This window comes from Dromiciops gliroides, chromosome 1 (assembly GCF_019393635.1).
Source record: "Dromiciops gliroides isolate mDroGli1 chromosome 1, mDroGli1.pri, whole genome shotgun sequence".
Classification (NCBI taxonomy): Eukaryota; Metazoa; Chordata; class Mammalia; order Microbiotheria; family Microbiotheriidae; genus Dromiciops; species Dromiciops gliroides.
Window position 1 is genome coordinate 31,073,595 of NC_057861.1, and position 104,545 is coordinate 31,178,139.

Below are 104,545 nucleotides of genomic sequence, written 5' to 3' on the forward strand. Positions count from 1 at the left end.
GTGTGAGGTCAATGGCATTGACGTACATTTGTGGCTAGGGACTTTAGGCTGTGTGGGAGGTTTATGTGGAAGGTGTGTTTTCACTTTTGCGCAGGAAAAAAGGCCTTTGGGGGAGGTCTGTGTTGTTTGTGTACATCTAGGGGTGCCTATGCAGGAGGTGAATGTACCTGGGTTGGGGTCTTTGGCAGAGGGGCGTGGGGGAGGGTCTGGAGGCTGCATATTTGGGCACTTGTTTCTGGGTTTTGTTTCTGGGTTTCTCTCTGCTTGCCTCTAGTTCCGTAGGCACCACACTCGTTCAGACCCTCATTGTTTCTAGCCCAGATTACTTTTTTGTTATGTTTTGGTTTTTTGGCAGGGCAATGGGGGTTAAGTGACTTGCCCAGGGTCACACAGCTAGTTAGTGTCAAGTGTCTGAAGCCAGATTTGAACTCAGGTCCTCCTGAATCCAGGGCTGGTGCTTTATCCACTGTGCCACCTAGCCACCCCCCAGATTACTTTTTACAATTCCGTCCTATCTGGTCTCCCTGTCTCTAGTTTCCCCTCTCTCCAGTTCATCCCCCACAAAGCTGACAATTGTTTAAAAATAATTCAAAAAATTTTTAACATTTTTTAAAAAATTAGTTCCAAATTCTCTCCTTCCCTCCAGTGCCTCCTATACACTCTGAAATGACAAGCAATATATCAGTTATACATGTGAAATCATGCAACACATATTTCCATAATTAGCCACATTACCAAAAAAATGAAGAAGAAAATAAAGTGCACTCAGAGTTTTTTCTTTGGAGGTGGATAGCATTTTTTTAAATCATAACTCCTTTGGAATTGTTTTGGATCTTGGTATTCCTGAGAATGGCTAAGTCATTCACAGTTGATCATCATTACAATGTTGCTGCTACTGTGTACAATGCCCCCCTGCTTTTTCTGCTCATTTCACTTTGCATCAGTTCATATAGGTCCTTCCAGGTTTTTCTGAAAGCATCCTGCTCATCATTTCTTACAGCACAAACGTATTCCGTTAAAAATCATATTCTGGTTCAGCTATTCCCCAATGGATGGACATCCCCTCAGTTTCCAGTTCTTTGCCTTGATAAAAAGAACTGCTATAAATATTTTTGCAGGAAAAGGTCCTTTTTCTTTTTCTTTGATCTCTTTGGCATACTGATCTAGCAGTGGTATTGCTGGGTCAAAGGATACGTACAGTTTTATAGCTCTTTAGGTATGGTTCCAAATTGTTCTTCCTAACGGTTGAACTAGATCACAACTCCACCAACAATGCATCAGTGTCCCAATTTCCCCTTATCCCTTCCAGCATTTGTCACTTCCCTTTTCTGTCATATCTGATAGGTGTGAGGTGACACCTCAGAGTTGTTTTAAGGTGCATTTTTCAAATCAATAGTGATTTAGAGCATTTTTTCATATGACTATAGATAGCTTTGATTTCTTCTTTTGAAACAAAGCTGACAAATTGACATTCCTAAAACACAGCTCTGCCCATGGTACTAGCTTCAGAAGCTCCCTATTGCCGAAAAGATAAAATACAAATTCCACTGTTTGGTATCTAAAATTTCACAATCTCGCTCCAACCTATCTTTCCAAATTTATTTCGTATTATTCTCCTCACACTTCTTGCCAAACTGGCCAACTTCCTGTTTCCTGTATATAATGTTCGGTCTCCTACCTCCTTGTCTTTGCACAGGTTACATAGGGGCAGCTGGGGCTTGGAAACAGTCTCTGCTCCCAAGGAGTTTACATGCAAACGTTGGGGGTGGGGGGATAAGGACAAGTATAAGTAGATACAGAAGAACTAGAAAGAGGCACAGTTAGAAGTAGTTCAATGTAAGCTTGAGAGGGCAGCCAAGGCATCCTGTGAGGGGAGATTGGGGCAGGCTGGAGGCTCAGCAGGTGGGTCGGAATGAGAGCTGAGAGAGGGCTGGCAAGGAAGGGACTGAATCACAGGCCAGGCGAGAGAAGGAGCTGAGAGTTTGCCACTTATCCCTAGCCAGCTAGCTTGAGAGGAAGGTCTGCAAAGGGCTTTATCTCATTTGATTGTAGTTCCAGGGGAAGCCCAAGTTGATTCAGGCTCCCACCTGTGAGACCCTTGTTTGTTCTCTCTTAGACACCAGAGAAGGGCTTGGGCCGACAGGGAGATCAGCCAGGTAATAGATGCTTGGTAATTGCTTCTCCAGGGGCCTGAGTGAACTCATGCTCTTTGAGAGTTCCCCTGTGTCATACCGAGATGCTTCGAGGGTGGAGCTCACTCAGCCAAGGTAGCCTGGGCCCCATCAGACACAGTGCTCAAGGTCCCCGCCCTGGAAGGGTTCCTGCCAGTGACAGGCCTGCTGTCTAAGGCTCTGGTTCTAGGCGGGGACCTGGTGCCTGGCACCCCCTGGTGCTCTGAGCTTACGGAGGGTCCAGGAACATTCCCAAATGAGTCCACAAAGCCAGGCAGCATAGCAGGCAGGAGGAGGCTTTGGGAGTCTGTTCCTGAAAGGGTAAGAAAGAACTCTCTGCTCCTGGACCAATGATGGAAGACCAGAAGGGAGTGGAGGGGGCTGGGCAGGAGCTTGGATGTTTCATGGGGGCCCCTACCAATGTGGACGTTCAGTGTAAACGGAGGAGCCCTCCGTGGGAGGGTTGGGGGGCTGAACTTCATTTTGGGAAGGGTAAACATGGGTAATCCGAGTAAGCCACCACAGGAGCATGGCCAGGAAGGGGAAGGGCTTCAAGTTCATGTAGTGTGAGCACTGGCTAAAGGAGCTAGGGTCGGTTAGCCTGGAGATGAAAAGGCTTAGTAAGGGCCGTCACTGTTTCTGGGGAGAGGGCTCTCACATGAAAGAACAAAGAGACTTGTTCTACAGGGTCCCATGGAATAGACCTTAGAGCAGTGGGTAGAAATTGCAAAGAAGGAAGATTAGGATGCAGATAAAAACTTCCTAGGGCAGCTAGGTGGCATAGTGGGTACAGCTCCGGGCCTGGAATCAGAAAGACTTGTCTTCTTGAATTCAAATGTGGCCTCAGGCCCTTACTAGCTGTGTGACCCTGGGCAAGTCACTTCACCCTGTTTGCCTCAGTTTCCTCCCCTGTGAAATAAGCTAGAGAAGGAAATGGCCAACCACTTCAGTATATTTACCAAGAAAACCCCAAATGGGGTCACAGAATCCTGCATGACTGAAAAACGACTGAACAACAAAAAACACTTCCTGACAATTATGAGCTGTGAAAAAGCCAAATGGGCTGCCTCAGGAGGTAGTAGGTTCTCTCTCTCACATTGCGCTCTTCAGGCAAAAGGTGGCCGGCTACTTGTCACATGTGGCCTAGAGGGATCCTTATTCACCTTTGGGTAGGACCAAATGGTGTCCACCAACTCTGTGCTGCTACGGCTTTTGAGGAGAGTGGTATTTACATGGGAAGTGTAGGTGTTGTTTGTACATCTGGGGGGGCGGCTTATGTGTGTGGGAAATATGGATGCTTTCAAGACTAGAGTGGAGTCTTGTGAGTGTTTGGGTGGGGCATAGCTTCATGCTTTGTAGATCTATGAAGTTGTTGGGGTGTATGTATGTGTCTTTTGTATTGTGGTCTGTGTGGATTGTGTGTCTGTGGGGAGGTCCAGTTGGGAGTGGGCTGTAGGGGATGTCTGTGTCTTTGCAGGCATCACAGACTTCAGTCTGGAAGGGGCCTCAGAGACCATCTAGTGCCTCTGATTACAGATTAGGGAACTAAGGCTCAGAGGGAGGCAGTGACTTGCCTAAAGTGACATAGACAGTAAAATAGTGATACTGAGATTTGAGTGCCGGGTCATCTGGTGGCAAATCCAGGCCCCTTCTTACCATTCTTCTTGCTCACTCCTAGGGGTGTGCATCTGCGTAAATATATGTGATGTGTTTATCTGTGTACATGTCTCTATATGTGTGTGTGTGATATATGCCTCTGTGTGTGTATGAATGTAGTATGTGTTTCTGTGTGTGTCTCTATGTCTGGCTGTGTGTGTATGTGTGTGAATATATGTGAATGTATGTGAGTGTGTGTCTGTGTATGAGTGTGTATATCTATGTCTGGTGTGTCTATGTGTGTGTAATGTGTGTGAATGTGTGCCGTGTATTGTGATGTGTACCTCTGTGTGTGTGAATGTGTATGGTATATGTAGTATGTATCTGGGTGTGTCTATGTGTCTGGGTGCATGAGTGTGTGTGGTGTGTCTGTGTGTGAATGTGTGTGATGAGTGCCTTTGTGAGTGTGTGTCTGTGTCTCTGTGTGGTGTCTGTATATCTCTGTGTCTGGGTGTAGTGTGTATGAACATGTGTGGTATATTGAGATGTGTACCTCTGTGTATGTGAATATGTCTGGTATGTGTGAGTGTGTATCTGGATATGTGGGTATGTGTGATGTGTCTGTGAGTGTATGTGTGATGTGTGCTTCAGTGTGTATTAATGTGTGTGGTGTTTTGGCTGTGTGAGTGTGTGTCTGTGTGAGAGTGTGTGACTTTGTGTGGTATGTATGCTGTGTGTGATATGTGCCTCAGGTGTGTAAGTGTATGTGTGGCTTTGTGTGTCTGTATGTTGGTGTGTGAGAATGTGTGTAAGTGTATGTGTGGCTTTGTGTGTCTGTATGTTGGTGTGTGAGAATGTGTGTAAGTGTATGTGTGGCTTTGTGTGTCTGTATGTTGGTGTGTGAGAATGTGTGTAATGTGTGTGTCTATATCTGTGTGTGAGTGTGTGTTGTATGTGATGTGTTTTGTAAGTTTTGGATCAAACGATTTGGTGGGGGGTTTTTTGTTGTTGTTGTTTTTTTGGTGAGGTAATTGGGGTTAAGTGACTTGCCTAGGGTCACACAGCTAGTAAGTATCAAGTGTCTGAGCCCAGATTTGAAATCAGGTCCTCCTGACTCCAGGGCTGGTGCTCTATCCACTGTGCCACCTAGCTGCCCCTTGGATCAAATAACGTTAGCGGTGACAGGACATGAGACTCTCTCCCAGCCCAAACGGCTCATTTGGCATTGGACTCTCAGCCCCTTCCACAAGAGCCTGCCTTTACTTACTTCCCAGCAGAGGACCCAGAACACTCCATCTTTCTCACCCTCCTTGCTCATTCATCTCTTACAGTGGCTCGGAGGCTCAGTGCAGAACCTCATCCCTTTCTTCTCCCTCCTCCTCAGCCTCCCATCAGTGTGAGTCTTGCTGATTCACATGGACACCCCTTGGTGGTGGAAGCATCCAGAGGCCCCTGCTAGCAGTGGGTCCAGGGCAAGTTACTTCACCTCTGTCTATCTCCCTTTCCTCAGCTCTAACATGGAGATAATAATGGTGAGCTGGCAGGGTTGTCGTTTGCTTTCTCTCCCCATGGTGTTATGGGGGCCAAATTTAATATATGAAGAGTTAATTGGGTGGCTCACCTAAATATCGGGTCCCAGAGATAATGAGGGACCTCTAGGTTTAAAGCTCCCTCCCCTCAGAAACTGCCTTTTTAGATATTTCTCCCAGGCCAATAAGAAAGGAGCCTCACAGCCTCTGTTCCACAGATGTTTGATTTGGGAGAATAAAGTAAACAGCAAAGGTGAAATTAATAAAATCAAAGACAAGGAAATAGGGAAAAAGCAATTCGGTTAATCCTGCTAGCCCTAACCTAAGTCTATTCAGAAGAGCACGGTGCCTTACCACCTGGAGCTTGTACTTCCACGGAAAGCACAACTCACAGCCAGGCTCGCGCGCCACCGGAAGGGAGGAGGAGAGAACAGGAGCACGTGCTCTGCAAGAGCCTCAGCCTCCCCTCAGCAAGCATCCAATTTCCCTTCCCCCAAAGGGGAGGTCCTTCAAGAACTGCCTAGGGAGGGAGGCTTCCCCTTCTGACCTCAGTAGCCAGGCATGGCCCCTCCCCAATGAGCCAGCCGAATCCTAATAATTTTACCACTGTGTCTCTGCCTCAGTCACTGCAGTGGTCTCCAAAATGGTTTCCCTACCTCAGCTCTCTCCTCTGCACCATCTGTCCCCCCCCCCCCCCTCAGCTGCCAAATCGAGATTCCTCCAGCACAGGTCTGACCGTGTCACCCCCTGCAAGAAGCTCCTGGGGCTGGGGGCAGCTAGGTGGCGCAATGGGGCGGGGGAGGGGTAACTAGGTGGCGCAGTGAATAAAGCACTAGCCCTGCATTCAGGAGGACCTGAGTTCAAATCCAGCCTCAGACATTTGACGCTTACTAGCTGTGTGACCCTGGGCAAGTCACTTGACCCTCCTTGCCCCACAAACAAAACAAAACAAACAACAACAACAAAAATAAGCTCCGGGGGACTCCTCTTGCCCTTCCTTTACCCATTTGGCTCCAGACTTAATGCATGTGACTTTCCCTCCCAAACACCTTGCGTTCCAGGCAACCTGGCCCCCTGGCTGTTCTCACCTTTGAGCTTTTCCCCAAGCCATTCCCCATGCCCAGAATGCCCTCCCTTCTCAACCTCTGCCTCTCAGAACCTCTCTCCTTTGAAGTCTTAGCCCAAGTGCCACCTCCCTCTCCTAGGATTCCCCCCTGGGAGCTGGCTCCCCCCCCCTCCCCAAACTATGACTTTGATTCAGTTTGCATTTCCTTCCTGAGGTGTTTGCTTTTTCTCCCCAGTGGATTGTAAGCTCCTTGAGGTCAGGCATTGCTTGGTTTCTTTGCTTGTTTGTTTTTTAATCCTCCAGCACAGTGCCTTGCACACAGATGGGTGTGTGTCGGATTGCATTCTGTTCTATTCCCATGATTCCTGCTAAACTTCTGTTGTGCCCTGAACAGGAAGGAAGGGAAGAGAGGAAGGAGACCCGGCCTTGTACCCAGGACTCCAATACCCTCCTCCCCTCCCACACCTCTGAGGAGGATCCCATTCATTAAGCAATTAAGCACCGGGGTTTATAAAAGCACAGAGCAAACAGTGCCTGCCTCTAGGGAAGTTGTCTCCTGCTAGGAGACACTTACTTCCATTTGGAAGTAGATGATGAGCTTATAGAAATATCTGCGGTTAATACTGTTTGACGAAGAACTGTGACCGCCTCAACTATTTTCAGCAGTTCAGTGATCCAAGACAATCCCAAAGGACTGATGATGGAGCGTACTCTCCACCTCCAGAGAAAGAGCGGATAGGGACTGAACACAGACTGAAGCAGGCTATCCGTCACCTTCTTTCCTTTTCTTCTTTTCTTCAAGTTTTCTTGTACAAAATGACTAATGTGGTAATTTTGTACATAATTGCACATGTATAACCCATATGTGATTGCTTACCAGCTCAGGGAGGGGTGGCGCAGGATGGGAAGGAGGGATAAAATTTGGAATTCAAAACCATAAATAAAAATGTTTGTTGTTTAAAAAAAAATCTGCTGTCTAGTGGTTTCTAATTTTTCTTAGCCCTGGGCTCTAGCCCAGCCTCTCCTCCCAACTTTCCTTTCTGGTGGCAAAGGTCTGCTTTGCAGTCTTCTCATTCACTAGGATCTGTCTCCTAGCATAAGGGTATGTTATGTGCTTCAGCAAAGGGCCTCTGAGCTCCTTCCTGATTTAGACCCTGAAATCCATGCTGAGGTCACTCTTCGGGGGTCAGCGCTGCCCTTTTCTCTTTTCACTGTTCCTAGGAAGGCTCACTCTTGTGTTCCGTTTCTTAGACTGGTGGTTGAGAACTCATCCTGGAAAGAGTTAGCAAGTGGTGGTTGTGATGACACTGTGATTCGTTTTCAGGGAAACTCAAATTGGGAAGGATGCCGGGTGAGGACGAGAAGCCGTTGAAAGAAAAGCATACAGAGGGCATCCCTGGAGATGACCAAGAGTCCCAAAGGAGAGGAAGCGGAAGCATGGAGAGAATAGCCGAGGCACCGGCTGAAACTCAACAGGCAGCAGACACTTCAGAAGAAGCCCCCGAAGAAGAGTCGATGAGGAGCATAGCAGATCGGGCCAGCCAAGCCCTGAAGTCCCAGATGCCTTTAGAAGAGAATGAGCTCATCTACCTGGAGGCCCTGACAGCGGGCTCCCCGCAGAGTTCCCTTGTAAGTAGGAGCAGAGTGGGGCGCCTTTGTGGCCAGCTGTCTGCCCCAGCAATGATAGCCCAGGAGAACGCCTGCTCTCTCCCAAGGACCTGACCGCCCTCACCCTTAATCACGGGGCTCAGAGGGGACTTGTCTCACTTCCACTCTCTCTCTCCTCCTAACTCTTCTTATAAATCTCTAGGGGGGGGGGGGCGGCTAGATAGCACAGTGGATAAAGCACCGGCCCTGGATTCAGGAGGACCTGAGTTCAAATTCGGCCTCAGCCACTTGACACTTACTAGCTGTGTGACCCTGGGCAAGTCACTTAACCCCCATTGCCCCACAAAAAAAAAAAAAAACCAACAACAACAACAAAAATCTCTATCGGGGGAATCTTCCCAAAGCCCGGCTCTGGTCACCTCCCAGAACCCTCAGTAGCTTCCTGTTGTCTAAGGAATCAAACACCAGACCAGACGGGGAGTCCAGCTTCTCCACGGTCTGCCGCCATCTTCCCTTTCCAGTGTAGTATCTCTGTTCTTCAGCCAAATCATCCTCCTTCCCATTCCCCCCAACCCCTCCGGCCCCCGAGCCTTTCCTAATGTCCTTCCTGGACTGAGCTTCCTGCCCCCATGACCCCCACCCATCTCTGCCTTCTCCGACCTAACCTGCCTCCCTGGGCTCCGCCCACAATCCCTTCTTCGTCACTCCTCCTCCATGAAGCCTTCCTGGATTCCCTACCTGCAGGCAAACCCTTCCAGCTCCCAGCTCCTATGGCTCTGGTTCTCATGGCTCACATTCTGTGTCACTTTGGGATCATAACCCGCCTGGTGCTGGGGGCTCCCTCCTGCCCGGAGACCTGCTCACTCTGGGGCCCTGTCACCCCTCTGATTGGTCTGAGGTGTCTGTTGGGCATTCCTGGGGGTGACTGTGGCTCATTCTCTTCCATGACTAATGTTCCCCTCACAAGCAACCAAACCCAGGAGACTTTACAAGGGGGCCAGACCTGGCTCCACAGAGACTCCCGGCTAGTCAGCTTCTTCCTCCTCATCTGTCACTCGGCACCTCGCTGTGGGTGGAGGGGCAGAAGGAAGACCGGATAGGCCCCCGGGATGGGCCCCCGGGATGGGCCCCCGTGCCTCTGGGGCTCTGCCTCCTCTCATTTACCCACTGCCCCTCCTCCAGCTGCTCCCTGCTCTGTGGCTCCGTAGGAGATGGCAGTGGGGGCCAGCCAGGGGAGGGGATGATGAGGGGGGTCACTGCTCTTCAGCCTGAGGCCCAGAAGGGCTCGGGGCTGCTCGTTTTTCTTATTCTTTGATTCTGGGTTCCATCGACCCATGCTACAAAGAGCCTCTTGGGGCGTTTCAGCAACCCTCTCTGAATTTTCTTTTTCCTTTTTCTTGAACACTGGGTCTCTTCCTGCCTTGCCTTGGCTGGAAGGATAGTGGCCCCTCATGAGCTGCGCCCTGCCCCCTGCTGCTCAGTTTCTGATCTGGGCTGGCTCGCCCCTCCTGAGGCAGACTGGTGGCCCCCCTCTCTCAGGGGGTCTGTTGTTGCAGCCCGGGACTCCCAGGCTCAGCTCACCTCAGACTCCTCAGGAGCAGGGAGGGATGACAGGTGTAGCCCACCACACCCAGAGCCACCCTACTCCATCTTCAGCTCCTAGGTGAGTTAGGGTAAATACTCCCATTGTTCCAGCTTGGAGGCTGCTCGATTGTCCAGCATCTCGTACTGAGTTATTTTTTTTAATTATCACTATCTTCTGTTTTGACATCACCTTCCATTTCCTTTCTGCCACTCAGAGAACCATCTCTTGTTAAAAAAAAAAAAAAAAGAATAAAATAAGGAAGAGGAAAAATTTATCAACACACAACCTCTGTCAGACTGTGTGTTCAGTGTTCCATTGCAGAGAAGGGAGCCGCAGCTCATTCTCCCTGTGCTGGGTTTTTCCCTGGCGTCTCTGAGCTTGGCCTGGCAAAGGAAGGGCTGAGGAGGGGGACAGTACCTCTTTGCTACCTAGTTATAGGCACCTGAAAAGCCTGTCAGCATCTATTCAAAACCCCAGCTTGGGAGCCCCTAGCTTATGAATGGATGAACAAAAGGCACTCACTGATGCTAACTTATTGGCTGTGTGCCAAGCGTGATGCCAAATGAGACATTCCCTGCCCTCGACAAACTCACTCTCTCATGGCAGGAAGCAACACAGACAGGAGGGCAGGGCCTGGCAGTCTTCAGGGTGTAGCGGCAGGGCAGACGGTTAATACGTGTGGTCCTGTGCTTGCCTCTTACCACACCAAACCAGAGAACACAGTAACTCATAACAAAGAGATTTAATTAAGCAGAATATCAGAGTAAATAAAAAGAAACAATCTCTCCGTGTATACAAGACTCAGTCTCCCACAGATTCTTATGCTACCCGTGGCGAAGGAAACATTTATAACCAGACAAGAAGCATTCTGAAGGTTGTGCCCCCACTGGGCCACCCTCTTGCCTTTGAAGCTGCCACTGTCATCGGCTGGGCTGCTCTCTCTGCTGAGTTGCCACCGCCCTCTTCTCTCTTTCTGTGTAAATGCTGTTAGGCCTCTGCTGAACAAACATGTCCATCTAATAAGCTTCTGCAGTGGATTACTGCTGGGTTGCCTCTTCTAGGAAGGGGATCTTTTACAGCTCTTCTTTGATATAGTCTCAGATACTTACTAACTATGTGACCTTGGGTAAGTCATTTAACCCTGTTTGCCTCAGTTCCTCCTCTGGAAAATGATCCGGAGAAGGAAATGGCAAACCTCTCTGGTAACTCTGCCAAAAAAAACCCCAAATGAGGTCAGGAACAGTTGGATATGACTGAAACAACTGAACATGGGAGCCAATACATAGCCTGAGAGCGATTTAAAATCTTTTGTGAGTCAGATTCACAGCAGCATCTGGCCAGCACAGTTAAGGATCGCTCTGTCTTTTTCATTATGATTTTGTTTTTGAAATAAAGGCCTTGTAGACTATAAATGAATTTGTTTCCTTATGAGTTATGCAGAGAGATGGAGGAAATGAGAGTCTTAATGGGATTTGTGTGTGTGTGTGTGTGTGTGTGTTTGTGTGAGGCAATTGGGGTTAAGTGACTTGCCCAGAGTCACACAGCTAGTAAGTGTTAAGTGTCTGAGGCCAGATTTGAACTCAGGTCCTCCTGAATCCAGAGCCGGTGCTCTATCCACTGCGCCACCTAGCTGCCCCCTTGCATTTTAAACTTTAAACTGAGCCCAGAGAAAGCTGGACCAAAGTAAGGGAGGAAATCAGGTACTTGGTGCAGTTCGGACAACTTCCTCAACTCTGCAGCAAGTGACTCAAGGCCTCTTTGGTTGGGAAGGTGGTAACCACTAGCCAATCTCGTACTTATGTGGGCAAGAGACTAAACCTTGGGGTACCCCCTCTTACAAGACAGGAGAGTATACTCCAACTGTCCTTTATGCTGGGGATGGGAATACTCATTGCATTTTTTTTTTTTTTTGGCGGGGCAATGAGGGTTAAGTGACTTGCCCAGGGTTACACAGCTAGTAAGTGTCAAGTGTCTGAGGTCAGATTTGAACTCAGGTCCTCCTGAATCCAGAGCTGGTGCTTTATCCACTGTGCCACCTAGCTGCCCCTTGCATTTTTAACAGTTAATAGTTAACCCACTTGGTACAATGTTAAAAAAATGATCTGATTGTTGTTGGCTATGGTTGTGAAGGGAATAGATATATAGTATGGGATACAGTAGGGTATTTACCCCCTTCAAAGTGGGGATTATCTTTTGAATTACAATTTCTTTTTTAATTATAAAAAGGAAATTTCAAGTGGAAAGTCTGAAGAAACAGAGAAAAGCGGAGGAGTAGGTAAAGTTTTTGGAGAGTCAAGTGGACAGGGGCCTCAAGAGGCTCCTGAATCGGACCATCAGATTTCTGATGACACCCCGGACCCATCCGCTGTAAGGAGGCCCTCGATCCGTGTTTATGAGAATGGGAGTGTGCCTCATGAAGAGAAAAATGAGCAACTTGAAGAGGAGAAACCTTCTTCCTCCAAAGAATTACCAGTACAAGAGTCACTATTGTACTTCACCAGGGAAGATACTCTATTTAGAGAAAAGACTGAGGAGGAAAATATTTACCCCCTGGTAAGGAACAGAGATTTTTCAGCACTTTTATGAGTCATATGCGTGTTTTTAAGGCCAAAGTTTTCATAACAGAACAATAATTTTAATCTTATGCTTTATTATATTGTTTTCTTTCCATTTTTAAAGCCCCTTTAAAGTGTTGGGCGTGGGGATGGTTTGACAGACTGAAATGTATCAATATTGCAACAATTACAACAAACAGGAAATTCCCTGCAGAGTTTGTACCCTCCATGGGTATGCTATTTTATATGGGCTCTTCATTCTGATTTCTGTTCCCTGTGAATTGTGGCACTTCTCCCACATTTGACAGCCTCTTTCCTTTCCACTTCCTCTCCCGTCTTTTCTTCTGTCATCTCTGTTACCCTTATTGTGGTTTGAAAGGAGCTGGTCTAATGGAAAGCAAAAAATCGAACAATACTGAAAACTGTTGAAATGCGTCAAGCTTTTTCGAAAAGCAACTGCTGGTGCCAAGCCTGAAAATATTCCAGGGAGGAGCCATCTGTTAGGAATAAAAATATTCTCATTCACCCAGAGAAGGAAACAGAGTTTGGGTTTTTCCTTCCATCATCTGCTAACAGTTCTGAAAATCCTGAAAAATGAAATTGTTTATTTCTAGGATCAGGGTCCATTTTACCTGTAGAGTGCTGGAGACTCCTACACTTTGGAAGATTTTAGCATTCAGTTTGATGCCCACAAAAGACCCTTCATTGAAAACTTAAAAGAATGGCATCCACTGTCTTCCTGTAGAATTGACAGGATAACATTGGGAGTGGAGTTTCAAGTTTCTGTTGATTTGCTCACCCCCCCCCCTCCCTCCAGCAGTGAGGGTTAAGTGACTTGCCCAGGGTCACACAGTAAGTGTCAAGTGTCTGAGGCTGGATCTGAACTCAGGTCCTCCTAAATCCAGGACCAGTGCTTTATCCACTGTGCCACCTAGCTGCCCCTAATTTGCTTATTATTAATCTGATGAAAAGGGAGGGAGAGGGGCGGCTAGGTGGCACAGTGGATAAAGCACCGGCCCTGGAGTCAGGAGTACCTGAGTTCAAATCCGACCACAGACACTTAACACTAGCTGTGTGACCCTGGGCAAGTCACTTAACCCCAATTGCCTCACCAAAAAAAAAAAAAAAGAAAAGGGAGGGAGGGTCATAGTGTTTTTAGGCCCCCCCCAGGAATCTTTTGTCTGGGCTCGACCTGGACCAGTAAAATGTAGTTTCATGTCACAGACGATGTTGCGTATATTCTCTCTAATGGGCATACCAGTAATTTCACCAGTCATCCACCAGATGGCCAGGACTCTCGGTTTCCTAGGATAGCTAAAAATTTCCAGTGTCCCATTTGCCAAGTTCCCTTAAGCTCTCTCTAGTCTCAACATTTTTATTTTTATCGTTTGGACTGCCATGCCACATTCCCAAAGAATGTAACTGTCACTTCTTATGTAAGAAGTAAACTCATGATTCCCATAGTTATTCGATGCGACAATGGTTTCCATTTCAATTATAGAAACAAAAAAGGAAATTCCGAACTGGTGAGAAGGAGTCTCAGGAGGGTCAAATATAATCAAATCTGTTTTTATTATAGATTTGGCTGAAAAAATGTTTTCAACCAGAAATATATTTTACAGATCCCACGTCTTGAGTTGAGAAATATTGATGGAAGAAATACATGTGTATCCTATCCTGTATTTGCAGCCCATGTTAGCCCCGAGTAGTAGAGGACTATTAGTATGTAAATTCAGCCATTGGATGTCTGTGAAAGGCAGACAGCTTGAACGGGCAACTTTTGTCATAGCTACATGACACCTTGACTTTGCATTTGCAATAGCGAGTGCGACTGACCAAAGGCAGCCAACTGTTTAGGGAGTGTTGGTGTTGACACAGTCGTCAGCTTGCCAGAAGCTGGAATGATTGTGAAGTTTGACTCTAAAAATTCTTTAAAAGATGAGCAGGTTTCGAAAAGAACAGTCAGATTTTAAGCTATGTAGAAAGGGTTTTAAAAAGGGAAATCAGATGTTAAATGATTCTGTTCCTGGAAGTTGCCACTTGAGACAATTATGATCCGATGAGTCTATCGCTCACACCTACGCAAGAGAAGGTCTAAATAGAAAGGATAGGAAATCAGCAGATGGAACCCAGAGAGGAGAGAAAAATCAGTCTCCATACGTGTAATGGCTTCTGGGAGGGGCGGGGGGGGGGGGGGCGGGCAAGGGGGGGATGTGTCACAGAGCAGATCTAAAATTTTTAAATGTTTTTACAAAATGAGATGTTCTATGAGTTAGCCTTATTTAATCTCTGAATAGTAACATTCACACCTAGGAAAGGCAATTTGTCAAACATTAATAAAAGTTCAGCGAGTTGATTCCATACTGAATACAGTCAATGGCTCCTTCAACAAGTATTTCGTTCAGCACTGATTTATGTATCTAACTCAGTGCTGGCCATTGTGAGACCTATCAACATTAGAATTCATGATCCCCCTCTCTCCTTCCATAGAGTTTATATTTTAGGGGGGGGGGGAGGAAGTCTAACTTACATGAAACAGCTGGAAAAAACCGTACAAGACAGTCTGTATTTAAGTGCTAAATTATCTGATACCAATTTTCAGTGTAGTAGAATGTCAGAGGAAAGGGACCTTGATTTAACTAGGAGATAAAATCAGTGTGGTGGTGGTGTTCAATCCTCTCTGACCTTTTGTAATCCAGTTGGGTTCTCCAGGCCAAAATACTGGTGTGGCTTGCCATTTCCTTCTTCAAGACATTTTCAGATGAAGAAACTGAGGCAAACAGGATTAAATGACTTGCCCAGGGTCACACAGCTAGTAAGTATCTGAGGCGAGATTTGAACTCAGGAAAAGGAGTCTTCCTGATTCCAGGCCTGAAACTCTGTCCACTGTGCCACCTAGCTGCCCAGTAAACCAGTAATAAAGAGTACAGACCTATCTTGGTCAGCAACTGGTTTGGGGTTTTTTCTCCTTCAGCATGTTTCTACTTTACTTTCTTTAAATTTTTTAAAATTAAATTTCTTTTATTTAATTTCTTTTAACACCTTATTTCCAATTGAATCCTGCACATTGTGTGGTCTTTGGGGGAAAGAAACGACAGTTAAGTAGAACAATATGACAGAATGATTCTTAAAAATCTAGAAAAACAAAAAATGTTTCTAGGTTTTCTGTATTTCTTTAACATTATCATTTTGATCTGAGTTTTGTTACTGTTTAAAAAGGTGTGTTCATTTACATAGTTCAGTGCTTTTACATATTGTCCTTTTTCTTCTTCTTTCTGTTATGGGGAAATAGGGTGGGGATTTGGGATAGGGGTTGGGGTTTGTGGTCCTTAGGAATTCCTCTTTAAAGAATTATACTTGGGGCAGCTAGGTGGCGCAGTGGATAGAGTACTGACTCTGGAGTCAGGAGTACCTGAGTTCAAATCCGGCCTCAGACACTTAACACTTATTAGCTGTGTGACCCTGGGCAAGTCACTTAACCCCAATTGCCTCACTTAAAAAACAAAAAAAGAGTAACCTAAAGAATTACACCTTCTTGCACACAAATCCAATAGAATAAGATAATAGTTTATTTAGGAAGGGAAACCAAGAGAGAAATCCTTGGACTTCTCATGGGGAGAAGGCATGGCACAGAGGTGTGGCTCTGAGATACCAATCTCCTCGAGCAGGAAACAGGCAGATACTTTTATAGAGGACTGATGGGGGTGATCATCTTACTGTGGAAAGTTCCCTTATTGAGGGAGGACCATCCCTCACTGGTGGGTGGTGGCTGGGGGAATTGGGTGAGAGATAGCAGTGGATCTCTCAAGCCATCTCTCTCCTCCTGCCAAAAAGGCAGCAGCCACACCTAATCTTATCTCCCCAGGGGTGGGGGAGACTGGAATGAAGGGTGGTGGTCCCGGAGCTAGCTCAGTCCTGATCTGGTTCCACTTATCTCTTATAGGTGTGTCTGTCCTCTTTCCATTTAAATTACTGTGGTCTTTGGGTATATTATTCTCATAGTTCTGCTTTCTTGGCTCTGTATCAGTTCATGCAAGTCTTCCATGTTTCTCAGAATTTCTATCTTTTTCATGTAAGAATTATTTTGGGTCTTTTTTTTTTTTTAAGTGAGGCAGTTGGGGTTAAGTGACTTGCCCAGGGTCACACAGCTAGTAAGTGTTAGGTGTCTGAGGCCAGATTTGAACTCAGTTATTCCTGACTCCAGGGCCGTGGCTCTATCCACTGTGCCACCGAGCTGCCCCATTTTGGGTCTTTCTAAAGCAATAGATTTGAGCTCCAATTTTTAATGACATCTAGGCCCAATGTGCTTTTTGTTAAGATATTACTTAGTTACTGTATCATGAGAGATTACTTTGCATTTCCAGTAGCTGTAGGTACTTTCATGAAGCAAGTCAGTGCTAGCTAAAGAGTTTTACTAACGTTATTTTTTTTTGTTCTTCAATTTGGATTTCTGACTTGAAATTCTTCTCCCACTAGGATATCTCTTAATAGAAGATTTAATAGCCCAACTCTAGGCTTGTTCTAGCAAAGTGTTTATCCTGTGTGAGCACTTTTAGGAAGTACAAGGTTGGAATTGGAGTCCCAAAGATCTGGATTTAAATCCTGTCTCCTCTACTTACTAGCTCTGTGATCATAGGCTGGCCTGTGAGCCTCAGTTTCCTCACCTTACAGGTGAGGTTCATGTGGGATAATGTTCCTGGTGAGTTTCAAAGCCCTGTCTCCATCACTCATGCAGGCTGTCCTTTTCTTCACCTGGCAGGAAGCTTAGAAATCAGATAGAGAAGTGGGAGGCCAGAGGGTGGGCTTGAGTGACTTAGCTGAGGCCCCCGCAGCTCCAAGGTTTCCATATCTAACAGGCATCTCTCCTCTGACCCCAAGAAAGGGGTCAAGAATTTGGTGTCTGGAAAAAAAGAGAAAGAGAGGGGCAGCTAGGTGGCGCAGTGGATAGAGCACCGGCCCTGGATTCAGGAGTACCTGGGTTCAAGTCCAGCCTCAGACACTTAACACTAGCTGTGTGACCCTGGGCAAGTCACTTAACCCCAATTGCCTCACTAAAAAAAGAAAAAAAAAAGAGAAAGAGAGAGAGAAAGGGAGCAGCTAGGTGGTACAGTGGATAGAGCACCGGCCCTAGATTCAGGAGGACCTGAGTTCAAATCTGGCCTCAGACACTTGACACTTACTAGCTGTGTGACCCTGGGCAAGTCACTTAACCCCCATTGCCCTGCAAAAAAAAAAGGAAAGAAAGAAAGAAAAGAAATTGGTGTCTGGGTCAGGGTCAGGAGGTTGCACATCTACCTTGTGGCGTGTTGAGGTATCTGGGTCTTGTTTTCCCTTACAGAACCTGGCCTGGTGCTACGGCTGGAACAGCTCCCTCCCCATTTACAACATGCGGGATGAAAACCACAGGGTTGTGCTGTACGTCAGCTCCCACACCGCTGTGCTCTACGATGCCTTGAAGAACTGTCAGCGCCATCTCCAGGTAAGGACATTTCCTTTAATGAAGGGACAGAGACAGTCCCAGGACTGTGGCCCCATGAAAACCCTTTCAGGCAGCCCTTGGCCTCCTGCTCTGAGAGTAAACCTGAGGCAAATAGGGTTAAGTGACTCACCCAAGGTCATACAGCTAGTAAGGATTTGAATTCTAGATGAGTCTTCAGGCCTGGTGCCCTGTGCACTATGGCGCCACCTAGCAGCCCTGAGGGAATGGCCAGTAGGTATAGTGAGGGGTTGATTGGGGGACCCCTGATCAAGTGAGCACCTCTAATGGGGTGGAAGGGACAGCTAACAAAGACAGAAGTAGGAGGGACCATCCGTTCCACTGAGTTTGGGAAAGATGCTGGAGCTGCCTAGAGTTCACTGACTTGGGAGAATAGGGAGAGACTGGTTTGAAAGGGAGAAGCCATCCCTAGCCTGTGAGCCCCTGCTAGCATCCGAGCTGCCAAGCAGTTGGGAAGGAGGCCGCCTACGGAAGGAGGGCTCAGCTGTCGAGAGTGTGCTCCACACTGTTCCCCTCCCTACACCTCTTAGTGTAGCGCCTTCTCCTCCCTTGTCTCTTCTCCTCCCTCGTCCCTTCTCCTCCCTCATTCCTTCTCCTCCCTCGTCCCTTCTCCTCCCTCTTTCCCTCCTTCTCCTGGAAGTGGCTTCTTGTAGCAGAAGCATGGAGCAGAATCTGGCTGAGTCTGTTTGCTGCCTGGGGCCAGGGCCCTGATGCTCAGGAGACAGTGTGCCCCCGGGAGCAGTGGACAGATGCTCCTGCTGATTCCTTCTGGAAAACAGTCATAGCAGCCCCCAGGCCAGGGTTTGAGCTGAGCTGGAAGCTGGAGGCCATGGTGATTGCAGTCAGGTGTTATCTAGTGGAAAGTGTCAGAAGCAGGTCAGAGGGGCAGTGTGATGAGTGACTGGCAGCCCCGAGCAGAAGTGTGAGATGCCACTCCTCGAATGTGCCTTGGCCCCACAGTTTCCTTATGTGGGCACCACTCTCCACTTGTAAACCCCAATGGACGTCCCTTCTTCCCACCCACATGGTGTGAAACTGCCCTGGGTACTTGAGGACAACGTTCTGTTACTATATGATTTCAGTAAATGTCTTTGTTCCAAGCTAGTCATGCTCTCTAGCTGCCTAGAGTCAAGGCAGACACACTGGTGGGGGCTTGTGAGCCCCGCTGTCAGTTCATTCCTCCCAGTGACTTTAATTTTGCAGTCTCCACTGGATGCTGCTTCATGGATTCACTGTAGACATTACCACCTGTTAAAACCTTTCCCCTGGGATCAGCAGGAGCCTCCTCATTCTGCTTTACGTCTCATTGTCTCTGTCACTAGCCCCTCACAGTCTATCATTTTACTCAATGGATTAGGGGGGAAGTGTCACACAATTGATGAGGGCCCCTGATCAACCTTACCATGCCCCTAAATTAAGTGTAAAAACTTTCTACTGCTGACTCCAAACCACCTAAGGAAGCACTTGAGGAAAAGTACAGCGTGAGCTGAATTGTGGGGAAGGGTCCCAGAAGGCGTGGGGAAGGGTTGTTATTTCTCTAATGGGACGAAAGAGTGCAGGTGGGAAGGAGCTGAGCACGAGTCAAGTATGGGGAGAGATGGATGTAGCAGGGAGAGAAAATGAGCTCAGTGGGCTGGGGTGGACTTTTGAAGTAGGCTTAACATAGGAAACCTGGGAGGAGACATTTTAGGTTCAAAATAAAAGCGCTTCTGTAGGCTATAGGACAATGCTGCGCTGCTGCCGAGAATCCATTGACATTTGTATGACTTTAATGTTGGCAAAGTACTGTACAGACATTATATGAGATTTGACTTAGTACTTAGAAGATAAGTCTAGCAGTGGTATGCAAGATGAAGCCATTGGCTTGGAGTCAAAGCACCTTGATTTTCATTTCTCTTCAGATACTCTTTTTTTTGGGGGGGTGGGGGGGCGAGGCAGTGAGGGTTAAGTGACTTGCCCAGGGTCACAAAGCTAGTAGGTATCAAGTGTCTGAGGCCATATTTGAACTCAGGTCCTCTGGAATCCAGGGCCAGTGCTTTATCCACTGAGCCACCTCCCCCAACTCTCTACAAGTCACTTAACCTCTTAGTGCCTCAGTTTTCCTATCTGTAAAATGGGGTGATACACTACCTTCCTAAGGTGGTTGTGCTTTGCAAATCTTAAAGAGCTATATAAACAAAAGTTACTACTAATTATTATTTTTTCAATATTTTTCTTAAATATTTCCCAATTACATGTAAAACAAAATGTTAACATTCATTTTTTAAAATTTTGAGTTCCCAATTTCCCCCCTCCTTGAGAAGGCAGGCAATTTGATATCAGTTATACATGTGAAGTCATGCAACACGTGTTTGTTTCTATATTAGCCATGCTTCAAATGAAAACAGACAAAAAAGGAGAGGGGAAAAAGGATGCTTCAATATGCATTAGGAGTTCAGTTTTCTCTCTGAAAGTGGACAGCATTTTTCATGATGGGTCCTTTGGAATTGTCATGGATCATTGTCTTGATCAGAGTAGCTAAGTCTTTCACAGTTGATCGTCATTACAATGTTGCTGTTACTATATACGATGTTCTGTTCACTTCACTTTGCATAAGTTCATATAAGTCTTCCTATGTTTTTTTGAAACCATGCTGTTCATCATTTCTTATAGCACAATGGTCTTCCATCACAATCATGTACCACAGCTTGTTCAGCCATTCCTCAATGGTCGAGGATCCCCTCAATTTCCAATTCTTTGCCACCACAAAATGAGCTGCTATAAATATTTTGGAACAAATAGGACTTTTCCCCTTTTCCTTGATTTCTTTGGGATACAGACCTAGTAGTGGTATTACTGTGCCATAAGGTATTCACAGTTTTATAGCCTTTTGGTCCTAGTTCCAAATTGTTCTCCAGAATGGTTGGACTAGTTCACAATTCCACCAACAATACATTAGTGTACCAATTTTTCCACATCCCTTCCAGCATTTGTCATTTCCCTTTTCTGCCTTGTTAGCCAATCCGATGGTTGTGAGGTGGTACCTCAGATTCATTTTAATTTGCATTTCTCTAATTTAATTATTTTATTACTATTTTTACTATTATTACTATTTATTATTGTTAATGTTATTACTATTAAATTGAATATCAGTATCAAAATGGTGAGACTTTGTCTCAGAGAGAAGCTTAGAGTCATTTAAAGAATTTTTCAACTCCCCTAAGGCAAACTAGCCTGCTCTCCTCCTGTTCAATTCTAGGTCTAAATCATTGGTAGTATTTGTTTTGTTTTTGGTTTTGGTTTTTTGGTGAGGCAATTGGGGTTAAGTGACTTGCCCAGGGTCACACAGCTAGTAAGTGTTAAGTGTCTGAGGCCAGATTTGAACTCAGGTCCTCCTGAATCCAGGGCCGGTACTCTATCCACTGCGCCACCTAGCTGCCCCCAGTATTTGTTAATCAATCAGTTAATCAGTAAGCATTTATTAAGGTCTTCCCATCCATCAGGTACCGTGCTAGTTTTGGGGGATTCAGAGACAACAATGAAACAGGCCTTACCCTTAAGGAAGCTTACATTTTATTGGGAGAGAGAACAGTTACCCACAGAAATGTAAAATAAGCATAAGGTATTAAGGAAGATGCTTTGAACCCAGTGGGGCCCTGTTCTCCCCCTCCACTTTCACCCCACAAGCAGTTCCTTTGAGAGATGGGGCTGGTTCTGACCTCTGTGTTTCAAGGGATATTTTTCTCTGTCTCCATAGGGCCACAGTAATGTGATCACTTGCATTTGCGTGAGTGAAAACAGAAGGTGGATTGCAACAGCTGACAAAGGCCCCCAGTGCCTGGTGATTGTCTGGGATTGCTTTTCGGGGTAGGCTTGGAATTGAATATTTTGCTTTTCTTTCTTGTGGTCATCATTGGTACTAACCAAGCCATGTTTCTACAGGTCCTATTTTCCAAGGGAACGCTAGTTGCTTGCTCTAGGAGGGCTAGAGGAGTAACCCTCTGTTCAGTTTTTCCATTTAAAAGAAGCTTTTAATCCTTAAATCAGCAAATCCTTTGGCTCAATCATTAGGACATGGTCAGACTTTTAAATTTTTTCCTGTTTAACAATAATCCTGTTCCCTGAATGTTATCAAAGGAAACCAGCAGAAGAATGAAATTATACAGATACTTTTGGAGAAAAACAAAGAAGAAATACTTGACAATTACCGGGTTTGAATTTTTAAATCCTAAAACTAAATTTTTCTTTAAAAATTCCTTTTCCCATGCATCTTATTTTGCCTCCTGCTTTTAAAATTGTTTGTAGAAGAGTTTTGATTTGAAGACATTTTTACTATAAGATATTCTTGTTTCTTTTCTTCTTTTTAAGCTTTATTTTCCCCACTTGTACTAAACTCTCAGAACTGTTACCCAATGTAAAAACTATTTTTATTCATGTGTCTGTATAGTTACTTGAGTTATCTCACAAAAGGGCTTTAATAATAAGCATCAAGTATCTTGAATTCCTTTTTCCACAGACCGTGTATTTCTCAACTCATCTGCCATGAAAAAAAAAAACAAAAAGAAACTAAATCAGAAAAATTCCCAAGATTCTACATGCTTTCCCCCTGGATAAATGAAAGGAACACCACTGACGCCTTCCCATGATGCCTCATCTTGGTGGGGAGGTAGCCCTGCATCCACTAAAGCCATGCCTGTCACATACTCACTTGAGCAGGTCTGAGCAGGCTGGAAAGGCCACAAGGATGAGTCTGTCATCCGAGGACCAGGCTCTTCACTCAGCTGACTACAGTAGGACTTAAGGAAAAGGATCCAGGTTCAGCCTATGGAGCCTAGTCCCAAAGAGAGGACAGAGAGAGGGCTCAAGGGTTTTTCTCACCATCTGACTCAATATGTCCCAACTCTGGAGTCTTGAGGATAATTTTTTTTTTTTGAGGCAATTGGGGTTGAGTGACTTTCCCAGGTTACACAGCTAGTGTCAAGTGTCTAAGGTCGGATTTGAACTCATGTCCTACTGAATCCAGGGCCAGTGCTCTATCTATTGTGCCACCTAGCTGCCTCAGAGGATAATCTTTTTTTTTTAAATTTAAATAATGGTTTTTTTTGTTTTTGTTTTTCAGGGCAATGAGGGTTAAGTGACTTGCCCAGGGTCACACAGCTAATAAGTGTTAAGTGTCTGAGGTCGGATTTGAACTCAGGTCCTCCTGATTCCAGGGCCAGTGCTTTATCCACTGAGCTACCTAGCTGCCCCCAGAGGATAATCTTCTAAAATGTAGTTTTTGGGGGTTTTTTGTTTTTCACGTCCAGGGTCCCTTCAAGAAAAGTTACTCAATATAGAAGATAGCAGATACCAATTATAGGGCAGTTATTTGTTTCTCCCACCACAAAAGAAATGCATTGAATGCAAAAAACTCCTAAGTAGGCACTGACAAAAAATTAAAACATAAATGATAACTTTTAAAAATTCAATTTATTTCATTTTCAGTTCCAAAATTAGTTTTCCCTCTCCCCCCTTGAAAAGTAAAAATATGCAATACTCATTATACATACAAAGTCATGCAAAACATATTTCTGCATTATACATGTTCCAAAAAATAAAAATTAAAAAGCCAGTACAAGAAAGAGGAAGAAATATGCTTCAGTCTGCATTTTGAATCCATTAGCTCTCTCTCTGAAAGTGGAATGGCATTTTTCATCATGAGTCCTTTGGACTCATCAGTGTTACTAAGTCTTTCACTCTGGATTATTGCTACAACATTGTTGTTATTTTGTACATAGTTCTTCTGGTTCTGCTCACTTCACTTTGCATCAGTTATTATGAGTCTTTCCAATCTTTTCCAAAACCATCCCCTTCATCATTTCTTGTTTGTTGGTTTGTTTTTGTGGGGCATTGGGGGTTAAGTGACTTGCCCAGGGTCACACAGCTAGTAATTGTCAAGTGTCTGAGGTCACATTTGAACTCAGGTCCTCCTGAATCCAGGGCCAGTGCTTTATCCACTGCGCCACCTAGCTGCCCCCTCCTTCATCATTTCTTATGGCACAATAGTGACTTACACGAACAACAACTTTTAACTCTGATTTTACTATTTGGGGAGGCAAAGACTCACAAGAGACTTCTGGGACTCCTAACTAGACTTCATCTTCACCTTTGATCTCTACTGTCCAAGCAGCAACTTGAGGTCCATCTCTTCTGGCTAGCCAGGGCTTATCTGATCTTCTTGGGGGTGGTCATCATTCTCTTTTGAGAAGGGTGAAGCCTCATCTGCTGCCACTCAGCACCCTAGAACTCCTGAGCTGAGTGAGATAGCCACCCCGGCTAGAAACATCTCAGGATCTCAGGATCCCTCCTCTGCCACACCTTTTCAGGAAAAGAAACAAAGCTGAAGCGGCAGCCGAGCCCCGCCTCAGGCACACACATAGACAAACACATGTACTCCCTGCCACGTGGGTGCGTGTGTGCACGTGTGTGGCACATATCACTACAGCTGGGGAGGAAAAGGAGAGAGAATCCCTTCCCTCCTCCTCCTTTGCACCTTCATAAAAATCCCGCTGAGCAGGTCCTTTCCCTTTGAACCACACTGTGTCTCTTCCATTGCACATGCGAGAGTAGCACCCAACACTCCCTGCTCAGTCACTCTACACATTAGACCCCCGCCCCACTCCTGTTCCCACCCAGGGAGAGCATGGAAGTCGCTTCTCTTTTTAAAGCCCACCCAGGGGCCATTCTTCCTGCTTAGTCGTCAGTCGTCTTTGACACAGACCTCGGTGACAGGGACACACAGGAATGAGCCAGAAGCCTCTGTTGTGTGTGTCCTTTAACATGAGGCCCTGAGTGTAGACAGTGCTTTAGGTCATGGTGTTTGAGGGTGGGGCAGGCGAGGAAGGGTCTGCGGATGGATCAGAACTGAGTTGGGCCTCAGAAAAGGAGCAGCGTTAGGGAAGGGGTTCCAGGTGTGGTGGAGTAGCAGAGAGACAAGCAGGGCAGGTGGGGCAGGGGAGGATGGGGAGATGAAGGAGCATGCTAGAAAGCAGAGGGAAGAGGGAGGGAGACGCCGGAGATGGCAGCGGGCAGGGCGCCACTGATGATGGTGGCTGAAGGAAGATGTCCCATGTGCTTGGCCTCAGAAGGGAAGAGGGACGTGAGAGAAGACTTCCTGTGGGCCCAGAGAGATTTCAAAGTGGCACAGCATGTCCTTAGAGGAAGAGGTGGGAGGGGGTGGTGCTTGCACCAAAAAGGCTAATCTGTAGCCAAAATGAGGCCGCTGGCTGAGATTTAGGGGAACACGGGAAGCCTGACGAGTAGGAAGCTGATTTGGGATAACTAGTAAGTGTTCAGCAGCCAGCCAAAGTCCAGAGAAGGTCTTCAGTGGGGGTGACCCAGGCTTGGCACTTGGCACAATGAGATGGGGGGATAATGGTAGTGGCGGCAGCGAAACAATCTCAGGTGACATGGAGGGTGGCATTGAAATGGTGAACTATGGGGTGCAGGTGGGTCAGAGATGTAAGTAAGACTATAAGGGGATTGGTGGACTGGGAGAATGGGGGACAAAGTCACAGGGAGGCGAAGAGGCAAGTTCAGCCCCTGCCCTTGTGAAAAAATGACCCTGTGAATTTTCCTGAATCAGAATGGTGTGTGTGTGCGTGTGGGGGAATCACGTAGCCAGCTCTATCCTGAACGGCAATGTCATGTGTCACTGAGCACCTGTGTCTCTGTTGCTTTGAAGCATTCCTGTGCACACGATATTTGACAGCTGTCCAGATGGCAATGGCATTAAGGCCATGGCAATGACGAACGATGCGAAGTTCTTAGTGACAATCAATGATGCGACATTTCAGGTAAAGGACACGCTGGGTCTGCCATTAAAGCACTCTCTCAGCAGCAGCTCCTCCAGATGGGCGTCCCCAAGTATGAGGCCCCACTTTCCTCCACTGGCTGGGTGTGCCCAGTGACCGTGAGGCACCATGTTAGCCATTGGAGCTGTACGGACACTGAGCTCACACGCTACTGCAGAAAGCGTCTCTTATGCGTCCCTTTGTTACCTTCCTTTAAAGAAAGTCTGCATCTGGAGATGGACAGTGGACACTGAGACACCCGCATGTTCAGTCATCCTGGACCCAGAGACGGGCATTCAGGTCAGTCCCGCCATTTGGAGCTGAAGAAAGGAAGGATTAACTTGAAGATCAACCTGGAACCCTGGGCACATCCTGTCACAGAAAATTCACTTTGTGTCACCATGGAAATAGGCTATGGGATGACATCCACGATGCCATTTGATTCACAGAGCAGTCCAGGGAAGCGAGTGGCCCAAGTGGTATTCCAGTTGTGCGGGTCTAGCAGTCGGTTGATGAGCATTTACTAAGTGCCTACTGGAGGTGATAGGGAACCTCTGGAATGTATTGGGCAGTTGAGGAGTGACATAGTCAGATTTGTACTGTAGGAAAATCACTTCATGGACTGAAGTGGGGAGAGACTGGAGGCAGGCAGAGCCCCTAGCAGCTCTTGCAGTAGTTCAGACATGAGGTGATCAGGGCCTGCAAGAGGGGGGGGGAGCTGAGAATGGACAACAGCCTGCTTGTGGGTCTGCCTGCCCCAAGTCTCCCCACTTGAGTCCATTCTCCATTTGGCCACCAGAGTAACTGCCAGGGACTTTGTGAGTTTTGCCTTTGTATCCCCAAAATGTAGTAGATGCTCAGTAAATGCCTATTGAATTGAATGGCATGGAAATGATTTGTCTAGTCTGTTTCATTCTCCCATGTAGTTCTTGTCCTCATGGAGTTTACAGTTGTGTATAGGGGATAAGACAATACTTTACTGAGGGTACATGGGAGAGCCAAGCTCAATTTCCTTCAGAGGAGAAGGAGGCATGGCGCCCTGCTGTTGAAGTCAGGCCTGAAGCACCTTCTCTGAGTCTGATTTTCAACACCGAAGACTAAATATAAACATAATACTAATACAGTATTTTCCACTGATTGTTTCTCCTTTTTACATTTCAGGAATACATTATTTTCAATCCTGCTAATTATAGAGAATTGGTGAGCAACAGCAAAACCCACCTAGTGTATTATGAATGGGTAAGTGAGAATGTAGGGAAAACTTGGGCCAGGGCAGAAACATGGTCATTCTTTGGTGTATGATACTTTGGTCATGCCCTTATCAATTTAGATTATTTTTAGATTAAAAAATCTATCCTATTTCAGCAACTGAAGGTTGTGTTTTTTTTAATTGTTTGGTGTTTTTTTTTTGGGGGGGGGTCAGTGGGTTTTTTTGTTTGGTTTTTGTTTTTGTTTTTGCAGGGCAATGAGGGTTAAGTGACTTGCCCAGGGTAACACAGCTAGTAAGTGTCAAGTGTCCGAGTCTGGATTTGAACTCAGGTCCTCCTGAATCCAAGGCTGGTGCTTTATCCACTGCGCCATCTAGCTGCCCCTATCTATTATATTTCAGAACATTTTCTTAAAGTTGCGCTATTCTAGTCCTATTACAAAGCATACCTTGCTTTTTCAGTCCTTGATCTGAAATCCCAGATTCTGAGAATTTTTCCATAAGATCATAAAAAACTATATAATTGAGAAAAGTCTCCTTCATAGCTTTTCCCCCCAGTAGACATTTCTTTCAAATAAAATGCCCCTGGAGTGGGGCAACTTGAGGGGTTTGTTCTCAAATATATCTCATTGTTTTCCTACGTAGTCAGAAATATTCAAAAAAGAAATTCCTGAATACCAAGTTGACTCAAACCCATATGTATATTATCCTGGAAGCTCAGAGGGAAGGCTGGCCAGTCACGGAATCATAGACCCAGAGGAGGCTGCTCATCCAGGTCCTCCTACATCATCCCTAGCAAGTGATTGGCTAGACTTCCCTTCAAGGCCTGTTCTGTGAAGTTCGCTGCTTCCAAAGCAGCCCGTTCTATTCTTGGGACACTCTGATTGTGAATAAGTTATTCATATCGAGTCACTTTCCAGAACTTCTACCCCCTGAAAAGAAACAAGATTGGTCAGTGGCACTGTCTCCATCCAGGAGTCATTCTGACCACAAATTCATGGCACCACCACCATAGAACTGTAACGATTGGAATGGCGCCACCTGCTGGAGACTTACTATAGAAGAGTTCCGCCCATGAAGCCAAGGTCTTTGAGGGCAAGACCAGGAGTCTTTTCTTTGGCGTCAGGAAGTGATGCGGGCTAGTGGGAGGAGGAAGGAAGAGACTGGCGCTCAGTCTCAGGCTCTTTCCTTTGGACTCTGGGGGAGAGCGGGGCTAGAAATGTGCTTTCCCTTTAATAGATAGGAATCTAGGCCTTTCTCTCTCTTTACCAAATTCTTATTCTCCTTAATAAATGCTTAAAAGCCTAACTCTTGCTAAAGCTTATAATTTATTGGCGACCACTCATTAGATATTTTAGACAGAATAGCTAGAATTTTAGCCCTTAACAGAGCCTTTGACCTGACTCCTGGCTGTCTGATATGGGAATCTTGTGGGCACTGGATAAATCCAAGGTGCCCGCCTGGCCCAACCTTTCCCTACCTATTTGTGCTGATTGTATTGTGATGGTGTAGAAAAACCCTGAGGCAACAACACAAAGTGATGTGTCTGGCCCTTTGGAAAATCGTGCTAGACTGTAACCTTGGACAGCTCCCCAACCCCTCCCCCCATGGCAGGTACCCCCTTAGCCATTCCTGTCCCATCCTACCTGGTAAGTAGTGCCTAGAGATCCTGAAAATATTAGATGGGAAAGGAGGCAGGGAGGAATGAGCAGCAGAAGGATACTTCTGCAGGGGTCACAAGTTTGTTTTTAGTGAGGCAATTGGGGTTAAGTGACTTGCCCAGGGTCACACAGCTAGTAAGTGTTAAGTGTCTGAGGCCCAATTTGAACTCAGGTCCTCCTGAATCCAGGGCTGGTGCTCTATCTACTGTGCCACCTAGCTGCCCCACAAGTTTGTTTCTAACTCAGTAATTTATAGTATGTGAAATGTCTTTTCATTTCTCTGTTTTTGTCTGGGCTTTGGTTCTGGGATGAGTGTGAAAGAGGCAAATGGCTATTTTAGTTCCATAAGATAAAACCTCCTTAACCCTGTTAGTCCATTTACATGCTTTTGTTGTGACTGTTCTGATGTTATAAAATTCCCCTCTTTGAAAGAGAAATATTAATACTTATCTGTATTTACCAGGATGAAGCAAATAACATTCTTGAGTTTAATGTGCCAGTTTTAAACGAAAAAGTGAGTATGTTTATTGCATTTTCATACATCTGATTTTCAGAGAGAATATTTAATTGTTAACTGTGAAGGATGTTAGATGTTTCCTGGATTAGCTCCCCCATTTTCCATATGAAGAAATTGAGGCCAAAGAGGTAAGATGACTTGCCTGAGATTACACAAGTAATAAGGAAAAGATGTGGCCCCAGGCCTTTGACTCAGAATCACTGATTCTCAAAGTTGGAAGGGCCCTCACCAGCCATTGAAGCCAATCCATAACTTCCCAAGGATCTTCTCTATGATGCCCCTGACAAGAACAGAAATAAGGATGTTAGGAAGAAAGCTAGATTTGGGGAGCAGAGATTATATAAGCTCCATTTTGGACATGCTTAGTTGGTGATGCCTATCAGTCAGCTGGGTAAAGGGGTCTAGCAGGCAGTTGGTAATGTGGGACTGGACCCCAAGGATGACCACTAATACTGCCCCTTAGAGGGTGAAAATTGGAAAGAAACCAACTACGGAAAGTACTTCCTAACAATGAGTACCATCCCAAAGTAGAATGGACTCTCAGACGATAGTGAGTCCTCCGTCACTGGGGGAATGCAGGGAACTGTCTGACCTTTATGTCTATAACGCATAACAGATTCTCCTCTATGCAAGAGCAAGCATATCTCCTACAGGGGCAATAGAGACCCAGAGAAAGGTGGTTCATGGTCAGGCAGTGTCTCTTTGCCAGAATAGCTGCTCAGAGTGCAGTATCCAAATGAGCCACCAGGTGTCGCTCTGGGCTCAAGCTGCTCCAGCTCCTACGTGGTCTTCAGTCCCTTGGGCAGGGGCAGGTGGGGCTTTTCCCAACGTTGTCCTTGTTAGTTGAGAGTATAAAATACCAAGATGATCATAAAACACCTTGGACTTGTGTCCTGATTTCCATTAAGAGTCCCATATTTCCCACTTCATTTTCTCTATCAAATCAAATGTGGGTTCTGTTTGTTTGTGGGTTTGTTTTTTTTTTGCAGGGCAATGAGGGTTAAGTGACTTGCCCAGGATCACACAGCTAGTGTCAAGTGTCTGAGGTCCTTCTGAATCCAGGGCCTGTGCTTTATCCATTGCGCTGCCTTTCCCACTTCATTTTAATTCATTCAGGCAGCATCCCTGAAATATTTACCTTGCTCTGAATGCTGGGCTGGGCTTTGTGGCTGCAAAGACCAAAAAAAAGGCAAATAGTCCCTGCCCTCGAAGTAGAAAAAGTCAAAAAGTAATTGCCTCTTGTGGTTGTGAGAACTCCTTTATGAAAAGACCATATCGGGGGAAGCTAGGTGGCGCAGTGGATAGAGCACTGGCTCTAGATTCAGGAGGACCTGAGTTCAAATCCAGCCTCAGACACTTGACACTTACTAGCTAGCTGTATGACCCTGGGCAAGTCACTTAACTCTCATTGCCCTAAAAAAAAAAAGACCATATCAAATGCCGGGGCTCCAGGAACCTTATTTGAATGTGAGCCTCAGTAACAAAGGCAAGCTTTCTGTGAGTTTCCTTTGGTACTGGGGAAGAGAAAACACTCCGGCTTCCAATAACTCCTGCCTTTCAAAGAGCTCAGAGAACTTGCTGGATTATTGATAATTATTTGATTGTCACAATGTGTCTGAGGCAGAGAGAGAGCAAATATGACGATGCCCCTCGTATACTTGGGGAAAATGAAATTTGAAAGGCCACGTAGCAAATCACTAAATTTTGCTTTGTTTGCAGTCTCTTCTTTCAGGACTTAAAAAATTGATCTTCTGGGGGCAGCTAGGTGGCGCAGTGGATAGAGCACTGGCCCTGGAGTCAGGAGTACCTGAGTTCAAATCCGGCCTCAGACACTTAACACTTACTAGCAGTGTGACCCTGGGCAAGTCACTTAACCCCAATTGCCTCACTAAAAAAAAAAAAAAAGATCTTCTGGTACCTAGACTAATATCATCTAGGAGGATTTTATATATATACACATATATACATATGTATGCACATGTGTATACACACACATATATAATACACATATGTGTATATATAGATATACATATCTATTTATCTATCCACACACATGAGTGTGTGTGGATATGTATAAAGAGGCTTTGAGTCCCATCTCTGATGCTTACTACCTCTGTGCCCTTGGAACAAGCATGAAACCTCTGTGGGCCTCCGTTACCTCATCTATAAAATGAGAGAAATGGACTAAGCAGTTTCTGAGGTCCCTTGCAGCTGTAGGCCTCTGGTGATATGACTAGGTGGACCCTGGAAGCCCATCAGTCTCTCTTTGTAGGCCCCATATTTGAGTACCAGTTCTGATGCTTCCTCTGGGCAACAGGGACTTTGAGCAAGCCACTGCCTCTCAGTGGCCTCAGTTTCTTCATCTGTACAACGAGGAAATTAGAATTGATGTCTTCTGCAGTCTCTTTCTATAGGCCTAAATCCTTTGACTCTACTGCAGATATGGCTTCATTACTCTCTACATGAGCAAAAGGCCATATTCCAGGGGCATTACTGCTTACTCTGTATCGGTCTCTCCTGGAGAAATAACTTTATGACAAAAAGCGGGTTAGGAGATCTTAAATATGTTGATATCATTTTATAACTGGAGCAAGGTTTTCTTTTTAACAGGTTGTACCCATCTGAAATTCCCGCGTCAATATCTAAAGATGAGAGAAATTTGAGCGATTGATCTCCCCTCTGATCTGCTTTCAGTAGATCATTTAATTAAACTCAGTTCCCATCCGAGGCCCTCAGCAAGTTCTTAACAGTTTAGAATTTTTGTAGACCTTAGAAGTGTCTACAGGGCAATTGTGTTTTTCTTTTTGGGGGTTAAACTGTATATTTACTTTGTACCTTTCTGTAAATGTTACAGACTTTGAATGGGCTGATTCTTCGACTATATGTACAAGTTGTAACCCATTGCCTTTCTTTTGAAATGCAGACGTTCAACAAGATTGTGGGAAAATTTAGCCAGTCCATCTTTCATTTTGTCACCAGACAGATTTTGACCACCACAACGGAAGGGAAGCTGGTGGTCTGGGACCTCCACCCCCCACCTCGATCTTATACTTCCTTAGAGGTGCTTCATATCAAAGCCTGTAAACTGGTACATTTGCAGAAGGATGCCCTCACTGTGTTAACTACTGTGGATAAGTAAGTCATTTACTTGTGATTGATCACAAAGGCAGTGATTCAAGTGTGAGTTAAAGATAATATCTTTAAAAAAATAAGGGGTGAGAGGAATGTACTGGGAGAAAGGGAAAGAGGGAGGCAGAATAGGGTAAAGTATCTCACATAAAACAAAGGCATTGATTTCCAGATCTTGATCAAGGTTTGTCAGCTTCAGCAATTCCACTATGGCTATTTGGGGTCTTCATTAATAAGAATATTTTAATTTATGGGTGATAACTGTACAGGAGATCATAAAAGAAATAAAGGAAATGGTTGTGATCTTGATTTAACACACAGTTCACTGCTTGTTAAATACTTGCTTTATGTCAGATAATCAATGACCTAGTCCTTACCTTGAAAGAGGGAGTCAGGGAGGGTAGATGGAGAGAGCCCAACATACAGTATAAAAAAAAAAGTGTAATCTAATAATGACTCATGTCTTTAAGAGTTTTGAAATGAAACATCCAAATCAAAAGGTAAAATACTGCTTTTCCCCAGAGTGATATTATCCTTGATATAAAAAAATAACAACCGTGACCTTGCAATTTCAACTTTGATAGATTCTGAATTAATTTAGGATTGGAGTTGGAAGGCCCTTTAGAGACCAGCCAGGCCTCCTCAAACCTGAGCAGGAACCCCCTCTACAACATTCTGAAGAGGGGTCTTCTGGCCTTTCCTTAAAGACCCTCTCCCCCTTCTCCCACTGCCACCTGAGCAATGGAAACTGATTAACATAAGCCTTCCTGAGCCCCCCATTCCCCTTGGGAGACAACTCTCATTACTGGGAAGTTTTTCCTGACATTGTGCTTTAATCTGCCTTTCAACTGGTCCGCATTGTTTCTTTCTTTCTTTTTTTTTTTAAAGTGAGGCAATTGGGGTTAAGTGACTTGCCCAGGGTCACACAGCTAGTTAAGTGTTAAGTGTCTGAGGCCAGATTTGAACTCAGGTACTCCTGACTCCAGGGCTGGTGCTCTATCCACTGTGCCACCTAGCTGTCCTGGTCCGCATTGTTTCTTGTTGCTGTTCCTTTCTCTTAATATCAATGCTGACTTCAGAATTATTAGCTCCTTCCACTTATGTTTTTGATGGACACACACACACCCCTCATGCTTAAGAGATGTGTGATTTTTCAGATTCCAAGAGAGGGCAGTGTTGGACACACAGGGCACCAAGCTGATGTTTCTCACCAAATCCAGTCTTTTATTTGATGTTTCTGCTCATATATTCTGAACACAAGAGAATTCATTTTCCCTCGTGATTAAAATTACTTTAAAGACTTAAAATATGTGAACTTCAGATGAATCCAGGGAGTAAAACAGAGGATGAGGAAACCCTTCCCCTCCATGAGACACTCTTTGGCCCCCAGACTTGACTGTGTCCTTTTGGGATCCCTCTCCCTTCTGTACCTGAAAACTGCTCTTGGGGGGTGGGGTGGGGTGGGTGCTCCCCACTGCCCATGGGGATATGGCGTTATCAAAATGAGGTGGCAGGATAAGCTGTCCTCACAAGTCCTGGGGCATGCCTTGGCCCTGAAGGGATTGCTTGCCTTGGGTATGTGTAGAACCCCAGTTTCATACCAATAGGCTCTGGAAATGGGGTCAGACATATATGAGAAATGTGAGCCACAGGAGGAATGAAGCCGTGGGATTAAAAAGCTGACCTTGTTTTTTCCAGATACTTTGTCACTGGTGATGTCAGAGGTCACATTCGGTTCTACGATAGCAAGCTGTCATTGGTTAACTGGTACAGCCAGTTCAAACTGAGCCCCATAAGAATGCTGTCCTTTTCCAAGGACCCCCTCATTCCAGAGGGGGACAAATCAAACTTCCCATCAGACTGCACCCTTCCTGGAGACCCTTTCATTGTAAGGTGAGTCAGGCAGGCTCTGTAGAGTTGGCTCGGTAACCACGAACCATTCATTCACTGATAAGCTCCAAAAGTACTGGTGCCTTGTGCATGTATGTGTTTGCCCACGTGGCATCCTCGTGGCTTCTCCCTAGAATGTAAGCTTCTTGAGGGCAGGGCCTGTTTTGGTTCCCTGCTGCCTAGCCCTTGCCCAGCTTAATGACAGACCCACTCCTTGGTTAGGAACTCCTGGTTTCTCTCCCTGGCTTGCAGATGACTCCCACTCAGCTGATAACTTTATTGCGAATGAATACAGTTTCAAATACTGGATAAACCTTAAAAAAAAGCCACTTTGTATGAAATCCAGGAAGCTCTTCTTGCACTGGGCACTCCCATCCTGGTGGAGTTTGGGTTCTCCTGGGCAGGTCTTCTTCTTCCAGCTCTGTTCATCCTAGCTGCTGCATCTAAAGCTGGTAGATAATTAATAGCCATAAATTTTCAAGACCAACTTGTCAAATGAGGCTGTTTAATTACCCCTACAACATTTACCGGCACATCTGCATATGTGCACAGAACTCCACATTTGCATACACAAATGAATATTTGAATGTGCAGATTAGTTAATTGTACAACCGACTGTCCATCTGCATACTTAATGACTCCATTTGCATGTTGTAATGTAGGCTTTTTCACTTGCAAATGGAAGCTGTTCCTCTATTGACGGTGTATTTTTGGAGACGGAAGGTTAATAATGTCACAAAATTACAGACACAGAGAGGCTTCATATGCAATTAGGGCCTGAATAGCTGTTGTGCCCCGACTCCCCACAAATGCTGACATGGCTTGGTCTCTCCTTGGCAAACAGAAATTTCATCATTGGCACATCTGATGCCAGAGTATACCATTTGACGACAGATGGGACCAAACTAGAGGAAGTCCTGATTGAGCCCAGGGAAGCCATCCATGCCGTCGCCTGCCATCCATACAAACCCCTTATTGCCATTGGGAGTATCTGCGGGCTGCTCAAAATGTGGAATTACCGAAAGAAGCTGTATGTGGTGAGCAGGATCTTCGAGGATGGGCTTGGTGTCCAGAGCCTGACCTTCAATCCCGAAGGTATTTCTTTCTTTCCTTTTCTTTCTTTCTTTCTTTGTCCTTCCTTCCTTCCGGGCAATGGGGGTTTATGACTTGCCCGGGGTCACAAAGCTAGTAAGTGTCAAGTGTATGAGGTCGAATTTGAACTCAGGTCTTCCTGAATCCAGGGCCGGTGCTTTATCTCCTGTGCCACCTAGCTGCCCCCCCCCCCCCCCCCCCCCCCCCCCCCCCCCCGTGTATTTATTTCTACCTTACTAGGCCTTCCCAGGCTCCAGATCTGGGATGTGGTGGGATGTGACCAAGTCTCTCTGAGTTCTTGTTCTCTGTCCTGTGTTGTCAGGATATCTTTTGGGGGCTGGCTTCACCGATGGGACGGTTTACATCATGGATGCTGTGTCGCTAGAAAACGAGACTCCGGAGCCTTTCAAATATTCCAGAGGCAATGTGACCCTTATCAGCTTCTCCCATGACTCCCAATTCCTGGCTACTGCTGTAAGTATTTCCACTGAGAAGAAGAATCCAAGGACATCTTGGCAACTATTTCCAAGTCAAAGTAGTTTAAAGAAAAAAGAGTTAGAAGGATATTTAAGTCCTTCCATGTTTTGCTTCTGTCAGGGACTCAGGCAATAAGTTACCTACACACTTTAGCTCTGGTTTTCTAAAGCACTGCATTGGCCGTGTCACTCCCTCGTTCAGAAAGTCTTGGGGGCTACCCATTGCCTCTGCCCTGAACTACTTCCCTTTTACCTTCTCAGGCAGCCAAGGTGGTGCAAGGTTGGGCTTGGAATCAGGAAGACCTGAGTTCAAGCCCCACCTGAGCCGTTGCTGGCTTCATGAAGTCACTTCAGTCTCTCTTGGCAGCAGTTTTCTCATCTGTAAAATAGACAGAATGCTACTATCTCCCTTCCAAGGTTCTTGTGAAGATCAAAAGTACCAAGAGTTCGATTGAAACACATGCCTCTTTCACCTCTAGCTTTGTCCAAGGCTCAACTCAAGAGCCCCATTCCCCCTTCCAGCTACCAGTGATTATTATTACTTTTTAACTTTGGATTGGATACATTTTGGCTCGTCTCTGTATAGAGCGTCTTCCCCTCCATCCCATTCCTCAGGAGAATGTAACCTCCTTGAGGGCAGGGACTGTTTTGTTTTGTCTTTCCATCCTCACCAAGCACTCAGCACAAGGCCCAACATGAGGGATGGGCTTAGCAAATGCTTGTGTGGTGGTCCATGAGAAAGGAGGCTTTTTTTTTTTTGTGAGGCAATGAGGGTTAAGTGACTTGCCCAGGGTCACACAGCTAGTGTCAAGTGTCTGGGATCAAATTTGAACGCAGGTCCTTCTGAATCCAGGGCTGGTGCTTTATCCACTGCGCCACCTAGCTGCCCCAGGGAGGCTTTTCTTAACTGTCCCAAGACTGATGAAGGCGAATGGGCTTTCACTGATAAAACCCTGTAAAAAGGTGATATCAGGGGTGGAGAAATGATGGGAAGGTTTGAACCCAAGGTTTTAAATGTGATTGTGAGGATGACTTGGATTCTCTTATTTTCATTCAGGATATGAATTTCACTGTGGTAGTTTACAAGCTCATGATAAAAAATGGAGAAAAGGTCTGGGAATACTTAGCAAGACTTCGCTCTCACCACAAAAAAATCCAAAGTTTGCTGTTTGGAATTCAGCTGGACAACAATGAGCCCAGACTCCTCAGCCTCGGCAAGGACAGACTGCTGGTGCGTTATTATCTACCGGCTCCTTTGGGTGTGGAGCTTCTCTTGAAATGGGGCTAATAGGGGCGGCTAGGTGGCTCAGTGGATAGAGCACCGGCCCTGGATTCAGGAGTTCCTGAGTTCAAATACGGCCTCAGACACTTGACACTTACTGGCTGTGTGACCCTGGGCAAGTCACTTAACCCCCATTGCCCCACAAAAAAAAAAAAGAAAGAATGAAATGGGGCTAACATACCGACCAGGGGCCATCCGGTCTGAGGCCCAGAGAGCTTCAGAGATCTGTTCCATGTCCCGTGGTAGTGAACAGATCTGAGAATCACACCCAGCACTTCTGGCCCCCCCTGAGACATGTACGAAGAGACCTCGGCCTCGTGAATTCTGGGGAGAAGGAACCAGGAAGGCGCATGAAGCTTCCAGCAGTGTAGGGGCTTCTGACAGCAAGCCTTCTTCAATCCAGTGCCTTCCCCCTCCTCATCTCCTCCTAATCTGGAGTGTCTGTAGTTTATTTGTCCTTGTTTGTTTGTATGTTGACTTCCCTTAGCTCCTGGAGGTCAGGGACTGTCTTTTGCATCTTTTTGAATCTCCAAGCACTTAGCACAGGGCCTGGCATGCAGTAGGTGCTTAATAAATGTTTATTGACTGACCAGTGTAGAAGTGGGGTTGTCTTCTCAGAGGTCCTGGTGCTACCTCTTCTACAATAGTATGGGGATGGATTATTCACAATAGTGGTTTAGGAAGGTCATTGATACCTTGATGTTTGGAAAGACAAGGGACTGAGAGTCAGGAGAGGTCTGGGTTCAAAACTCACCCTTTGTTAGCTGTGTGACCATGGGCAAGTCTCTGAATCTTCCTGAGCCTCAGTTTCTTTGCCTGCAGAATGGGTATATTACCCATGGTAGCTACCTCACAGGATTATTGTGAGGATCAAAGGAGACAGTGCATGTAAAACACTTTGTGAATCTTTAAGTACTATATAAATGTCAGCGATTCTAATTACTACTCTTGCTAAACCACCACCCGGGTGACAAAGTAGTTAGAGTACTGGGCCTGGAGTCAGGATGACCTGGGTTCAGATCTCACCTCTGTCTGCCTCAGTTTCCTCATTTGTATAATGGGGGTAATAGTAGCACTTACCTCCCAGAATTGTTGTGAGGTTCAAATTATATAAATATACACCCACACATACATACACATATATACGTAAGTATGTGTGTTTGTTTGAAAGTCCTTAGTGCAGTTCTTGGCCCATAGTTGGTGATTAATGAATGCTTATTCGCTTCCCTTTCCTCCAGTACCAGGGACATAGACAAGGCAGGCATCTCCCTAGAGTGTGGGGGAAGCAGCCAAAGATTGGAATCTATAAATTCACCCTCCTTGAATGACAAAAAAAAGGAGCCGGAGCAAAGTAACCAGGAAGCCCTTGGCCCCCAGAGGGTTGCTTGCACGTGACTTGCAGGGAAGGCTCCAGAGCTCCCCCTGCTGGTTCGCCCGGCTTCGCCACCTTGTGAAGATGCCGGCTTCCTTTGCAGATAGAGTACGACCTAATCAACAGCACCAAGGACCACCTGGAGGTCCTGGACATCCACCGCACCGACCAGGAGGCCATCCCCAAGTGCATGGTGTGGTACCCGCCCCTCACCAGGGAGTCCTTCTTCCTCATCTGCAACAGTGTGTACAAAGTGAAGCTGTTTAATTCCACCACAAAGATGTGCAGGTAAGCTGTGGGGTCCCTGCTGCTGGGGGCGGGGCGCCTCGTGGGGGGGCGGAGCTCCTCGTGGGGGATGGGGGCGCCTCATGGGGGGCGGAGCTCCTCGTGGGGGCGGGGCGCCTCGTGGGGGATGGGGGCGCCTCATGGGGGCGGAGCTCCTCGTGGGGGATGGGGACACCTCATGGGAGCGGGGCGCCTCGTGGGGGGGCGGAGCTCCTCGTGGGGGATGGGGGCGCCTCATGGGGGGGCGGAGCTCCTCATGAGGGGGCGGGGCACCTCATGGGGGGGCAGAGCTCCTCATGGTGGGCGGGGCGCCTCGTGGCGGGCCGGAGCTCAGCGCGCCTCATCCTTGCGCTGCTGCTGATTGGGGAGCGGTCTTCTCCCGGTCTGACCACGTCCTTAACCAGCCACCGTCCGTTATAATCCGCTGTCCGGTCAAGAGCTGAAGGCCGGCTGAGGATGGCGCGGCTGGAGAAGGGTTCTCCTGAACATGGATGCTGGTGGTCAGTGCCCAGGCTTCGGGGGGCCTTCACAGCTGATGGGCAGGCCTCCTCCACAGCCCCAAAGGGGGTGCCTTGCTTCCCACTCCTGCAGAGAGCCCTGGGCTCTGGCTTTGCCCCCCCGCTGGAGCAAGAAAGAGATGAGGCCTTGGGGAAGAGGCAGAAAACAGGAAGGATGCAGTGGTGGCCCCAGAAGAGCGGCAGCCATGTTGGGCCGTACTGGATATCACCAGACACCTTCATGGGCCAGACAGCTGAGCCCCGATGTGGCGTGGCCAGCTGGGGTGCCCGCGGGCAGATGGAAGCAGGTATACAGTATCAGACAAGTCCTGTGAGGATGAAAACCCCCTGGGATCCCCGGGCCATGGGGAGCCCCAGCCCCTCCCCTCATCACCTCCTGTCAGCCCTCTGGGGGCCACGATGCCTGCCTGCTGCCCTTGAAGATGGACATGCCTGAGCTAGCTCAGAACCCCAGCACAGCCTGTGCAAACACATCAAAACAGACTTTAATGGCAACCGTTACAGGCCACGGAGGGAAAGAGAAGCCATTTTAGGGGGCGAGGACGAGAGGGAAGCACAGCACAAATGTCGACCGCCCTTCTGTGTGCCAGGGCCTGTGCTGGGCACTAGCCGCAGAGCCAGAGAGGAAACAGCGGAAGCCTGGAGAAAGAAATAGGGGAAGGGAAGGTATTCAAGGGGAGCCTTGTGAGATCTCAGGGTCCTGGTGGCTGAGCATTTCGGTGCTTTTGTTGCTGTTTTAACCACAGAACAAGAGGCACTTAGTTGGTTGTTCACCTCCTGCTCCCACTGAAGACAAACCTGAAATTGGGACTGCAAGGGATGATGAACCCGTTTCAGAATAATCAGAGGGAAGTCTGAGGCAGCAATGTAGAAACAGTGTGGATTTTTGAAAACCCGCTCTGCCTTACTTTCAGCCATTCAAACCAGGAAAACAAAACATGATTGGCGTCTCTAGCAATTAACTCCTTAAATAAAGAGATATGGGTAATTTATAGTTAGCATGGGCTTTTTGAGTAGAATGGGCGATTTCTATAGAACTTCTGTTCCTTTTTAGTTTTACATCTCAGGGAATCTTAGGGAAGCTCAGTATCTACAAGGAAAATGTCTGCTGAGGTCACTTTATGTCACCTTTTGTCACCTTTAGGCCACCTTAGGGCTGTAATTGTCACATTCCTAGGTACCCTCGTGGGATCCAAATGAAAGTGCTTTGGTAGCTCAGGGAACATGGAATTTGATCTGTAAGAATTTAATTTACATGCCATTTTTCAGGAACCCCTCAATTCCATAGGCCAAGGGACACCTGTAAGATCTGAAGTGCAGCACAATGGAAGACATCATAGCCTGCCCTAACAGCCCCCCACTCGGGAGCTGGGTTTTCTTTGATGCCGCTGGCAGAGAACAGTTCCTTGCTGCTCTTTTGTCCCAAGGCATTATATCCCTCTCCCTTAGTTACCATAGGGGAAAGTCAGAATCACTGACTACTTAAAAACCTTGTTTCTTGTACAAAGGTTTCTCCAAAGTGTTTGCTCTTTGGAACTGCGCCACCACACCTGGCTTGCTTTCTTTGAAGTAGTTGTTAGCAATGGCAGATAGCAGTGGTCCAGCTGTACATACATGCCCCAGTGCCCTGGTGGGACATTCAGACTGAAATGACACAACTTTATACCTTTGAAAGGCATTGTGTCTAAATTCACCAAAGATTTAGAATAACCAGGATGCGTTTACATTTTGATCTTTGGAACAGAAATAGACAGGCTTGTTTTTGTTTGTTTCTGTCTCTCCAGAAAGACACTAATTGGGCCAACTTATGGATCTCCCATTGAGCATGTCCTGGTTCTCCCAGAGAAAGCCTCAAATGACTTACAGAAACGATACTTGGCATTTATCAACAAAGACAAGGTATGAGTTGTTCTAGACTTCCTTGGTGGGATGTGGTCAATGGTGTCAAGGGACCCAGAAGGGCAAGGCTTGCTAGGGAATGATGGACAGAGGGCAGGATGTGTGGGCACAGCACCAGACTTCCCATCCTGACTGTGCCACTCACTTCCCTGGGGAATTGTGGAGGAGTGGGGGAATCACTTCTCTTGCCCCAGTTCCATCATCAGGAAAATGAGGGGGTTGAGCTCAGAGACTTCTAAGTTTCTTTCTAGTTATAAATCTAGGTTGCTGTCCCTGGAGGCTGAATCATATGAACCTCCTCCTCGTGTAGTGGCTGACCTTTTTTTGAAATAGTGCTTAGCAATGGCAGCTGGCATCATCATGTCAGATGACCTGGTGGAAACTTCCAGGGCAACGGCGTCTCTGCAGACTGTGAGAGGGTACCACCAGGGCAGAGGGCGTTGGGGTGGGAGGGCATGGGGTTGACTTTGGGGCATCTCTGTAGCAGGCAGGGAGGGGACTGGCCTGACACCCAGTGGGACTCTGGATTACCACTTTGGGTCCTTGTATTAAAGGAGTTAACAACCATGGTTATGATGCATGAATAGAGAGAAGAGTAGCCCTGTCCGTGTCTTTTACCAGGTGGGACTTCAGATCTTACCAGTTGATGGCAATCCCCACAAGACAGCTGCTATCATATGCCACCCAAATGGAGTGTCCAACATGACTCTTTCTTACGATGGCGCCTACGTCTTCACTGCAGGAGGTGATGACCACACGGTATTACAGTGGGAGATTAATTTAGGGTAAGTGATGACAACACAAGGCCTGCCCTGCAGGTGAATAGACCCATACCCCATCCTCATACTATTATAAAACCTTCTAAGATTCTGCTCAGGGTCAAGAATCCAAGGGGAACATGGGATGATTCTGTGACCTCCCCTGGCCTCTCCCTCCACACCCCCAACTTCATCGTCATCTGGAGACACTGTTTGTCATGCAAGCTGTCATTTGTGTTGTGCTTTAAGGTGGGCACATGTCCCGTTTGACTTCATAACATAGCCTTGGCTAGGTGCTTAGCCTAGATGGAGCAGTCGCCATCTGGTCCCACGGGGTCACTAGCTTCTTTTTTAGTGGCACCTGTGACATTTGTGCAGAGTCATAGAATGTAAGAGTTGGAAGGGACTCGAGTGTCCATCTGGTCTAACACCCCCCCCCCCAAGAAATCACAAAAAAGAAGAGAAAATGTTGTGCCTCAATGATGAAGGACCAGGCTAGGAGGGAATGGCCTCTTATCTCTCACAGGCTGGGTGTTGGTGTGGATGAAGTCCAGATATGTATCCCTTTAAGGTAAGTGTTCCTTCTTTTAAAAGAGGTTTTCATTGATATATTTCCATCTTTCCTGTGGTTCTCCCTGAATTGCCTCCCCCCATATTCCTGGAGACTAATTAGTGTTTATATAATGCTTTAAATTTTGCAAAGCACTTTAAATATGTTAACTCATTTGATTTTCACAACAACCTGGTGAGGAAGGTACTACTGTTAGCCCCAGTCTGAATCACAGAGAGCCTAAGTGACTTGCCCAGGATCCCACACCTAGAAAGTATCTGAGGCAGGACTTGAATTCACATCTCCCTGACTCCAAGTTCTAGACTATCCACCGTGCTACCTAGCTACCCTGAGAACAAAGAATTTTTTTAAAAAGAAAGAAAAACAAGAGTAAGAAGATTAAAAAAAAATCAGTAAAACCAATCAATGCCTAAAAAAATCTGACATCATCTGTATTTCCCACAGCCATGGGCCCCTACCTATGCAAAGGAGCAGAGGGAGATGGCTTCTCATAGCTCTCTTTGGGGCCAAGCTTATCCTCCATAATTTTCGATTGTTTGGTGGCCGTTCTTTACACTCACATTGTTGTCCTCATGTATATTGTTTTCCTGGCTCTGCTGACTTCCCTTTGCATCAGTTCATACAAGTCTTTTCATGTTTTTCTCTATTCCTCATGCTTGTCATTTCTTACATTTATGTTCCATAATCTCTAACCATTCTCCATCAAAAGACATCTAACTTTGTTTCTGATTTGTTGCTACTGTAAGGGGCTAAAATTCTAGCTAGTCTGTCTAAAATATCTAATGAGTGGTCACCAATAAATTATAAGCTTTAGCAAGAGTTAGACTTTTAAGCATTTATTAAGGAGAATAAGAATTTGGTAAAGAGAGAAAGAAAGATGCATGGTCCTGCCTCAGAGGCCCTCTCTCATGTTGGAGCTTTCCTACAGTAAGTCTCCAGCAGGTGGCATCATTCCAATCATTACATTACCCCAAAAAGGCCTGCTATAAGTATTCAGTATGTATAGAACCCTTATTTTGTCCATGGACTTCCATGGGGTTTATGCCTAGCAATGGAATCTCAAGGTCAAAGAGTTGGACATTTTAGTCACTCTGTTTTGCATAATTCTAAATTGCTCTCAGAACTGTTGGACCTATTCATAGCTCACCAACAATGCACTAGTTGGTGCCCGAACACTCTTTCCAACATTGACTATTCTCACAGTTGCCATCTTGCCAGTTTGCCACATGTGAGTAAATCTTTACAGTTGTTCTCATTTGTGTTTCTCTTCTCATTAGCTCTTTGGAGCACCCTTTATTCTAGTTATTAATAGCTTGCAATTGTTTTGGGGAATGTTTGTTCACATCCTTTGACCACAGAGTGTTAAATCTTTTATTCTGAGAATAAGATTTAAAGAATTTAAATTGACACACCCCCCAAAACATGAAGAGAGGTGTGGTGGGCATGAGAGCAAGCTACAATACATTGTGAAGGACCAGTGAGTGGTATGTAGGTCATCATCAAAGTGCCTTGTGACAGGACAAGGAGGCGTGCCCATCATGGTACAAGACTGAGGGATAACCAACAGACACCCTGCATGCTCCATTGGTGTCCATTTGTATTTGTGCAAAGCCAGGAGTGCTGGAGGAAGGCCCCTCCGTGTGTGGAGCATTTTATGGGAGGAGAGGGGACAGAACTGGTCATGAATGGGTTGGGCTGCAGTGTGTGTCACTGGGGAGAGAGTTAAGGAAAGGAGCCACTTCTCCCCTCAGCCTCTAAGTCGACTGGTTTTGTCCAGTAAACAGCCACAGTGAGGAAGAACAGACTCAGCAGCAAGTGTCTTTGCCCCCGAATTCGAGCCAGGCTTGTACTCTGCTCCCATTTGTCAGATGGGCGCCTCTCCCTGTCTGCTCTGTATTGGGACAGCAGAGGAAGCAAAGAACTCCTTGTGTCCAGAGAAACCATTCATGGCTCCTGATCTTCTTCCTGGGAGTGTTAGGGCCCCGGGCACTCCTTCTAGTGGGAAGCCAAGGAAGAACAATGAGCAGAGTTGGTTTAGAGACATAATATGTGGTGTCAACCTTGCAACTAAGTCCATTTAAAAATAGAACCTGAATGTAGCTTCTGCCTGAGAGAGGCTGCTCCATCGCTAGCCCGTACAGGACCTCGCCTGGTGCATCCAGGGAACAAGCATTTGCTAAGTGCCTGCTGTATGCCAGGCATTGTGCTAAGCACCTTATAGGTAATCTACACATTTTTAATATAAATAAAATAATTTTATTTATAAAAATATGAATCTATAAACATCTTACATATATAAATATACTATGTCTAAGTATGTAGATATAATACATTATAAGGCATTGTATTACATAATATATTATAACGTTATAATAATTATAATACTATGTATATATAATATTTAGCATATATTATGTATATAAAATAACTAGAATAGCTGGGCTTTGCTAGTATAGCAAATAATGATGGTGTCTGAATTGTACTGTAGATTTAGTGCTAAGCCAATCAAATTACCAAAGGAATAGAATTAGTCAAAATAAAACAAGACTCATTGGAAGACTGAAAAGGTCAAGAACATTCAGGGTAATAATGAAGGAGGAGTAGGAATATGAAGAATTTAGAGAAATGTATGAAGATCTATGAAGTCTATTGCTAGGCCTGAATCATTGCATAGTATTACCAGGACTCCAATGTGCATCCATCTGTTCCTTATCATCGAGGAATCACAGAGGTCGCAGAGTGCAAGGGCTTTCAGACCATCTGCTCCGACCCACATTTGAAAGGAATTTCTGCTCAAACATACCAGACAAGTAGGCATCCCGCCTCTTTTTGAAGCCCTTCATGGAGGGGGACCATTTGTGTCCTAAGGCAGCCCATTCCAATTTTGGACAGCTGTGATGTTAGAAAGGCCTTCTTGGGATCCAGCCTGAACTGGCCTCTTTATAGCTTCTCCCTGTGCTCCGGGTTCTGTCCTCTGGGACCAAACGGAGCATGTCTTCTCTCTCCTCCACATGACAGTCCTTCACATACTTGAAGAGAGCTACTATGCTCCCTTATAGTGTTCACTTATCCAAACTCAATTACTTCTAGATCCTCATTTGACACAGCCTCATGTGGTCTACAAATCTTTGGCTTCTCTCGTTCCATACTCAAAAAACTTTCCAAACATTTTTGTCATCTTCACCTATGCCCACCTTTGCACTGACATCATCAAATATCAGAGTCTGTTGGTTGTTGAGTTCTTCCTAGAATTTGTCTGTTTCTTCATCCTTTACAACAGTTGTTGACATATAAGCTGTAATTCTTTTCTTTTTTTTTCTTTTTTTGGTGAGGCAACTGGGGTTAAGTGACTTGCCCAGGGTCACACAGCTAGTAAGTGTCAAGTGTCTGAGCCCGGATTTGAACTCAGGTCCTCCTGACTCCAGGGCTGGTACTCTATCCACTGCGCCACCTAGCTGCCCCTACAATCTTTTTTAAAAAATAATAAACATTTTTATTTACAGTTTTGAGTTCCAAATTTTATCATTCCTTCCTTTCCTCCCCGCCCCCTTCCCTGAAGCAGTAAGCAATCAGATATAGGTTATACATGTGCAATTACGTAAAACATTACCATATCAGTCATTTTGTATAAGAAAACTTGAATAAATGAAAAAAAAATGAAAGAAAGTGAAAAAAAGCCTGCTTGTGTTCCATCAATATCAGTTCTTTCTTTGGAGGTGGGTAGTATGCTTCATCATTAGTCCTTTGGGATTATCTTGTATCATTGTATTGCTGAGAATAGTTAAGTCATTCACAGGTCTCATCAAACAGTATTGCGTCACTGTACACCATGTTCTCTTCATTCTGCTCACTTCACTACACATCAGTTCATACAAGTCTTTCCAGGCTTTTCTGAAATCATCCCTGCTTATTCATTTCGTAGAGCACAATAATATTCATCACCATCATATAACCACAGCTTGTTTGTCCATTCCCTAATTGATGGGCATTCCAATCAAGGGAATTTTTTGTTGTTGTTGTTTGTGTTTTTTGGTTTTGGGGGGCTTTTTTTGGAGGAGGGGCAGGGCAAGAGGGTTAAGTGGCTTGCCAGGGTCACAAAAGCTAGCAAGTGTCAAGTGTCTGAGGTCAGATTTGAACTCAGGTCCTCCTGAATCCAAGGCTAGTGCTTTATCCACTGTGCCACCTAGCTGCCTCCCAAAGGAATTTTTCAAAAGAATTTCCAATTCTTAGCCACCAAAAAAAGAGCTGCTATAAATATTTTTGTACAAATAGGTCTTTTCCCCCTTTTTGGGACCTCTTTGGGATACAGACATCGCAGTGGTATTGCTGGATCAAAGGGTATGCACAGTTCTAGAACCCTTTGGGCATAGTTCCAAATTTCTCTTCAGAACAGTTGGATCTTTTCGCAACTCTACTAACAGTGGATTAGCATCCCAGTTTTCCCATATCCCCTCCAACATCCAATATTTTCCTTTTTTGTTATATTTGCCACTCTGATGGGTGTGAGGTAATACTTCAAAGTTGTTTTAATTTGTATTTCTCAGATCAATAGTGATCTAAAGGACCTCACGATCTAATGGGAGAAATAACATGAAAACAAATACATACAAACAGCCTATGTACAGGATAGAGAGGAAATAATTACTAGAGAGAAGGCACTAGAATTAAGAGAGATTGGAAAAGGCCTCCTGTAAAGGGAGTGATTTTCCTTGGGATTTAGAACAGTCCGTTGAGTTGAGAGGTGAGAGCATTCTAGGCCTGACAAGCCAGCCAGAGAAAATGCCCATTCTGGTATGTTTGAATGTGCAGGAGACTGAGCTCCAGGGACAGCTTTTGAGAAGCCAAGAACATTTCCATGCCGCGGTAAGCCCCTGGAGTGGGACTTTGTGGAAAAGAGATATAAGATGATCAAGCCGTTCAAGAACTCACAAGTGTTCAGGTGCAGAACAGTTAATGTCACAGTATTTTCTAAGGTCTTTCACTAAAGTGCTGCTCCAGGGAATCATTATGGTGACCCCTGTTTCCAGTGTGGGCCTAACAATTGTGGGGTTTTGTTTTTGTTTTTGTTTTTTTGTGCAGGGCAATGGGGGTTAAGTGACTTGCCCAGGGTCACACAGCTAGTAAGTGTCAAGTGTCTGAGGCCAGATTTGAACTCAGGTCCTCCTGAATCCAGGGCCGGTGCTTTATCCACTGCGCCACCTAGCCACCCCCTCAATTGTGTTTTTAATATAGATCCAGCTATGGCTAATGTGTCTGTAGTGAAGAGCATAGGAAGCCTGATCTCACTAAGTTTGGAGAGATTCAGCACAAATTTGGTTTTACATAGAGCGTTTGGCCACAATAACTCTTGAAAATGATCTACCTAACTTCTGGGTCATGTGAGCAATAAGATGGCGGGCTGGACATTTTTTCGGATTCCCAGAAATACGGAAGCTTCTCCAAAACAGAAATTATGCACCAAAGATAATTCAACCTCATGACCTTGGAGACCCGGCACCTTAAAGGAGTTTAAAAAAACAAACACACACCCCGACTTCAGAATCAGGACTGCAGATCACTGAGCCTGGGCTCACTTGGCATTCTGCTACTTCCCATACTACCATAGCAAGAGCTGCACTGCCAGCACCCTGAGGACGCAGCAGAAGCTTACATCAGAACCCACCCCTATAGCCCCTTCCCTGTCTTTCATGCTGTAGAGGACCTGGTTCCAGGCAATGGACGTTTGCTTGGGCCATTATGGGGACAGCTCTTCAGGAGCAAAAGCCTGACAATGGGGCTGCAGCCTGGAAGCACCAGCCATGTAAAACCGTGAACTGCTGTGCTGGCCAAAGCAGGCTCTGATCTGCTGGTATCAGGCCTGACAGCTAAGAAGCAGAGGGAGTGGGACAGATCGCGAGGATAGGACCCAGTGTGAGTAGGTGGCTATGCAGTATTCCACCGAGACTGAGGGAAAGATCAGAGTATCCAGTTAGGGTTAGTTCTCACCACCCAAAAGTCAGTTGGGGCAGAGACCGAGGCTGGTGAACCATGAATTTCCCAATGTGGGAGAAGGCTGAGATACTTTGAGATCCAACCCCTAAGGAAACCACGGTCAGAGGGGAGGGAGTCAGTAATTGAGTGATAAAAGAATATAAGGGGAGGGGGAAAAGACCAAAAGATTTCAGGAGGAAGAAATCACAAAGATCTTGAACACAAATCGATAAACCAACAGAAAAAACAGTCATATTGGAAGGAAATAGGGCCTCTAGATCCAGCAAATGAGTTCACACATCTGTGAATAAATCCTGCAAAATGAAGGAAAATGATCCAATACTTGATGAGATAGAGGACCCTGTGGAATCTGAGGAGAACTTGGAACTATAACATGCTATTCCTGAGTTCTTTGAAAGAGAAATGAGAATTATTAGGGCAGAATTTCTGTCCTGCACAACAAAAAATAACGTGCAAAATAGCCTCACCAGAGAAACAAGAGAGAACAATAGATTGGAAATCAGCGACATGAAAGATTATCCGGAAGAATAAAAGCAAAAAATAAACATTAAAATAAAATTTACTTACAATGCAAGCAAAGCATATGGATCTTTAAGATGGGATACATAGAGACAAGATAAGAATCATAGGCCTCCCAGAAGAATACAGCAGGACAAAAAAAAGCCCCCCTTAAAGCCATAATGAAGAACATGCTAGAACTGCCCAGAACTTCTGAACATAGAAAATGAAATTCCAATGGAAAGAATTCACAGATTGCCTCCAGAAAAAAATCCAAGGCTGTAAACTCCAAAATATCTAGTAGTTAAATTTAACAATTTAATTCAGAAACAACAAGTTCTGAAAGCCATGAGGACAAAAACCTTCCAATACAATGAAAAGACATTAGAATAATGCAAGGCTATTCTGTGCCCAAGAGGAGAAGGGGGAGGGAATAGAATAATGTGTTCCAAAGAGCATTGTAGCTCAGGATACAGCCCCGGGGTGACCTAGCCTGTAAATCTGAGCTTAACCATACCAGACAAAAGATATGGATGTTCAATAAAGAAGAGTTCAGCTAACTTTTTCGAAAGAAAAGTAGGGCTGAAGAGATTATTTGCTTCTCAGACACCCCAAGCTACAGAAATGTAGGAGGAGTGAATAAAAACAGACCGTATTACCAATAGAGTGACAAGAAAAAAACCAGTAAAAGATTTCTTCCTTAGTGTACACAAGGAGACAGGGATGAGGGTGGAAATCTGGTAGAGGTAATAGGGAAGAAGCAGACAGGAACCTGAAGCAGAAAGAACCTGAGAACACTCAGTCTATAGGAAAATGCTTCTTTAGTGGGACTACAATACAGCATGGGAGGGTACCTGAAAGGGAGGGCAGGGGAGTAGGGAATGATGCAGCAGTCAAATCAGGGGCTCTCAATAAAGTCTCAGAAAGAGAAGAGCCTATAGGGGAGAGAGGAAGAAGAGAGAAAAGATGCGGGGGAGGGGGGAGGAAGGAGCCCTTACTTTGGAGGTGGGAGGGGGCTTCCCTGATGAATGTTCTTATGGGTAAAGTGAGATGCGAACCTTATACTGGATGAGGTCTGGGGGATTTAGTGTCTGAAAAGTCTACTCTCAAAGGGAAGAAGTTGGAACCCCTGGAGATAACTCCCACCTGGAGAAGAGCATGGACACAAGGAGATTTCCAAGCAGAAAAAAAGGTCCTACAAAGCAGTGACAAAAAGCAACCCAGAGGCCAGGGCCCAGAGTGTAAACTTTGAGGCAGCGCCACCTCAAAAAAGCATCAAAGTAAAGTAACTGAAGAAACATAGTGCTGTGTTGACAGGGTTGGGGGGTGGGGGAATAACAAAAAAAAAACCTGATTTTGGGACAGATGTAGGGAAATATAAACCTAACTCTTATAAAACTTTAGACGTGAATGGACTAAACAGTCCAACAAAATGAAAAAGATTGACTTTGGATAAGAAAACAAAACTCTGCAATCTGTTGCTTACAAGAAATATTTAACAAAACAAAGACATACATAAAACTGAGTGGGTGGGGAAATTTTTACTATGCATCAAATGAATTTTAAAAAGCAGGAGTTTGTGCTATAAGACAAAGCAAAAACAGTCATTCAAAAGATTTTAAAAAGGATAAACAAAGAAACTATATTATGCTGAAAGGAATGTGGCAGATGAAAGATGAAATGACTGAGGAAACAAAGGTTCAAGCTTTCTCAGTTATTTCATCTTTCATCCACCACGGGAATTATAGATAACAAACCAATATCAATAATAAATTTATATGCTCCAAATGCCTTAGCATCCAACTTCTTTTTTTGCAGGGCAGCAAGGGTTAAGTGATTTGCCCAGGGTCACACAGCTAGTGTCAGGTGTCTGACAGTTTCTTAAGCAAACATCTGAGCTTCAAGAAGGCAATTTCACGGGGCATCTAGGTGGCGCAGTGGATAAAGCACCAGCCCTGGATTCAGGAGGACCTGAGTTCAAATCCAGCCTCAGACATCTGACACTAGCTGTGTGACCCTGGGCAAGTCACTTAACCCCCATTGCCCCACAAAAAAAAAAAAAAGAAGAAGAAGAAGAAGGCAATGATAGTAATACAACAGTGATGAAAGATCTTCAATAAGGGCACTAATAAGGAATTTAAAGAAAATAGGGGAAAAACTGGAAAGATAGAATTAAAGATTATGGCATGTCTTAAGTGGAACAGCAAAAGAATAGATATAATTTTTCTTTACCACTGGAACTTATACAAAAATTGGACCAGTACTAGGGCTCAGAGATCATTTCAAACAAATGTAAAAAGGCAAAAAAAAAAAAGGAACTCATGACATGATCACTCCAAAAAGGCAAAAAAAAAAGTCAATACATCCTTTAAAGACCAGAATGCAATAAGAATAGAAATTCAGGGGGGCAGCTAGGTGGTGCAGTGGATAAAGCACCGGCCCTGGATTCAGAAGTACCTGAGTTCAAATCCGACCTCAGACACTTACTAGCTGTGTGACCCTGGGCAAGTCACTTAACCCCCATAGCCCAGCCAAAAAAAAAAAAAGAATAGAAATTCAGGATCAAACAAAAGATACAGAACCAAATGGAGACTTAACGATTAAATCTTGGTTTTGTTTTTAATTTTTTTTTTTAGTGAGGCAATTGGGGTTAAGTGACTTGCCTAGGGTCACACAGCTAGTAAGTGTTAAGTGTCTGAGGCCAGATTTGAACTCAGGTCCTCCTGACTCCAGGGCTGATGCTCTATCCACTATGCCACCTAGCTACCCCTAACAATAAATCTTAATGAGTAGGAAAACTAATAATAGAAACAATAACTATATAAAAGAAAATAATAATGAAACAATATACTCATGCTTCTGAGATGCAAATAAAGCATTCCACAGGAGCAGGGGAGGGGGGAGAATCATATCCTTACAATCATACATTAAAATAGAAAAAAAAGCTTTAAAAATTTTGAGTTCCAAATTCTCTTCCTCTGTCCCCTTTCACACCCCTTGAGAAGGCAAGCAATATATCAGTTGTACTTGTGAAGTCATTCAAAACATATTTCCATATTATCCATGTTGCAAAAAATATATATACATACACACAAAAAGAAAAATAAAGTTAAAAAGTTATTTGCACTCAGAGTTCATCAGTTTTCTCTCTGGAGATGAATAACATTTTTCATCTTGAGTCCTTTGGAATTGTTTCAAATAATTGGTTTTTTTTGTTTGTTTGTTTTGTTTTTTGTGGGGCAATAGGGTTAAGTGGACTTGCCCAGGTCAGGAACAGCTAGTAAGTGTCAAGTGTCTGAGGCCGGATTTGAACTCAGGTACTCTGAATCCAGGGCCAGTGCTTTATCCACTGTGCTATCTAGTCACCCCCCTCAAAATAATTGTTTTGATCAGAGTAAACTAAGTATTTCATAGACTGATCATCCTCACAATTTTTGCTGTTTTATGTATAATATACTCTTGGTTCTGTTCACTTCACTTTACATAAGTTCCTAGGAGTCTTCCCAGGTTTTTCTGAAACCGTTCTGCTTGTCATTTCTTTTTTTTTTTTTTTTTTGGTGGGGCAATGAGGGTTAAGTGACTTGCCCAGGGTCACACAGCTAGTAAGTGATAAGTGTCTGAGGCCAAATTTGAACTCAGGTCCTCCTGACTCCAGGGGCCCGGTGCCTCTATCCACTGTGCCACCTAGCCGCCCCTGCTTGTCATTTTTTAAAAAACAGTACATTCCATCACATATGCCATCTATTGTTCAGCCATTTCCCAATTGGTAGACATCCCCTCAGTTTCCTTTACACCAGAAAAAGATCTGCTATAAACATTTTTGTACGTAGGAATCATTTTTCTTTTCTTGGTCTCTTTGGGATACAGACCTAGAAAGGTATTGCTGGTTCAAAGGGCATGCAGTTTTCTAGCCCTTTGGGCATAGTTCCAATTATCTCTAGAATGGTGTGACCATTTCACAATTCTACCAACAGTACATTCATGTACCTATTTCCCCACGTCCCCTCCAGCATTTGTCATTTATCTTTTCTGTCATGTTAGTCAACCTCAGAGTTATTTTAATGTACATTTCTCCTATTATTAGTAACTTAGAGCATTTTTTTCATGGGACCATTGGTAGTTTTGATTTCTTCTTCTGAAAACTGACGGTTTATCAGTTGAGGAATGGCTCTTATTTTTATAAATTTGCTTCAGTTCTCTATATATTTGAGAAATGAGACTTTTTATGAGAGAAACTTCACATAAAGTTGTTTTTCTCCAATTTCTTTTCTTCTATTTTTGGCTGTATTCATTTTGTTTTCTGCAAAAAATTTTAAATTTATGTAACAAATTATCCATTTTACATTCCATTATCCCCTCTATATCGATGTGACAGATCATTTTTTTCCATGCTCCTCTAACTTGTTTATGATATCATCCTTTATGTCTAAATTATGTACCCATTTTGCGCTTATCTTGGTGTATAGTATGAGATGTTGTTTTATATCTAATTTCTGCCAAACTGCTTTCCATTTTTCCTAACAGTTTTTTTTGAATAGTGAATTCTTGCCCCAGTAGCTACAATCTTTGTGTTTATCAAACATGAGGTTACTGTGGCCATTTAGTTATATTTTGTACCTAATCAATTCCATTATTAACCCCTCTGTTTCTTATCCAGTATGAGATTGTTTTGATGATTACTGCTTTGTAGTATTTTTGTGTGTGTGAGGCAATTGGGGTTAAGTGATTTGCCCAGCTAGTGTCAAGTATCTGAGGTCAGATTTGAACTCAGGTCCTCCTGATTACAGGGCAGTGCCTTATCCACTGTACCACCTAGCTGCCCATGATATTCTTTTTTTTTTTAAATAATAAACATTTTCGTTTAAAGTTTTGAATTCCAAATTTTATCTTTCCTTTCTACCCACCCCTCTTCTCCCTGAGGCAGTAAGCAATTAGATATAGGTTATACATGTGCAATTATGTAAAACATTACCAAAGTAGTCATTTTGTATAAGAAAACTTGAATAAAAGAAAAAAAATGAAAGAGAAAAATAGCATTCTTCAGGCTGTGTTCAATCAATATCAGTTCTTTGGAGGTAGATAGTATGCTTCATCATTAGTCCTTTGGGTTGTCTTGATTCCCTTGACATTCTTGACCTTTCATTTCTCCAGATAAATTTTATTATTTTTCTATCTCTATAAAATAATTCTTTGGTAGTTTGATTGGCATGGCACTGAATAAATTAATTTAGGTAGAATTGTTATTTGTATTATATTGGCCCACACCATGAGCTATTAATGTATTTGTTTCAGTCTGTATTTGGGTGAAAAGTGTTTTATAATTTTATGTTCTTTTTCAAAAAATTTTATTTGTTTTAATTATTTTTTCAATTACATGTAAAGATATTTTTTTTTAGTTCCAGATTTTTTCCCTCACCTTCCCTTTCCTCCCTGCTCCCAAGGACAGCAATATAGGTTATACATTACAATCATGTTAAACATATTTCCACATTAGTCATGTTGTAAGAGAAGAATCAGAACATTAGGGGAAAAATGCAGGAAGGAATAAACAAGAACAATAAAAAAAGCATAATTTTCTTTATGTAATTTCAGCATGTGTCTTGGCAGGTAGATTTATATGCTGCAATTTTGCTAAAATTGTTATTATTTCACATAGATTTTCAGTTGACTCTCTAGGATTCTCTAAGTAACCCATTATAGCTGTGGAAAGTGATAGTTTTGTTTTTTCCTTGCCTCTGCTTATTCAATTTCTTTTTCTTGTTTTATTGCTATAGCTAGCATTTCTAATACAATATTGAATAATAATAATGACAGTGGACATCTTGCTTCTTCCCTGATCTTATTGGAAAGGTTTCTAGATACCCGTTTTTCAATAGAATTGGTTTCCTTTGTAATCTTGTGTATTTTATTTTATGCACTTAAAAACATAATTCAGAGAAAGGATCCATCAACTTCATTGGACAGCCCAAAGGGTCTAGGACACAGAAAAACGGTTAAAAAACCCTCAATTTCCTCTTCAGCTTGGACTTGAATAGATCTCCATGTCAGTGACAGACACCTTTGGCAAGCACATATCTCCTTATTTTATACCTCCCTTGATGTTATTGATTGGAAGATTGCTGAACAAGTTTATCTCAGTTTTGTTAATGCCTTGCGGTAATCTTGTATAATTTTGACACATGCATGGCAAAACCTGGTTGGAGGTGAGCCTTTAAGTATCATTTTATTCTACTGAATCTAGTGCTTTTTTGTAGGCAATAAACAATAAGCCAAGAGAGATCTTGTATTCCCAACATCTTTCAGCTAGTAGTGGGATAGTAAAGATGTGTTTTGCTTAATGGACATTTGCTGCGAAGTGTCATTTGTGAAATCCTACCTGTTTCCTGCAAATGCTCTTATCAAAGATGTGTGTGTGTGTGTGTGTGTGTGTGTGTGTGTATTATGTCATCATCTTTCCTGGGGGCTGCTGGTAGATACTGGTATTCCCTAGGGCCCCTTGTATTGGTAATAAGACCTAAGCTTTTCTTACGCCTTTAGTATCTCCTCTTCCTTCAGTGCCCTTGAGATCAGTCACAACGCACTGAGAAGTGGCACTGCCTACCCACAAGTTTACCTTCTGCATAACATTTGGTCTGGTCCAGTTTCTTTTCCCATCCTTGTTTTCTTTTGTGCCACTTCCATTTCCTCTATAAATAAATCTGAGCCCATTGATATCGGTGCCTAAATGTCGTCATCCAGTTTATAGGGTTCTTCCATTAATCACATCTCACTTGGAGAGACAGTGAAAATGGGAATGGACAGTGAATTTGGCCTAGAGTTGAACTGAAGAAGGAGATCAGACTAAATTGTTTGTGGGGTAATTGCAAAGTTCTTTGAATAACCCCAAGCTTTTCCTGAAACAAAGATCTCTCTTTGAACATCAGTTATGAACTTACAGACACCAAAGAACCAGAGTCGAGAATCACCCAAAGGGCAATGGAGACATACCATAGAAATGGTAGATGGGAGCAGTCCATGACACAGGATTGGGAATAATAATAATAATAATAATAATAATAATGGATTAGGAAGGTGATATCATCAAAAAATGTATGATGGAAAAAAAGATGGATTGGCCAGGTGGCAAGAGAGAAAGATAACCAATTAAAAGCCCCCATGCTCCATTGGTTTCCTTGTAATGTCAAAGAAAGTCAAGAATAGTCACCAACACACTGGTTGGACCTCACTGTGGTGAACTGATGGGAAACCTTGGCCAAGATGAGCCCCATGGAAAGGTTGGGGTCTGCATTGTTGGAGGGTAATACCTACATCAGTGAGATCAGAGATCTAACTTAGCCTCTCCTACAGGGTTATTATGAGCATTGAATGAAAGGGTACCTATAAAGCACTTAGGAACCAATGATAAGGCACCATAGAATTGTCAGCTATTATTAAACGCCCCACAATTTATTTGTGCACTGTGGCCTTCATACCATTCAAATAGCCTGGCTTAGAAACTCTGACCCCTGTGTTCCAAAGTTCAAGGATATTCTTTGACTGGGATTGTTATTGATGGTGGCCTCAAGTCTTTTTTTTTGCAACAAACATTTATTTTTTCCAGTTACATGTGAGGATAGTTTTCAACATTCATTTTCCTAAGATTTAGAGTTCCAAATTTTTCTCCCTCCCTCCCTTTGTTCCCCACTCCACAAGACAGCAACCAATCTGGTATAGGTTATATATGTACAATCCACAAGTGCTCTTTTTTATCAGTTCTATCTATGGGGTTGGATAGTATGCTTCATCATTAGTCTCTTGGATTATCTTGGATCATTGTATGGCTGAGAGTAGTTAAGTCATTCACAATTGCTAATTGAGGGGCAGCTAGGTGGTGCAGTGGATAGAGCACAGGCCCTGGAGTCAGGAGGTACCTGAGTTCAAATCTGGCCTCAGACACTTAACACTTGCTGGCTGTGTGACCCTGGGCAAGTCACTTAACCCCAATTGCCTCATCAAAAAAATAAAATTGCTAATTGAACAATACTGCTGTTACTATGCACAATGCCCTCCCAGTTCTGCTCACTTCACTATATATCAGTTCATATGAGTCTTTCCAGGTTTTTCTGGGATCACCCTATTTGTCACAAGACCATTCCACTACAATCATATACCACAGCTTCTTCCATCATTCTTCACTTGATGGACATTCCCTTGATTCCCAGTTCTTAGTCATCACAAAGAGCTGCTATAAATATTTTTTTGTACAATTTTCCCTCCTTTTCTTTTTTTCATGATTACTATTGTTAACTTTCCCTCTATCCTATTCCCCAAGATATTTAATCTAGTATCCATCTTCTTCACACTATCCCACTATTTTTCTTCTTCTTTTTTTTTTTAATGAGGCAATTGGGGTTAAGTGACTTGCCCAGGGTCACACAGCTAGTAAGTGTTAAGTGTCTGAGGCCGGATTTGAACTCAGGTCCTCCTGACTCCAGGGCCGGTGCTCTACTCTACTGCGCCACCTAGCTGCCCCCCACTATCCCTCTTCAAAAGGGATTTTCTTCTGTCTGCCCCCTCCCCCAATCTGCCCTCCCTTCTTTTGCCCCTCTCTTTTTATCCCCTTCCCCTCCTATTTTCCTGCAGGGTTAGATAGATTACTCCACCCAATTGAGTGTATATGTTATTCCTCCTTGAGCCAAATTCTGATAAAATTGAGGTCTTTGAGCCAATTCTGAAGAGTGTCAGGCTCATTTACGGCCCAGATTAAATAGATTACTCCACCCAGTTGGGTGTGTCTGTTAGTCCCTCTTTGAGGCAGCTCTGATGAGATTGGCCTCAAGTCTTTATGGGAAATCTGGTTGTGTTGGAGGAAACCTCCTACAAACCTGGATTTTAGCTATAGTGAAGAGCCCTGCTGGCCTTCTGCAAAGTCTGGGGAACCTTGCTATCCTTCTATGGGGAGCAGGGAGCTCTGCTGTCTTTCTGTGGGGACTGGGGAGCCCTGTTGGCCTGTAGGGAGCCCTGCTGGTCTTCTGCGGGAACGAGGAGTCCTGGATTTGTAGCCATCAGATCCCTGGCTCTGCCACTTCCTAGCTGTGTGCCCTTAGGCAGGCAACTTCTCCCTGGGCTTCCATTTCTACCTCTGTAACAATGAGTGGCTTGGATCCTGTGGGCTTTGGTTTTTTGGGGGGGTTTCTTCCTAATAAAAAGAGCCAAGGTCTGTGACAGGCTTAGAATGATATGGGCTTGGAATCAATTACAGGGGACTTCTGTGAGAAGCAGACTCAGAGATGACCAGATAGCAGAACAGACGTGCAGAGGAAGTAAGGGGAGATAAAGGTTTATGGTAGGAAGGTTGGCTTGATTGTGTCTACAAACCCAGCTGGGGCCAGGAGACAAAGATAACCCCAAAGGTCAGGACCATCATTTCAAAAAAATCCACCTCAACTGTCAGGGATGTGAGGGCATCCGAGCTCTCCTCACCTCATCCCGAAAAGGGACTTTCTAGTTTTCAAGCGGTTTCCCCCCCCCCCCCCCCATCTATCCTCTATAAAAAAGGCCTTACCTTCTTCCCCACTGCCTTGGAAGAAGTGCTTGTGCTTTTGAACTCTTCTTCTTCCTCCTTGAGAAGCTAGGTCTCCAACCTTCCTCTCAGTCACTTTCTGTAGCTCCAAATAAAAGACCACGTTTTTTGTAGTTGGACTGTGTGCAAGCACACAGCTAGGTGGCAGAGTGGATAAAGGCCCTGGATTCAGGAGGACCTGAGTTCAAATGCAGCCTCAAACACTTGACACTTACTAGCTGTGTGACCCTGGGCAAGTCACTTAACCCTCATTACCCCCCCCCACAAAAAAAATGGACATTCACCCCGCTCTCTATGGTTCATCAAGTGCTCGACAGTTATTACCACATATGAACCTCACAGTAGCCCGATGAGTCGGGCAGCAGAGGTATTTTTCTCCAGAAGTGTCAAATGAGGAAACTGAGGCTCAGGGGGATCTGTCCAAGATCATCACATAACGGGTGTCTGACTCCATATTCGGTGATCTTGTGCTGCTGGCAGTGGCGATCGGTGGAGTCGGAATTTTCAGTTTTTAGTTGCTCTCCAAGGGACTTTTCCCAACAAGCCAGCCAAGACTTGAGTTGCACCTCCTTGTCTGCCGTTGCTCAGCAGCTGCTGGCGCTGGGGCAGATTGCCATATGAAGTCTGTTCTTGCATGAGTGCTCTCTAATAGTGATGTTTTTGTTATTATTCCAGGGCTCTGGAGGCAGCTGTTTACCTGGGGGGTGAAGATCTGACCCCATTCTATGGTCTGTTGGATGGGGGCAGAGAAGGAGCATTCTACAAGGTAATTGTATTCACAGTCAACACTTCCTGGTAATCTCAGTTCAGATTGTTACAAAAAGCTTTTCATCCTCATCCCTACAGAATAGGCTTCCTAGAAAATACTGGAGAGGTGTTGCCTTGTGGATATTGCATCCTGGAGCCTAAATGTGTCGTGTTTCTTTTGTATTCCCTCTTAGGAACTGGAGGACTATTTTTATTATTCTCAGCTCCGTAGTCAGGGTATTGATACAATGGAGACCAGAAAGGTGTCAACACATATTCCCCTGAGTGAGCTTCCTTTTATAATGAGAGCAATTGGCTTCTATCCATCTGAAGAGCAGGTAGGTAGAAAGAAAAAGAGAGGAACCGGGAATATTGTATTTACACCAGAAAAGTCAAACAACCCAGCCCTGCATTCTGTGAGAAACAATAGTCGTGGGTCAAAGGGTGGATCCGATGTTCATTCTTGTAAAAATAGATTTGGAAATTCAATTGTGGACGCTTCAGATGCATTCTTGGAAAAGGACTTAACAATGACAAAGCATTTGATATTATGGAGGGGGGAGAGAGAGGAGATGGGGAGAGAGAAAAGAGAGAAAAGGAGAGGGGAGAGAAGAGAAAGAAGGAGAAAAAGAGAAGGGAGAAAGAGAGGGGAAAGAGGGAGAGAAGGGATATAGAAAAGGAGAGGAGAAAGAAGAGAAAGAGGGAGAGGGAGGACATGGGGAGAGAGAGAAGAAAGAAAAGGAGAGGAAAGAGAAGAGAAAGAAGGAGAAAGGAGAAGGAAGAAAGAAAGAGAGGGGAAAGAGGGAGAGAGATAAGAGGAAAGGGGAGAGAGAGAAAGGAAGAGAGAAGGTGAGAGTAGAGAAGAGAGGGAGGGGGGAGGGAGGAGAGAGAGAGAGAGAGAAAGATGCTCTGCTCTCAGGAATTGGTTTAAGCAGTTGAAAACAAGGTGGATTTCTCCTGGGAGGTGTGTGGTGTGTTCCTATTTGGCCAAAAGAGGCATTCCTCCCCTTTTTAGTCTCCTGGAAACATAGTGGAGAGCTAGTCTGTGTAACTGTTTAATAATAATAATAGCCATCATTTATATAACACTTGAAAGTCTGCAATGTACTTTACACATGTTATTTTATTTGTCTCCAAAGCAGCCAGAGGGAGGTGCTAGTATTGTCTCCATCTTACAGATCTAGAAACAGGTCAGAAGAGGCCAAATGATTTGCCCAGGGTCTCATGGCTAGAACATGTCTGAGGTGGGATTTGAACTCAGGTCTTCCTGATTTCAAGTCCAGCACTCTATCCAGTGTGCCACCTGGTTGCCTCAGTTTATTTATTAGATATTTGTATCGATGCCTTCTATTTTAATACCACAGTCATTCTCGGGTCAGGTATATTCCACTTCAACATTGAGCTTTCCTTTGAAACAAAGAAAAATCGCTGTGAATGAAGTCAATAAGTATTGTGTCAGACTAAGCTCTGGGGATACAGAGGTGGGGAAAAAGCCAAACGAACCAGTCTTTGTTCTCAAGGAACTCCCAGTCTAGTAGGGAGGCAGCACAAAACAGCTGTGTCCATGTAGGAGATACACAGGATAAGGGGGAGAGACTTTCAGAGGGAAGGAGGACCCGGAAGATCTTTCAGAAGCTGGGACTTGAGCTGAAATGTGAAAGAGGCTACGTGGGGCTGAGGCTTTCCAAGCCCTGGAGGAGAATGGTAGAGGAGAGAAGCACTGGGGGCAAGAGATGGTAGGGAGGGAGAATGGGGCCACAGACTGGCTAGAGGGGGCCGAGAGGGTGAGGCATTGGGGCTGACACCAAGGTAGGCCTGGGAACCTGGTGGGGGGGCGGGGATGGCGGGGCCCTCCACAATCATAAGGAATCGAGGAACAGGAGAGGGTTTAGGGGGAAGGATGAATTCTCTTTTGAACACGTTGAGTTTAAAATGTCCACATTCTGTTTGAGATGTCTCGTCAGCAGTTGGAGATGTAGGTCTGGGAGCTTGGGCTGGGTAAGCAGATCCAGGTACCATCAGCACAGAGATGATAATGGAATATCCCCAAGTGAAACAGTAGAGAAGGTACGGTGGGGTCACACAGAGAGATTGCCTCTGACAGTGTGTGAAACATTAGGAGCCAGAGGGAGGGATGGTGGCCAAGACCTTCTAACACTCCCCCAGGAGAGGAGCAGAGCTTCTGATGAAAAACCACTCAGTCACATAAGCGAGCCAAGCCCAGACTTATTTAAGGTGCAGGAATCCTAAGAAGCTCAACTTCTGTTTTGTGGTCCTGGGGAGGTCACTTACTTCCCTGTGGTGCAGCTTTGATGCCTCCTTGTTTGTGTCCAGTTGCTCCTACATCACGATCACCTGGTTGTGATCACTGAGTGATGAGAAGGTGACATGTCTTCTCCCCAAAGAGCATCTGAGGCATGTGGGCTCTTGGAGGGAAGCATTTGTGAGTGCCAGGGGTCCTTTAAGTTCCTGCACAAACCCTACCTAGACACTCATCTTTGAGAAGCACAGGGGAAAAAAAATCCCAGCCCCTGCTGAGAAAAGGGGTGGGGAGATGGGCACAGGCAAGAGCGTCACTTCATCGGTTTCTTGCTGAGAAATCTGTCTCTTCTGAGAATTAGGCACAAATCTCATTTTCCTTCATAATTTGGGTGTATAAAGATGTGCTTTTACCTCTCTTGATCAGGAAATGGCCCCCATTTTTAGTGATTGTGCCATGGGGCAGCTAGGTGACACAGTGGACAGAGCACTGGGCCTGGGGTCAGGAGGACCTGAGTTCAAATCCAGTCTCAGACACTTCACGCCTACTAGCTGTGTGACCCTGGGTAGGTCACTTAACCCCAATTGCCTTAAAAAACATCCAGGGCCATCTCCAGTCATCCTGATGTCTGTCTTGCCACTGGACCCAGATGGCTCTGGAGGAGAGAGTGAGGTTGGTGCCCTTGCACAGCCCTCCCTCCCTTAAACTCAATTCACTGCAAGTCATGACATCACCTCTTTGAGAATGAAGGACAAACAACAACAACAACAATTTTGCCATGGTCATGTAATGTAATTTAGGTTGGTAATCAAGGTAGGGAGGCCACACCAACGAACGAACGGACATTCAGTTCATTTGACTGAAATATTTGTTCAGCTCCTGCTGTGGACAAGGTTCTGTACTAGGTGCTAGGGACACAAAGGCAAAAAATAATTAGATGGATGGGTGGATGGATGGATGGATGGATGAATGAATGAATGAATGAAGCAGCCTTGGCCCTCCCAATCTATGTAGAAACAAGAGAATCCAAGGTAATTTGAGGATGGAGGGAATTCTGGTTCCCAAGGGAATCAGGGAAGGCTTCCCCGTGAAGGTGGTACCAGAGCTGAAGACTGAAGAACGTCAAGCCACTGGGTGATGGAGGGAAGGGTGTTGCTGATATAAACACACCAAGGCTAGAGATGAAGATTAGCACCATTGGACTTAACAAACAAGCCTGTCTCTCCCCCGTTGTTCTTTTTCTTCTCTTTGATCTATCTTTCTCTCTCTCCACTCTCTCCTTTCCCCCTCCTCCTCTTCTCTCTCTCTCAGCCAAATTTCTTATAACAATCAAGGATCGTTAGTTTAATCTGCCTAGTGATAAAACAAATACTTTACAAAGTAAATGTGTGACCAAAAGTCAGGTTGCAAATTAGTGGCAGTATTCTGATTCAAGACTTTTCAGGGATGGTTTCACTTTGGGCTTTGTATCCCTGGTGCCAAGCTAGGACCTGACACACAGTATGGCTTAATACAGTCTTGTTGGATGAATGTTTACACTCTGTTTCCAGGCTCATGCTGCTGAACAATTTCCCTTCCAAGATCCCCAAGGGTTAGGGCATTTGGGATGTGCCGTCATCATTTATTGACCCAGCCAATAGTGATTAAGCACCTACTATCTGCAGTACACAGCATTAGGCCCTGGGAAAGGTAGTAGTAGGTGTATGTGCATGTACACAGGTAAAAAGAAACGCTGTTACAATGTGGGAAGTGTGAGCAAATGAAGGAGGATGTTTCTAGCTAGAGCAAGGCCTTATAACCTGGGGGTCATAGTCCCTTTGGTCTGTGGATAGAATTCAGGGGGTCAGCATTTGGATGGTTATTAACCTCCAACCCTCTAACTGACATTAAGTATTTCCTTCAGTTACAATTTTTATTTTTAAAAAGACATTCTTTTATGAAGGGTCCGAGTCTTCCCAGAGGTGCCAAAGAGATCTATGACACAAAAAGAGTGAAGGACCCCTGAGCTAGAGAGACGAGGGAAGAAGCCATATGGGAGGAGGCGCATTTAGGCTGGACCCTGAAGGATGAATGGGATATCAGTTGGCAGTCCTCCTTCCCTCCATCAGCCAGCAATTATAAGGAAGAGAAAGGTACAGGGTGGTGCCCAGTGGCTGCCCTTTCTGGGAGCTGGGAAGCCTGACCACTCACTTTTGTGTGTGTGTGTGTGTGTGTGTGTGTGTGTGTGTGTGTGAGAGAGAGAGAGAGAGGCAGTTGAGGTTAAGTAATTTGCCCAGGGTCACACAGCTAGTAATTTGTCAAGTGTCTGAGGTCGGTCTATCCACTGCACCACCTAGCTGCCCCCACTCACTTTTACCTTTAGGGCTGCTAATGAGTGATCGAGGTAAGTAATGAGTTGAATAAAAGGAGTCTCTTAAGGAATGGTTAGTGGGCCAGGCACGTTACCTTGGCATTGTAATCTTTGAGGGAGCATCTAGGTGGCACCGTGGGTAAAATGCAGGGCCCGGAGTTGGAAAGACCAGGTTCAAATGTGGACTCACTAGTTGTGTGGCCCCGGGCAAGCCACTTCACCCTGTTTGCCTCTGTTTACTCATCTGTAAAATGAGCTGGAGAAGGAAATGGTAAACTACTCTAGTGTCTCTGCCAAGCAAACTCCAAATGGGGCCATGAAGAGACAGACACGACTGAACAACAATAACCAAGTGATCTGTGGCATGTGATGGTTATTTATAAATGGATCCAGTAGGTAGTCCAAAGCAGGTGTTGGAAGTGTCAGCTGCTCTGGTCTGGATGAGAACAGGCATCTGCCTCCAATCAGCATTACTGCAAACCTATCTGGCGCCTGGGTTTGCAGTCACTTTTAAAGGACACAGTCATGCCTTTTGTTGCCCCGTATAAAGATAACGATGGTTTGTGTGGGCCCCTTTTGCCCAGATGGATCCCATGGCTCTCCGCAAACTTTGCTGACTGATGAGACATTTTATCTTAAGCTCTCGGGGAAAACTTTTGGCCCTTTTGTTTTCCTGTCAGATTTATTGAGACTTTAATAGAAATTTTCTCAGGGCTTTTTGGCTTGAAAGTAACCCTCTGCTGTGGTTAATGGTACATTCCCTGTTTGAGACATCGCTGTCCTTTTTCCCGTTGTTTTAAACTCAGCTCCGAGGCATAGAGGGCTCAGACGCTGAGATCACTCCCAGCGGTCAAAAGCCACTTACTACAGCAAGACTGATGCAGTGCTATGTATTTTCTTCCCCTCCTCATGGTCACTATCTTCGGGATGTCAAACTGGCTAATGTGATAAGTGCAAGTCTGACTCTCCAGCTTATCCAGAGAGCTGCTATTTACTTAGCGTGAGTACCAAGTTTGGGGCAGCTTGCAGAACATTGTAGGTAGACAACACCTCCGTGGAGAGGTTTTGATGGGCCATTGTGGCAACAGTCGGGTCCTGCACGTGGAGTGAAGCCCAGATATATGTTGTCATGTGGCTGTGATGGACACCCATGGAAAGAGATCAGGGCATTCAGGAACTTTTGAACGGGGCTGTTTCCTCAGAGTTCTTCCCAAGCTCAGGACACTCATCTTTGCAACTGACTCACTTCCAGTGGGGGCGGAAGGACAGCAGCCAACTGGCACAGCCCCATGCATAGCAAGGAAGGGGAATCTTAGCTTAGGGCCAACAGGCAGCATTTCAGCTTGTGTGAGAACCCCATGGGAATCTGGAGCGCTCTACCCCAAAGGGAGGGCCTTGGCATCATCCTCCTCATCCAAAATATAATACCCGAAGCATGTGGATGAGTACAGAAGGGAAGAAAGCTGACGGGTCTCTTCTGACTGGTGCTGCAAGGACCAAATTGATCCGCACAGTCCACTGAGCTACACCCTGAGGCAAGGCCGTTTGTGCCAACAAGCAGCGGGTTGCTCCACCATGAAGTAGAGGAGACTGCTTGTTTCCAATACTCTAAAGAAACAATGTCAAGGTTCTTAGATCTGAAACTAGATTTTGTTGTTTACCATTTCTCTGTCTTCAGCTAACGACTCTACTGACTTTAACCATGGGCCACCCAGTTCTACCGTAAATAACATCTCTAAGCCAGGATTAGGACTTTGGTAGAGGAGTAAGCAGTGGGAAGATTTATTCACCAAATATTTATTGAGTTCCTGCTGAGATCCTGGGTTTAGAGCCAGAAGGGACCTTAGAGATGGTCTGGGCCACCTTCCCCTCATTTTACAGAGCTCAGGTGACTGGCTCCAGGTAATCAGTGGCAAAACTAGGATCAGCCCCATGTCCTCTGACAACAAATCTAGAATTCTCTCCTCTGCTCTAATATTGCCCCGCACTCTTCCCTGTGGGGAGGAAGAAAGACACAAGCTAGCCCTGCCCTTAGTGAGCCTTATGGCATTGCACAGGAGATAGGGAAGAGCACAGATTACTGTGATAAAGTGTGAAAATGCATCGGCAGGGGCACAGGTTCTGCGCCGGATCAGCAAAGAGAAATTGTTTTTAGCCGGAGAGATCAGAGAAGGCTTCATGGAGGAGGTGACATTTAAGCTGGGCTTTGAAAGAAGGGCAGGAATTAAGCCGGTAGCCATGGTACATTCCAAATGCCTCGGTGATGGGAGGTTTGGTTCTGAGTGTCCCTTTTTGGGGGGCGTTGCGAAGCTGGAGAACACCCAGAAAAGACCAATGAGGATTAGTTGGAGGTATTGGGGATGTTTAGATTGGAGGAGGGTAGACAGGAGAGTATGTTTGGCTTTCCCTGGAAGTGATAAGGCCTGTTCTTGGTCCCTGAAGGCAGAGCTGGCATCAGTGAGCAGAAGGAGCAGAAAGACTTTACATAGGGAAGCCTTCCCACGGCCCACCATGGTCAGGAAGTGAGTTAGCTGGCCCTTGCTGAAAACCCTCTGGCAGGGACCAAAGGACCACCTAGTGGTTAGGTTGTAGAGGAAATTGTGGCTTAGGTGCAGATTGGACCAGACAGCCTCTGAAGACCCTTGCAATTCAGCAGTTGTGGAATTAGTGGCAATTCAAAAATGATCAGAGCATCCAGGAACTCAAACATGGCTTTTTCTCAGTCCTTTCCAAGCTGATGAGAGGCTTCCACATGAGGTGGAACAGAGCTTAGGTTGCAGGCAGGCAAGGGATAGGGAGCATGGATTTTTTTTTTTTTAGTGAGGCAGTTGGGGTTAAGTGACTTGCCCAGGGTCACACAGCTAGTAAGTGTTAAGTGTCTGAGGCCGAATTTGAACTCAGGTCCTCCTGACTCCAGGGCCGGTGCTCTATCCACTGCACCCCTAGCTGCCCCAGAATTAATAAATATTTATTGACCTCAATCACATTATATAGTCAGTTTGGAAATGTACACCCCTATTTCTGTCTTGTGATTCTAGCTCAGAGCTCACCAGTGAAACAGAGCTGAGAGTAGAGAGGTAGTGTGGAGTACTAGGAAGCAGGTAGCTTTGTAGTCAGTCTAGGATATGCCTAAAGTGCATGACCTGGAGTGAGTCACTTGTTAAAAAATGTCTCCACTGGGGGCAGCTAGGTGGCACAGTGGATAGAGCATCCGGCCCTGGATTCAGGAGGACCTGAGTTCAAATCCAGTCTCAGGCACTTGTCACTTACTAGCTGTGTGACCCTGGACAAGTCACTTAATCCCCATTGCCCTGCAAAAAACCCAAAAAAACTATATAATAAATTTAACATGGTAGTTCTAAAACTCACCTGCTTATCTGTGTTCTCTTTTGAACTACTTTTGACTTCTCTGTATTTTAAAAAATATTTCACTGGTGCCTTTTTCTTTTTCTGTAATATCACTGTCATAGCTTCCTATCTTGCCCCTATCACTATTTTCAAGAAATATGCAACTAGAAACTTTCAGGCTAAACAACCAATGATTGGACATATGGTAGAAGGGATTCTTGGTCAGTTCAAGTCGACAAATATTGATTGAGCATATTTATCTATATCTATATTAATGTGCCAAGGCCTATGCTAAGTACTGGACAGAAAAACATAGTCATTCCAGCCCTCAATGAATGACTTGTTTGGTTACAGATCAGATTAGAGGGGGATTTTCAGGTCACATGAACAACAAGATGGTAGACAGGACATTTTCTTTAATACCTGCAACCTTTCAACCCTTTCTAAAATAGAAGTTATTTGCCAAAAGTAAAGCAACTTCAGCTATTTCCCTGGTCTAGGACACCCAGAATCCAAAAGAAAGTTAAAAAAATTTCCCCCCCAAACCAGGAACTGATGCTCACTGACCCTGAACTCATTCAGCACCCCTCCTCTGCTTCCCCCACTATTAGCAGCAAGACCACACTAGCAGACCCAAGGACACAACACAGGCTTACATCAAAACCCATGCCTGTATCCCATTCTCCACTCTCTTTTTCCAGTGTTGTAGAGACCCTGGCACCACACTGTGAAAGTTTGATCAGGTGTTAAAAGCCAACATGCCCCTGGTATGCAACCCAAAAGTACTAGTGCTGCAAAGTTCTGAACTGCTGGTATCAGAGACAGCCCTACTGGAACCAGGTAAAAGCAGGCTCTGAACTGCTGGTGCCTGGCCTTAGAACTAAGGAACAGAGGGAGTAGGAAGGACAGGATACTGTGCATGTGGGGAGTTGTGTAGTATCCCACAAAGTCTGAGGGAAAAGCACAGAAATTAGCCGAGGCTGGTTTTGACCACCCAAAAGTTACTTAGGGCAGAGACCTAGGCTGGTGAACCATGAATTAATTCCCCAGTGTGGGAGGAGGCAGAGACACTTTGAGATCCAGCCCCCAAGGAAACCACAGTCAGAGGGGAGGGAGTCAGAAAGTGAGTGATAAGGAAAATAAGGAGGAAAAAGACTGAAAGTACTAAAAATTTCAGGAAGAAGAAATCTAAAGACATTGAACATAAAAAGATAAATCAGCAGGAAAAAAGTAGCAATCGAAGACAATATGGCCTCCAGATCTAGTAAATGAGTCCAGGCATCTATGAATAAATGTTGCCCACACACAAACACAAAAGGAAAATGATCCAACACTTGAGGAAACAAAGAATCTGGTGGAAATTGAGGAGAGCATGAAAACATAAACACACTTTTCCTAAGTGATATAACAGTTAAATGAGAATTATGAGAGCAGAATTTATGTCCTGCACAGCAAAAATTATGAGTAGAATAGAAAAACTTGAATCTTTAATGGCAAATCTTGCCAAAGAAACAAAAGAGAGAACAATAGATTGGGAATGCAAATGCACAGAAGCAAAGGACAACCTAGAAGAGAAGTAAGAAACAAGAACCTTAAAAGAAAATATGCGGGGCAGTGAGGTGGCTCAGTGAATAAAGAACCAGCCCTGGATTCAGGAGGACCTGAGTTCAAATCTGGCCTTAGACACTTGACACTTACTAGCTGTGTGACCCTGGGCAAGTCACTTAACCCTCATTGCCCTGCAAAAAAAAAAGAAAGAAAGAAGAAAAAGAAAAAAAAAGAAAATATACTACCTATGTAAGCAAAGCATACTGAACTTAAAGACAGGATATATAGAAACAACATAATGATCCTAGGAACCCAGAAGAACATGACAGAACAAAAAAAAATCTTAACACTATAATGCAGGAAATAATAGAAAAGAACTACTCAGAACTTTTAAACATAGTAAATAAAATTTCAATTGAACGAATTCACAGATCACCTCCAGGAAAAAAAACAAACACCCAAACTAAATTCTAAGACTCTAATAAAAACTAAAAAAACCTATGTGAGGGCCAAAATTTGATATGTGGAGCATTATTTGGGTGACTCCTTAATATTGGGGTCCCAGAAATAATGAGGGGCCTTTTAGGTTCACCCTCCCCTCTGAACTGCCCTTTTTAGATATTTCTCCCAGGCCAATAAGAAAGGAGACTTTAAGCTTTAATTCACAAAAGGATCAGATTTTATTACTTGGGAATTAATTAAACAACAAAGGTAAAACTAATAAAAATCAAAGATAAGGAAATAGGAAAAAAAGAAATACAGATAAATACTCTTAACTCTAAACTTAACCTATGCAATCCCCAGATCATTTCCAATTAAGCTAGTTCAAAGGAATTTAGGGTTTTCTGTAATTAACTCACCAAAACCTGGAAGCCAGAGAGAGAGAGAGAGAGAGTGAGAGCGAGCTAGAGCGAGCTCATGCTACCAGAAGGGGAGAAATCCAAGAGAGAGCGTGTTCCAGAATAAGCTTGCATTCCAGAAGAAGCTCTGCCTCCCCTCATGGAGCATTCAATCTTTTCTCCCCCATAAGGGGAGGTCCTTCAAAAACTGCCTATGGAGAGTTCTCCTTCTGACCTCAATAGCATATGTAACTTCAGGGTGGGCCAGGTGTGGCCCCTCCCAAATGAGTCAGCTAAAAACTGTAATAATAATTTTATCACAAATAATTTTTACCACACCTCTAAGACTCTAATAGTGATTAAATTTAACAATTCAGTATAGAAACAAGTTGTACAAGCATCAGAAGAACAGACTAGGTGCCTTCTGAATTCTCTTCAAACTCTAAGAGTCTTTCTTGGTTGGAGCATAAGGTCTATGCAGTAGAGTAGTGAGAATAGGGGGCATGTAGGTAGTGCAGTGTTTAGAGCACCAGGTTCAGTTTTCTTTTTGTTTTTGTTTTTTTAAGTGAGGCAGTTGGGGTTAAGTGACTTGCCCAGGGTCACACAGCTAGGAAGCGTTAAGTGTCTGAGGTCAGATTTGAACCCAGGTTCTCCTGACTCCAGGGCCAGTGCTCTATCCACTGCGCCACCTAGCTGCCCCTACCAGGTTCAGTTCTAATACAGTCTCAGATATTTACTAACCAACTGACCTTAGCCAAGTAACTTAGCCCTGTTTGCCTCAGTTTCCTCATTTGGAAAATGATTTGGAGAAAGAAATGGCAAACCACTCTAGTATCTTCGCCAAAAAAACCCCAAAAGGGATCATGAAGAATTGGACACAACTAAAAATGATTAAACAAGACAACACAGTGTGGAGTTGACAGAGTGCAGGACCTGGAGTTAGGAAGAGCTTCATTTCAATTTTGCTTTCATTCACTAAGTGGGTAACCCTAAGCAAGTCATTTCATTTCTCCTAGACTGTTTCTTTATCTGTGAAATAGGGGTGATAATAGCACCTACCTACCAGCATTATTGTGAGGATAGAAAAGGTCAATCTATGAAAAACACTTTTTAAGCTTTAAAGCACTATATAAATGTTTATTACTATTGTGCATAAGTATTTCTGAATTTAATGATTATGCTGAGATGAACAAGACAGCCCAACATTGTGCCTGCTACTTTCTGCTTTGTAAAAGTATGTGAACAACACACCAAATCAAAGGTAAATGTAACAAAATGATAAAGATCTATCAGGACTCAAATGATGAGAGATGAGAACAAGTTCCCAACCCACTGCTTTGTGGAGTTGGGAGGTCCACAGGTGTTACACATTGCATATGTTTTTGGACTTTTTTTTAAATAAAGCATTTTCAAGGTCATCTAATGCAAGTCTCTTGGGGTTTTTTGTTTGTTTGTTTTGCAGGGCAATGAGGGTTAAGTGACTTGCCCAGGGTCATACAGCTAGTAAATGTCAAGCGTCTGAGGCCTGATTTGAACTCAGGTCCTCCTGAATCCAGGGCCAGTGCTTTATCCACTGCACCACCTAGTTTCCCCTGGACTTTTTCAGTCGATCAATCATTTGTACTGACTTTTCCTTTCTTCTCCTAAAAAATATTATTTTTCATATGAGATGAATCTCTGGGAGCAGAAGGAAGAGGGATGCTTGGGATAATTATGATGATATAAAAATATATTAGTTAAAATTTACTTTTTAAAAATATGTGAAAAGTTCAGCTTCATGTTTACCAAGAATACATTTTGTAAAATTTCTACATCTTTTTTAGATTGATGATATGCTAAATGAAGTTAAATTCGGTGAATACGTGGATACAGGGAAGCTTGTTGATTCAATCAACTTGCCCGATTTTGTGAAGGTCTATATCAACCACAGGCCACCTTTTGGTCAAACCATGAATGACATACGAAATTCTTTCAAAGTTCTTGGCTATCTCAATAAGGATGGAGACATGGCTATTAGGAGAGAAGATTTCCTAGAACTGCTTCTAACCAAAGGTCAGTATATGTGCCCAAGATTTCTTTGGTGGACTGTAACATGCTAACCTACCAATCACCTTTTTCTTGAGTGAGAAGTAACACAAAAGGTGTCATCCAAGATACAGATAATCAGAACATGAGGTGGGCTGGTCAGGTATGGAGAATGAATGATAGCAGATGGACAGCTTCAGTGTTGGCACTGGCATTCTCAATGTGGCAAATGACACCAAGTGGGGCTCATAGGTCACTGGATCGATGTGCTGTGGAAGACTTACCTAAGGACGTGGGTTTGCCAAAATGAGATCATAGGTTGTGATCAGTCAGCCCATTAGCGTTTATTAAGTAGCAGTGGTAGAAGGTGTACCCCCATCATGAGATGATGATTATAACTGGTATTGCACTAGCACTAATGAGTTTGCAAAGTGCTTTACATGTTATCACAGCAGGGAGGTTCAGAGAAGTCAAGCAACTTATGATCACACAACTAGTCAATGGCAGAGGTAGAATTTGGACATATGTCCTTCCGACTCTGTGTTTAACACTCGGTTTGCTCTGCCAGGCCGTTCCTCTGAGGCATCAGAGTATCTAAGTGCTTTGGAGATGGATGGCAGGCAACAATCAGCCTTTACACAATGCTCATTTTGTGGCTTACAAGGTAAAGGTGGGTATTCCCTTTGGAAAATGCAGAGAGGGGAAGAAGACGAAATCCCTGGCCCTGTCCTTCAGCTATATGGGAAGTCCCTTGTGCTCAGACTTCTCTCGGTACTTTATGTGATCGTGCTGAATAAGCTGTCTGTCTTTCTGAGTAATCTCTCCCTTTTGGAAAAGCTGTGTGTGTTTGGCACAAGATGTGATAAACAAGTCATTCTTATCACTAATACAGGCTGCTTCTTAGAAAGTGCCAACTTTCTTGGGCACTAGGGGTAACCCTGTGAGTCTGTGCCCCTAACACCACGACTGACAAGTCCCCAGGGGTGTGCTTCCCACAAACAATAAACCAGTAGATATGATGAGCCGTTAGCAAATAGCCTGGTGAGTAGTTGTGAAGGATTCCTCTCCTAAACTTGGGGCATGTTCTCCCGCAAACACACAGAACATCCGTGGGGAAAATGGGCACAGACCTGAGAGTATCATGTCCATCTGTACACGTACTTGTACATTGTGGCTAAGGCAGTTCCCAACTCCTGGTACTGCAGACCCTGGGAGACCTTTCTCTCTTTGTAGAGAATGCGTTTGGCTCTTCAGGCTGGGCTGCTCAGCTGCACTCCCAGGGTCAGATCCCCATAGGCCAGTTGCCTTCTCTGTTGCCAGGGTTCATGGTCCTTGAAAATGCTTCCTCCCTGAACTGACTGCTTCTTGGTGTCAGTGTCTGTCTAGAGTATATCTCTCTCTTCTCCCATGGATGCAGTGTCTTCTGCAGGTCCCATAGCTCCCCATCCAAGCTACATGGCCTTGAAACTCTCCCCTCCCTGTGCCCCCACCCATTCACCCACCCCAGTGGGCTTCACTGTCAGCAGAAGGCTTGGGATCTTTCCCTCTTGAGCTGCTGAAATTTGTCCAGGGCTTAGCTCTTCAAAGCTCCCAGAGGCTCTGGCTAATTTGTTTGCTCAGCCAATTGCTTTGTTCCCTTCTTAACTCAATCAGAGAAGTGTTTGTGCCTCATAAAGGGATCACAGGATATTCCAGCTTGTTAACCCATTAAAACCTCTCCCCCTCCCTTCCACAGAAGTCACAACTTAACTTCAGGATTGAAGAGGTGTCATTAAAAGCACAGAAGGAAGTCTGTGGGGTGGCGCTTGTGAATGAACCGAATTGTATGCCATTTAGATGGCTTGTTTCTCCAGTTGAGGAAATAATGGAATAACTGATGAGAGTACTTCACAGTAATGTGGGTGCTCCCCCCACGAGTGAGGGCTCAGAAGTCCTCTACCCCTTCTCTCCTATGCAATTTTTCTCCATGTTCTTGTGCAAATACTCCATAGGGGATTGCCCCAGCGCACCAGAGATCTTTCTCTAGGTCTTTGAATGTTTTTTGGGTACCAGTATAGCCCTCAGACTACTCATCTATTTGCCCCTCACCTTAAACAGAAGAACCGGCTCCCCTTGTTTTCTAGCCATTGTGACCTTGGCATGGAGGTATGATGCCAAAGTACTGGGACCCTAGGGTCCACAAGCTTTGGTAGGCCCCCACCAAAGGACAAAGGTTGGCATATGAACCTAGTTTGTTGTCCAAAAATCAGCTCAACACATCACCAAAGGGGTTGGCCCCAGCGGGAATGATCTTGTCTTTTGGGCCACAGCCAGTCCCAAAACCATCTCTACAGAGGCGTAGACAGGTCAGGAGCTGTGGTAGCCGGTTAAGCAATGAAGCAAAGACTGCACAAAGTATTGGGGCTCACTTGTGGAGCTTCTGTTGCTTAGCAAAGTGCTTCCATGTCCACAAGCCCAGGTGCTAACCAGTTGTCTTTTTACTGGCCCTGGCCCAGGGGAGCATATGACTGAGGAAGAGCTGTCCGACTGCTTCAGCACCCTGTTTGGCCTGAACCCCGAAGGCTGGAAATCAGAACCTGCGACCCTGGATTATAGAGGTACGGTGTGATGATTAACTCTGCCCAGGCCTGGAGCAGAAGGGGCACCACTGCATGGCACAATCAATGCCTGCATTCATTTTCTGGTCTAGTTGAGTTTTTTGTTTTTATTTATTTATTTATTCATTCATATATTCATTCATTCATTCATTCATTCATTTATTTTGCGGGGCAATGGGGGTTAAGTGACTTGCCCAGGGTCACACAGCTAGTAAGTGTCAAGTGTCTGAGGCTGGATTTGAACTCAGGTCCTCCTGAATACAGGGCCAGTGCTTTATCCCCTATGCCATCTAGCTGCCCCAGTCTAGTTGAGTTTTAACCAAGTTCAGCACAAGGAAATCGCCAAACAATCTGTTAGGGAGTAATTTCTATCCTCAGTGAGAGCATCTTAACCATTTTGGGTCATTCTTTTTGACTCCATGTCTTCTAGCTTTTCCATCTTTTTTTTTTCCTGAGAATATTATCAGACTCATTTGTATATAGTTTCTTCACAGTGCAGCCCGGTGAGGGTAGGTAATACGCAGGCATCATCACCCCCATTTTACAGATGAAAGGGAACCTCAGAGAGGTTAAATAATCTGCCCAGGGTCACACAGAAACTTAGCATTTGGAGCCCGAATTGAAACCCAGGTCAGCAACTCAACAAGCATGTATTAAGTGTCTTCTGTATACAGTGCAGTACCCAGTACCATGCCAGGTGCTGGGGCTGCAAAGACAAAAATGAAACAGGCCCTGTCCTCAAAGAGCTTACGTTCTTTGGGGTAAAACATGCCCATAAATAAACATAGAGAGGATCATTTGAAGAGAGAGTAATAACAACTGGGGGGCCCTCACAGAGGATGGAGGTGTCACCTCAGCTGAGCCTTGGAGCCAGCTCAGGTTTTAAGAGGCCTGCATTCTCCGCCCAGGCTGGACCCTGTGCAAATGACAGAGACGGGGGACGGAATATGGAGGAGACCGGCGTGTTTGAAGCATTGAGTGTGGAATGGGAAAGAGATGGGAAAGGTGGGCTGGAGTCTTGTGGGGAAGAGCTTTGAATGCCAGCCACAGTTGGTTGTTGAGGGTTGTGCAGTACTACGGCACTAAGATTTTTGGGACACCCTTCATTTTATCATGGAGGTAATAAGGAAACAGCCACTGAAGATTTTTCAGTGGGAAGAGGGGCATAGTCTCAGGAAGATGACTGTGGAAACTGCAGAGAATGGATTAGAAAAGGGAGAGGAAAAATATAGAGAAACCAATTAGGAGGCTTTGCTAGGTTGAAAGGGGCCTGAAGTAAGGTGGTACCATATGAATGGAGACATAGAGGCAAGAGATATGATGGAGGTAGAATCAACAGGACTTGGCAACCAATGGGCCGTGGTGGATGAGGGTGAGAAGCCAAGAGTGATTCCGAGGTTCTGAACCTGGATGAACAGAAAGATGGTGGTACTTACCATAGAAATAGAACCTTCTGGAAGGAGGGAATGGTTAAGGGAGGAAAATGGTCTCTGTTTTGCACCTAAAAAAGTGAGATGCTTTGGGGACATTGAGGTGGAGATGTTTATTAGGTCTTTGGTGAAGAGAGTCAGTTTGCATGGGAGACTGGGGCTGAACAGGTCATTTGGAAGTTTTCGTCATAGAGGTTCGTTGAACCCATGGCGGCTTGATGGGATCACCTGGATGAAGGGGAAAGAAAAAACAGAACCTTGAAGAAGGCCCCCCTTCAGGGGGCCGGAGATGGAAGTGTGGTGATCCAAGAGAGATCAAGGACAGGTCAGAGGGGCAGGGAAGGAGGACTCGGGGAGAGAACAGTGTCACAATGCCAGTGCGGGGGATGCAGCGTCCAAGAGCAGAAGGAAATTACTAGGGTCAAAAACTGCAGAGACGATAAGAAGGATAAGGAATGAGAAAACTAGTTAGGCAAATGTTGGGAGCTTTTGAAGGGTTGGTACAAGACGACATAGTAGAGGGGAAAGAGTACTAGACTCGGAGTCAGAGAAACTGGGTTAAATCTCAGTTCCGCTGCTTCCTAGTGTGACTTTGAGCTTCAGAGAACAATTGGAAGGGGGAGAGAGCACTTTGAGCAGGGGTGGGAGGAATCAGTGACTCCTGGACCTCAGTCTCCTCTTCTGTAAAAATAAGGGAGCTAGACTTGATTGTCTTTAAGATACCCTCTGTATGTAAACCTGTGAACCCATAGATGGTGGGACTGGAAGCTGGATTAGAAGCAATGGAGAAATGGAAGGGGAAGAACTGAAAGGATCAGATAAAGGTTATTTTTCTATAAGTTTGGTTATAGAAAGGAGGAGAGAATAATAGCTGGAGAGGATGGCAGCTTCAAGTGAAACTCTTTTTTTTTTTTTTACCACTAATAATATCACATTTATATTGCATCTTAAGGTTAGTAGAGCACTTTACAAATATTATCTCATTTGATTCTCACAACAGCCCTAAGAGATAGGTGTTATTATTCTCATTTTACAGATGAAGAAACTGAGACAGGCAGAAGTTAAGTGACTTGCCCAGGGTCACCCGGCTAGTAAGTGTCTAAAGCAGAATTTGCAGTGTCTTCCTGACTCCAGGTCCGGTGCTCTGACCTCAGTGATAGCTTTTTTTTTTTTTTTTTTTGAGGCATTTGGGGTTAAGTGACTTGCCCAGGGTCACACAGCTAGATAAGTGTCTAAGTAAACTCAGGTCCTCCTGAATCCAGGTCCGGTGCTCTATCCACTGCACCACCTAGCTGCCCCACTGTGATATCTTTTTAAGGATGGAAGAGATATAGACATATTTGCAAGCAGTGAGGAAGAAGCCAATAGATAATGGGGAAATGAAGGTGAGAGGGGCAAAGCTCCCAGAAGAGATAGAACTAGGGAGTGTCAAAGGCATGAATGGAAGGTTCATCCTTGGAAAGGAAAAAGATCACATCTTCCTGACAGACTGGAACAAAGGAGGAGAAAATGGGGGTAATATAGAGAGACTCTGGAGGGTGGACTAGCCGACTCCCGCACTCCAGGGCTAGTGTGCTTTCCCCTTTGCCAAACTACCTTATTCCCATTACTTAGATGGGTGGATATAAGGGCTTAGTGAAAGATTTTTATAGAAAAAAAAAAAGACCATTAGGAAAGAAGTGACAAGACTTCTCTTAGTTGACTAAAAAACTTTAGCATCTCCCAGAACTTTTAAATACACATATTGTTTTTAATGAATTGAGTCTCAATACTCCTGCACACTCTGTGTGTGTGTGTGTGTGTGTGTGTGTGTGTGTATGTGTGAACATATATACTACTCAGCTCTTCAAAGAGAAGAAATAGATATCGAGGCTCAGCTAAGGTGCCTCCTCCTCCACAGAGCCATCTCTGAATGTGCACGTGCGCATTCAGCTGAACCTGCTCTCTCCCTCTTCAGATTTTTTTCTCTTTTAAAAAAAATTTTTTTTTAAAGCACAGAAACTTTTTTTTAGTTCCAAATTCTCTCCATCCTCCTACCCCTTCTCCCACCCACTGTCAAGAAAAACAAAACCTTTTACAAATATGTATAGATGTACAGAATAAGTTTCCACGTTGGCTATGTTGCAAACCTGAGAAAGAAATAGAAGAAAATGCTTCTGCACTGAGTGCATCAGCTCTATATTGGGGGTGGGCAATAGGTATCATCCCCTGGTTTCATGACCCATCATTGCGTTGACCAGAGTTCATAGTTAATTGTCATTACAATATTGCTGCTGCTGTATAGATTGTTCTCCTGGTTCTGCTCACTTCACTTTGCATCAATTCACACAAGTCTTCCCAGGTTTTTCCAAAATCATTCTGCTCATCAGAGTTATCTTCCCCTCATTATTCCCTGCCTTATATTATATATCTGTGGACATGTCCTATCAATGTCTTGAAAGAATATAAGCATGGATAATTTTCATTACATTAAATTAAAAAGGTTTTGCATAAACAAAACCAATGCAGCCAAGATTAGAAGGAAAGTAGAAAACTTGGGGGAAAATTACAGGAAGTTTCTCTGATAAAGGCTTCATTTCTCATATATAGAGAGAATTTGGTCAAATATATAAGAATATGAGTCAAAGAATATGAACGAGCAGTTTTCAGATGAAGAAATCAGTTATTTATAGTCATGAAAAATGCTCTAAATCACTATTAGAGAAATGCAAATTAAATTAAAACAGTTTTTAGGTACTACCTCATACCTATCAGACTGATTATGACAGAAAAGGAAATGATAGATGTTGAAGGGGATCTGGGAAAATTGAAACACTAATGCATTCTTTTTTTTTTTCCACTAATGCATTCTTGATGGAGTTGTGAACTTATCTAGCCATTCTGGAGAACAATTTGAAGCTATTCCCAAAGGGCTATAAAACTGTCCATACCCTTTGACCCAGCAATATTATATTAGGTCTGTATCACAAAGAGATTTGTTTTTTCAAAAAGAAAAAGGACCAGGGGAGGGAGCAGTCAGAAGCAAAATACTTTTGAGGATGGATAGGGTGAAAGAAAATAGAAAATAGAGTAAATATCAATGGTAGGGAATAGGATGAAAGGTAATAGTTAGCGATAGTACCTGTGAAAAAAAATTTTTTGAAGCAAGTTTGTCTGATAGGCCTCAGTTCTCTTTCAACAAACATTTATTTTATTTTCCATTTACATGTAAGGGTAGTTTTCAACATTCATTTTCATAAGATTTAGAGTTCCAAATTTTTCTCCTTCCCTTTCCTCCCCCCCCCCCCAAGATCACAACCAGGTTATATATGTACAATCCACAAGTGTTCTTTTTATCAGTTCTTTCTATAGGGGTGCATAGTAAGCTTCTTCATTAGTTCCTTGGGATTGTCTTGGATCATTGTACTGCTGAGAGTAGTTAAGTCATTCACAATTGCTCATTGAACAATACTGCTGTCACTATGCACAATGTCCCCCCAGCTCTGCTCACTTCACTATACATCGATGCTCATTAGTCTTTCCAGGTTTTTCTGGGATCATCCTGTTTGTCATTTCCTGTAGCACAAGACCATTCCACTACAGTCATATAGCACAACTTCTTCCGTCATTCCTCAATTGATGGACATTTCCTTGATTCTCAATTCTTAGCCTCCACCAAGAGTTGCTATAAATATTTTTTGTACAATTTTCCCCCCTTTTCTCTTTTTCATGATTACTATTGTTAACTGTTTCCCTTCCATCCTATTCCCTTCCCCATGATATTTATTCTATTATCTATCTTCTTTCATCCTATCACTCTTCAAAAGGGATTTGCTTCTGTCTGTCCCCTCCCCCACTCTGCCCTTCCTTCTTTTGCCCCTCTCTCTTTATCCCCTTCCCCTCCTATTTTCCTGCAGGGTTAGAGAGATTACTCCACCCAATTGAGTGTGTACATTATTCCCTCCTTGAGCCAATTCTAATGAGATTGAGGTCTTTGAGCCAATTCTGATGAGTGTTAGGCTCATTTACTGCCCAGATTAAATAGATTACTCCACCTAATTGGGTGTGTCTATTAGTCCCTCCATGAGGCAGCTCTGATGAGTTTAAGATCTTTGAGCCTTTTCTGATGAGTGTAAAATTTATTTACTGCCCTGCTCCTCTCCCATCTCTTCCCCCACTCCATAAGCCTTTTCCTGTTACTTTCATGTAGGATTTCGCTTCTGCCCTTCCCCCTCCCCCAATGAATTCCCTTCATCCCTCAATTTAACCCTAAAGATGTTATCATCTAGCTAAGTGACACAGTGGACAAATCATCACCCCTGGACCCAGGGGGATCCCAGCCAAAACCTGGCCTCAGACACAAGACAGTCACCCACTGTATGACCCCAGGTATGTCCCCCAGCTCCATTTTTTTTTTTATGGTTCTCTAGGGTCTTGTATTTGAAAGTCAAATATGCAAATCAGTTCAGGTCTTTTCATCACAAATATCTGAAAGTCTTTTTCATTAAAGTCCCATTTTTTCCACTGAAAGATAATGCTGAGTTTTTCTGGGTAGTTGATTCTTGGTTGTAATCCCATTTCCTTTGCCCTTTGGAATATCATATTCCATGCCCTCTGGTCCTTTAATGTAGAAGCTGCTAGATCTTGTGCTATCCTGACTGGGGCTCCACAGTACTTGAATTCTTTCTTTTTGGCAGCTTGCAATATTTTCTCCTTGAGCTGAGAGCTCTGGAATTTGACTATAATATTCCTAGGAGTTTTCTTTTGGGATCTCTTTCTGGAGGTGATCAGTGGATTCTTTCAATTTCTATTTTAGCTTCTTCTTCTAGAATTTCAGGGCAATTTTCCCTGAGAATATCTTGGAAGATGGTGTCTAAGCTCTTTCCTTGATCATGGTTTTCAGGCAGACCAGTAATTTTCAAATTATCTCTCCTGGACCTATTTTCCAGGTCTGCAGTTTTTCCCAGAAGATATTTCACATTGCCCTCTATTTTTTTATTTATTTGGATTTGCCTTATTGTGTCTTGGTTTCTCATAAAGTCACTGGCTTCCATTTGTTCAATCCTAATTCTTAGGCAATTATTTTCATCAGAGAGCTTTTGTACCTCCTTTTCCACTTGACTTTTCAAGCTGTTGACTTTTTTCTCATGTCTTTCCTGCATCACCCTCATTTCTCTTTCCATTATTTCCTCTACCTCTCTAACTTTATCTTCAAAGTCCTTTTTGAGCACCTCTATGGCCTGAGACCAATTACTATTTTTCTTGGAAGCTTTAGATATAGGGGCCCTGATGTTGACATCTTCCTCTGAGGGTGCCCCTTGGTCTTCCTTGTTACTGAAGAAACTTTCTCTGGTCCTCACCTTTCTCTGTTGGCTCATCTTGCCTTTCTTTTACTAGACTTTTAGCTCCTTAAAGTGGGGCACTGTTTCCAGGCTGCAGTATCCCAAGCTTAAGAAGTCCCAGGTGGTATGATTTAAGGAGAATCAGGTTCTTCCCTCGCCCAGCCTGTTTCCTGGTCCTAGATGACCCCAGACCAACTTGCCAGTCAACCAGCTTTGTGTGTTGTGGTTGTTAGCTCCAACAAGCCTGTGCCCTCCCCCACCTGGGCCACTGCTACTTGAGCCTACCACCTGGTTCTCAGTAGGGGTCTAAAATCCAAGTTCTGCCTTAGCACCAGCATAGACCCCTGTAGTCTCTCCCCTGCCCAGAGCTCAGCCCATTCATCAGACTGTGAGCTTAGTTCCAGATGACACTGGTGCTTCAGCTGATTCAGAGGCTCTGGGGGTCTCCTTCTCTGGTGAGGACTTCCTGAGACTGGATCTGTGTCAGGGTGACTATGGGGTTGGGCCCGACTCCTGTATCAGCACAGCAGCTCCCTCCTTCTGACCTTCCAAGCCATTCTTGGTTAGAAGATGATTTCAGCACATTCTTCTGTGAGTTTTGCTGCTCCGGGCATTTTCCCATGACCTTATTTGGATGTTTTTTGGAGCAATTGTGTCATGAGTTCGAGAACTCACTGCCTTTCCTCCGCCATCTTGGCTCCGCCCCACCTCAGTTCTCAAACACATAGAGAATTGAGTCAAATTTGTTGAAATGAGAGCCATTTTCCAATTGATAGATGATCAAAAGACATGACGTTTTCAAATTAAATAAAGCCACCTATAGCCATATGCAAAAATGCTCTAACTATTGATTGGAGAGATTCAGGTCAAAACAATTCTGGGTACTACCTCATACCTATTGGATTGGATAATAGGACAGCAGAGGAAAATGACAAATGTTGTGGGAGATATGGGGAAAATGAGACATTAATACACTTTTGGTAAAGTTGTAAATTGATTCAAACATTCTGTAGAGTAATTTGGAACTATGGCCAAAGGGCCATAAAACCATGCATACTCTTTGACCTAGCAAATACCACTACTAAATTGGTATCTTAAAAAAGATTTTTTTTTTTAAGTTGAATTTGAAATTGAGGTGATGGGGATAGCTAGGTGGCACAGTGGATAAGGCACTAGCCTTGGATTCAGGAGGACCTGAGTTCAAACCCAGCCTCAGACACTTACTAGCTGTGTGACCCTGGGCAAGTCACTTAAAACCCCATTGCCCTAAGAAAAAAAAAAAAAGAAATTGAGGTGATGCCCATCAGTTGGAGAAAGGCTGAATAAATCATGGTGTGAGATTAGGATGGAACACTGTTGTAAGAAATGATAAGGGGCAGCTAGGTGGCGCAGTGGATAGAGCACTGGCCCTGGATTCAGGAGGACCTGAGTTCAAATCTGGCCTCAGACACTTAACACTTACTAGCTGTGTGACCCTGGGCAAGTCACTTAACCCCAATTGCCTCACTAAATAAATAAATAAGAAATGATAAGCAGGATGATATCAGAAGGACTTATGAAAAATGTAATCCATATACGGAGAAAGAACTGATGGTATCTGAATACAGATTGAAGTATAATTTTTTTGTTAGTTCCTCTTTCTAAATTTTTTTAGTCTGTTTTCTTTCACAACCTGACTAATGTGGAAAGGTGCATGACTGCACATGTATAGCTTATATTGAATTGCTTGAGTTCTTAAGGGGTGGTGGGGAGGGAGGAAGAAAATTTGGAACACAAAATTTTAAAAATCGATGTGAGGTGTACAAAAATATTTATAGCTGCTCTTTACGTGATAGCAAGGAATTGGAAGTTGAAGGGGTGCCCATCAATTGGGGAATGGCTGGACAAGTTGTAGTATATGAATACAATGGAATACTATTGTGCTGTAAGAAATTGTGCTGTAAGAAATGATGAGCAGGAGGAGTTCAGAGAAACCTGGAGGGTCTTGCGTGAGCTGATGATGAGTGAGATGAGCAGAACCAGAAGAACATTGTACACAGTATCATCAACATTGAGTGTTGACCTACTGTGATGGACTATATTCTTCTCACCAATGCAATGGTACAGAAGAGTTCCAGGGAACTCATGATAGAAGAGGATCTCCAAATCCAAGAAAAAAAAAAACTGTGGAGTATAGATGCTGATTGAACCATACTATTTCTTTTGTTTTGGGTGCTGTTTTTTTTTTCTATTTTGAGGTTTTGCATTACTGCTCTGATTTTTTCTCTTATAACAGGATTAATGCAGAAATAGGATTAATGTTATTATGGGTATATATGTGTGTGTGTGTGTGTATATATATATATATATATATACATCTATATGTATATGTATATAGATATATAGATATAACCTATATCAGATTACCTGCTGTCTAGGGGAGGGGGGAGGGAGGGGAGGGAGGGAGAAAAATCTGAAATTGTAAAGCTTGTATAAACAAAGTTGAGAACTATCTTTACATGTAACGGAAAAAATAAAATACCTTATATGTAAAAAAAAAAATCGATGTGAGGGGCAGCTAGATGGCGCAGTGGATAAAGCACTGGCCCTGGATTCAGGAGGACCTGAGTTCAAATCTGGCCTCAGACACTTGACACTTACTAGCTGTGTCACCCTGGGCAAGTCACTTAATCCCCATTGTCCCGCAAAAAAAAAAAAATTGATGTGAAGATTTATACATGTAACTTAGGGAAAAATTCTAAATAAATAAATGAAAATAAATTTTAAAAGAAGAAAAAGAAAAAGGACCTATATGTACAATCATATTTTTAGAGGCTCTTTTTTGTGGTAGCAAAGAATTGGAAATTGAGGAGATACCCATCAACTGTGGAATGACTGAACAAGTTGTGGTATATAATTGTGCTGGAATACTATTGTGCTATAATAAATTATGAGCAGGATGCCTTCAGAAAAAACAGGAAAGACTTGCATGAACTGATACAAAGTGAAATCAACAGAACCAGGAGAACCTTGTACACAGTAACAGCCATATTGCACAGTGACCAACTATGAATGACTTAGCTATTCTCAGCAATACAAAGATCTAGGACAATCCCAAATGACTAATGATGAAAAATGCTATCCACCCCCAGAAAACTGATAGGGTCTGAATGCAGATTAAAGTAGACTATTTTTTCTTTATTTTTCTTCATTGTTTTTTTTTTTGAGGGGGTGGGCTCCTATTTTCTTTCATAATATGACTAATATGGAAATATGTTTTGAATGACTGAACATGTATAACCTATATCAAATTGCTTGCTTTCTCAATGAGGGGGGAGGGGAGGGAGGGAAGGAGAGAATTTGGAACTCAAAATTTAAGGAAAAAAGAATGTTAAAATTTTTCACATGTAATTGGAAAAATTTAAATTAAAAAAAATTTTAAATAATGTTAAGTAAGATCTTTGAGGGCTGAGATTGTTGTCAACAGGTATTTATTAATCACCTACTATGTGCAAGGCACTATTATGATAAATCCTGGAGATTCAAAGAAAGGTCCCTACCCTCAAGGAGCTTATAGCCTAATGGGGGAGAAAACATGCAAATAGCTATATACAGATAAACTATAGATGGGATGGTTTGGAGATCATCTCAAAGGGAAAGCACAAACATTAAGGGGAACCAGGAAGAACTTCTTGCTGAAGGTGAGATTTTGTTGGCACAAAGGCCAACAAGGGAAGGCAGGAAGTAGGGAGAGAATTCCAGGCATGGGGGTAGAATCAGTGAAACTATCCAGAGTTATGGGACAGGGCGCTGCACATACCTGGAGTCCTTGTGTCTAGGGAGAGCGATACTGCTGGATAGTTTGAGTTCAGGAGTTTTGAGCTGCAGTTGGACAGGAGTGAATCAGGTGGCCACACTAAGTCCGACACCAGTATGATGTGCCCCTGGGAGCAGAGGGCTGCCAGACTGCCCAAGGATGGGTAAACTGGACAGGGCAGAAAAAATGGAGCAGGTTAAAGCTTCTGTGACTTGGCTGTGAGGGTCATTGAACTTTTAGCTTGGTAGTCAGAAAGGAAAAAGAAAGGAAAAGAAGAAAGGAAGGGAATGGAAGGGAAGGACAGAAGAAAGGGAAGGGAAGGGGAGGGGAAGGGAGGGGAGAGGATTTGGGAGATGGCATGTCTTCTTTAAGGAACATCCAGGCAGCCAATGTCATTGGACCAGCATATGTGAAAAGGAATAAAGTGTAAGAAGCCTGGAAAGGTAGGAAGAGGCCAGGTTGTGAAGGGTTTTCTCTATCTGGTATTGGAACCTCTGGCATTCTCTGACTAAGGGGATGACAGTCAGACTTGGGCTCTGGGTAAAGGCACATGATGGCCCAGCAGAGGATGGATAGGGGTGGGGAGGGACTTTGGGCAGGCTGACCCAGCAGCAGAGCATTGCAGTAATCTAGCTGTGAGGTGATGAGGACCTGTGCCGGGATGGGGGCAGGGGCAGAGGAGAGAAAGGGGACATTCTGAAACAACAGGACTTGGCAACTGACAGGGTATTGGGGGCAAGAGAGTGAGGAGGCCGCAGGGTAGAATTTCCTGACCCCCCTTTCTTTCTCCTGTCCTCTCCCTGACCTCAGCCTGGCCCATACAAGCAGGGACAGAAAGGACACACGGTGCCTGGAAAGCTTGTGGACAGCTTGCCCTTTTTGTCAGGCGCTCCTGAATCACCCAAAGTGACAAAGACCCCTGGTCTTCATCGATGCCCTTCTTCCCTGTTCAGGTGTCATGGACAATTTAACAAAGTTTCTAAGTCAGACTGGCTGGTCATTTCCAGCTCTAAACACGAGTTTAGAGTTTCAGCCTTTGACAGCTGAGAGGGACTGGTGGATGGAGCAGGGAGAGAGTTGGACTGGCCTTGGACCCAGGAAGGCTTGGGTTTGAATCCTGAATCTGATCCACTTACCCTTGAGGAGCTTTGATTTCCTCTTTCATACAATGGAGGCACTTCCTACAGCTCCCCCTCCTTTAAAAAATATTTTTCTCCAATTACATCTTGAAACAATTTTAAAACTTTTTTTTAGAGACTTGGGTTCCAAATTCTATCCCTCCCCCTCCCCCCCTCTGAGATGGTAAACAATCTAATATAGTTTATACATGTGCAATCATGTAAAACATTTTTATATTGGTCATTTTGTACAAGAAGAGTTAAATTTTAGAAAGGAAAGAAGGGAAGGAAAAAAGAAAAGAAAAAAGGAAGGAAGAAAGAGAGAGAGAGAGAAAAAATAGCATGGTCTAGTCTGTGTTCAATCAATATGAGTTCTTGCTTTGGAGATGGATAGTATGCTACATCATTAGTCCTTTGGGATTGTCTTGGATCATTGTATTGCTGAGAATGGCCGTCATTTGTAGTTCTTTGTCATATGTATTGTTATTACTGTGTACAGTATTCTGGTTCTGCTCACTTCCGTCTGCATCAGTTCATGTAAATCTTTCTAGGTTTTTCTGAAACCATCCTGCTCATTATCTCTAATAGCACAATAATATTCCATTACAATCATGTACCACATTGCCCAGTTGATGACATCCCCTCGATTTCCAATCCTTAACCACCACAAAAAGTGCAGTTCTTCCTCCTCAGGGCTTAGGTGAAATGAGGCATAGAAAGGGCTTCGGAGCCTTTACAGGGCTCCAGTGAGGGGAGTTGACAATCAGCATGTGGAAAATTTTTTTAGAAAGATTCAAACACACCGGAACATTTCCAGAGAAGGAGAGTCAGGCAGGTGAGAGGAGAGCCAGTCACATGAGAAGTGACTGTGAGAACAAGGGGTGTTTGGCTCACAGAGAAGACTTGGAGAGACATAGTCACTGCCTTCAGGTAGCTGAAAGGTCATCAAGGGCTGGGGGGATCAGGTTTGTTTTGTTTGGCCTGGGAGGGCAGAATGGGGAATAGTGGGGAGAAGGTGGGGAGAAGGGTTAGGCTCGACATTAAAAGAAACCTTAACAAATGAGAAGTGTGAAGAAGTGACTGGCTGTCCTGGGATGCAGTGGCTTCTCCTTCACCTTAAGTTCTCCACATTGTACCCAGAGGACCCCTTGTCTAGGAAGATTTTAGAGGAAATTCCTTTTCAGATGGAGGTCATTGGACTAGTTGCCTCTGAGGTTCCTTCCAGTGCAGGCCTGGCTCAAAAACATACTAGCAGTGTGACCTCTCTGAGCCTCATTTATCCTAACTATGAAATGGGAATAATCTTATTTGTGCTGTCTACCTCCTTGAGTGAGGAAAGTGCTTTGCAACCTGGTAAGGTGCTCCAAAAATATGAGGTATCATTATTATGATATTCCATTTGTTCTTTTCTTCCTAACTAACTCTAGCTAGAATTGTTGTTATTGTTTGTCCTTCATTCTTTTTGTTTGTTTGTTTGGTTTTTTTGGTGAGTCAATTGGGGGTTAAGTGACTTGCCCAGGGTCACACAGCTAGTAATTGTTAAGTGTCTGAGGTTGGATTTGAATTCAGGTCCTCCTGACTCCAGGGCCGGTGTTCTATCCACTGCGCCACCTAGCTGCCCCCTTTGTCCTTCATTCTTGAAGAGGACCATGAGATCATGTTGATGCCATGACTTGCAGTGAATTGGATTTAAGTGAGGGAGGGCTGTGCAAAGTTACCAGCCTTACTCTCTCCTCCAGAGCCATCAGTGGCAAGATCCACATCATATCAACTGGTGATGGCCCCAGATGTTTAAGACAATTGGGGTTAAGTGACTTGCCCAGGATCACACAGCTAGTAAGTGTCTGAGGTGAGATTTGAATTCACATCCTCCTGACTTCAGGGCCAGTGCGCTATCCACTGTGTCACCTAGCTGCCCTGAGCCAGAATTATTTTTGGTCTCTATGTAACACTGTTCAATGAAGTTTGCAGAAAACTGATTAACAGTGATCACTATGGTAAAAATGGGATTTTAACCACCTTCCAAACCATGATGTCCAAGGGACCCAAGCTGAGTCCCAGGACAGAACTCTTTCCATGTTGTTGTTTCAGTGACACTTCCTTTGACTAAAGCCTCCTGAGCTGGAGACCTGACCTTTGCTTTCATCTTGTTCATTTAGGATCTGGCATTTGCTTGGAGGAAGAGCTCCCAGAAGAAATCACTGCTGAGATATTCACTGCTGATATTCTTGGCTTGCCCATTCCCGAAGACATCTGAGGAGGCCAGTGAATTAGGGAGAGTGGCAGGAATACAGGGGACTTTGTCTTTGACTCAAAAGACACGGCCTTCCCCAGATTCCTCCTCCACTTAACACACTCCACCCCAAGCCCTCACCCCGACTAGCCCTCTGAAGAACTTTTAGGATTACAAGGAAACTTCTGTAAAGCACAAAATTCAGGGTGTTGGAAAAAGCCCGGTATCCTGCTAGTGGACAAAGGAAATGAATTGGGAAAGTGGGTTAAATATGAAAATTAAAGAAAGGTAAGTTGTCAATTGCCAATAGCTATTTGGGCCTGTCCTTGTTCTCTAGAGGCCTCTGAGAACTGCTCTGCTGGGTAGGGTGGGAGACGGGGGGGGGGGGGGGGGGGGGGGGGGGGGAGTGGAGGGTTGACACACAGGAAGCACCTTATGTTACTAATTTCCTCTGCAAGACCTAAGACAAGCTTCATTCCCAGAGGAGTACACGTGGCCCGATGTGAATTCTCTTTAAGTCACTCATGACTGCTCAAGTAAGTCATCAGCATTGATTCAGGCCGGGTGGGGATAGTACAGTCCTCTTTGTTTTCAGGGGCTGGCGCCTTCCAGAATTGGCTTATCTCCTCAGAAGCAAGCAACAGCGGATGGGGATGGCCGTTAACAAGAGCATCAACGGCCACACTCCATCCAAACAGGAACCTCAACGGTGAATCTGAAAAACAAGGCAGCTGGCACACCCCCAGACTGCCCACACTTGCTGCACCCGAACCACAAACCACCCCAGCCAGGGCCAGCGGAGCCCAACAAAGCTGGGCTGCCCTTGGCCTGGAGCTCCCCTCAGCACATTTTATTTGTCCTCTTAGGTCTCCCCTGGGAGGGGTGACCCGGGTCTGGTGACACAGGGATGAGTTTAGTACCGTGATCCAACAGCTTCAGTTCAGCAGCCTGATTCTGTGCAGCAGCGATCATTTCCATTGCCATAGCACCGAAGGCTTTCAGAACGCTTTCATCGGAACAGCCCTCTGAGGTATAAGTGGGCACTTAACGTTTGCCAAGCGCTTTGTGTGTGTTATGTCATTTGGTCCTCAGAACAACCCTGGCAGGGCGAGGGGGGGGGGAGTAAGGGCTATTATTATCCCCATTTCACAGAAGGGGACACTGAGGTAGAGAAAGGTTAAGTGACTTGCCAGGAGTCACACAGCGAGGACGTGTCTGAGGCTGCATTTCAACCCAGGCCTTCTTGATTCCAAGTCCAACACACTATCCCCTGCTCCATCTGTCTGGTCGTCAATCCACGTGTTATTTCAATTTTAGAGCATCAGAGGAGTGAAAGGACTTGCCCAGGGTCACACAGAGTCTGGACACCCCGTTTTAGAAAGGACCCCTAACAACTGGATTAAGAAAGGAGGTCATGCTGTATAAGACCTGCTTGAACCAGAGAGTAGCTAGCAAGGAGAGGGGAAGGCTTGGGAAGGGGGGCAGACACCGGCAGATGAAGGGCTGCCATATGGAAGAGGGATTGGGTTGTTCTTCATTGGCTCCCCAGGGAAGCACCAGGAGTGTTAGGGGGAAGTTACAGAGGGGCGGGCTCCGGCTATGCGTCAGGAAGTGCTTCCTAACAAGGAGGGCCATCTCCAGGGACATAGGGCTGCCTCCAGAGCTGCGGGGGGGGGGGGGGGGGGAGGGCTCCCCACAAGGAAGGACTTCAAGCAAAGGCTGTTGGGGAGGATTCTCATTCCCACACAGCTTGGGCTAGACTTGGTGGGCTCTGAGGTACCTCCCAGACCAGAAATTCTATGATTCTGCCTTCTGACTCCCAGATGATACTTTTGCACCTTCCTTACAAATGCAAGAAGATACAATTCCAACTTGCCTTCGAGGAGTTTACAGTCAAATGGGTGGGTGGAGAATGAGATGAGGCAGCTAGGTGGCATAATGGAGAGAGCATTGGGCCTGGAGGTAGAAAAACCTGAGTTCAAATCCAGCCCCTGTCAGCCTCAGTTTCCCTATCAGGAAAATGGGAATAATAATAGCACCTACCCCTAAACCCACACCCAGTTGTTGAGAGGATCAAATGAGGTAATATTTGTAATGTGCTTACCCCAGTGCCTGGCACATAGGAGGGGCAATATAAATGCTAGCTATGATAATGATAAGATATGCCCAAATGATTGGGCTCAAGACAGAATAAATATGCCAAGAGCAGAGGAGAGAACCAAAGTGCTATGATGACACAGCACTACCAGCCCCTCAAATAATACTCTTTTTTTTTAGTGAGGCAATTGGGGTTAAGTGACTTGCCCAGGGTCACGCAGCTAGTAAGTGTCAAGTGTCTGAGGCCGGATTTGAACTCAGGTACTCCTGACTCCAGGGCTGGTGCTCTATCCACTGTGCTACCTAGCTGCCCAAATAATACTCTTGATTAGTCTCCCTGCCTTCAGACTCTGCTCTTTCCAATCCAGCCTTCATACAAATGTCAAATTGATCTTCCTAAAGATCAGGTCTGATCATGTCACTCCCCTTTTCAGGTAGCTCCCTGTTCCCTCCTGGAAGAGGATATAAATTCCTCTTTTTGGAGCTTTTAAGACTTTTCCCAATCTGGCTCCAGCTTCTCTTTGCAGGCCAATCCCACATTTACTCTCTCCTGCATCTGCTAATGATATCTTGCTTGGGAAGACACGCTAAGTTTTACTCTGTACATTTGCTCATTCATCTACGACCTCTAAAGTTCTATTCATCGTTAGAGAGGGCAACAAGGGAGATGGAGTTCTTGATCCAATTAAACAACTTCCTTCTACATGGGTGGGCGTTATAAGTGCAAGATGAAATACCGAAGCCCTTAATTATGTACAAAGCACTCCCACCTGCACCAGGCTCCCACTGGAAAAATGGTGCCCTGAGAGTCTTTGTAATCCATTGGAACATCACACAGAACCATCTGCCCCAAAACAGACTGTGTCACAGTGACCTGAGATGGCAGGAGCCAAGATTCCTGAAACACTTGCTGGATTAGGTCATTTTCTAAAACCCACAAAACTCCACAAATCAATTACTCCTCTGCCCAGGGCCTAATGGGGATATTAAGCAAATCAGCAAGATGTTCATGGAGATACTTGGGGGAGAATATATGGAGAAAAATGGTTCTTTCCCATACACAATCTTCAACATGGGATGTAATCCGGACACTAATATTTTTGAGGTTTTTGTTACTCCAGCCCAGACGGGGGTGTTCCAAAGAGGTTTTATGCCCGAGTAGGAAGATCTCTGAGGATCTCTCCAACTCAGTGGTTCCTTTATTTCTTATCTGCAAATATATGGCTCTTGTGTGCAATGAAAATCAACAGGAAAATCAGTTCTGACATTAACTCGTGCTCCAAATATACCACAAGGTTAGAGTCAGGACTCTGACATGACGCAGCAGGGCAATAAAATCCCCCCTTCATTTAGAACTGCAGTCATATTTTTAGCCATGAGAGAGGAAGGGTTATAGAGGCTCTTATGAGAATTCAGTTCAGCATTTATTAAGCACCTACTATATGCCAAGTACTGTGCTAGATGTTGAGGATACGAAACTATAAAAAAATATAAAAATGAAAACGTCCCGGTCCTCAAAGAGCTTACTTTCAACTGGGATGAAACAGTATAGTCACAAAGCTGTAAATAAAATTAATTGGGGCAGCATCCCACCCCCAAAATACTGATTTTAGTTTTAAAGAATAAGCAGTGTGTTTTTTAAAAATAAACATTTTTATTTAAAGTTTTGAGTTCCAAATTCTATCCCACCTTCCTTTCCTCCCTCTCCTTCTTCCTCCCTGAGACGGTAAGCAATCAGATATAGTTGTACATGTGCAATTATGTAAAGCATTACCATATTAGTCATTTTGTATAAGAAAACTTGAATAAAAGAAAAAAAAAAGTGAAAAACAGCATGCTTCGGTCTGCGTTCCATCAATATCAGTTCTTTTGATGGAGGGTGGGTAGTATGCTTCATCATTAGTCCTTTGGGAGTGTCTGGGATCACTGTATTGCTGAGAATAGTTGAGTCATTCGGTTCTTCATCAAACAACATGGCTCTCTCTGCGCACAACATTCTCTTGGTTCTGCTCTCTTCACATCAATTCGTACAAGTCTTTCCAGGCCTTTCCAAAATCATCCTGCTTGTCATTTCTTAAAGCACAATACTATTTCATCACCATCATATACCACAACTTGTTTAGCCATTCCCCAATTGATGGGCATTCCTTTGATTTCCAATTCTTAGCCACCACAAAAAGCTGCTATAAATATTTTTGTACAAAGAGGTCTTTTTCTCTTTTTGGGGATGTCTTTGGGATATAAACCTAGCAGTGGCATTGCTGGACCAAAGGGTATGCATAGTTCTATAGCCCTTTGGGCATAGTTCCAAATTGCTCTCTGGAGTGGCTGGATCTTTTTACAACTCCACCAACAGTGGATTAGCATCCCAGTTTTCCCACATCTGCTCTAATATCCAATATTTTCCTTTTTTGTTATATTTGCCCCTCTTATGGGTATGAGGTGATACCTCAGGGTTTTAATTTGCATTTCTCTGATCAATAGTGATCTAGAGCATTTTTTCACAAGATTATAGATAGCTTTGATTTCTTTGTCTGAAAACTGCCTGTTCATATCCTTTGATTTGACTCAGTTCTCTATAATATAATTTGAGAAATGAGACCTTTAGCTGAGATAGTTGTTTCAAAAATTCTTTCCCAGTTTTCTGCTTCCGTTATAATCTTGGTTACATTAGTTTTGTTTGTGCAAAAACTTTTTAATTTTATATAATGAAAATTATTTTACATTTTGTATTGCTCTCTGTGCCTTATTTGGTCCGAAATTCTTCCTCTGTCCATAAGTCTGACAGATAAACTATTCCATGCTCTCTCTCTCTCTCTCTCTCTCTCTCTCTCTCTCTCTCTCTCTCTCTTTTTTTTGCTGGGCAATTGGGGTTAAGTGACTTGCCCAGGGTCACACAGCTAGTAAGTGTTAAGTGTCTGAGGCCAGATTTGAACTCAGGTACTCCTGACTCTAGGGCCTGTGCTCTATCCACTGCGCCACCTAGCTGCCCCCTATTCCATGCTCTCTTAACTTGCTTATGGTGGGAGGAGGAGGGATGAAGGAGAAGGAAAGGTGAAGGGTCACATTAAGGGTGTGACAGAAAGGTAACAAGTTAGGTTTGGACATGTTGAGTCTGAGATGCTTCTGGGACTTGGAGATGGAGATGTTCAGCAGGCAGGCAGTGACTTAGGGCTAGACCCATCTCTTTGGGAGTCAGCTGTGTAGAGATGATAACTGAGTCTTGGGAAGTGGAGAGTCCCTAGGTGGGAGAAGGGACAAAGGCCCAGGACAGAGCCCCTTTCTGAGGGGGCTGCACACTAATGACGATTGTGCAAAGGAGACCGAGAGGGAAGGGCCTAAACAGACAGGAGGAAAGTCAAGAGGAGCCCGGATCCAGGAGGAGGAGGAGACACTGGTATCAGAAGCAACAGAGGGGTCAGGAAGGAGGCATTCCAGGCAGGCAGATGGAACGGTTTATCGGAGGTTTCTCTGGGTTCTGATGCTGGTAAGTAGACTGCTCTAGCAGGAGGCCTCTCCACACGTTGGCTGCGGGTTTGAGGAAGAGATGCATTCCCCACAAGAGCCATCTGGATGACGCTGAAGCCAGCAAAGGGAGTCGTGCACGCCAGTGTCCCCTACATGTCTTTGTCTTGTTCAAGAGTTGAGCAACTCAGACCTTGGAAGGGCCTTCCCTCCAGCTGATCTTTTCTGGCAATCCAGCCTGCTCTCATGCCAGGGAAGCATGCTGCCCAACCACCAGCCTGCCTGTCAGGCGGGGGAGATGGGGTAGCATTGCTGCTGACCCTCAGCAAAGGGGTCCAAGGTGCTGTGCGGATGCCTCTCTCCTCCTAGGTCCTCCAGGGAAGCTGCATTCTCCCTTAGAGAGCTAAAGCTCGGAGGTGGTAAGGACCACGTGGAGAGAGACATACTGTTGAGTGGTAGAAAGAGCATTGGGCAGAGAACCAAGTCCTTGCCTCACCACTTAGTAGCCATGGCCAGTCTTTGATGTCTAGAGCACCAGATTTGGAGTCAGCAGGCTTGGGTTGGATCCCAGCTGTGTCATTTGATAACTGTGTGACCTTATGCCATCCGCTTCCCTCTCTTGGGGGATGAGAAGCCTCCTTTCAGCTTAAATCATTTCACGTGTTTGAACCTCAGTTCCTTCCTTTCTAAAATGAGGGGCATCCTAGTGCAAACAGGAAAAGAGAGAATGCCCTAGGTCTGCAGTCTGAGGGCCTGGGTTCAAATGCTACTTTGGACGTTCACTTATCTGGGTGATGTTAACTTGCTCCAGGCCTCAATTTCCTCATGTATAAAAGGAGAGGCCTCTGAAGACCCTTCCATGCAGCTTTGAAGCTGTGACCCTATGAAGATTCAATGAGATAATGTCATAAAGTGCTATCTGAACGTCAATTGTGCTTATTATTGCAGCCATTACAAAAAAGGAAGGGAGGGGGGTAAATCCACATAATGTACAATTTAATTTGCTATTTAGAACTTAGAGATAGCCTCAAATCAAAAATCATATTCTGGGTTTTTTTGTTTTGTTTTTTTGGGGGGGTTTTTTGGTTGAGCAATGAGGGTTAAGTGACTTGCCCAGGGTCACACAGCTAGTAAGTGTCAAGTGTCTGAGGCTGGATTTGAACTCAGGTCCTCCTGACTCCAGAGCCAGTGCTCTATCCACGGCGCCACCTAGCTGCCCCTCTGTTTTTTAAAAACTAAATAAAAGTGGTTAAAAAATAGGCATTTTAAGGATCTAGCACTGTCGCTGACTAAATCAATCCAGCATCACAAGGAACTGGCTTATTAGTCAGAGCATCAAGCCATCTTGGACATTCTTTACAGCAGCTGCTCCCTCAGGGACCAAAAGGAACCCAGACCTAGCACACCCTACTCCTGGATGTTGTTGCATTTCTCTAAATTAGGACCATGATTGTTGGCCTGATCTGTTACAAAGAACTGGAGCCAAGATGTAATGATCAGGAATTGATGAGTATTGACATTTCCCTATCTAAGGGAAACTTCCAAATACAAAGGAGGTGCCTTGCTTTGCTGAGTCGATGCTGTTCTTTTTCAGAATGACTTTCCTGATGAATAAATTAGAATGTCGCATCCTCTTGGAGCCTGCCAGAGGTCTAGACTGGGGTTACTTGTCCCAACAGATTTTTTTTTTTAATAGAATGAAATCTCTATTAACTCCATGACCTATTTGCTCCCTGAGCCATTTTCATGACCATATGAGCTCTCAGGGATGTTCATTTCTTACGCAGTTCTTAGGGCTAGATCAAAAGCCAATCAATACAAGCTTTGCTGGACCTTCATTTCCTGCCCTATACATGGAGCATAAGAACAGAAACTAACATCTGCTGTGTTCCGAGACTGATGGAGGGGAAGCAGACAGGTCTTTTAAATGATCGAGGGCTGGGCGAGATAGAACACTATTGGGGCAGCTAGATGGCACAGTGGATAGAGCACCGGCCCTGGAGTCAGGAGGACCTGAGTTCAAATCCGGCCTCAGACACTTAACACTTACTAGCTGTGTGACCCTGGGCAAGTCACTTAACCCTCATTGCCCTGCAAAAAACAAACAAAAAACCCAACCAAACAAAAAGCAAATTAATGAAAGACAGCATGGCTTCCTTCATAGAGGGCCAGCATTGGAGTCCAGAAGACACAAGTTTAGTTCTGCCTCTGATACATACCTTGTGTGGCTACAGTTAAATCATATAACATTTAAAGATCTGGCTAACATTCTAGGACTATAATTTAGAAACAGGTTGCTAATCTGCATCACTGGAGAAAGTTTCCGTACCAGGGAGCTGGCTACACTTATGAAATAATAGGCTTGATCAAAAACTAAGAACCAAATTAAAATCTAAACAATTCAATCTTGAATACAATAGGATCCCCTATTGATCAAGCCATAAATGAATGATGAAAATGAGGGGGGACCCTTATCTAGGTAGACTTACAAGCGAATTGAATCAAATGATTAAAGAGTAATTACTATATATGATCTAAAAACTTTTTTAAAAAATCACTCAACCAACTCTTTTATTAGACAAATATCTTCCTGATATGCAAACCGGGAAGGGATAAGGCTAAGAAAGAGAATATAGAATAATGTCACTAATTAATATGGAATAAATTAATATGAATTCATATGAATAAAATTTTAGCAAAGAAATGATAGCAACACATCAAAATATGTTAAAGGTGCGTACAACAATATGGTGCACGAGGTTTGTAGTCAGAGGACCTAGATAGATTGAGGACCTCTACTCTGCTACTTCCTACCTGAGTGCCCTTGGGCAGTTTCATTTAAACTTCCCTAAGCTTCAGGGTTTCTTTATCTTTGAAATGAAGGACTTGGACTACATAACCTTTAAAGGTTCCTTCTAGCTCTTAAGTCTATGATTGCATGACTCTTTAAAATATTTTTTTATTCTGTGCTTAACATCAAAAACAAAAAACAAAAAAACAAACCCTGAGCATTTCTATATACGAAGTAAAATAGAAAGGAGTATGTGAAACTATGACTGTTACATATGACTTGATGCTTTTAAGTGTATAATAATTTCAACATGTTACATCACCTGCTTTTCTCTATTTCCTTTTTGACTTGCCTCTAGTCTGTTCATTTTCTTTTAAATAATTCAATGGACAGTGGATAAAACACCAACCCTGGATTCAGGAGGACCTGAGTTCAAATCCAGCTTCAGACATTTAATACTTACTAGCTGTGTGACCCTGGGCAAGTCACTTAACCCCCATTGTCCTGCCCCCCCAAAATAAATAAATAATTCAATGGATGCTATGATTCTTCAAGGAGAATTTTAGGAGGGGGTAGGCACAGATAAGAAGCACCAAACAAGGTCACAAGAAATTAATTATGATTTTAATAATAATTGTTCAGTCATTTCAGTCATGTCTAAGTCTTTGTGACCCCATTTGGGATTTTCTTGGCCAAGATACTGGAGTGGTTTGCTATTTTTTTTCCCCAGTTCATGTTATAGATGAGGAAACTTTGGCAAGCAGGGTTAAGTGACTTGCCCAGGGTCACACAGCTAGTAAGTGTCTAAGGCTAGATTTGGCCTCAGGAAGATGTCTTATTAACTCTAGGCCCATCACTCTATCCACAGGGCCACCTCCCTGCCCCTTAATAAGAACAACTAGCATTTATTTAGTCCTTTAAGATTTGCGAAGCAAATCTCATTTGATCTTCACAACAACCCTGGGAAGTAGGTGCTATTATTGTCCCCATTTTACAGATAAGGAAACTGAGGTAGACAGAAGTTATGTGACTTGTCCAGGGTTACACAACAAGTGTCTGAGGCCAGATTTGAACTTAGGTTTTCCTGACTTCAGGTCCATCATTTTTATCTACTGCCTATAAATGCTAGTCTGCCTGATGCACCAAATTAGAACAAAAATAAAATTATAAGCAATTGAGGCAACTTGGACCTGACCTATTCCAACAAGTTTTTGATACAAAAGAAGGAGGAAAAAAAAAAAAAAAGGAAAGTGGATAGGCCAGCTAAGTGGTAAGGTAGATAGAGCACCTCCTGGAGTCAGGAGGACCTAAGTTCAAAGCCAGTGTCAGGTACTTACTAGCTTTGTGACCCTGGGCAAGTCACTTAACCCCATTACTTTAAAAAAAAAATAAGGAAAATGAGAGAGGGAAGGAGAGAGAGAATTTGGAACTCAAATCTTTAAATAAAAATGTTTATATAGAAAAATTTAAAAATTAAAAAATAAGGAAAATGGATGTAAGAAAGACAGCACCTGCCCTGGAGTCAGGAGGACCTGAGTTCAAATCCGGCCTCAGACACTTAACACTTGCTAGCTGTGTGACCCTGGGCAAGTCATCTAACCCCAATTTCCTCACTAAAAAAAAAAAAAGTTATACCTATGTTGCAGGTATCTTTAATAAAGGTAAGAGAAGGAACAGGCAGGCTTTTGCAAACAATATCCTATGCAGACCATATCTTTACAGTCACAATGAACTGAAAAGTACAGAATATACAAATGTGTCCTCAGATACTTACTGGCTGTGTGATCCTGGCCAGGTCACTTAACTCTCTTTGCCTCAATTTCCTCATCTGTAAAATGAGCTGAAGAAGGAGATGGCAAAATATTTCGGTATCTCTGCCAAGAAAACTCTAAAAAGGGGTCAGGAAGAGTTGGACACAACTGAACAACAACAATGTGTCAGATACTGTGTTAAATGCTAGGAATACGAATATAAGCCAAGAGAAAGACATCATATGAACACAGAGGAGAGAATAAACATCCATGAAAAAATTCTTTTTTGAATACTACTGTGTTTATTGTTGTCAAAAAGAACATTTATTAAACACCTACTATGTGCTAAGCACTAGGGATACAAAGAAGCAAAAAAAAAAAAAAGACAGTCTGGTCTCAAGGAACTTATATTCCAATGGGGAAAGAAAACATAGAAGAGGAAGCCAGCAAGCTCGTGGAAGGTGTCTGCTTGACAGCAAGCAGAGCTGCCAATGCAAAGTGTTATATTTATAGCTTTATGAACAAAATAATTGGGGCAGCTAGGTGGCACAGTGGATAGAGTACCAGTTCTGGATTCAGGAGGACCTGAGTTCAAATCCGGCCTCTGACACTTATAACTTACTAGCTGTGTGACCCTAGGCAAGTCACTTAACCCCAATTGCCTCACCAAAAAAACCAAAACCAAAAATCAACAAAATAATTATTTAACTGATGTAATTATTTAACAAATTAAATAAAAATACAATAAAATAGATAACATTACATTTTTTTCTTTTAAATAGTATTTTCCCCAAGTACATGTAAAGACAATTTTTTTGTTTTTTGTTTTTTGTTTTTGTTTTGTTTTGGTTTGGTTTTGGTGGGGCAATGAGGATTAAGTGACTTGTCCAGGGTCACACAGCTAGTGTCAAGTGTCTGAGGTCAGTTTTGAACTCAGGTCCTCCTGAATCCTGGGCCAGTGCTTTATCCACTGTGCCACCTAGCTACCCCAAGACAATTTTTAACATTCCTTTTTAAAATAAAATTTTGAGTTCCTAATTTTCTCCCTCCCTCCTCTGTAAGACAGTAAGAAGTTTGATATAGGTTAGATGGATTAACGTTACTTTTTTTTCCCTTTTTTTTAGGGCAATGAGGGTTAAGTGACTTGCCCAAGGTCACACAGCTAGTAAGTGTCAAGTGTCTGAGGCCAGATTTGAATTCAGGGCCTCCTGAATCCAGGGCCAATGTTTTATTCACTGTACCACCTAGCTGTCCCCTAACATTACATTTTAAAGCTAAGTTAATATGCAGCCTTCAGGGACCCTTTGGTATGGTTGAGTGGCCCCTGCTTCCGAGTTTGATAGGACTGGCCTTGAGTGCTGAGAGGTCGTATATCTTGGCCAGGGTTACACAGTAAGTATGTACCAGAGATGGGACTTGAACCTAGATCCCCATTCATTCATTATTTCGTGCTGTGTCTCATTCATATTGATACACTCACCAAAGACATTTCTGCCACTTTCATGAAAGATGAGTCTGAATGGAAGAGGGATTCCCCAAAGACGGCAAGGCTTCCAGATGTACTTTGCAGATGCCACCAGCACAGACTGCATCTCTGGAACAAAGCAGAGCCTCCTCAACGAGCCCCACATTTACTCCAGACTCTTGCCTAACCACAGGGGAAATAATCAAGTGGGTGAAGAATGCCTGTTGTCCAGATTATGTTATACAGCTGGAATAAATAACCCCCTAGAACTGGTCCATCTGTACATCTATCTTAGATCAATATTGTGGCTGGAGAATGAACTCAGCCCAGAATTGAGTAGGAGGGGAGGGGGAGGGAATTGCTCGGTGCTTTTAATTACCCTAAACTTCTCCCTGAAACAAGGCCCCATCTTTTCAACATCAATATTATTTTAGTTACATTAAATGACCAAGAGTCAAAGAATTCCACAGTCCTTGCCCTCAAGGAGTTTACAGTCTAATGGGGGAACCATTCTTATAAAGGAATAGTCAGCAGGGAGGGGCACATTATCCCAAAAAGTTTATAAGGATGGTGAGTGAGGAAATAGGGGAGTAGATTGATACAACCCATCCATGAGCAATGATATCATTTATTTTTATCAAGGTTCATGGTTCCAGAACTGGAAACTCAGTAGTGTAGGGTTAGAGGAGAAAGGGAAGCAAAAAGCATGCACTTTGAGGAGGCTGCAGAGGAGGTGAGTAAAGGGAAGCATGGCGGGGGCTTTCCTGAAATAAAGCAACAAGTGTGGTATAGTGGAAAGAATGCTAGACTTAGAGACAGGGATGGCTTGAATTTGAATTCCTGTCTTGGTCACTTACATGTCCTCTGAATCTCGGCATGCCCCTCTCCCTCTCAGAATCCTGTTGTATCTACCTCATAGGGGCTGTCATGAGAATTAAATGAAACATTACACATAAAGCCCTTGGAAAACACCAAAGGATTGCATTACATGTCTAGCAGTAGTAGTGGCTGGTAAATGTAGTTGTCATTGCTAGACATGCAATGCCAAGAGATCTAGAGAAAGGTTCCCAGCATTCTGAGTGGACTTCTTGTGGAGGATTGTCAAGAAGACAGGACAGGAGTGGCCCAGGACAAGAAGGTGCGGATGAGTTGTGATCTACCTCATCAAAGGGAGCATCCTGCCAGTGAGATCATTCGTCCTCTGGAGTATTGAAATGTAAAATTGGAATGGGGCTCCTCTGGGAGATGGTGAATTCCCCATCGCCCAAGGTCTTCAACTTTCATCTTCTCCCCAGGAAACTCACGCAATAAGATGAGACACCAAGCCTTAAAGGAGACCTCTGAAGTTCCTTCTGCTCTGAGGCTTTGGTAGTCAAGATGCAATAGCATGATAGTACTTGTCATAATTACCATTGGGAGATGGCCAACATAACATTTGAACACCTGGGCCTTCTCATGTCCTTTCGAAGTACCACATCTTCTTCCCTACCAATGGAAGGAGTGGTTATCGGCCACCACAGAGATTACAGATAGCATCTCCAAGGAACCTCTTCCAGCCCCAGTCTTCCTCCCCATTTTGTCATCCTTGTCTTTCCTAATCTTGTTTAGATGGACCTAGGGTCAAAAGGAAGCTGGTGGTAGCACAGGGTAGCACTGGCCCTGCCTCTCACTATCACCTCTGTAATAGAAGGGAATAGTGTATTTCTCTGGCTGCTCTTCAGCTTGTCTGTTTTATTAGGGTCCCTTTGTGTAAACTCTGATGTTTCTTTTGGGATAATCCCATCGAATGAACATCTCTTTGCTAGGGCACTGTGAGGCAAACTGTCTAGGAATATTTTTCAAGTGGGAAATCAGCCAGAGTAAAAGGGACTAATTTTGGTTCAGCTGTTCAAAGCCTCATTCTCCCTTCATCCCATTATGTCAAAAGAGGGTTTAGAAGGGCTTTTGTCTTTATGTGAGACTGCACAGGGTTCCAAGGATCCCCCAAAAGGCCAGATGTTTCACTGCCATCTTGCTCAGCTTGGAGCTGATGAGGATGAATAGATTTCATTCACGTGCCACTCACCAAAGTTAGAACTCCATGGCAAATCTCAGCTCCATGAATTCTAAGAACCTGAGTCAGCACCTGCTCATCTTTCCAAGTTTTCCAGGGATTTCCAGCACCAAAAGGCTTTAATTAACCATTTAATTTCCACTGCTTACATTCTAGTTCTCCTGTCCCTACATGTAGTATCGGGTTCAAACACTTTCAATTCAACAAGTGGGTTTTTTTAAGTAATTTTTTTTCTACAATCACATGGTAAAGACAATTTCCCCCAATTATATAGTAAAGCCATTTTTTAACATTCTTTTTTTTTCTTTTCTTTTCTTTTTTTTTTTTTGGTGAGGCAAATGGGGTTAAGTGACTTGCCCAGGGTCACACAGCTAGTAAGTGTCAAGTGTCTGAGGCCGGATTTGAACTCAGGTTCTCCTGAATCCAGGGCCAGTGCTCTAGCCACTGCGCCACCTAGCTGCCCCAACATTCTTTTTTTATAATTTCGAGTTCCACATTTTCTCCCTCCCTGACCTCCTCCCTCCCCAAGACTACATTTGATGTAGTTTTATACATGTGATTATCAACAAGAGTTTTTTAAGCATTCACTGATATTCAAATCACTGAGCTTCATATTGGGGATATTAAGTGACAATCAAAGCAGTTCCTGGCCTTGAAGAATTTACATTCTACAAGAGTTGTTCAGCATATACATAAGTAAATATAAAGTAATATGGCATGGGGTGGAATGGGGAGAAGATTAACAACTGGAGGAATCTTCGTGGCCAGTGGTATGAGGTTTGGAGGCAGCTAGGGATTCCAAGAGGTGGCTCCAGGCCCAGCATTCTATCCACCGAGCCATCTAGGGGCCTAGAAGGGACTGTAGATATCATTTAATCCAACAGCCTTATTTTACAGATGAGGAAACTGAGGCTCAGAGAGAGGTAACTTTCCAAGGTCACACAGGTGATCAATAAGCAGCAGCAACAACAAATGTGCCTGACACTGTGCCAACCTCTGAGAATACAAAAAGAGGCAACAGGCAGTCTCTGCCCTCAGGGAGCTTACAATCTAATGGGGAAGACAACATGAAAAAAAAATACCCCCCAAATTATAGGATAAATAGGAAATAATTATCAGAGGGAAGGCACTAGAATGAAGAGGGGTTGGGAAAAGCTTGCTATAGAAGGTGGAATTTTGATTAGGACTTAAAGGAACCCAGGGAAGCCTGGGGAAGAGGTAAAGAGTGAGAACATTCCAGGCATGGGGGATGGCCAGAGAAAATACCAAGAACCTAGGGTCAGGAGTGTCTTGTTCATGAAACAGCCAGGAGGCAAGGGTCACTGGATCAAGGAGTACATGTCTGGGGAGTTAGGTGTAAAGACAGGAAAGTGGGAGGGGGCTAGGTTAGAAAGGGATTTTAACACCAAACAGAGGATTTTATATTTGATCCTTGAGGTGATAGGGAGCCACTGTAGTTTACTGAGGGGGATGGAGGGTGGCATGATCAGAAGGGTGCTTTAGGAAAATTACTTTGGTGGTGAAATGGGGAATGGATCAGAGTGGGGAGAGATTTGAGGTAGGAAGACCCACCAATTGAAATAATCCAGGAGTGAAGTGGTAAACATATCAGAGAGATAAGGGGGCCTATGGGAAAGATGTTGCAAAGGTGACATGGACAGGCCTTGGCAACATTGGATGTTGCGCTGGAGAGGTTAGAGAGTAACTCCAGACCTTGGATTCAAAGCTCCAACTCCAAATTCTATGTTGCTTTTAACAATGACATTAGTAGTCCTAAGATAACAATAACCGATAGATATATAGTACCTTAAGGTTTGCCAAGATCAAAGTTTCTAGAAGGTGATCTGCATCATGTACATGTTGGTATTAAGCCCTACTATGTGCCAGATAGGTAACTGCAGGCCTGGAGTCAGACAGACCTGAGTTCAAATCTAGCCTCAGACACTCACTAGTTGTATGACCCTGGGCAGGTCACTTAACCCTGTTTGCCTCAGTTTCTTCATCTGTAAAATGAGCTGGGGAAGGAAATGGCAAACCACTCCAGTATCTTTGCCAAGAAAACCTCAAATGGGGTCACAAAGAATCAGACACGACTGTAAATGACTGAACAAATGTGCCAGATGGACCTAGTATTAGGCACTAGGGATACAGTCAAAACCAAAAAGTTTCCTCTCTTAAGGAGCTCATATAGTTATCCCCTTCCACATCTGGAGGGTTAGGGGCCCAGCATCCCGTCCTTCTGGAAAATGCAGTGTAGAATTTTTTGGCCCTCCATATCAGAGAAGAAGTCAGAATTATTATGGTATTAAAAGATAAAATATGTTGATATTATACAATACTATACATATATTTGTGCATTTTCGGGTTTCTAAACTTTTTCTGTGTGCTCTGTTGGCCTTAGCTCCCACAAAACTCTCTCCCCCTTCCAATTTAATTTCTTCCTTCCTTCCTTCCTTCCTTCCTTCCTTCCTTCCTTCCTTCCTTCCTTCCTTCCTTCCTTCCTTCCTTCCTTCCTTCCTTCCTTCCTTCCTTCCTTCCTTCCTTCCTTCCTTCCTTTCTTTCTGGTGAGGCAATCGGGGTTAAATGACTTGCCCAGGGTCACACAGCTAGGCAAGATTTGAACTCAGGTCCTTCTGAATCCAGGGTTGGTGCTCTATCCACTGCACCACCCAGCTGCCCCTCCCATTTAATTTCTCATGCTGACAGAGGATATATCGAAACAGAGACTGGGAAAGTCTGGATTTTGAAGGGATAACTATTACACTGAGAGCTGGAGAATGGGGGGAAATGTATCCAGATAAGTGAAAGCAAAATGTACACAGTCATTTTCATGGGTTTGGGATGCTTGGGTGCTAACAACTAAGAGGGGAGGGGAAGGAATGTCCTGGGGGAAGTGGCCCTCTGCCGATGAGCCTTAAATGAGCCTAGAGCCTCCGAGAGGTGGTGAGGAAAAGAATGCATTCCAGGTATTTTCTCATTTTAGAGCCCTGAGAAGTAATTACTACTGCTGGTGTGCTGTTAACCAAGAGCAGGAGTATCAGCAAGCAACTACACCACGTGCAGTGTGCCAAGAGCAGGAATCTCTTCTGGCCCTTAGGAGCCTTATCTCTAAAATGAGGGAGTTGGACCCAACGACCTTGCCTCCCAACTCTAAATTTATGAACCATGAGGCCAAGGTTACTCAG

The 104,545-nt window shown here is 44.2% G+C and overlaps 1 protein-coding gene across 1 annotated transcript; it reads left to right on the forward strand.

Annotated features, from left to right (window-relative positions):
• The first annotated feature begins 7,716 nt into the window (after nt 1-7,716).
• Nucleotides 7,717-88,067, forward strand: CFAP251 (cilia and flagella associated protein 251). Its single transcript, XM_043977285.1, has 21 exons — nt 7,717-7,991; nt 11,782-12,108; nt 17,449-17,589; nt 21,344-21,453; nt 25,310-25,421; nt 25,638-25,718; nt 26,580-26,657; nt 28,750-28,800; nt 31,727-31,938; nt 33,631-33,825; nt 34,667-34,917; nt 35,237-35,388; nt 36,448-36,621; nt 38,148-38,332; nt 40,632-40,746; nt 41,368-41,531; nt 58,802-58,892; nt 59,068-59,211; nt 71,042-71,270; nt 73,739-73,840; nt 87,665-88,067. Exons 1-21 carry the CDS (start codon nt 7,800-7,802, stop codon nt 87,760-87,762), a joined length of 3,204 nt encoding a protein of 1,067 aa, XP_043833220.1. The 5' UTR covers nt 7,717-7,799; the 3' UTR covers nt 87,763-88,067.
• The last annotated feature ends 16,478 nt before the right edge of the window (nt 88,068-104,545 follow it).

What these genes read in the sequence shown, in the direction of transcription:
- CFAP251 (XM_043977285.1), top strand. Translation starts at nt 7,800, where the DNA reads ATGGAGAGAATAGCCGAGGCACCGGCTGAAACTCAACAGGCAGCAGAC. An exon ending in ACTGTCAGCGCCATCTCCAG is followed by an intron (nt 17,590 to 21,343) that starts GTAAGGACATTT and finishes CTGTCTCCATAG; the next exon opens with GGCCACAGTAATGTGATCAC. An exon ending in GAGAAGGAGCATTCTACAAG is followed by an intron (nt 58,893 to 59,067) that starts GTAATTGTATTC and finishes ATTCCCTCTTAG; the next exon opens with GAACTGGAGGACTATTTTTA.